Source organism: Pocillopora verrucosa, chromosome 6 (genome assembly GCF_036669915.1).
Source record: "Pocillopora verrucosa isolate sample1 chromosome 6, ASM3666991v2, whole genome shotgun sequence".
Taxonomy (NCBI): Eukaryota; Metazoa; Cnidaria; class Anthozoa; order Scleractinia; family Pocilloporidae; genus Pocillopora; species Pocillopora verrucosa.
The window spans coordinates 14,682,992-14,804,907 of NC_089317.1; the positions used below are offsets into that span (position 1 = coordinate 14,682,992).

The following is a 121,916-nucleotide window of genomic DNA, read 5'->3' on the forward strand; positions in this document are numbered from 1 at the left end:
GAGGATCGAGCACACAAGTTTATAGTTCAGCGATTAAATTCAAAATAGGTTATGTAGGCTTCAGCACTTGTTCCCACGAAAAGTTCAAACCTGAGATGTACAAGATCGTCCTGAACAAATGAGCCTTGAGGTCCTGCAGCAGTTTCTTGATTTTGTTATCAATGCGCCAATAAGCCTAACAGAAACGTTTGAATTTTAGACGGCAACTTCGTCTCCTAAAAAGTAAATTATGAGAAATATTCTCCTTGCAGCGTTGAGTCCGTTGAGAGAAGTTCAATGTTTTTTACTTACGTAATACGAAAAATTTGTCAACACTGAAACGTCAAATGATTCGTGAAGAAACGAACGGGAATTTCAGGAATTGTATACACCCTACGTTTATGGGGAATTCTGAAGTAAATGGATGTAAATGACCTTCCCGATTTTGTTTCCGCAATATGCGAAAAGTTCGATGGATTCCTCCACTAAAATACCTAAAAAAATTAAAACAGTTTCGCGGGTTATGCAAAAATCGAATGCTACTGGTACGTTATATTATATTTCAAACACTGTTTTCAAAAGGAATTCTCATCTTTGTTGGTGTGTGGAGACAATGCCGAGTTTCATTGCTTAGATGGTAAACGGTTTAACGAAAAATTGGATCGGTACATTATCACCATTGTGTTCAAAGACGGGAGACGCTGCAAATGCATAATTTGAAAAAGTATTTCGGTATACTAGATTACGCACTTAGAGTGTTTTCCAAGTGCTTTCCTTTATATGAAATACCTTTAAATATTTCAACACTTTTCCGCCCGGTGCATTGCGTAAGTTTTTACAAAATTGCCTTCAAAAGATAGAGTCTTTGCGAGGCCCACACTGAATTGATAAAAGCAAAAATTCAGTTAAAAATAAAAGAAACTGCCCACCATTTTTCGAAAACCTCTTGTGATTTAAGTCCTTTGAGTGCAAGGCCTTCTTTACAAGGCATGTGGAACTACTAAGAAGAAAACTCTCGAGCATATCCTCGAACTCATCTCTTTCCATCGAAATAACCCACGAAGTACCGGTTTTCAACAGAACAATTTTCAAGGTTTTCCTCAAGGAAGTCAATCTCCGATTTGTTTAAAGAAGATTGATTGGTCGCCGCCATCATTACGCATTCTAGTGTCTTATTCTAGTGTCTTATTCTAGTGTCTTATTCACTTCCCCGAGTCCCCGCGCGTACCCGAGTCCCCGCGTCCCACGTCCCCGTCCCACGTCCCCGTCCCACTTTTAGTCACAGCCGAAGCAGCCATGTGCACTACCATCGAATGATCATTGTCATACATAAATTTTAAGGAAGACCTCTAGCTTGTTACGAATCTTGATTCACGTTTGTACCTTTCTGTTATTTCCTACTAAATATTCTACCATCTTAAGTATAGATACACATATTTGCATAGATCGTATTATTGATACATACTATCAGTTTTACTTTTTTTTCCGATTAGTTAGTATATCCAATCATAGCTCGGTAAGTTTCAGGAATGAATTTGCTTCAGCTAAGCCAACATTGGAAAGACTTATAATTGTATTAATGCCTGTTATCTAAAAGGAATAAGAATCGCAGCGAATGAATTTTCAAGCGCGATGTCGTCAAGTCCATAGGACTAACATCACGGCACTTATGGGAGGGCAGGACAGCTTTTGGTGGGTAACATTTCTAAGAAGGCTATAAAAGATTAAAGTATGTTTCAGAGCGTCTTCATTGAGAAAGCGATTTCACCAATTTAGGACAAACTCTAGATATGTACTCCGAAATCTTCCTCATGGATTCCTTGACGGTCGATGATTATCGATGATCATCAGTCGATCACTCAAATTACTCAACGTTTTTTCTACCCACAAAAATCAAATGTACCCAGAAAAACGAGAAAGTCGTTGGTTTAGAGGGGAAGACGATAGAAAATCCAAAGGATGGCTTCGATTTCCTTTAATCTGAAATAAAATCAAAGTTTGACGATCCCAAAGATTTCAAGGGATCATCGGTCAACTAAAGAGACACCGAGCGCTTTATCATAATTCCATATGGCAAAAAAATAGACAATGTTTATCTGTGAAAGAGAGACTTCTATACTGCGTGCCTTTGTAAAGTGGAAGGTAGTAGTAAATTCAGACACTAATTTCAGTTATGATCAAATGTTTACAGCTGGTTGAATAACAACTGGTATTTACGCTTTACTGAGCTTGGGAAAAGTCCCGCAGTTTCCCTGCTGAATTTTTTTAATTTTTCAAAAGCTTTAACACAGTTAACTTAATATCCAAAAATCCTCTCGCTACAGAAAGTGCGAGAAGTTCTGTTATAAAGTGGGATAAGTGTTTTTACAGAGGAAAACAGGTATTACAAAGTGCGACGATTGTCACAAAGTGCGACAGAAAAACTAAGCTGTAAACAACTTGGTAATCATTTCTTAATGAGCAGTCCACATATATGAATGATTTTCATTTAATAGCAGTCTCTTGCTCATCACTTCATGAGCTTGTTACGCAGCAAAAAAATGACCAGCTCCCAGTTGACTTGCTAACTCAGTTGGTAGGGTACTACTCCTCTACTATATCGCAGAGGGTTCAACTCCCGTACAAAACTGAATTTCCTTTTTTAAAGTAAACCTCTCACAGAGAGCTTTAAGTTTGTAGCGTAAAGCCCACCAATTTACACCCCCCTCCTATCTACCACCTCTCCCTGAACAAGAGTAAACTGCCGCGATGTCACCATTTAAAAATTGGTACATGCGTCGGCGTTGCGTTCATCGAGGTGTGAAGCATGCGGGAAGTTTAGAGAGCGAAAAAGATGCGGAAGAGTCGCTGGGGACGTAGGCGGAGTGCGTTTTTAACTTTCTCAGTGCTTCACATCTCAATACTCGCACAGATGACGCTTGGCCTGATGTTTTCTCACATTTCCAAAGCAGTAGATTAGATATCCCAATAAAAAAAGGATTTGCCTCTGCTACATGCATGTCATCAACGTGCACACCAGGAACGCAAGGCACGCTGGCGCTTTAAAAATTGCTTACCTAAATTTACCAAAAATGTTTCAGGTGCTTAGATGATAATCACTTTTACGATATCAAAGAATATACAAGCAGAGAAGGGTAAGGACCGATTTACTTTGAAATTTCAAAATCGCCGATAAGTTTCAAGGTGAAGCAATTGTATAGCCTTGATGTACCAAGGGGATGTACCTGACGTCTAGAAGATTACACTACTTTCACCTCTCACTTTATAATAATTAAAATAATGGACGAAATAAAACGGGGAGTTAATTTCTCTCATATTATTTATTTAATAAAACTAAATATGGATACGATTTCACTTTTGGAGCGTTCTTCATTTGAGTACTGCAATACCAAAACATAGTGACACACAACGACTGATCACATCAAGGGCGAACATCGTAAGAAACAAAGAAAAGGAAATACACATGGCTAGGAATAAGCGCGAGATTACGCGTGAGATCAACAGGATGCAACAGATGATTGGTATTAGTTTCTAGATGATCAGTCAAAGTGGAGTGGTGATGCGTTTATTGTCTAATCACTGACAGAGCTTAGTAAAACAAAGAAAAACAAAAGCAACCCTGGATTAATTGCGATCCTCTATCTACAACAACATTTGCTGTGGTTATAACTGGAATTACAAGCTAAACTCAGCCATCTGTATCAACCTAACAAAAGAAGCCAAATAAAAGATTATTACCTTTCGTAAATCAATCGTTAATTCAATTTAACCTTTATCAAACATATCAGTGTCAAACAAATGACACCATTTGAACCTCATCAGCTGCAGTTGTAGATCTGGGGGAAGGGGAAGGGGAAGGGTCCGCGGGGGTCTGTAGCCGTTCCCTCCCCCCCTTGAGCTTGTTTATTACTTGAGTGACACCAAAATTCTTGCAAAAACAGGGTTGCACATTAGATATGTTACTTCTCAAAGTGAAGTATTCAAAATTAACTTGTCTTAAAGTAATTACTGGTTGTGTTTTCACCATTAAAGTTTGGATCCTCTCCGCCCTGAGCTGAACAGCTTATAAAATACCTAAAACACACACGACTTCTGACGCAAAACATCATTTCCTTCTCTACACAAAACGCAAACAAACATTTTTAGACAGAAATCAAACTTTCTACGGTTTTTCTGAAAATAAACTCATCACACTAGCACGTAGTTGGAAACTTTTGACACTCATAAACGGGGAACTCAATTGTGACTAATTTGTATGCAAGTAAATAAACAATTCCACGACTAATCAAGGCGCGTATAGAATCTCTAAATTAATGTTTATTTTTTTCAACATGAAGAGAGAGAGAGCTCTTTTATAATGCTTCTCACGGAACCCACAAAATGAGTTCGTGTCTTACCTTAGGAACCTAAACAGCTGTCCTTTGCACAATGCCAATCACCATTATCACATTTGCTACAAAGAATAAGACGAGCCTTTAACTAACTAACCCTTTTTCACAATCGATAGGGAATTAATGATGTTTCGATCGAAATTTTATCAACCAAAGCTTTCTTACCCATTCTTATTCATTTTAATAGAGAAGAACAAAATACAGAAAAACGCCGTCATTTCGGAGTATGCTTATTTTAATAAGGACGATCTCAGAGTTGGGAAATTTACACCAATCTAACTGGACAAGCAACTCTTACTATGATGTGATGATTACCGCATAGGGGGGGGGGGGGGGTTGTATAGAAATCCTGCGCTTTCGAGCAAACTGAACTTGCCGCCGGAAGTAAAAAAAAAAGCCAGTCAAACACGACTATTAATGAGTTTGTACGCGATTAATAGTCGTATTTACCACGATTATTAATCGTGATAGAAGACGCTTTCAGACTATTAATCGCTAGTCTTACTTTAAGGACTTTTGAGCCAAATAATCGTAAAATTCGCACTCCGGAAATTAAAAAACACTCCGGAAATTAATAAACCCCTGTTTGAAGTTATTCGATTCTTCTCAGCATTTGATTAGTGAAGGTAAGCCAATTCAAACCGTGTTTATTTGTTCTTTCAGTTGTTTGTTTCTCAATTGGCGATTAATTGATATTTGATAGTACTTTTCATTACTTTGTAAATTCATCTTCACTCTCCCGGTATAACTCTTTGCAAAACTGAATAAATTATTGCTCAGCGTACGCTGAGATGTAGTACAGATCCCATCTTGAACAAAAGAAACAATCAGAAATTAAATCAGGTTAAGATTGGCAATTCTGTTTTGTTCCATCTCTTATATCATCACAACCTAACTTTCACACTCAGCTCAGTTAACATTTTGAAGCATTTACTTCGCCTTGGGCCACTAATGATTACATATTTCAAGCTGAGAGCTTTGGAAGAGTCTACTTTCACGAAGATATTATTAAGTTGGAAACTTCCCCTTAAACTGACATTCGACTGTCAATTTATCTCTGTATCATCTTTATAATCACAATGCAAGTTTCTGTTAAAGTAATATTTTTTGAGTAACCTTCTCCGTCAGTGACATGGTATATTTTGGTCATGTGAAAGGTATCACGTACCAAGTACCACGTACCAAGTACCACGTAACAAGTACCACGTACCAAGTACCACGTAACAAGTACCACGTACCAAATACCACGTACCAAGTCTCCAGTATGAAAACTCCAAACACAATAATTCTAAAATTGTTTTAAAAAGTTTTTCCACTTTAGGGTGGGCCCCTGTTACAGTTGGGATGGCATAAGTCATAGAAACTCGGCTCTTCTTCTATTACAACCAAAACTTACCACAATGTGCACTGATCCCGAAGCAGTTTCAAATCCCCATGCAAAAACTTCTGACCATCATACACACAGCCTGTTAAAACGAAAACTTCATTTAGTAGCTGTGAGAAAGTATTTTTGACAACTATGATTACAATTATTGTATTTAGTTTCTCTGATCCCTTACTCAATAAAGACTTAATTACAGACTGCTGACGGCATTGAACATATTAATATATGTATTAGTAATGGTACTAAGGACTGAATGGAGTACAATTCGGGGAGATATGGGGCGAGTGACTTTGTCAATAACAAAATGCAAAGAACTCAGCAATGAAAAATTCAATGTGAGAGCACATACGCTTAACATTGATTCACTTTTGTTTTCAATGTGGACCTCTCAACCTTATCACTCAAGAGATTTTCCTCACTTTGATTAACACATTGGCTAGGTAGTCCAGTATTAATGGTTGATTACTGAAAGTGTTTTATATCTATACGCTGCCTAACGGTCCCATTTGGCTTGTCCAATCACAAGTGTTTGAAATAAGACAGGTGAAATTGGACAGTTTGGACTTGAAATAGCATATTAAGCCACAAATAGTTGTTTAGATACAATCATGTCCGAGTATTTCATCAATGATCCAATTATTTGCGGAACCCAAGCGCTCATTACTCATATGGCAACTTTGCTGTAAATTGGCAGGTTTCTTAAAAAATTGCTGCACACTAAGTGAAAGGAGTGTAATCAATAAGCTGGTCCTTAATTCGATAAAAATGTTCCACTTACTAATCGCCAAACACGCTTAGTAAAAAATTACAACAAATTAAACGAGTAATTAAAAATTTATTTGACAGGTCAATATCGAAAGTTACAAAAAATAAAACACGCCAAATACACAACACATACCCCCCTATCAGGTGCATCCAATGGGTTACTGGATCTTACGCTGATGCCGGATCTTTATCGCAATAAGATATCGAGCATTTTACCGGAATTGCGGCCAAAAGAAGAGAATGAGAATGAAGCGAACCCCGTGGGTGAAGCCATTCCCTAGGAAATTCAGAACTCGGATAGGACAGAGGAATGTGCGAAAACTCTACAAGACTGGAAAGTTAGTTCAACCGGCGACGGAAATGAGACGTTTATAAACTGGAGATTTTGGGAGTCCAAGAGGATAATTGTTGATACACGTAAGGGTTCTCTTGAAAGTATGAAAAGAACACGGAAGGAGTGGTTGTCTAACGAAATGTATACAGAATTCTTAAAGTTGGTTTGAGAGAACAAAGAGATTCCAACCGACTTGAAGAGAGGTCTTCTAGTAAACGTGACAAAGAAAGGCGACCTCAGCTTGTGTGGCAGCTGGGGGAAATAATGCTATTCTCAATAACCAGCAGAGTCCTAAATCGAGTCACATTAAACCGAACGACAATGGCCGTTGACAAAGTAACAAGAGATGAGCAAGGGGGATTCAGAAAAGATATCTCGTGTTTCTTTTTCTATAGACGTACAAGTTCGGCCGCCAGTTCCCACCGAAGGCGCACGCAGAGTCGCTAAACTTGCATCCATGAGATTTCTAAGGGAACGGATCAGACTAACGTAGAGAGCCAAAGGAGATGCTATGAAGGAAGCAGAATCCACAGCGCACAGAATAACATCCACTCTCACGACAGACAACACCAACAGGATACCAGAACAAGTCAAGACCAACACCCAACGAGTCTTTAACACCACCAAAGACAGACAAAAGTATAAGTTTGAAAAACTTTTGCGCGAGAAACAGGCGGCGGTCTCTCCAAGCGATACGCCGTATGTTGACAAAACTAATTGGGTCCTTCAACAGCTAAGTTACCAGAGCTTAACATCACGAAGGAATTGCGAGACGCGCTCAAAGACTTCAAAGAGGACGATTCCATCATGGTTCTCCCAGAGGACGAAGGGCGCGCTAGCGTCATCATGAATACCAACACCTACCACGCTAAGATGTCTAACCTCATCGAGAACGGATCGTACCAGCTCCTACAAAAAGACCCGACAGACTGTCTTACCAGGAAGTTGTCCGAGAAGCGGCTAGCCTTGAAGCAAAGTGGACATCTATCAGAGGCCGTTTACAACAAGATCAGACCTCAGACACAAACAGCCACTTAAAATCAACGGCTTACCAAAGATCCACATGGCCGACGTACCGTTAAGACCTATTGTGTCAAGTGGACACCTATCTGAGGCCATTTACAACAAGATCAGACCTCAAACGCAAAAAGCCGCCTAGAATCTACAACTTACCGAAGATCCACAAGGCCGACGTACCGTTAAGACCTATTATGTCATGCGTTAACTCCTTCGCATATGACATGTCCGCCTACCTAGCTAACATCTTGTCACCTTTAACAGGTAACTCGGATTTCACGGTGACTAATTCAGCTCAATTCGCGTCAAACATCAGCAGTGAGACGATCGTAGACGACTAGATCATGGTGTCTTTCGACGTAGATTCCTTGTTTACCAACGTTCCTATCGACGACGTTGTACAAGCCACGCTGCAGAAACTGGAGAACGACCCCAGCCTCCCAGACCGCACGACGCTAACACCTGCTCAGATCGCCGACCTTCTGAATTTCGTTTCGAGATCCACATACTTCCAGTGTAATGGATCGATTTACGAACAAAAAGAAGGCACAGCCATGGAGAGCCCGGTTTCCGCTGTTATTGCTAACCTCTACTATTGGCAAAAAAGTACTGAACTTCATCAATACATTTTTACGGAAGATTCTGAATATCCATTTACCGAAGATAATTTCAAATGACGAACTATGGAAACAGGCACAACAAAGCCGTCTAGGCGAAAGCATTACTTTAATACAAGACAAAGGATGTGGATTGGACGTACGTTCTGGAAGCCTGAGAATAATATCATCCTTCAGACATAGTTTGATGCTACTCTGGTTTGCAGATTTAATGAATGTAACCGAAGAAGTTACAATTCATAGACCCTAATAACTTCTTCGGTTACATTCATTAAATCTGCAAACCAGAGTAGCATCAAAATATGTCTGATTGTCCACCTGGTTGCCGTGTGAACTTTAATATATAATATCATCCTTATTGTCCTCGAATGGAGCCCTGGGGGTCTAGAGGAAGAGGTCGTTCAAAGCAGTCCTAAAGGTGCAATACTTAAGATCAGCTTGCTAAGAAGAACATCTCCTGGAGGGACGCACAGACAACGGCCCAAAGTAGAGTCCGGTGGCTCTATGCTTCACAGCAGGAGCGAAGAACGTGTAATCTAATATAATATAACGCACCCCTGGGAATAAAACTGAAGTTCTTAAATGCGGGTAATACTGTATTAAGCATGTGCAAAGGAACTTAATAAAAAATAATCTGTACCGTAGAATTAATATTTTTTCCTTCCTTGGAGATCTTTAGGTTTCTCCGTGAGAGCCAAATGTTTATCAACAATTCAAGTGTTACCCTTACCTTGCTGAATGGTGTCTGGACAGACTAGGCAACACCTTTGTTCAATTTTCAAAGGTGCCCTACAGAACACTGGAGGGCAGGTAGTCTGAGTGCATTCAGGTTTGCGATCACTTCCACAGTAACAAGAGGTGCACTCATCTCTTTGCCACATTTCAGCCTCTCGGTAGTATTTCTTGGTTACTGTGTCATAGCACTTGCTGGTTGATTTCACAACTTACAAGATAGAACAATGTAAAATTAAAACTTGATTGCTTTAAAGGAATTTAACTGAGAATTCAAGAGTACAAACTGATACACAACACAAGTTCGGGTTCTAATGTCTTCCGTTGACTTGCAATAAACACAGATGCATTCATTTTTACCACCAGTAAAAAAGTGACTTGACCATGCGACATTCAGGTCATAACTGCAAGGTCTCATTTTAAAAATTACCACTAGCAAGTATTGAAAAAAAAAAAAGGATAATAAAAAAGTTCAAATACCAGTAATTAAATGTGTTAAATAAAGAGCAAGCTTTACCATTGTCATCCTTGCATTTTGGACAACACTGGCTGTTATCTCGGAGAAGATCTTTACATGGAGGATCTCTTTCACACATCTGCACAGCACATGCTGCCTTACCACTTTTGCCACAGTAGCATGTTGTACACTGATCTAACTGCCATGTCTGACCCATAAGGTAATATTGTCCAGAGCGGATGTCACGACACATACCTTGCCGTTTTCCATGATTGATGCTCACTTCAAAAGATACGAATTCAATTTTGCAATAAATCTGTTGGACACTTTCAACACACAATAATGTTAAAAGGAATCATAAATCTGCTATGAAAGGGATGAGACCTCCCACTTTCTCATCGTCAAAATCTGCAACCCGCAAACTAGTACCGTCTTTTACTTCGTTGTGGTACGTTGCACAACTGAGTATTACCCAAGCACGACAAGCCTAAATACCTAATGAAACCAAGTTAAACCACAAACATTGTGCGCGTTTGGTTTGATAATGAAAACAATCGGTTGAACGTTATAGAAATTCCACAAATTTCTTTTGCAACTGTTTGTGATGTTCTAGTTGATCAACAACTGAGTGTGACAGTGGCTAAGCCAGGATCTCATATACTGGATGTTCAACTTTCAACTATCGTATTAATTGACCAGGTACTGTAATTATCAACAACAATGGAGCATGCTATTCATTCCGACCATGCAAACAACGACAACACATGCAGAAAGAAAATTTACAAGAAACTTGGAACCAACCTAAGGGCAGACCTCATAGATAAGATAGCTCAGATACCAAAAGTTAGTGTGCATATCTTAAAAAGAGAAAGTTAATGCACCACCCAATATGAATACACCTGTATGAGTACTGGGTTTTAAATCCAACACTTTCAGCCTGCATAACAAACATTAAATGAGTAAGGAATAGAGATAACAAGAAAAATCAAGGCGAATTACTATAAAATGTAGGCTTAAGCCAAGATAGAGGGTGCAGAAAGATTAATGACAAGTTTCTGGTTCACCATAAATTATCTACATGGTTTATGGAGACAAAATTGGAACGTCTGTTACCGCCAAAAACATACCTAGGACAGTATCCAGTTTATTCTTTGCCAAAGCTTTGATAAGATCTACACAGCAGACAAGTGAGATAAGTAACAAGTAATTAACATCACATAGACTACAAGTAGATAATTGTACAGCTAAACTTAGTGATGAAATGTTCGATATTTGCAAGTGTTTACCACGAACTCTTTAAGTTTCACGGAAATGTTAAATAATTATTTAGTAAGCAAAGTTTTTGCTCTCTTGTACCTCACCCAATACCTGTAAAAAATGACGTATTTCCAATAACTAAAAGTTACCGCGAAACTTCTTGTCATACCGTATCCAGTGTGTATCGCGTTTACGTGTTAATTATTTGTGTGTTAATGTTTCATTAGTTGTGTTAGGTACTTGTACTTTAGGTACTTAGGCGTGTGGATATTTCAAATAAAAGAATGTGCACCAATACGCACGAATTCAGTCACAATAAAATGAGCCAATTTTCATATCCAAGAATGGTGTCCTCTCGCTTTAAAAGTGGCCTCATTAAGGGAGAGATGTTGCTTAATGTCCAGTGATTACTTCACTTACATCACTCACATGCACACATTACACGAGTTTAAGTAAGATGTTGTAGTTAATCCATGTAAGGAAAATCGGTACAGTTATGAATGTACTCTCAAAAAAAATACGCCGAGAGTTTTTTGGTCTTCCTTGCATTACCTGCATCCGTATGTCCTGAAGTGGTAGAGTCCGTCAAGGGGCATACAGGACAGCATTGTCCTCTGATATAAAAAGGGTCTTTACAGTCTGGATGGCGGCATACTGTTGCAAGGCATTCTGACGTGCCGTTACGGCAAACACAGACAGTACAATCATTTGGTTCCCATGTTTCGTCCTCACCATACAACTTGTTACTGGGTGAATCGTGACATTTAGCTAACCATCAAAACGAAAAACAAAAAGAGAAGGTGCAAGTTAAGTTATTTGCTTTATTGGCATTAACTTTGTGTGACAGTCGACTTGGGTTATTCCCGCACTGAGATTTTGGTTCATTTTCGACTATTACTAAATAAAATATTGTTTAAATAAAAAGCAGTTACTGTAGTTTCTCGGAATTAGTACCCTCCTTGCAGCCCGAGATTTTGAATGATATCACCTTGGCTATGTATTTCACTAACTCTTCCTGAATTCACATAAATAAGTGATATGTATCTCACTCCATGCTGGGAATTGATTAAATTCATTTATGAGATTGCAGAAATGAAAGCAAGTCAGTAAACCTGTTACCAAGGAAAACTATCAGCCTGCCCTAGTTTCTGAATCACATAGTTTCCTATTATGCCCATTCCTGGACAGGATGCTATTCCATCACAGGTTACCCGCCAGCATTTTGTCAGCTCTTACTCACAGTTTGCTGTCATCAGTTTGCATTGCAGAGCCAGGTACCAAGGGTAGAGTGGGTACACAAGTGATCCACCCATAAAGCTGATACCTGGACTTTTTCATTCAGAGTGCACAGAGCTCATCGATCGTTAAGCCTCTCTATCTCCCTTCCTAACATTCATTTCCTTTGTAAATATCCAAGGGTAGACAGTTGGAAAATTGAATATTAGTCTGTATTGCAGCTAGTGCAAAGAAGGTTGAAGTGAATTTACAGTTGGTCGATGGCAAACAGCAATTACTATAAGCTATTAATTATGTTAAAATGACATTTAGATGCATTTGCCATTCACGGTACCATATTTTTTACATATCCTGGCTGGATATTGTATTTAACAAGAAAACAAACTATTATGAGAAAGTTTCGCGTGGCAGTTTAATAAGTACTAGATTGGTATACCTTTACCAACTTGAGGCCTTTTTGTTGGAAGTGTTGTATGCCTCTCCTTTTGCTTTGAATTTACTTCTGTTGATGTTAAAAGTATTTTAATCAAGCCCAGTTCAATGGTATAACTTTTCATGAAACATACTCAAATACCTGTGTCACCATAAATGTTCAAGTCTAAGAGTTGACTCAAATGTGGAATTACATTGATCAAATTTATTCTTTCTCCAAAGAAAGGAACTGTTGGATTTTAAAAAAATTACATTTGCAATTGAATACAGCTAGGTCTCAGAAAAATAAAATCAAGAAAAATTTAAAATTACCAGTTGATTATATTTTTAAAAATATTTCCCCCCTTTTGTTAACATGCAAAATGTTGAACATAACAAGAGCATTTCCTTAAAAATTTGGCAAAAAAACCTAATGATAACAACTATACTTGACAACTCCATCTTTCTTCCCTATCAAGGGGAATCCTTGAATAATTAAAGACCCTTTGGTTGAGTCGCAACCCACACATAAGATCTGAACCATATTAAATTTTTTGTTTTTATTTTGGTTTAGCTTTTCAGACTTTTTGAAGTCCTTGGCAATAATGCTACGGAGGTAGCTAATGCATGACTAAGGAGCACTTCATAAAAGATGGATTTTGGTGTGATCAGCATTACAAGGGAATAACTTAAAACTTGAGATACCATAACGTTTCTGCTGCAGGTACATGGCAATTTCAGTTGCTTAGGCAATTAATTATTTTGAATTAAAAAATTAGCCCACTCTTAATTGACCTGTTACCTTTAAAGAAGCCCATGCAATGCATTCCAAGATTTTTCTGCTTCTAATTAGCTTAGGGTGACAAGAAAACTCAGACCCCCAAAAATCACACTTGTAAGTGTCACCAAAACCCAGAACCTTTGGTGTCTTGAAGACTCAGACCCCAAAAAACTCTGACCACTTGGTGTCTTGAAAATTCAGACCCCCAAAAATTCAGCCTTCAAGCAAAACTCAGACTCCTTACTCTGATTTATTAAAATTTACTGAGCGCAGAGATCAAAGTCACAAATTATATTTCAGTCCTTAGTTGCATCTTTAAAGTGACAGTTGGCTTAATTATAAATGTCTTTTTTGTTGCTAAGAAATTGTGTATTAAGAAGTAATCGAACAAATATGCAGTTTAAGATGCAAATATTGACAGTGCTATAATTCACGATTTAAATCGCCGAGTGCCCTAAATTTTGAAACTGAGCAGGTAAGTTTTCACTGGGGGGTTTGAGTTTCATAACACCCTCTTAGCTTACCTTCATTTTACATTGCTTAACAGGTTAGTTTTTATGTTACGTTATAATCATTATGGTTATCATTATTGTAACTGATTTATTTATCATCGTTATCATCACCATTACCACTTTGTCAGTGATATTAACTTAACTGCTTGGAATCTTTGTCTAACAGTACAGTAAACGGATCTTGTCTTTAGGATAATTTTTAGTCATCATTGCATCATTTAGTCATCATTGCACTAGTGCTTGAGATTGGTGTACTCAGCAGCAAAATAAGCAAATTTTTTAGTATCTGGGTGTTCTACAAGAATGAAATACACAACCCCTTCTTTCATGTAGAAAAAGTAGTATCACAACAAGTGATTAAGTCTTCACTGAAGATCATTTACACTAACAATTTTGTCTTTGTTCATACTTGAAACAATTCTACAGTTGTTTTATGTGATTGTCTTATATTCCTGTCATATCACCAGGTTTTGAATTTGTTATTTCAGGTTTCAGCTAATTACATATAAGAAAAGCTCTTTGGTAGGCATCTCTTTTCCAACAAGTGTCTTAAGAATACAATAGTAACTCATTTCAACTTACAACATCCATCCCACAAATGTCAATACTTAAATAGGAAATATCAATATTCTGGTAGTGATGATTTTAAATCTCTGATCATTCCTAATGCCATGTACAATAGGGCTTACCAAATATTTCTAACTTAAAAAGGGATGAGATTATCATGTCTTTGCATTCATTCTTCACAGTAATGCTTGCAGACTTGTATCCAAAGAAAAGCTAAGGGTCACAAAAGGATTATTCATTTATAACATATGTAGAACCTTGCATGGAAACAACAATAATTGCTAAATATCTATTTTGACATATATTTATTTGAGTATTTTCATTAAGTATTGTTGTAGTGCTTAATTTAAGCTACTGGTACTTGTATTTTGACACTAGCAAAAGTTTAATACCACAGTCTATCTGGTACCTTTTTCAATATCAACCTTGCATGAAAACTCATTAGCTTGACTGTCACAAACTTATAAGCTGTATTTTCTGTAAGGTGAAAGAGCTATTTCAAGAAAAAGGTAGTGCAGGAGGTTTTTGTTCTCACCTGTGACAACTGGGGCAGAGGTAGAGGATGGCAAGCTATAAACTGAAGTTGAAGACAGTGAAGAAACTGTTGGGGCAAGAAAAAAATACTCTTAGTTTCTTCAGAAATGTTTGAATCCATGACAACTAAAGCAGCTTGTAAGTTTGTGATAGTTACAGTTTGACCAAACTGTAATAAAATTGCATTTATTTTACAAAATAATTGAAAATAGCCTTATCTGATACATGCTTTGTCATTAGCACACTAATTAACCTAATTAACCTAATTAGATAACAGTTTAATAGGAACAAGGATATTGTATATACTGGTTGACAAAGATTACCTTGATAAAATGTTGCACCAGTCTCTACATGGGAACAATAAAATCTCCTATGAAATTGTAATAAGGCTGATATTTCACAATGGTGAAAAGTTACATATTCTAGTAACATAATTGTTGAATACAGTACAAGATATAATCTCATTCATTGTTCAGGATCTCAGAAGAGCACACCTCTTTGCTATTGATGTAAGAGTTTCTCTTTGTCTAAAAAAGTCAAGTATTCTTGCTGATTTGCAATCTTTGGGATTTTTACCATTCATCAATTATGATTCATTAAGAGAGATAAATTGTGCAAAATTGTCTGCCATGGAAATGGTGGGGTTACTGTAAAATTGACTTGCTACCAGCATTTAACCCTATATCGTAACGATGGGCATACATTCTATGATTTGAGTAACAATCATATGCTTTTCTACATGTTAGTATGACATTTTTTCCTCTCCTCTACAGGAATTTAAGAGTCTATTGTGTCTTGTTACACTTCCACTCTGTTCACTTTAAGTAAATCTGTGGGTGTAATATGGGTGAAAAAGCAGTTTGGAAGGAATTAAGAATTTCCTTTTCATTAACAAATGCAAACATGTTGGTGTCATAGTTAAGCTCAGCAGTAAAGTAAAACCATAACACACTTTGGTCAGTAAGTTGGCCAATGATGACATTAAAGCATATAGTATTTATTATTCATGCATAGCATGCATCCTGCCTAAGATTTACCAAAGTACATATTTCAAACTGTTATTTCCAAACTACTACAGCAGACTCATCTGCTGACTCAGATGTATTTACAATAAAGCAATCTTGCAGTTGGCCCCAGAGTATAGCTTGGGACCTTTTGGTGATAAATGTCTTTTAATCAGCACAGTGTACCAGGCATATGTATTTTTTTTATATAAAGCAGACTTGAATAAGAGTCAATTAGCATCATCGTGCTAGTTACTTAAATCCAAAATCAATGTCTTTATATATTAACTCCAAATATATTCTAAGTGAGTCCAAATAGTTTCTATAAGTTACAACAGTCTGAAAATCCTTTCTTGCTAGGAAGTAGTAAGTTAATAGCAGAAGCCATTTCATATACAAGGTATCAAGAGGTCTTCAAGGGCATGAGGTTGATATGATCTGCTTCAGCCTTTCAACACAATGTGTTCTTCATATCTCCTATGACTGAGGGAACATCCACTTTACATGCATCAACAACTAGCCAAGGTTTAACTTCCTGGGGTTTGTAGAACGTCTTTTAAGTGCTCCATACCAAATTGCAACCCTAGCACGGGTTTTCTCTCTTTTCCTCATGCAGTATTTCTTGCAGTCTACCTTCCTGTAAAAATTGTTCATGTTGCCTTTACAGCCACCATATGTGAATTTCAAGCATTTCTTGCTATTTGAGTTAAAATACCAGCGGGGAAAGGAAGCACGACACGGCCCTGCAACTTGAGGCAAGTAACAGACTTCCTTCCACATTTGAATAGGTCGTTCTGCATAAATGGAAAAGCAAATTTTTACTAAACCATCAACTATTGCCATGTATACCCATCTGTGCCAGTGGGAAATAGAGATACCATCCTCAATATCTGAATTACTTTGTACACATCAACACTAGCTGCAGAAATCTTATTGGTACACTACAGAACAGTCATACTGGAATTAGGGAAAACAGTTTCTGGGCTCCTTTGAGGATAATTAAGGTAATGTTTCCTATTACCCATGGTGATGATAAGTTTTAAAGAAGTATTGTTGATACCAAGAGACCCATCACAAGGAATGTGGAGCAGTGACAACATACACACCACAACAAATTGATACACTATTAAAACATATGTTAAATAGACTTGGTTATTGGTTATAATAAGCCTAAACTGGTTATCAACATTTGCAGGTTGCACTTGTAGTAAGAGAACAGATAAATTCACAACAGTTATGTATGGAAATCACCGTCAATGATCAAGATGAGATCTCCAATGCCTGGTTAACTTATGCTGCTTAGTCTTAAGTCCATACACAGCTTGCTAAGGCCATGGCAGATGAAAAGGGTGGGGTCTGTTCAGTGCACACCACTCTTCACTCAAAAAATCCATCGCACAGGTTCCAAGGATATGTCCAAAACCTGGTTGGCTTGCCACAGTCAACAGATATCTTCTGAAGCAGTCAATCATTGTTGGAAAGGGAGAGGTATGCACCCACCTGTTGTTGTGCAAAAGGTCTGAAACTTGTGTGCTGGAACATCATGCTCGATGCAGCTGACAGCATTAATACTCTCAGCCAAGTCAGCTTCCCAGGGATAAGCAGCTCCAAGAGCTCAGGGCTGAATACACCTTAGATTGGTCTTGCAAATCAGTGAAAGAGAGACACAAGGGGTGGGCTTTACGGTCAGAACCTCCATTGCTTCAAGCTTGAAATCATGCCAATAGGTCACTCTGACCATACCATTTTCATGTGCACTCCACTGAAAGACCAGGTAACATTCAACTGCAATCTGTGCAGTCTCATTTCACTGCAAATGACAAAATCATTATCTTTGGTGACTTCAATGCCCAGATTTAGAAATGTGGAAAGAAGTACTTGGTAAACACACAATGACAATGGGTGGTTGCTGTTGTGGAACAACAACTCATTATTACTGCCTCCATCTTCCAACAAAAAAACCTGAAAATATTCTGATGCATCCTCACTCCAAACATTGGAACCCCATAGATTACATCCTACTGCAACAGTGTGACTTGAGAAATGTCCTTTACACCAGAGTGATGCTCAGGGAAGAACCTCATACCTTCTGTGGACTTGATCACTGCAAACTGAAGCTTCACCTCAAACCTGGACCTAAACAAGAGGGGTCCCAAAGAGAAAGTTCAAAGTTGGCAGCTTTAAGTCACCTTAAGGGGAAGCTGACTTCCAGGCAGGCCTACAGTTGAGGTCACTGATTCATCTGCTGAAACACTTTGGGTTTACTGACATTACAGTTCTGCAGACTTCTAAAAAGTCTTTGGGTTCTCAACAGAGAAGAACAAAAGATGAAACCAATGAGAAAATTCAACAACTACTAGCAATAAAGAGATCTGTTCACCAGGCTCACTTAGCACAGACATCACCCTGTGAAGAAAGCCACCTTCTGTCTTGTATGCAGCAACCTCCAGCACAAACTAACTGACATAGAGAGGATGTGGTATCATGCCTTATAAAAGAAAACTCAGATTTATAGAGACACCAGAAATATCAGAGGTATCTACAAAGTCCTGAAGGTGGTTTATGGCCCCTCAATCCAAGCTCAGAGTCCTTTATGTTGTAAAACTGGGCAGGACATTTCCACAAATCTACAGCTCTCAAACCCCTCAACAACCAGTAATAACTGAATCAGATGAACTTCCTTCCATCAAAGAGACCATCAAAGCTATACTGCAGCAGAAGAGTAACAAGAAAAAACTGGAAACAAAGGGTTCAGCGTTAGTTACAAAACTTCACCAGCTATTTGTCTGTTGTTGAAAGCAAGAGCTGCTCTCTATTTCAAGTAAAATCTTTGCAAGGATACTTATGAACAGACAGCTACCGACTATCACTTAAAACCACCTCCCATATGGCCAATATGGTGTCTGAGCCAATAGAAGCACATATGGTGTTTGTTCTCAGTTTCACCACATGGTCATGCACTTGCACAAAGATCAAAGAGGCCAAGTCAGACTCCACAGTAACCTCTCCAAGCTCTCCTCAGTTATCCATAGGGTGAAGCAGGGTTGTGTCCTGACTCTGAATCTGCTAACAATCTTCTTTAACATGATACTCAAGCAGGCTACTGTATCTCTGGATGACGAGGATGGAGCTGACGCCAGAGACCATCTCATGGCTACTTGTTCAACACAGGTCCACACAAAGACCCTTGAGTAATTGATCTGTTATCTCCTCTTTGCTGACAATGCAGCTCTTGTTGCCCATTCTCATTGCCACAGGAAGAGTAGTGCCTTCCTTACATCACTGGTAAGAAGACTTTTGACTTACCTGGGTGTGCCATTGCACCTGGTGCCAACATTGACAGGAAATTGACTGCAGACTGGCACAGGTGAACTGTGCCTTTGGCAGACTGTTCAAATGTGTGTGGAACAAAAAAAATTCCTGAAAAAGAGCACCAAGATCAAAGTGAACAGTGCTGTTGTCCTCACTGCCCATCTGTACAGCTTGAAGTTGTGGGTTACCAACATCACCATCCATGACTCCTCAAGTGCTTCCACCAGTGCTGTCTCACTTCCATCCTTAATATCCAATGGAGTGACTTCATCACCAACACTGAATTCATGCAACATGGGGATGTAACAAGAGTTGAGGCTTTACTGCTGAAGTCACAGTTACAGAAAGCAAAGTGCATCTCCAGGATGGAGAATGGCACTGAAGAAATGTTACAAGGAAAAGTTACTGTTTAAAGAAACCTCTTGGCACCTGTGAAATAGACCTTTTCCAATGGTCCACCTTAGCTGTAGTCTGCTATGCCAGATGTTACACCATTAACCGTGCAGCCTCTTCCTTCAAAGACTCCTGCAGGACCTTCTTCTATGATAAAAGACAGGAGGAAGAATAGACACACTGTGACATCAAACCTTAGCCTGACTTTTGTCTACAGTCACTGCAACCAAACCTGCCTGTCTGGTATCAGCCTGTTTATCACCACATGTGTGCCTGCAGTCCACATGTACCACCTTCCTAATCTTAGTTTATGACACAATGTCTCACATACCTTCATGTGTGAACACAAAATGTAACCCTTAATGTAAAAACATTGTTTTTCATTAATGTTTATACAATAAACTCTATCCTTCACAAATGGTCTCAAATTATGTTAAATTATGTTTATGAAACATCTCTTCACTAGTAAGATTACTATTTCAACCAATCAACTTCTCTTAATTTTCCACAAACGTAAAAGTTGTAAAAGCTGCCCCTTACGCTTTGGAAAACAATCATACAGTGATATAAGGCCAATTAAAGTCAGAGATGCAAATCAATTTTTCCTTCAAAATACAGTAATTAGCCACAATATGTTGCAGAACGAACTTATAAGAAAAACGCTTGTGCCAACCTGTTGTATGATGATTATCAACTTTTTGAGAAGGCTTCTGGTTGATTTCTTGTGCAGAGCCTATGAAGAATAGATGCATCTAGTGAACAATAAATCCAATGAAATGGAATATAACTAAAATGATCAAAAAAGAAGGCAGTATCTGTCAGTTAGCCATTCATTTATGATATAACACCACAGGTTTGAGCAAGGCATGCAGTAATAGTTTTCCACCTTTCATCACATAAAAGCCAATGGCACTTAACCTCTTAAAAGTAATCTTAACATAAAGACCTCTTTACCAAATCCAATAGGATTCTATTGTAGATCTAACCAGTTTTGCCATATTGCAATGTTTTCAGAAAAACTTATTGAAATATTGAAAACTGCAATCACCACAAGGCATCCACCTGTTTAAATCTCGGGCATAAGTGAAAAATTGCACAAACTGTTTGAGACCTCCTATGACTGATTCATTGGTTTATGCAGCATTTCTCTTCTACAAATTATATGAGTAACTTGATCCTCCCTCTTCCTTGCAATCTAAAAGCAATTATGAGCCATCATATATTTTTGCTCCCTCGATATTGGTGTAAATGCACCACAGAACTGAATATTCCCCAGCTAAACTGGGGGGAAAACAAGGATATCACTCAAGTGATATTCCCCAATCTTAAAAACTTACTGTCTACTTTAATAATTCTTCACTCAAAATAAGGGAACATTTCATGGTTGGTAGAGAATGGAAATATTTTTTGTTGATAAAGTTGTACCAGAAAATACTCCAAAGAAAACATCCCAGCAATCAGTAAGCTGCTCATAAACATTTTTTTACATGGGTTGCAAAATATTTGTACAATAACAAACAAAGTAGCCTCAATTTTGTGCAGAGATATGCTTGTGTATTTGTCCTTGGATATGATTGTATTTATTGTTATTCTATTATTCTATGCTTATTCTATTCTATTCTATTATTTAAACAAAACAAAACCACACGAGATTCTATTCTATGCTTATTCTATTCTATTCTATTATTTAAACAAAACCACGCGAGATGGAACAAAGGGACAGGAATAACTGCAGATTTACTTTCTAATAAGGTAAAGATAACTTTCACAATGATTTTTGACTAATCGTCAATTGATGAGGATTTTTAATCATTTCACAAAGTAGTACTTTCAGAAGAGTTACTATTTTGCAGTGACATGACCTCTTTCATGTCACAAAAAAAACATCTAAATGTTTCAAATTAGTATTACACCAAAGAATTCTGCCTCCTCTTATTTCTCACATGAATTAAAATACATTTCCCAAAATAGTAACTCTTCTTAAAATTACTATATTGTAAAATGAATAAAAACCCTTCTTGCTAATTAACAATTACTCCAAAATTCTTGAGAAAGATATCTTTACCTTTTCACAAAATACATCTGCATTATTTCTTTAGTTTTTTTATATCTCACCTGGTTTTGTTTCGTTTCGATTCATTTATGAAAATAGTATAAGCCTAAAGATGGACATAGCCTTTTCAGAATTAAGTAAAAACAAGAACAACACCTGTTCTTGGTGAAGGCATCTCAAAGACAAAAAACTTACTTCTGTTTTGTTGCATACAAAAAACCTTGCAGGCAGATTTAGTGTAAAAGTTGTTGGCATTTCCCTCACATCCACCATACAAAAATGTAATGCACTTTCTCCTTTCCTTATTGTAATACCAACGCTGAAATGCAGCCCTGCATGGACCTTCACTGTGAGGTAATAAGCACTGTGCTGGTATGTTGCCTACAACATAATTTTAAAAACATCTTTATCTAAAAATATACCACTGTTGAAAAAATAACTCAACTACTGCGTCAACATGTACAATGCATTACAATAAAATACACCTAATTTAGCATAGTCATATACTCTTAACTTAAAAACAAATTCACATTTCAAATAGGTCACTGATTAGAGGAAAACATATCATGTGCCATGCATAAAAACTCTCTATCAGACCCTTATGCAAGCAAAAATCACCAACTCAAAAAGGTGTATTCACCAGAAGTTTAAACATATGATACTTGGATTTTGTTTTAAACAATTGGGATTTGTAAAAATTTTGCAACTAAGTGTTATGGTGACTTCATACTTACATAAATTGTTTTATCTTTTTGAGTTGGACGGTGTAAAAAACACAATGAGATTGGCACCATGGGAAACAGTGAGTTTTGTTTCTCTTGAGGCCAATAATTAAGTGCATATTGATACCTGTAGCTATGGTTCAGCAGCAGTTTACATAGCCAAAGTATCAGATAATCTGAAACAGTTTGTTAAATTCCATCAAGAAAAAAAGCATGTGACCTTGAAATGTCAAGGTTAATTGTTTTACAATATAGTAGAAAATGATGAACCAAATAAGTCTTTCAAGAGATTGGATTGAACACACTCCTCTGGTGTCATTTTTTTTATTTCTTCTTCAACGCTGAAGTAGTCCATTTGACTTCCTTTGCTCACTGAAGAATGAACCAACGGTCTTTAATCATTTCTTGTTCGAAATAACTTAGAAAACAATGCAGTAACTTAGAAATTTCACAAAGGCTTTGTTGCATATTTCAGTAATAATAACAGCACAACAACAATTTGAGAAAAGCAGCATTCGGTAGTAAACCCTTCCAGAGATGCACACTGAACAGTTTTACTGTAAGTTGTACCGATGTACATCAGAAATGGGCAAATTGCACCATTGTTCTGGCCATTTCTTGGTGAGATGGTATTCATACTGTAGGACCTACTTTTTCAGTTAGGTTTGACTTCAACAGCTACAGTAAAGCTGTCATTTGACACCAAAGAAAGTGCTGAATATAACTAACAGCTAAAACATGTAGGTATAATGTTTTTTCGGAAAATTTTCATGATTTGGTTGAGATTTTAGTTTCTACTGGCTTCTTATGCATAAAGTACTAGGTATTTTGAGCATAAACAGAAGCATACTCTGCTATTGGTGGTTAAGAATATATGAAGGTCATATCAAACCATCTATTCATCACTTCACGGGTTTATTTAGAACCACCATCATGACCAGCTCCCAGTTGGCTTGTTAGCTCAGTTGGTAGAGCGCTGCACCGGTATCGCAGAGGTCATGGGTTCAAATCCCGTACAGGCCTGAATTTTTTTCAGGCCTTATTTTCACTACTGCCTAAGTAGTGCACATCACTGCGAAGATCACTTTCATTCATGTTCATACTCTGCTATTGTTGTTCACATTCCACAAAATATGTTTATTTTGTGATTTCATGTAGCCTTGACAAAATCATGAAGGACTGCTAAACTGTTTAACTTTGCTCTTGTTTTGTGACCTTCATGCCAGCATGGAAATTGTATAATAAGCCACAGTTAAAATATTTTTTTAATGTAGCTACAAGGTTGCAGCTTTGAGTTTACAACCTACAGATTTTCTTTTGACATGGCTCATGAAATAGTAGTTTGGATGATGAATGACCCCTGAAACAAAGGTACGTTAAAAAATTCACTATTGAAGAAGTTGCAGTCATTGATGTCAACAGTACCACACAAAGGCTGGTGTAAGACAATGTTAGTATGCACAATGACTGGCAAACAAAACAAAAAATATATTTTTTCTTTAATGTGAAATATACATGCATTGCTCATCACCTTTTGGATAAGAAAACAACATATATATTTGATTTAAATATTTTTAAATTGCAATGTTATTGAAAACAAGTGTAAATATCATTAATATATTTTTTCCCATGAAAAAGGTGTTGACAGAATAAATTAAAGGGACAAAAGAAAAGTACATTAGCTAGTGTCAAAATTTCCAAAGTCTTTGTTTCACTTTTGCACAATTACAGGTTGGAAATTAAAAATAAGACACTTTTGTCCCATCATCTTTCCGGTAGCATTTCTTTGTACATTCTGGAACACAACAATGAGCCGCCATTTCCTCTTCTTGTAAATAATTCAACTGAATCTAGTCAAAACAGATCACCTAGTATTCAACTTTAATTGAACTTTTGTTTACAGTGCTGTCTTCAAGTGTGGCCTTTCTGACCTCGGTTTCATGTTTAAGTAATTAACAGTCTCATGCTCCGCGGCCATTATGAAAGTCATGATGATAGTAAGATTCAAATTTGCACAATGAGCACCCTACAGTAAATCTGGGTTAATCAATTTTCTGAGGAAGCAATACCTTAGTGTCTTGATTTAAATCAGTTGGACTTGTTCAGTGTCTTGGGTAACAGAGGTTACTAAAATTCTCAAGACATCCATATCAAAATGAATGTATCTGGACTATTTCACCTAATTTTAAGTAAAAACCCTCACTGTAAGGCATATTGAGTGTATGTCATTTGGGGATACTACACAAAAAACGTACATGTGCTTCTTGCTAAATAAAGAAATGATTTCCTTGGTGCATAGAATGTGGATAACAACATTTGAGGAAATGAGAAAGTCTGAGAGCAAAAAAAAAATTAGATTGACAATTTTAATCTTAAATTTGAAGCCAATAAAAAAATACAAATTCGCAGTGCCATGATAGTTTCTAGTACAATTAATGGCTCTGAGACACTTTAACATTACTTCGGCTGATGGTTTAAGAGAATCTACACTGACAGAGGTATTGCATGGTCAAATTCACTCTACATCAATTCTTAGAAGGTGTCACTAATAGTACCCTAAAAATAATTGCTAAGAACCTGTAGGAATGTACCTTGTAGCTGTAAAGTAGGTGGTGGCACTGTTGTTTTTGCAGGAGCACTTCCCTCACCAATATCTAAAAATCAATATAAGAATGGGAACCTTTAATAGCAGCAGGAAAACCATGTAAAATGCTCGAGTACCAGTTGTCTTCTTTGTAGGAACAAGGACACACTCTCCAGTATGGCACCATATAAATTCAGTAATGATAAGTGTAAAACACCAACAAAGCCTGCCATGTTACCCCAAAACAAGTCAGCCTCAAAACAGGTCAACTCACCACCCCACCCCTCCCCACCCAAGAGTACAGTCACATCACTCCCCAAAGTCAATGAGCGTTGTTCATCCTGGCTTCACCTATCAACCTCAAATATCAGAATACTTTTAAATTCCACAGTTTTCTTATCAAAACAAAAAAGACCTTGCGTAACATCAAACAGCAATAATTTATCTTTGAGAGTGAAAAATTTTCCATGATAATAACAATAAGAAACAACCTGCTCCACCTCCAAGTGATAAAATATCTACACCCTTGCGAAAAAGATTTTGGAATTCCTAGGAATTTCTAGGAATAAAGGTGTGAATTTTCATGGTTAATTTGGACTGGGAATTCCTGGGAATTCCTAGGAATTCCCAACCATAACAACTCTGGCTCTAAAAACCTAGAAGTTCTTAGAAATTCCTAGAAATTCCCAGAAATTCCAAAAAAATTCCAAGATTATAGCCAACAGAGGAACCAATGACTTTCCCTGAAAAGCTGTAAATCTAAAAAAAATTCCTATGAATTTCAGGGTATTTTCAGGAATTTTTAGGAATTTTTAGGAATGTTTAAGAATTACTGGAAATTTTAAGCAAAAATTTGAGGCTAATGATATAAAATAAATGCTTTAAATTAAAAAACCCGACTAAAATTCAAGTATTCAATGAAATTTAATTACAAGCTTAATTAAGGCTTACATGTAAAACATTTTTATTAAGTATTAACATCAACATGTGGTAATATTAGGATGGAATTTGATTTATTTTTCTTTCCTTGAAAACTTCATACGGATTAATCCTCAATTACAGCTTTTCATATAAAATAGTCCCAATCAATTATTAAATTTGGTTTGACACAAATTGTGAATAAAATCTGTTGATTCTTTTCCAAAATACAATATCTTAAATTATATTTAAAAACCAAGCACTCTTGGGAGCGAAGGGGTCAATTACAGATAAATAAAATTAATGTTTTAATTAAAATCTAGTTGTAACTGTAACAATAAATTAGAATGAAGTTATCCTAAACTGCAAACTTAGCAGCTGTTTGTATTTTTTCCCTGGGCTCACAATGAGTTGGCCTTGAATGAGGTTGTCTACAAAAAGTTTGACCATTTTGTATCTGGATTCATGACATCTGAATTTGAAAAAAAATAATGTATGTAAATATATATATTTAAAGCCCAGACCAGGCCTTTAACATGGCTATAAGGAAAAGGGCATTCATTGGGTTCTCAAATTGAGAAATCTCTGTTATATTGAGTGACTTTTATATTGGAGTTAGTACATCTCTCCCATAGATTTTACTAAAAAAGGGCTGAATACATTACTTTGTTTTTACCAAGGAGGGCTTCTTTATGTAATAAGGTTTGTTCAATAACAGTTCCTATTATGAGTCTTGAATGTTCCCAAACGTGACTAAAGGAATCTTGAAACCTTACTGTAGGTTTAATTCATTGTAAAGCATAAGCTTAAGAAACTGCGGCATGCAAGTGACTGATTCCATTCTCAGAATTATTCTAGTTATTCTACATCTATTCTTTTATAAGATTTTGATCACGTAACGAATATTGCAATTTTTACTCACCACAAACTTTCAAAATTGTAGCTTTACAGATGGCTACTGGACCCTTGTTTGTACCAGTCGATATGTCAACTGTTGTCCCTTCTTTTAACTCCACAGCGCCAACGACTTTCTTTTATTTTACAACACTCACGCTGTTCTCGTTTTCCCATTGAACCACAATAAAAGCTATCTTTAGAAATGTTATATTAAGCAAAACAGTTGAGAAAAGAAATAACTTAATGCATGAGCAATCAACCGATGAAAAGTACATTCAAAGATGAGTGCCAAATGGAGTCTTCTTTGTTTCCGATCACGGGTATGATCACGTGGATCGTTTAGGACTTGTCATTGGCTAGCAGAGTGAATCTGCTGGCTTGCCAATTGCAGTGTTAAGAGAAGCGCACAACTTTATTCTGACTTCTCTAACCAGTTCTCTCCTTCTAGACGATGGATACCTTGGTGACATAAATAATGATGTGAGCTCACTCTATGTAGAAATAATCAATAAGAATTGATTGTACTACAAATGCATGATTTGTGGCCGAAAGTTGTCGAGGAAACAAAGACTCGAAACTCACTGGAGTTGTGTTCATGGCAAAGGTGAGGAATAACACAAGCCAATCACAGTTTTGAATGCGACTACAAATCGTCTTTTACCCTCATATTTATAAAAGAAGGATACCACATTAGGAAGTATAAGGGATACATAGACGACCCCAGTGTACCAGTACCTAAATCTACAAAGCTTGACCATAGCAAGCATTCAGCAACATGTTCAAACACCACCATCTCGATTCCTCAGTCAGTTGTTTCCACTGAACTTAAAGCAGTGGTGACAACAGAGTAGAGTGTGTCTTACAAAGGAGAAACATTTGTACAAGAGACAGAAGTAACTTTATTGTTTTTTTAGAGGGCACGGTAATGAATCTTGCAATCTGATTGGTTCTTTACCCGGTCAGTATTTTCCTATCTCTGCCCATGGGCCACGGTAATGCTTTCGTGAGTCGCCGAGTACATCCCAACTTTTGTTGTCATTTTTCATAAATATACCTCGTTTTCCGGCTGGGCAGTATTTTAAAGCAAACACGTCGGTCATTACCTCAAGCCGATAAATAACTTATGAATCCTCTCTTTTCTCTCTATCAAATCACTTTGGTTGACAGAAAAATATTGGTTTCAGAATGAATTTGTATAAACAATAGTGTCATTACGTTGGTTGACAAGCGGCCTAAAAACCGTCTGCAATTAATTTTAATCGTTCACAAAAAGTACCCAGAAAGTTGAAACGTGAGGTATTTGGTTACAGTTAAACTGAACGATGGAACTTTCATTCATTTAATATCTGAATTTTCTCGAGCAATTTGTTCATAGTGAAAAAAGCGAGCGAAGTTTTAATTTAAGTTCTACAAAAAATATACGCTCCTGGTGAGTCTTTCCAATTCCGTTCAATTTGGACATTTGTACCTTAAATTGCACAACAGAAATTGAAGGAATTTTTTGAGAAAAGGCCGCATTACATTCCCTTGTGTCTCGTTGGAGTGTGCCGTTCGAATTTAGTTTTTGTGAAGGAAAGATCAGAGTTAAACACGCCATTACAGCAAACAAACGAGCAAACTCTCACAACTTCAAAATAAAAAAATTGAATTTACTCACAATTACTTTCCTGGCCGTTTACTTGATGAACAGAGGTAAATCTTCGTACATGAATGAATGGTCGATGAGAGTGAATAATACTTTCCGTTAGATCATTAACTGATTTTGAAGAAAACATTGTCGTGACAGTCCTTGCCAAACTAGTTCTGTTTGTTTTCAAATGTTCCTACGCTTTTTTTTCTTGCGCGCTCTCTAATTGACAGGTGTCAGATTGTGACAGATACTTGTAAAAATGATGTTTCAAAGTTTGTTTGGAAGCCTTTTAAATCACCTTTATCGTTACGGAAATGAAAATGTTTCGCTGAGGCATCTCTCTTAAATTTGCATCACCTCTATTTTAACTACCATTTACCCACTCAAAAATTGTTCAGTTTATAGAAGATCATGCCGTATTTACGTCCATAAATCATTTGGGTTCTTTCGGAAAGAATTTCGTCAAGTTTAAAAACAATAAATATGTTATTTACCGGCTAAGGGTCGGTCCATATGGTGAAAAACTGTGACCTCGGTCTTGAAAATGCTGCCCTCGGCCTACGGCCTCGGGCAGTATTTTCAAGACCTCGGTCACAGTTTTTCACCATACGGACCTCCCAGCCAGCAAATAACATATATATATGCGATTACAGAGGTGCATTGGAACTCTGGTCCACAAATAGTTATGCACTGTCCGAAGTATAAAACAATTTTGTTGATAGCTGACAGACAGAGAAGAACAACAAGTAAACTTTAGAGCTGCTATTACTGAAGTGTGACTTGCACTTTTCATTTGTATATAAAGAAGAACTTGTATTTTGCACAAAAAAATAAAAAGATGTTATATTTTTTGAGAGATCCAGTGATTGGGACATTTAAGAAATTAAGTTATGAAAGGAAACTTGGTTTGTACTTCTCACTACTAACAAGTCTTGTTGACAAATATTTTCAGATCAGAGTTTCAAATAAAGTAAATTGAAGACGTCATTTAAAAGGTGTTTTTTCTCAAAGGGAACATTGACTACCTCTGTCTTGTCTGCATGCCAAATGTTTGCAAAGTGTGTGGATGATCCACAAGTATTGGAACTCTTACAAAATGTTTTGTAAGAATAAAAACAGCAAAACAAATTACAGCAATTAGTCGCGAAAAAAAAGATACAGCAACAACAATCATGAAAAAAGAAAGATTAATTAGGTGTTGAATTTGTTTGTCTAAGGCATGAAATTTCTACTAAAAATAATGTCAACAAAGAGTCTCTGACAGTGTTTGAGGCAACTGAGCTTGACTGTTCCAAGGTTTTCTAACAAAGGCAACCAGTAATAGAAGGTTAGGGAAGTAACTTATGTTCATAACTAACAAAGTTCTTCAAGTGTAGATAACAATGAAATCATTGTTAATTATTGCAGAAGTTGTGTACCAAGTAACAGCTAATGAATGTTTGATGAATTTGGCACATCAGTGAACATGAGACATTAATTTGCATCACAACAAAAATATTTTATGATCATGGAATCCAAGAGTCCTTTGAGGTTAGAAAGCAAATCTGTGATATGAGTACATTGGATTAATTGGTAATTTCCATTTAACATAATTGACTGCTGGTTCATGAGAAAATCCATATTAATGTAGAGATTTACTAAAACTTAGTTTGAATAATAAATTTCATGATCTTTAAGTTATAAAAATAAACATGTTTGTATATCTCTTGGTAAGTTTTGTATAGTATATCTTTTATTGAGCCAAAGTTTTAAGCCTCTGAAATTACTCCTTTTCTTAAAAACCTTCACATTCAAGGTATTGAGAATTTCTTAGAATTTACGTGGACCTCAGGGTATTTAAATTGCCTCAAATTACATTCCCAGAAATTCCCAAGAATTCCACCCTTCTTAAATTATAGGTACCAGTAGTTTGTATAGCTGAGAATTCCTAGGAATTCCTGGGAATTCCAAGTCCTCAGCTTTTTAAATCAGAGCTAATTTGCAAAGTTAGGAATTTTTGAGAATTCCTAGGAATTCCCAGAAAACTGGGAATTCAGTTTGCAAGGGTTATTTGCATAATTAGGAATTTTTGAGAATTCCTAGGAATTCCCAGAAAGTTGGGAATTCAGTTCACAAGGGTTGGGAATACTACACACATGGATCAGGGAGGACAGGAAACATATTAACACAGAGCTCCTTTGGGAGCCATTTAGTCTGGAAAAGTTAATGAACTTGACCAGTAACCATACTGGCAATGTCAGTAGGTGATCAATGAGTTTGGCTTATCTTATATAGAGTGACATGACCACATTTGAGAGACCTGTGATTACACTCGAGAGAAATTTGAGCAACTTGCTGGGAAAATGTGACTACAGGTCATGTGACCTACACTCCTACTCATATGTCAACATACTTGAGGAATCATCGGGTACACACACTGCTACATCTGGAATATTGGCCTCTGGAATTCCTGGAATCTGAACTTTGCAAAAAAAGCCTCTAGGACAATCTGACTGACTTTTCTTTCCTAACACAGCTATTTGGCAGCTTCTTGACTTTTGCTTTTGACACTGAGTTGAATAATGGCATTTCCATTCTCCATGAGAACAGGTGCTGTCACATAACAAGGAAAAATTTAGTTTTGAATTTGTACTTTTTTTTTCAACCAAGTACAAGTATACAAGTGTATAATGGACTTTTTTAGGATGCAATTACATACTTAAGAGAGGCACTTTCTGGACAAATTGAACAAAGATTCTACAATAACACTTTTTCCTTATGTTTTGAGTCAGAATAAGAAACGCACATTTCATCAAAAATCATAGCTTAATTGTCATCTCATATCTCGTTTATTTTAAGTTTAAGCCCAAAATCAGAATTCACATTCTAGGTAAATGTGTCCATATTCCCTTCGTAAAATATGCTTTTTAGAGACTCGCAACATACATGTTGTTTTCACAGCTCCAGAGGGAAACAGATCCTTAAATTATGGAAGTCTATCAGGCCTACATATGAACATGTTTGCATTTCTTATAAAAATATGCATTACAAATGGCAAGAATCTGTACTAACCATGATTCACAAGAGTCTTTTCCTGTCCTGGTCTCACCAAATAAGTATGTCTTAGTACCATGATAACACTCTGTCATTGCAAAATTCTTCAGTAAGTATTGTTAGTTTACCAAATAGATTCCATGTTACCATCTGTTCAGTAATAGATTATAGATGACTTCAAAATGTGGTACTGACAAAAATAGGTATGCAATGCATACAATGCACTGCAATGCATAATGTGGTAATAACAAAAACAGATATGCGATGCGTACATGTGGGTACAGTGCTGTAAGGGCTTTGTGGTAAATGAATGCCTAACCAAGGTCCTGAATTTTAGATTCCACAAAAAGAGAGGCTAAATGTAAAAACTAGAAAAAAAATTGTAATTACCAAAATCCCCACAAAACTTGTTCCTATGATTTGCATATACATGGGAAAAATAAAGGGTATAGGGGTCCTCACCACTATCTTTTCAGACCACCATTAGGTGAAATTTAGTCAAATGCAAATCCCCTTATTTTGCTGTTATTGGACTAACTTTGGACAGTTGTAGAAAGTGCATGCTGTTGATGTTACCCAGACACACCCAATGTTACATGACCTCAAACAAAAAATGAGCAGTCTGCAGGTGGCTACCAATTTAGCACTATTTTTATACCATACAACAGAAATAGAGGTTAATTATAATGATGCTAGAAGGAAGTGTTGCAGACAATTTGAAGGCACATGCAAAACAGAGAAGCCTGCAGCATCATACTTGATTCTTTTAACTTTGCCTGCTAGATATAAATAATCTACTAATCTCATTACAATTCCATTTTTCATGAGACTTTTGTTTCATGCAATAAGGCATTTCACAATTTAGAATATTCTGTCACTCAGTGTTTTGGGATATTCTGTGATTCTGTGTTTTAGGATATGCCACCATTCCAGCAAAACAAAATAAATTTTCTCAAAGTTTCCTTCACGCTGCGATCACACCTCACATATCTTTCTGCTACAAAAAGTTCTTAAGTTCTGTTGAAAACAGCCAGCTAATCTAAATGCTAAAGTTCTCTGTTTTCAATGGAATGTTTTTATTAAAGTTTGTATGATATGCTGATCACATTTATTTGTTTCTCCTGCATGGAAAAGTTTCAGTTTGTTTGTTTCTTTTATCATGCAGGCAAGAGGCCACTATGAAGTGATTTTGAATGTAGCCTTACGGCAACCACTGAGAAAATCATATCTTGGGTGTAGTTATGCACAAAAAAAAGTTGTTTAAAACACATTTTCTCTCTTCAGTGTATGCTGCACCCAATAATCTTTGATGCAGATGTCACACTACAAAGATACTCTGAAAAAATGAAGTTATGCATTATATTGTTGCTCTGACTCACTCTTAGCCTCTTAGCCTCTTACATCCACATAACAAAGTGGCTTTGCCTCATATTAAATGGGAGGCAGTAGCCACAGAAAGTGAGTGGTTTTGGTTGGTGTCTTGTCAATCAGCAAGACTATCTCAAGAAATTCAACCAGGCATTAGACATCAAGCTGTTTCTCCCTTTATGTTTTCAAACGAAGACGCTTAATTAACTTGTTTCAGCCCAAAATAAGGAAATAAAGAAGTAAGACAACAACAGATATCCTTCATTGACACAAATTTGGACACCTAAATAAAGAAACTGAAAGTCTTGCATCTACCACCCTATAAATGAGTGAAATACAAAACTGGAAACAAACTTGCTTTTATAGGGTGGCAACCTTGAAGTGTAGCAATGAAATAGTAGAGAGAAAAGCTTGAATTACATGAAAACATTTAAAACATAATTTTTGTTGATAAATAATTGAAAGTGGAATTTTTCAATTTACTAACTGGTAAACTTATGGTCATGATAGAGTTTTTCAATGATATCCCCAAAATCAACCACATTAGTGGCTGCAAAAACAACTCAACTTGCACAAGTAAATTTCTTTCAGAGATGCTCAGAAGGCAACTCCTCATTCAATATTCTTCTGATTGGGATGTTTAAATATATCTCCTCAGGTCAGTCTACTTTGACTTCAAAATAAACATACACAAGAGAAGGGTATCAAATCAAAGTTTGAGATTTGTGAAAAACAATCTCAATCTTATTCTGAAGAAGTCATTAAGAATTATGAAACAGCAAGTCTATTGATCTTACTTTTACAGATTCCTCTCATGATTCCTATTGCACTCCCAGAAAGGCACTCATCTTTGAGGAGTTCACATTCATTGCTGTATTGTTTTCCATTGCAAAATCCACACACTGGCTCATGCTTGAAACCAGCACAACTTTGAGAACAGCTGCACATAGGAAAGCCATCATTCCCTAAGGTACAAATCTTGCGAAAGCCACACTTCTTTCCTTTACAAACAGCTACATAATAGAAAGTAAATAAAGTAATAAAATAGTTAATCTAACTGATTCTCTTGATCTGATCTTCAGACCTGTGCCTGGGTTTCTGAGATTAAACTGCAAAGGAAAATTTATCAACTAGTCAATGAAGGATATCCTTCTTTGATCCAAATCACATAGTCATACAACAAGAAGGCCACATTAATAATTAACATTGTGGATAAACTTACCAGGTTTACATGTGCCTACTCCTGCTCCATAATGCCCACCCCGCACCACACATTTCAGACCAGCATCACAACGTCCCATCCTCTCCAACTGCCCACCACATAATTCCCCTTCAACCTTTGCACAAACACTACAACAGCCACCTCTAGAATTTACCACACCTCCCTTGCAATTGGTAGGAGGAGAACACTGTACCCGTTTGCATGGAAGACACGACAGAGACATCAATGGGGTCAGTGCCACTAAAAAGCTTCCAATAAGCAGCAATCTAGCCTCCATTTTCACAAAAGTCTAGAATAAAAAGATTGTAATAATTATTAGTGTCAATCCAACAAGTAGTACAATAAAAATATTATGATCATCGACTGTACACTGATTGAAAGCCCACCACCTGTGTTACAAATACCTTCCCACAAATAATGGTCCATGTGTGTAATTATCATTTTAATAAGTTACTTGGCACAAACAATATTCTGCAGTTCTGTAAATGATAGGTCACTTCCTCAAACTGAAAGAGTGATCTGACATCATAACCTGATTAAAAAAAACAGCTTACATTACATGAACCTGGTAATAAAGGGTGCCAGCAATGTACATTAGTTAGAAATATACTAAAATAGAGAAACAACTAGAAAAAAACAATAAGAAATGAAAAGCCATGATAACCTACAGCTTCCATTGTTGGGAAACAAAAATTACAAATTATTAAGCATGCATTTTGTCCCAAGGTGGTTCACTTTGTGTACAATCAAATTGAACCACTAGGGACAACGAAATGAATTGGACTGGGATATAACCATCTATTTAAGGAAAGTTAAATAGATGGCTGGTATTCAATTTATGTACAATCAAATTGAACCACTAAGGACAACTGAAGGACTGGGATATGACCATCTATTTAAGGAAAGTTACAATCCTGTATCCTTTTTTCGACAAATTTCCCCCATGTATGGCTTGCTGCCTTCATACTTCATACATATTTTTCACTTTGCTTATTTGATCATAAGTTTCCCAGGTGGAATGTTGAAAAGAAAACTTAAATAACTGACATTGATAAAATTATGATGCACAGAGAAACAATGAAATATTGAATGCATTAAATTAAATATTTGACCAGTAATTAATGATTGTATGAATGTAGAACGAGCCAGTCTGCTTGAATTTTTCAGAATAAGGAAATAAAGAAACCTCTAAATTAGCGAGTCACATGAATTTTGAGGACTGGGACCATGGAGGAAAACACTGGCATCTAAGCTTTCACTTAACTGTCTGTCCTTAAATGTTGTGCACTTTTTTTGCATTTACTTTCACATTTAATATTTAGCTTCATTTTAAAATGCAATTGTAAGGTTGATGTATTTTTTAATTCTTAGTTACTCCACCCTGCAAAAAGAATTAAACCAATAAACCATTCTAAGTCCAAAGATACATACAAATACATACATTCAAACAATTTGGAGTATTGTGTTTAGCATCCCTTGAATATCTTTATGAGGAAGAGTTTCATCAGATTGAATGTAAGGTTTGAAAACAAGGGAAAATCATTGCTGGGAAAAATTTGAGATGGATTATAATGTCAACAATTATAGCCTTCAATCCTGCACCTAAAATAGAATCTCCCATTAGCAATTACTCATGATCTATTCTGCCTTACACAATCTTCTAGGGAAGACTCGATTGTTCTTTTAAATGAAAGAACATTTAATATCTAACAAAATAAACTTTCTCAAAATGAAAAAAAAATTGAGTAAAGTGCACATCAAATTAATACTTCCTACCTAACTATAGAATAACCTTACAAAAAGTTAGAAAAATTAAATGCATAATTGAATTCAAATTCAGTTTAGGTTAGAAGCTCCTGACTATGAACAAGACATTATAACCAGAGAATAAGATACTAAAATTTTTTGTCTGTTAGTTCTAAATGATTGGAACACTACTGAACATTCTGCAAAGTCAGGTCAAATTTTGGGAAATATCCACCAAAACACATGACCAATGAGTCCATCAGATTTCCAAACCAGGCACTTCTACTACATGTAGAGAATGTCATACTCAGACCTTAACTTTAATTCAGCTGCATTTTCATGGTGACAGCAAACTGAAGTCAATTGAAATACAATTCCCTATGTTTCTACTTAATGCCATGACCATGACAAGGAAAGAGGGTGCCACACCCTATTTAATGTTGCCTTTACTAGTATCTCAATATTGAAATCAAGGGGAAACAATAACCCTCAGAGGAAATATATATTCATCTTTTAGCTTAAAGACAGTCTGTGTTTGATTGACACTAATGGAAGCCCCAAATATTTTGGAACAAATTGTTTTAATACATTGTCAACATGACGTTGACAATGTGGACATTGGAATGCTGTCAATAGAGAGTTAAATTACTCTCTCAAACAAAAAAGGCTTCCACTGACTGTAAAACTTTAAGAAAGAGTATTCTTGAGTAAATATCCGTCTGCAACATTTGCATCCTATTAATGACAAATAGTAGTATGAGCGAGAAATTAATTTCCTTTGTTCCTATTAACAATAGTCCAAGGCATATAAACTGGATTCAGAGAAAAATTTTTGGCTTTCTTGTAGACTGAGGCCATCCCTTAAACTACTTTGTTTCCAATTCCCCTAACCTACCCATTTTTCAGAAAATGTAAAAACTGCAAATCAACTGTCTGAACTGTTTGTGCAGCAAATTTTTTAAGAGTGAAATATTTCACATTCTCGCTATATTTCAATGGCAGGTGATTGAGAAGTGCTTGAGTAAGGAAACTAATTAGCAAGGGAATGCACCCATAAGCGATATCCCCTTCTTCTTTTTCTGGCCTGAACAACCAACAGACATACTTTGACAAAGTGAAGGTGATGGGCGTCAACACGGTAACATGAGGCCAAGTGCAACTGTACTTAAACAACAATGCCTGGCCCCCTTAAATCAATTTTTGGCACGAATTAATCGGTTGGCGAGACCTCTTCTTCCACTGTTGATTTCTCTGTAAGTTCAGACAGCAAAGGTCACAGTTGATACGTTTTGGCCGACTGCCACATTATTGTAGGACGAAACCCGACCCCAGCAGCGCGTCCTTTACCCGCTCTATTATTCAAAACCAATTTTTGGAAGAAATCTCTCATGTCATTGGAAATGTTATCTCTTTCTGTTTAATAAATGATAATGTAAGTCAACAAAAGTCTTTTCCGGGAAGAATGTGAGCAACTGAGAATTATCCAATTTTATAACGAAAGCTTTTGATGTATTTCGGGCGCAAACAATAATCTGATAGCATGCTGAGAACTTCGCTTTAGCTAAAAAACGCAAACGATAAAGACGCTATGGTATGACAACTTCGCGAGTATTGGGAATTCAAAAAGGTTGTGATAGTCCTATCTAGAGATATGTAATAGATCCTCAGCAAAACTAGGCAGAGCAGACAAGGAAATTGTCGAACGAACGGAAATCCGATTAAAACTGACTCGCACTTCTTCTTTGGTGCGTGCGACAAGCTGCATGTATTTAATGAAAAATGTTCTTTGATGCTTCGGGTCAGTTCGTCTCTTTCAAAATCCTATTGTAAAAGACTTAATCACAGAATTACCAAATTAAAACCACTCTAAAGCCCAAAGCCCCTGCGTAGCGATCCTAACTCAGAACGTCCTGTTAGCGTTCTTTTATTAGCAAGTTGTTGAATTCATTTACAAAAGATTACGCTCATGTACTCAGCTGCATGTCATAAAGATCTACAACATCCACTCCCTCTCTATACACTGTACAAATACACCTTACCTTACTGATACAGTGACTCTCATGTAACGACCTTTACAAGAACGTTCTTTCTGTGAACACTGAATCAAAATTCTCGTAGATGATGCGCAACGTGGGAAACTGATACGATATATGTCAAACTCTTGACGTCGATGTATTTAGAGCCCGGGGAATGTCAATCAGTTACAATGACTAGTGGAGGTCACGTCATCATGTCCTTACAAAAATAATTAGAGATCGGCTCTAATTGGATTTTTTTTCGGAACTGGACAGGAATAAATATTAACAAATTGAAGAGGATCGACGTATGACTCAAATATTTAGGTTATGCCCGGTGGGAGAGACGATTAATTTCAAAATTTGTAACAGAGAGACATCAGCTTAGATGACCAGAAAGAGGAGAGAAAGACAACGAGAGTGGAACGTACATTAGCTTTTTTCAAGTCAGTCGTTTAGGTTTGTACCGATGGTCACCCAAAACTCTCCCTCATGCTCTGAACAAATAGATCAGCAGGAGGTGGACCAATATAAGATGATTATAAAGGTAATAATAACTCACCACTTCTAATCATTTCATTATATGGGGCTCTTTGCCATCAAACGATTTCGCAATTCGAAAGGGAGATGATCTTTTCGCTGAGGCGAGGAGCCAAACACGAATAATTTACCAATCTTTTTCCAGGCTTTCCCTATTTTTCTTCCTCTCTAAAGTTTTCCTTTATCGCCTAAAATGGCCCGAGTTACCATTTGTGTCAAGCCCGTCATCGCTGTATAAAGGGTCTGTTTAAAAATAGTTTGTGATGGTCATTCCTGAAAACTTTGGAAGAAAAAGCTCTCAACAGCAACAACAACAGTAACTTTTTTTAATATGATAAGCAGCTATTCGGTAGCAAAATAATTGTCACCAAATCATGCTTAGAATGTCATCTTTGCAAATTATTCACAATCGATGCTAACTACAAAATCTTAAGAAACTATGGATGCCGTCTAATTGTTAATGTTGTAAGAAATAACTGCAGCTGAACTCCAAAGGGGATATAGTTTGTACTTGCCACAGCTATCGCCCTGCGCTAAGCTCGATAGTGCTAAGTGCGCGTTTGGAAACCTGTGAAAATCCCAAGACTGCGACGAATACTCTTATTGACTTGTCAACAGCCGTGGACAAGCTCATCAAAATGTCTCTTACATTTCAAAAGCCACATCAGGTTTAAAAAGAACAACGACAACAACTCGTCGTTTTATGAAACGTGGTAATGTTTTTAACTCATTGTTTGATATTCTGCAGCTAAAGGTACGTGTCAGTGCTGTGTTCCTTCTCTTCCATTTTGCCTACAGTTTCTTTCTTGTCATTCGGAAAATCTTTGTCAGAATGTTGTTGTTTATGGGTGAAAGCATCAAAATGTTCTTTGTTTGTTGTTTGTTTTTGTTCTTGTTGCTGTTTTAAGTTTTTGTTTTGATTGTAGTCCAATTGTTGATGGTTTATGTCTTGGTGGGGAGGACGTTGTCTCTGGTTTTTCATGTCGCTGCGGTTCCCACGCTGTTCCTTGTCCACATTGTACGGTACAGTCCAAGGACTGCTCGATCTCGTTCCTGTTAAGCTGAAGAGGCGTTTTACCCGGTTGGACGCTCGATGTGCATTTTTCTTGATCTGAAACACAATAAATGTTTCATTACGGCATGATGGACGTTATTTTCCAGTAAGTGATAAATTGTGTGAATTGCAACGCATGATAAAGAGAAAATTGAGTTCATTTTCCCTATTTATTTGATGATACTTACCTCGTCATCAAACCAGTATTGAGCTATCAGGAAATAGAGCCCCTTAAACAGTAAATGGATAGAAACATGAGCTAATTGAAAGATCTGTTAAAACTAACTGATTTCTGATCTTTCAAACTACTTTTTGCCTGCAAACGATTAGAAGGACTTCTCACCTGCATGGAGTTTAAAACAGCAAAGAGATATTGGAATACTAGAGAAGTGTTGTGGATGGAAATGAATCCGAGCAGCCATGTCACACCCAACAGCGGAACTAGAATCACCAATGTCTTAAACGCTGCTCTGTAGAAAAAAGGGGAAAAATTGTGAAGCAAACTACGGATTCGTGCATATTAGACGATAATTTCGAACTCATTTAAAAGAGATGCCAACTTCCCAACACGTGTGGAAACAGGTTAATCTCTCACGTCACCACTAGTTCGTCTACATAAAAAAATATGCCATTGACTCAAATCGATCTCTATTTAAATTACGTGTTCCATACAAAAGAAGATCCCTCAGAGAAAATGAACCGAAGACCTAGCGATAGAGACCTTAGAATTATCATCAACGAGAACTTGAAGTAATCACCCCTGTTTTCCTTAAATTTAACAAGGTCTATAGGCCCACCTACCTCATTTCGAGCTCTAAAGCTGACATTTTCGGGGATCTTTCCTTGTAGCGAGCCCTCTGCACTACAGTTTTGATGGCTACAATCAACGCAATCACGTTTACCTGCAATCCGGTAATAGAATATCACCTTACCAAGGAGTTGAGAAATTATTTAACCGACAAGAAAGTTCTGGACCAAAAGGAGACAAATTTGTTTTCAAAACTGCGAGTATTGTCTTTTATCAGTTTGCATTTCTTGTGAAAAGGTGTTGTAATCGCATTATTCTTATTCGAAAATACTACTGCACCGTAAAAACTGTTTTTATTAACCCCAACCCCCACCCCACCCCACCCCACCCCTCAAACACTTAAACATTGACGTGTTTCTTGATCTCAATATGCGACACACGTGAGGGGAAATAAAAAAATTTACCACAATTCAAATATTTGCCCCGCCGGGCAACATGATGCTTGGAATTCAACCAGTATTTCGGACAATGTATTTTGATGAAAAATCCCCTTTTCTTTGTGTGTGCCATTGTTGACAGGATACTTTATGTCCAAAAAATCACGACATTAATCGTAACTTCCGACTTTCTCTCTGTTTATCTTTAAGTTGTTTGCGACGTCGTTTGCCATAGTCTGCTTCGTGTACTCACCCAGCAGTATAATCCCGAGCAATTTTCGTTTGTTGAGGGATGGAGTACATTACATCTGATACATTTAGCTCGCGTAATGTTGGTAGCGTGGTCATGTGTTATTCATGAACAACAGATACCTCCCTTACCAATAATATAAATGCCACTGGTCCAGCAAATGACCATATGACTTGATGAGAAATCCAACAACTATAGAAAAACCATGAAATGCAAAACAATTAAGCCCTTATTTGTTTCTCTTATCTTCATTTCATTCTTTTCCTGAGGCGGAAATATCTCTTTTCTCCTAGCGCCAATGAGAGATACAAAGACAGTACAGGTTTTGTGCCAAGGAAACATGTTCACTTGTTTTTGATCTGCTGGATTGCTCGGCTTGTTTAAAACTGGCCTTATTATTTTGGACAATAACCATGGTAACGGGAAAGTTCGCTTTAGCTCAGTTGAATAGATGGAAAATTAATTACAATCCAAGAATTTTTTTAGAACGACACTTTGCAGTACATAGGTTTTGTCGTCTGCAAACACTGTGAAGTAGAAGTTTTCAAGTTCCTTGTTTACAATTTATTTATATTTATCTTTGCCCTTCCGCAACCAGTTCATTTTATGTCATTTTTTCTATTCAGGTGTACCACCACGCGATGATGTTAAAAGATCCAACTTACAAGTTATCTCTTACATATTGGTGGCGGGAGATGCTTGCTGTTACTGCCACAACGACAGCGGGCGCACCTAATAGGTAAGGAACATTCATTAACGCAGACTTCTTTAAACCTTTAACCCCTAAGAGTGATTAGGATCTTATTTCTCCTTCCAATATCACCGCTAGATCAAACATTAAGATCACCAACTAAAGAAACTCAAACAAATTCTCCATGTCAGCATCTTAGGAAATGTTTAGAGAAGAGTATAAAGAACATGCTCACTAATGTTAGGATGTAAAGGGTTAGCTATTTCTTTTTTTGCCTGATTATGACCAAACTACGTTTAGTTACACTGTCCCTACCTCACCATGCCACTGTCCCTACCTCACCATGCCACTGTCCCTACCTCACCATGCCACTGTCCCTACCTCACCATGCCACTGTCCCTACCTCACCATGCCACTGTCCCTACCTCACCATGCCACTGTCCCTAACTCACCATGCCGTCAGTATTCAGTTTGAGATCCAAAAATAAATGACGTTTTCATCATTTGAGGGATTATGCCCCCCGTCCACCCACCCACTCACAAGTAGTTATTCTTTTATCTTTCCTGAAAGGGCTATCACGCAGGTATATCAGATTGCTAAGTAAATTGATCTAATTTTGACCTGTGGCAGGTGCACTTAAAAACTCTTACTTAATTCGAGATAATCTGGGTTGAAACTTTAATCTAATACGCCAAAAATATGCCTACCCCAAGCAAAGAGGAAATAAGTTCTCACTTTACTGGTGACTCGGAAAACTTTCACCATACCACGGAGAAGATTGATTCCCTCGACCATCATCCAGAAAAACGCCGCCAATTGAAAATAATGGAGAAGAACGGCAAAAGCGTAACAAACAGCCTTTACATAAAACAAAAAATAAAATAAATGAGTTCGTGGAACTCCCTTGACTAAGAAACGACTACTGACATCAAAAGATTCGCAACAGAACTCGATATTGGCGACTGATATTAGGTTACGTTTCCGCTTTCAAAAATGAGTACAGTAAGTATGACTTTCGCACTTCCAAACTTACCTTTATTCGAGCTCCAGGATAGGCGATAAGAAAAAAGAAAATGGCGAAAACCTCAGCTGCGGCTAGGTTTATGTGGATGTTTAGAGTCTCTGTTCGCCTTCTGAATACGGATAAAATTTCAAACACCGTAGTGTTGAGAGGATTAGTGATTGTTATAGGATTGAGTTAAGTATAATTAGTAATCGTGTTTGAGCGCCAAGATTACACGGCTCGAGTTGAGACGTACTTAATCTTATTATTAATTGATCGGGTCAATAACAAATCGGATTTGAATATGATGAGTTTTAACACTTTTAAACCAGTAGTGATGAACAGGTTACTAAATATCTAAAGAAAATAGAACCAGTTAGTTTCATTTGATTTTGTTTCTCGTTTGGAGCCGGTCAACCTAGACACGAAATAACTTTTTGCAGCCTTGATTTTGACTGATAAGAGTGGTAAGGGTCAAGGTATTGCTGAATCTCGCTGGCTGGAAACATCAGCTGCTTAATTAGTGATTGACTTTTGGACAGTCACGCCCATGAGAGACAGCTTCTTGTTAAATGGGCCACATTTGAGAGTTCTGGTGACAGAGGCGCATTATCCAATAAAATGAAAGCAGTAAATGTGATGGCTCTTGGGACACAATCGGCTCAGCCTACATTGTACGTTATTATCCAGATAATCACTATTTAAAATTTAACAGATCACATGCATTTAAGGGTCAGAGCAGAGCGCTTTCTTGACAACAGAGTGAATCAAAAGTAGCACATAATAGGCACAATTTAAAACTGAACAATACCTTAGGAAGAAAAATGCAAACAACAAGATGATATAACAAACTAAGGCGATCAAACATCCCACAATGGACACGATGGACAGAATAGTCTTATGCTCTTCTGAAATAGTATCACCTTCCTACAAGAGATGGAAGATATGTGAGTCTGATATACCCTGAATATATCATAACCAAATAATGATCGCATAAAAGAAATTGAAGTACAGCCTAAAACTATCAAACTATTTCACGGATAAGGGCTATGCGTTTTCCCGGTCACCAAGATTGTTTAATCTGTTGCCACCCAGGAAACTGCACTTAATCAGCTTAAGAACACTCTTTTAGGAACAAAGGAACATTTTGAACTCATGATTTTTCCCAGTGTTGGAATTTACGGTCTTTAAGGCAAGAAAAACATGACTTCATTCTAAACCATATCAAAACAATTATTGTGCGAAATAACAGTGGTGTCTTCGAAAAGACCTCTAACAATGACGGTAAAAATATAAAGTTTGTTCGTAACATCTAAGTCGGATACATGTTTGGTAACATGATAAGAATTAGTCTTACGCTTACGCTTAGCTTAAGGAAATACAAAATACTAACAGAAACAAATTAACTCAACCAGTATCATGTACTCTTTCACGTCTGAAGTAACACCCTAGTCTCACGAATCAAGCCGTGGTAAGTTGTTAGGAGCATGCATAGTAGTCTCAGGAGCATCTTTTGATGAAAGTAAAAAGTTAATAGTCAGCGTTCTACGTGTTCAACGTACATAAGCGCCATGTACATCCATAAGTACAGCAAAGCTTGTCATGTGATAACAGTGGCACACTGTGTGTGATGAGCTGACCTCATAAACAACACACCCTGATGAAGACCAAACTGGAGGGCTAAAATCAAATAAATAAAATTCGACTTTAAATTATTCATTAATGTAAATCAGTGTATTGTCAAGTTACGCCTTAATGAATTTGGAAAATCTTTTAAAAAGTCCATAAATCGCTGAAAGCTCACTCGGACACATCGGAATAAACATTTCTGCAGGTTAAAAAACATGTCCTCATCGAACTCAAAAAACAGAGACACCACTGTTTTGATTTTATTCGTCTTGATTAACAAACTCGAAGTATCAATCCATGTATGCTTCGCCTATAGCTTCCTTTTACCTTTTACTTGCCGCACAATACGAGTCTTGTTGTCTATTTAAATCATTTTATAACCCATGTGGTGACGTGATGGTCTGTTTCATTTAATAAACACTTACTCAGTGGTGACATCGAGATACACACACTTCCGTACGCCGTCAGTATTCACCTGGCAAAGGGAATTAGGACAAGACATAAGGATGGAGTTTAATATAAAATAAATATATATATATATATATGTTAAATATCAAAACACTGTGTGAACACCGTTATAACGTAAAAGTCGACTTCATGATATCTGCATGGATCGAGTAAGAAACGTGACGTGTCTTCAAGGTATCAATAAGCCGTAGCTGAAATCTAAGCGCCACAGATACCACACGGGCCATACGGGCCATACAGGCTCATTCTATCTCTTTTCCTTTTTGTGCCAAGTGGTAGATTCACATAAATGTCGGTAATGCTCAAGGATTAAGCAAGACTTCCTACAGGATAATAAGCGATTGTGAGATGTCGTGGGGATTTTTAAAAAACATCAGCTGTGGTGCTTTCGCGATGACGAATAGCCTGCGTAGCTGGCGGTTTTTTCGGGCGCTCGATAAAAAGAGATGGGGACCGCGATAAAGACCTATGCGAGGAAAGTATTGAATTCAGTACCTTAGAAACAGCTGACAGATTTATTACAACCGGATGACTCAAATTATTAAATCTACTCCCATTGTTGAAAAGTATTGTGCTTGACATAATTCCTGAGTCCATGACTCTGTTGAAATGCAACAAGTATATGAATAAGCAGATGACTTCCATACAAGCTCCTTAAGTATGGTGAGGCTGGCACTAGTTTTACTAGTTTTGCATCCAACATTACCTCTTGCATTTTAAATTTCCATGAGAAACTTTTGGTGTTCCCCATTATAAAATAACCGAGATAGAACATGTACTCTGATTGGTTAGAAAACTCACGTTTATAGCGGGACAGGTACACCTACAGGCATTTTGTAATAGCAATGGCTTGTCAACAGGTGTTCATGGATGGACATGGTTTATCGAAATCCCCAGGTTTGCATCGATTTATCCCAAGCCCATGGTATCTGTGCTCATGAATTTACCCGAAACCAGAATTATGATTAGTGAACGCATTTTCATGGCAGAATTTGATCAAAAGAACCAAAGAGATGTATTGAAAACGGGCATAAATTTCATTAACACGGCGTTTGTAAAGAAATTTTAAGTAGCGAAGTAGAAGGGAAAGAGGGAGAGGAAGACCAGGCGTTGAGTGGACAGCTGGCATTAAGGTGTGTCTGGGACCCAGGAAAGAGAAGGATGGAGAATCATGCGGCCGCAACCCCCGGAAGGGTTTGCGAGAAACCATTTTCCGTAAAATCTTTTGTATATGATGACCATTTAATGTGCAACCAAACATTTGGTCTTTGCACTTATCAACTTACTTGCGTGCTTGAGGATCCGCTGTTACGCTGATATCGGAAAGCAGTAAACTGACGATAGACACTCCGTCTAAACAGATGGGCTGAATGAGTTACTGATATTACTGACAACTCCGAGACAGTAGGCTAGAGACTCGGGTTTAAATATAGAGTACCTTGATCCTGTGCTCTCCATATAAGAGATGATGGCAAGTTGATGTTATTGGTCTGTTCAGCATCTTTTGGAAAAGATACGGCTTCCGCACTGTTTTCTGACGACACAGGGGGCAACATGTCCACTGCGAGGACTATGAGACAAATAGCAGGGAGAAAGAGGAAAATAATTGCAAATTAACTTTGACTTTGAAACTGGTGAGGGGTCTATTGGGCTGAAAAACTTGAGTTTTCATACTCATCAAACCCTTCTTATGGACAATCTTCATATCTTTCGGAATAAAGTTTTTGAAGTCATACTGAATGTTCGTCCTCAATGCTAATTTGCTTCAGGCTTTAATCGATTTGATCTTTCCCCCAAACTCGCTGTGATATTATGATATAAGAGGTTTTGGGCAAAATTCAATTTTCAAGGGTCAAGCAAGACTTAGCCGGCAATCATAGTTAGTTTGTCAGCTTACAGAAATGTCAGTGACTGGCCTAAGCTGAGTTACGTTGAGAGAAACAACTCCTTTTCAACTGCTTTTCAATCAAAAATAAAACTTGATCTTTGAAATCCTCTGTGGTTCAATTTTGTTACTATAAATGGGAAGTAATATAATTCCATGCTCTTCCTATGTAGTATTATTGGATGCACCCCTCCCAGCTTAATTTAAAATAAATATCTTACCCTCCATGTATAAGCTTGAAGGATGCTCTTTTCAGGCACACTTTACCGAAATTCAAACATGTGATAACTCAGTCAGTTTTATCATGATAGAACTGACTTTTTTTCCTCTGAAGTGATTCGATGGTTTACCATCATCGCTCAATTTTGTGTCGTTAGTTATGGAACAATATTACTACCCTTTCTCCTCTACAACCCTAACCTCCCCACCCCTAACCTCCCCACCCTCCCCCTCCCCATGGAGGCGAAAAGACACCGACTCACCCAAAGATTCAGTGTTTATCTGGATACTTTTCGGTTCAGTGACGCCGCCTTCCCCTCTCATTAATCCTCGAACCAATAACTCTCCTATTTTTTCACTCATTTGAACGACCTGTGAAATTTGATCTAAGGACTAAAACAAATAACACAGTTACGACGTTTCATAGGTGGCTTCTCTGCGTTAAAGAGTTTAAAAAATATATAAATGAATGATGAAAAATAATGAGGCATTTATTACTGTTAAGGCCTATTTACACGGCACGACTTTGTCGCATGCGACAAGCTTACGACAGGCCTACGACATGACTTAAGAGTCGTAAGCGAGTTGTAGGTTTGATTTACATGAAACAATTCGTGTCGTAAGCCTGTCGTAAGCTTGTCGCATTTTGCCAATCACTGTATGATAAATCGTTTTGAATATGGATTGAAATTACCAAAGATGGCTGTGCCTTTCCTACAGGGTTCACGACACTGTCTAGAACTGTTCCTAGTTCCTGCAAACAAAATAATACATACAGGAGGTTAAGGCAAGCATTTCACTCACAGGCCTGTGTTCTTTTTCCATGACCACTGCGACAATCACCATGAAGTATGAAAAGTATACCTTCAAATTTCTTTCAGCAGTCGATTGATTCAAAGAGACGCCTTCTAATGATTTCAGTGCTTCATCCAACTTCTTTAAGGTGTCTTGTACCTAATGAGAAAGGGCCAGTAAGAGTAGGAGTTGACAAGTTGAAGTTCTTGTAAACTTAGAGCAGTCAGGTAATTTAAAAAAGCGGTTAAGATAACTTGGTTATATTTTAAAGTGAAAACAGTTCTTTTAGGGCGACAGGAGAAGAGATCGATATCAACAATTCAAAGTGTTGAGTAGATCAGTAAACTGAAAAATGCAGCCCAAAAGAACACACGTTCACATTTCCCAACCCTCGTACAAACATAAATCATACGTGAGATATAAAAAGGACTTGCGTTCAATTGCAGCGTAGAGGTCTCTGTTGAAGTCTCCGAAGTGCTGCTCTGAGAGTGTTCTGTAAAAAGGTTGAGGAGAACTAGTTACCGAGAACACAATGGATACCAATAATAATCACAATACTGCGACAATGGCAAGAAGGATTATTGAAGGATCATACCGGATACATTTGTATTCCTGACCCCACTCGTCGGCGATGGCTGCTCTGTAATGACAACAAGTTCATTCTTCTGAATTCGATCCCTGATACTGTTTTTGATGTAAAATCATACACTGACTATCCTCAGAGGAGGGTTAATTTTTTTTTTATGTCAACTGACTCAGTATTATCATAACGAGAGTGAACGAACTGCATATCGAATACACTGAGTAAGACTTAGATTTTTAGCTCGGTCGTAAAATTAGAAGAGAGATCAATCTCACTTTTCTATAGTTTTCTAGTTCCGACACAAAGAACCAAACACCTTTTCATACCGAAGAAGACTGAATACTAGATAATTTTTATTGAGTTCTTGAACACCACCAACAGCGTCATTTGTTGTACCCTTTAATAGGCATTTGTAAGCCGCAATTTTATAGTGTCAGTGTTTTTATATATCGTACTTTGTACACACCTTCTACTTTCTTGGGTCGTTTGCATATGAAAAGTCTTACTGTCTTACAGTAGTCTATCTGCCACTTGTGTACATGATTGTAGTAAGCGCAGCGTCGTCCTGTCTCATTTTTTGATCCCTCATCGTAGCAGGCGGGATCCTGGCTGTGGTACCAGTTTGTGTAATTATATGGCTGCTTGTCCACCCATCCCATTAAGTTACTTTTACAATTTCTGTGAAGCCCTATGTAGAACGTCTCTTTGGGTCGAAGGTTTGTATTATTGATAAGATGATGTAAGAAATCGTTTTCCTTGTCACTTAAAACACTTGTGAGAGAGCCATTCCTTTGTCTGCACCACCTCACGGCATTCCAAAATCCAAGTTTTCTGTCAACAGCAGTATATACATAATAGCACGAGGAATCATTCAAGGTCCATTTATCTTGACAGTCAGCTTTTAAAAACAAAAAAAATTCTTGCTTAACCAGAAATCACTGAAAAACAGGCGCTGTGCAGAAACTTATGCTGACGTGCCATTTGGTTCATGGTGAGACCTACAAAGGCTAAGTTGGGATACTTGTGAAGGAAAGTGATGGATCTTGGTCCTTTTTCTGGGATATCGTGGAATACTGAAGTGATGGGATAACGAAAAAAAAGGGGATTGTATGACGGAAAGGTCGTCAAAATTTTGTTTTCTTCATTGTTAGCGGTAAAGTACACAGATGTTATAGAGTTCATTTTTGACACTTTCATTGGTATGTACTATGGCAGTGTTAGAAAAAGATCGACATCTACATTAGAAGAGATCGGGTTTTTTCTTTTTTTTTTTTTTTTAAGGCCTCCTCTGTTTGTGTATAGGTCCTGCTGATATGTACTTAATAGAAATGATGCGTGCAGAGAAAAGAGTAGTTGATACTTGATCGGCATGATAAGGCATATTTGTTGTGCCGCGCTCGACAACATGGACTAACTGATTGTTATTCAGCTTATGATTTCAATAAGCCCATGCACCTGGAAGAGTAAACAACGATAAACCAATTTGTTTTTATAAAAGTGGTAACACTCTCTCTTTGCTACTTTTTCTTACAAATATTTTGATTATCTTGGGTGTGGAAAGAATTATAATAAAATTGTATATGCTATTTAGTTATGAAGCCCCATCTTAACTTGGACTCAGTTTATAGTTTCGTCCGTAAGTGTGAGCCGTGTTGCTACAACAAAGAGCAACAGTAATTCACTTGGTATCAATTTTCTTTCGCTGCGAACGAAAATCTGGCAAAACCGAACATACATTCATGCATTATTTAACAAAGCATTCAGTCAATGAATCGATCTTGTTGATAAAATCTCTGCTTTCTTTTAAGTTATGCCGGTTTGCTCGTCTTGCGCAATGCACTAAGACTTAAACTAGACAATTATGAACAAATTCTCTGTAAAACTTCTTCATTCTTTAAAAAAATTATTCAAGGTTCAGATGAACTCTGTTAGAGGAGCTCTTCAACAAGTGCTTGCTTAAAATACCGAATGGCAAACGGCTCAAGTAACTGAATATCTGACTCTCTGTGTCATCATCATACTAAATTGTTGTTGATGCTACTTCATTATATCTGTCCTTCTCTCTATTCACCTCTTGCTTGACAACGAGGTGAACATGTCCTCCTTCCTCCAGCTGCTGTCGCATTAATCATACTAGAAACTTCAAGATCCTTATGAAACCGACCAACTGATGGAAGGACTTACCTTGATTGCTTGATGTCTGTCCATAGTAGACTACTAACATCACAATTGTTGTGCTCAGGGTTTTGGTAAGGAACAGAAAGCCAGTCATCGTCGTTACTGGCGAGACCGGGTCGGAATTTAACTAATCAAGTAAATTCGTTTGCTCAACAAAACTTCCTCCCCCTAGGGGTCACCTAAATCAGCATGGTGGAGGCCTTTGCACTCACTGTGTATTCAAATTCTGGGTTTAAAGAAAGTTTTGTTCTTCAAATGATTGTCTGATCACTCTCGGTGCCTGTCAGCTCCAAAACAGACACAAATAAACCATTTCGAATCATCTCGACCGCTCGTTTTAAAATATCTAAATTGAGCACAAAATTTCATTATCCTTGGATCACTATTCAAGAACATTCGAATTTCACGCTATGTTAAACGCGAGACAATTCAATTATTTTTAGCTTGCGGTGTCGTCGATCAATCAACTGATTCAAATTTAAACGCTGCTGAACTTTGGATTGACTGGGTAATAATAATTCAAAAAAGGGGTTGAATGTAATGGAACTCGACCTCGACTCGAATTATAAAAATTCCCAAACTCGACATATCTTTCTTTGAGTGCATCAGTGCGACAAAGTACACTATTTCCACTGAACAACGAATGTTAATTACTTTATATTTTTCAAAACAGTTTTTTTTAAACAAGTCATGTTAAAAGCATTCTCAACAGTCCAGCAGCCCAAGCGACCCCTTTTTTCACGACTTGGTTATACTACTTTTTTTATCAGGGAAATTTCTTGTGTCAAATGAAATGGTGATAATGAGTGAGACCACTGCGAAACGAAAAAAAAGAAATTAAAAAATGTTTTAAGCCACGCAAGTTCTCCCACTGTTTCCAATTTAGCCACATGGGAATTTATGTTTGTGGCAAAAATTACTATTTTCCTCTCTTGGAGTTAAAATAATTTAAAAACAGCTTTGTGAGATTCGACAGGGAACAAGTCTAGCCCTCAATAACCAAAATGTGCCCAGAAATATATCCCCCTATTAGCCCAATTGTCCGATAAGAAACAGTGCCAATGTATGTAATGAGGCAACTCGAGTTTCTTTTTGTCTTAAAAAAACCATCTGACGTTGAGCTAACGATTGATTCCTTTTGTCAGTATAGATATTATCTCTGGCCAATAGTAGGATGAACATCATTTACTGACAAGTTTAGTGATCTGGTTAATTCTGAGATAGGGGTTTACTAAATGATGAACGTTTGTTAATTTTTGTGTTTTCCAACAGTTAATTGCTCAGGCTTGGGTTTGGTCCGTAAAGGCTGCTATGTAGTCTGTTCAGATACAATAATGTTTATCAAAGTTCAATACATTCACCTCGGTTTAGTGCATCAAAAAAGCCCTCTTATTTCCAAAAAAGGCTTCAAATCAACCCGATTATATCATTAAAAGGTCTGGGATGGTCCCCCCGACAGGAAAAATTTATTGTCTCATATATGCGAAAAACAGAGCTAAAATATGCTTGAGATCTTTTCACTTTTTGCTACATTTGCATTTGCACTCTTTTAATATCACTGAACATACGAGTATCTGTTTTGTTTCCAATTCGTGTAAAGGAAAAATTTGAAAAAAAAAAAGATCAATTTTCAAGGAACACCGGCGATACTCCCTCTCCCTAAATACTTCAACATCATTAACTGGCCCCAATTTGGATGGCAACTCACAATGAACATACAGTCCCACATAAAAACCCTCCACCGATTTAATTTCGCTTTACAATCTGAACTCTCTCCAACAAACAGTAAATGGCTTGGTTCAGTATAACCTTCAAGCATAATTCAGATTGGCCTCCCAATTTCAGAATACTTCAGATCATCTCGTTCTATTTCTCTCAAGAGACAAGTGTCATTACAAGTAGATTGCATTTGAATCAACTGTTGCATGATAATCCTTGACAGCCAACTGCATTGCAACAAAATCATTGTAGGTCATTTGCAAAAAGCGACTTACAAAACTTTGCAAGGTTAACAAATTCATGTTTGTAATATTTTTACTTCCGTACACTCGAGGAAAGAAGAATTAGGAATTAGGAATTAGGAATTAGGTCTGCAACCTGCAATGTGTCAAGCAGTTTTTTCTGCTGAGGCGGATGCACCAGTTTTAGAGACCACCCTGGTTCGTTTAAGTCTCCGCCAATGACCCGTGTCGTAATTCATTTCAAAGAGCATTTCCACCAATTGCATCTGTTGATTGCCGTCTGCTAACGTCACCGTTTCCGTGTTTTCACTCAGCTTGATAGTTACTATCGAACCTTGATGGGGATATGGTTTCTCTGCAATCAAACGTGTGATTACAGGATGAATGAGATAGTGGGCATATATCCACACTTTTAGTAAAAATAACAAGCTTTTCAAAGCGACAAATTAATCAATTCGACTTATTTTGCTCACAGAAATCACTAACATTAAAACATTAATTTACCTCGTGCACCGGCCATAAACCCAAGAATAAGGGCCTTTTCAGCGCGACTCACTCGGTTCGCATTTTTGAACATTTCGTGAGCAGCTAACATTTGTTCCCGCTGAAAAATATCAAATTTGGAAAGAATAAAATCAAACCCGAAAGCCTGACAACCGTTTCCAAGAGGGAATTTTACAGAAACAAGAGAAGACCCTGAAAGATCCTGGGTCATATCTTCACAGACAAGAGTCCAAGAACAATACTCACAAGATCACCACCAAATTTACAAAAATCTGCGAGATCATCATGGATTACTGGTAATGCAGAAAAGACCTGTTCAGGAGCTTGAGGCTAAAGAATGGCCTACGTCTATGAAGATTCGTCAAGAACACTGCGAAATCTTAGTCAGACTGCGCCTTGTGTGCCACTTTACGGTACATTGTTTGGGTCGGGATTTGGAATTAATTTACTAGAACGTAGCTAATTGTGGGTTCTCTCTTTAATTGGTAGTGCTCAAAGAACGCCAAAACTACAGACTGTTTGTGCTAAATGAGAACATTGCCTCATAAGGGCACAAAGTGTTACCGTTGTTCTACTCTTATGTAGAGCGCACGTACCGTTAGCGTAAGTTGCCGTTTATTTGCTTGCTGTTGCTGCTGTTGTTGTGTGTTCGATGCCCCAAGGGAAGGTGCAGCAGGACTTCTTGTAGAATCACTAGTGGCTGGTGATGTAGAACTTGAGGAACTAGCGGCCATTGCAGCAGCTGCCTGTTTTTGTTGTCGCTCTCTCATTATCAACTGGCGCTGTTGTTCCATATGCATCTTCATGTAAGAGAGCACACTCTTAGTTATGCACGTACTCAAACATGGCACGATACGTCCAGAAATGCATGAAGCAACGAAAATGGCAGATTTGACGAATTTTTTGTCGACGATTTTCACGGATTTGACGAAATTTGTTAATCCGTGGAACTTTTGTCAAAAGAACGATTGTGACGAACTTTCGCCAAATTTGATGACGAAATTTATATAAGTGAATGGATATGACCTTGAGAGAGGGGCCCCTAAAAGTTGACGAGTTTCTTTACAAGGAACCCACAAAGTTTACTGGCAAAAGCCACAAACTTGTTAACAGTGGCAAATATGATGAAATTTTGCTAAGGCTTCTCTTAAATCAGGTAAGTTCACAGGCAATTTACATGTGAATGGGAAAGAGTTTGTAGAGAGGAACCATGAAATTAGCATAGTTTATAATGTTTTGTAATATGGAAACTTTCACATGCAGTATCATGTTGGTAGTTTTGGTATTGAAAATTTCAAAAGCTATTAAATTGTCTTTTTTTTTTCAATTTAGTGGTAATGAAAATGTTTGCAGTTAAACTGAATATATTTACAGCTAAAAAACACCCACTCAGATATATCTTTCAAAGGAACCCACAAAGTTTACTGGCAAAAGCGACAAACTTATTAAAAGTGGCAAATATGATATAATTTTGCCGAGGCCTTTCTTAAAATAAGTCAAGTTAATAGACAATTTACATGTGAATGGAAAAGAGTTTGTAAAGAGGAACCATGAATTTGGCATAGTTTATAACGCTTTGCATATGAACATGTTTGTGGTTAAATTGAACATATCCAAAGTTAAAAACGCCTCCTCGAATATACCTTTAAAACGAACCCACAAAGTTTACTGGCAAAAGCGACAAACCTGTTGAAAGTGGCAGTTATGATAAAATTTTTCCAAGGTTTTTCACAAAATAAGTCACGATAATATACAGTTTACAAGTGAATGGAAAAGAGTTTGTAGAAAGGAACCATGACGTCCCATAGTCGAGACGTCAGCTTTTTAACTCTTTACCGTTATGTCAATTTTTATAGCACATCTGCATTTAAACGAGCTCTTCGCTCATATGCGATATGTGGTTAAATAAAGTTACTTACTTACTTACTTACTTAGTTTATAATGCTTTGCAATATGGAAATTTTCACAAGTACTATAATGTCGGTAGTTTTGGTATTGAACTTTTCAGAAGCTAGTGATTTTATTTCAAATATAGGGGTAAACATGTTAGCAGTCGTATGGAATATATTCAAAGTTATGAACGTCTATTCATAGAGAAATAAGATATAAAATTAATTACTTCGTGAGAAGGCCACAGTCATTGTGTTAACGTCTCATTGTCAAATGGAGTGATGCCCAATTTAGATCAGTTTTCGGTTTTTGCGACAAAAAACTTCGGTTTTTCGGTATTGCTGTTCATTTCGTTTTGCGAATTTTACGTGTTTTAGCATTTGGTTTTCGTCAAAAATGCGAGCGAATTTTCAGAATTTATTGCCGGTTTGTCTTCTGAGCGGCTCGACTGATCTCGAACAGCCGCGAAACGCAAATGTTATTAAGGGAAATCCGTGACAAACCAAATGTCGCTGAAATAACTTCTCGTTGGTGAAATATTGTAGCGATCCGTAGGAGGTCACGCGTTGTGAATAGCGCTCAAGACCGACCTTGCAATGTGGAGCACTTAGGTCGATCAGTTTGCGAACTATGGCTTTCAACGTGCTTCGCGCACCGGCAACGGATAAAACTCAAGGACCTTGCATTGATGAATTTGATTAAAAATTCGCCAAAATCGTCGAATCCACGAACATTCACTCGGTTTGACGAGATTTCTTCAGATTGTCAAATCTGTCATTTTCGTTACTGCGACATAAGAGAGCATGTTAAAGTTATCGAACCTTGTTTCCTAGGCAACAAAAGAACCAGTAAGAAAAGAAAGTCTTACTTCCAACTCTCTCTTGAGGTTGATGGTGCTCTCATTGAGTGCGTCTGCTGCTGCAGGGGTTTGGGAAATGTTTGAGGGAGCCTGGGGTACATATGAGGGAGCTGATGATGGAGCTGGCATACTTGATGATGGTGTCTCTGGGCTTGATGGTGGCTTTTTTAAATGGATGAGGTAAAGTAGAAAAAATCATCATGAATAGCAATGTGCCAATCTAGGATTTTGACAAAAGGCAGGGCCCACATGAACCTGTCACTTTTGTACCTTGGGGTGGAAAAAAATTCCTGATCTGGTACTAGAAGTAGCCTCTTGAAATTATTTAACTGATATATTAAATAAAGTTAAATGTGGCTTAGACACATCACACAGACTTGAAAAGAGGAACAACAATAACAAGGCAATCTTTTACTCATGGAAAGAAAACAATGCGAAAACAGATAGCTTGACTAATGACCTGTACTATGTAGAATGCAAAGTTAATCACATCGTACAGTAACATGGCCTTTTTAATTTGACTAATCATAGTAAAAAGAGGTCTCTTCTATCCAACAGGTTTAATTAACACCTTTATATATATGGACATTTTTGAACATTTGAAAGGTTTATGTACCTTAGTTGGTTGAGTCATGGGTGTAAGACCTGCAGCATAATCAGGTGTGCTTGGCTCTGGAGGTTTGGTATTGTCAAGTTTCTTCTGTTTTGCCTCCTCTGCTTGTTCAGACTCTATTGTAAATAACACCATATAAAAGAATCACTTCTAAAATCTGTTGATGATAATAACTCTAACACACAGAAAAACTGAAAAACAAAAGGAAAATCTTATTTAAAGATTGGTTCATCATCAAGCAACCCATACATCAGCTAAACATTTAGCCTCACACCTGATACATATACTGTCCAATTTAAATCATTAAGCTGAGTTTAAGACAATGAAATTCTACATTAAAGTAGAGAGTTGAATAATGCTTTGCCCTCTTGACTTTTCTGACAAAACTTGAAAAGTGACCAGTTGCAGGGTAACTGTGTGAGTGCTTTTGTTACCTGCCAATTTCTTTCTCCTTTTGAGTTCTCTACCACCTCCTATTGGCTGCTCATTTATGTCCAAAAGCTGTGGGCATAAAGAGAATTCTCACACAGCTTGTTTTCAATATATCTCCCTAATATTTTGACTGTTGTAACATGCACATATAGCCACAAGATCTTCAGTTCAGACTTCAGCAATGTTTTTGTTTTTAGCATAAATGGGGAATTGTAATCATGTAAACATTGCAGAAGACTGCATTATCTAATACAATACACAATAATTATGAAAATAATATATTCAACCTTCTAAAGAAAGATTTTAAAGAAGAAAGATTATTGTAGTTGTCTATTCTAAAGCAGTAGTAAAAAGTATATAGCCTGTAAAAAATGTTCAAGCTAGAGTGGCATGAGTATTGTGCAGTGCTGATACAGTTCTTTGCTAAAGTGAAAACCACATTTCTTTTCTACTCATTCAAATACCAACAATTTTTCTTCAGTCAAAAAACTTTAACTCTTATAACCAAGGTTGGTGACTAAAGGTTTCGATGATAGCAGTTAAAATCAGTTATAACTTGTAGCCATTTATAATAGATACCGAAAAAAAGCAGAATGGTATCTTCAAGATAACAGCCAGTGAGTGTTAATGAACATGTACAATGGAGACATTCACCTTTGTACGGCCATGATGTTTGAGTGTAGCAGCAGAGATAATGCTCCGTGATGAACCAGATGATGGAGTCCCTCTGCTGGGGGTTGGACGGTTTGATGTTCTTGGTGTTACTCTTACTATTGTTGAGAGGAGACATTCTTTGATCAATATAGGTAACATTTTAATACACCTAGTCTGTATTGATCGATTTGCATTAATTAATATAGTTATATTTAATGAAATAAAACAAGACACTCAGTTAACATTTTCACAATAAACAGCATAAATTATGGCTGAAATTATAAATGTTGTTCATATACAGTAGTGTTTGTTTGATATTAATTCTGTTACTGACCAGGAGCTTCAAACTTCTTAGGTGACTGAAGTTTGTGGGCTGAGCTCATTGATGCTCCAAGACCTTTTTTATGTGCTGAAACTGCTTCACTGGCTTCACATACAACACAAAAAGAGATTGTTAACATTCATCATTGTTACTCACTAACTGGATCTGTTACTGAACTCAGTGGCATATGGTGCAGACCAAAAGAACAGGAATTATGAGTTTCTAGTTCAGGTAAGTAGATTTGGCTTGAAGTACAGGTGCATAGGCTGAGTCATATGCCTTTGTTACAATATCTAAATAATCATGAGGAGTTACAGTTTGCATCAAGCTCCTTTCCTTCTGAAGGGAAAACCAAGCAACCCTACACTGCCATTGGTTAATTTGATTTCTAAAGAAAACAGATAAAGTGTATCACTTGTCCTTGTCTCTATGACAGATTATCTCCTGGGACCTATAATCCACATCAAAGTATTTTAATCATTACTAGGCCATATCTCCTACACTCTCTATACGAATGCAAGTGACTCTTTTAGACAAGTTAAGGGAAAGGGTTTACAAGAAATTATAATCATTACACTCTCTACATTGTCAATATATATGTGTGGATATTACTTTATTAAGAAAAACAAAAACAAATACCTTTCTGTGTAAGTTCTGCTCTTAGGGCAGCAGACTTTGGTTTTCTTCTAAGTGTAAAGTGTTTGGGAAGGGGAGGCTGGTGTCCTACCATGGCAACAAGGGCTGTTCTGTTTAAATATAGACATTCCAGAGGAAGAAGACTAGATCCACTATCTGGGAGACTGGTAACTTAAATAAAAACACCATAAAAAGTAATGGAACAATGGATCCATGTTTTAAGGGGGCACCCTTAGGGTAGGGAGAAAACTCCCCAGAGCAGATTTTTAGATGATAGCTGATAACTATTCAATTTGTTAAAATGATGTATTTAACGAATAGCTTCCATGTTGTTGTACACTTATTTAGTAACTGATCACAGATGACCTCAAACTGTAGTAAGAATGAAAAAAGGCCCATAGGGCACAGCTTAGTGTGTCACTGATTTTCTCACAACATTTTGATGTCTTCTGTGATCTTTTACTGAACAGATGCTTGAAATCTTGGAATCTACTTGTTTTATATAATTAAAAAAAAAAAACGAAATGATGTTAATGGTGACGTCATATATGCATCTGTCCTCCAATAGATAAGTAAGAACCAATCAAATTGCATGTAGTAGATTCAACTTATTATATAACTGACAATCCCTGTTGCAGGGGCATTTAAAGACAAATCTATATTTAATCAAAATAGCGTATGTACGTGTATTTCAGGAGCTTGAAACATAACTTGTCACAACACCATTACTGACGAGCATGTTGTACAGATGTAAATCTTACCAGTTTTTCTGATTTCTTCTGCCACTTCTGCAAACACTGGGCTAACATGCTCGAGATGAACATTCAGAATCCCTGTACTTGGATAATACTTCAGAATCTCTGATAAAACACGGACCCACTCGTCTTCATCCTGGCTTCCAATCTCAAATATTTCGCTCATTTCACCGCTCATTTCCTCAATCACTCGACGAGGAAGATGGAGAAAAGCCATTAATAATTTTACTTTTACCTGCGTTTCAAGCCTATGAAAACACTCTGGAATATTACGGAGGACGTCTTGGGTTAGTAAAGATCGCAAACTACTACCAGACCAAGAATCGTCCGTAGATAATTTGTTATGAAGCCACAGGGCTGTGTCTGCCTGACGAACGGACGCCATGTTGAATATCGGCAAAGTATTACAGAGAGGGAGGGGACTCGGGAATACTGATAAAAAAGGGGAGGTTTCTAAGCAAGTTGTGTGCCCAGTAAGTTCCGTGTTCTTGATGACTAGTGGTGAGCTAAGTATGTAAGGTGCAGGTGGAACAACAGACAGCGCCTATGGCCACAATTTGACATGATTTTGAACAAATTTTAATACCTCTTCTTCTAGTTAACCTTTTTTGTCAGCATAAGGGAAGGAAACTCACCCTCAATGCCTCTAGGAGGAGTCAAGGATCGCTTATTGGTAAGTAAACCAAGGAGCCCGTACATATATATGACTAATATGTGGTAGTATCGATCTCTTCCTGCCTTATCAAGGGATGATAGTGTGTTGTCGGTGTTTGTTTACGGTAGGGAGAGAAATTTGTATGCATTAAAATAACCCTCAGGTTTATCTCAGGGAAAAATGGAGCGTCGCTAAACCAAAGAATTGAGCATAACTGTCGTTGCTTCTGTAAGGAACTAATGGCCCAGCTAACTTTTTTTATTTGTGGATTAAAATTTATCAGTTATTTTAACTTAAGACGTGTAGCAATGCATGATCAGAACACACAAATGTTACTCTTTCAAGCACTAGATGCGAGCCTAATTCACGAAACATCAATGTGTACGTATTACCTCTTAACACTGGAGTATTCACTTTTAAATTCGTTTTTTATAAAGCCATTCGTTTGTTTCGCTTTCGTTGTTCATAATGAAGTTGTTCTTTAAGGTTAAGCTGTTGTCCTTGAAGTGCATTCATGTATATAGACGATATAAAATGGTTTTCGGTGGTCGCTCAAATGCATGTGTCAGAAAAATAAATAATTAAAGTGACCACAATAATCGGCCGAATGTGGTGAGTTCCAATTAACTCTTGGAACACCAGCTATATGCTTGGTATTTCTTTATCTTTTTACATAGAGAAATATAACTTTTTCACGACCAAAAGAAATTATTTTTTAAACCAAAATTCCTCTCGTTTTTACCGTGAAAAGGTGGAAACATCTGGAGCAAATTTTGCAGCTACAATAAATTATTGATGAATGACATATTTGTTGGTAGAGCTTATGTAATTCTTGAAAAAAGCATCATTTACAGGGTGTATGTTGCAGCATGGACTTTTATACCTTATGCTTATCTCCTGAAAAATTACAATAGTGACTCAAAATGTATTTTTACAGCTCTCTTATAATGTTAACTCCTTGCTGCTGAGTGAACAGAATTATAGAGTTTACTTTCATGTAAATTAAAAAAACAAAGTTATTAGCATGGAATACATATTCCTGAATAACTTTCTTTTATTATGCTAACTTACAAGTGTCAGAAAAAAAATAATTATATGGACTGAAAACAAAATGAAATTGAACATCAAATGTGAATTCTATATGACAGGTTGAATAATCTTTATTATTAAGGTTAGACAGTACTTTTCATTTGCAATTCAGAACAAATCTGATGTAAGGTTAGCTTAACATAAGTAGAAGTTTTCACAACTCAGTTCAAATTGTGCTGTAAATTACTAATTTGATATACAGTTGGATGTGATGGTAGTTTCTGGATTTGAAAGTTTTGGACATGGGAGAATTATATGCATAATGACAGGGGTGGAACTTGTGTTATTGTCTTCAAACTGATATGTGTATACAGCTGTATGCACATGTAAAAGTCTGTCACCAGAAAAAAGAACCAAGAACAAAAAGAGTTAGCTCTTTAGTTTCAATAGGGAATTATTTTTAGCTTTCCAGAATAATTGCATAATCCTTAGATAGACACATTCTGGAAGGTAGGAGAGGTACTTACTGGTTTTGAAAATCCAGTTAGAAAGGGATGGGGGTTGTGATTGTAACAGTTTTCTTCAAGGGTTATTCAAACCATTTATATACCTTCTGCTGAGATCAGGGGTGTCAAAAAAGGACCTCAATCCCCTTATGAGGAACTTGGAGTTTTCTTTTTGCTAACCAGATAACAAATAAAGGACACCTTTTCTTTTTTTTTATATCCAAGCCCAAAATTTTCTCTTTTTTTCTCTTTCTTCATTTACTAGGAGCTTAAACATGATGCCTTTTTTTTAAGGGATTTCTTCCAGGAAGGGTGCAACATGATGATGAGTGGCGAACTGTTTTTGTACTTAATAAGTATCCTAGCAATGACACAGAGGTTGAAGTCAAGCAGAAGAGATATGCTAACAATGTAATTGTTACATCAAAGGTGGGTGTCATTGAAATGCTCATATACATCAATGTTTAATATAGTGATGATAATTATGTTAGTCTTCCTACCCCAGTTTTTTTCAAAACATGGTCTTCCTAAAGGTGGCACAATTTTTTCCTTTTTCCTGAATGGATCACCTTTGGTCTACTCCATAAAGAGGAGCCATAATTTTTTTAATTCTACAGTATTTAAAGAGTTAAACTAATTAAAAAAAATTGAATTTTAGTAAAGTTGAATTACGATATTCAAGTTGTATTTTTTGTAATGCACAGTTAAATAGGTCTTATAAAGCTTCTACTTACAAGCCAGATAAATTTTGAGGAAGTTCTCTTTTCAAGTGATAGATAACAATAATATGGATGTTTTTTCTTGGTATTTTCCTCTGTTGTCTTGGTTATCAAGTGTATCGTAGACCCTAATGAATTTTTTTTTTTCAGTACACAATATTGAATTTTGTCCCAAAGAATTTGTTTGAACAGTTCCGTAGAATTGCAAACTTTTACTTCCTCTGCATTGGTGTGATTCAGGTAAGGATAAATAGCTTTCTTGTTCAAACCATGTTCTTGAGACCATACATTCTTTTCATTGCTTAATATAATTACCTATACCAATCACCTAAACTTTCTTTTCAACCTGGAAACAAAAGTGTGTTAATGTAACTTTTCCCATTTGATCCAAATCAATTTAGTTAATAGAATTTGTATCTGTTTGAACAGAAACTATGGCAGGTCAGAAAATGTACATCAAATTTATTAGCTTGACAATGTTTGTATTAATTGAATTTAAAGGATTAATAATCTTTTTTGTTTATAATTTGATAAGATATTTCCTCTTATCAGTTTTCTCCTGTAACTAGCAATCTAACAGTCCTTGACATTACATGTTTGTGTAACACAGACATGTCACTACGTTGACAACTGTATTAGCACTACTTCCTCTACTAGGGAGGAAATAGTGGCCACTGATTTATATGTGCAGTCAATTCCTTTCACCCGGCTCTCAAGTATATCTGGAAAATTTGCAACATTTATTTGGCTTTTATATATATCAAGTTACTATCAAGGCAATGGTCTATGCGCAAACATGTCAAGAATTCCATTCCTTTTTCTCAGCTTCTAGACTTCATGGTTTATGTAGTGACAACTCTGACTTCCTGCCTATCCTGTTTGTGTTGTTCAAGTGGGCCACCACTGCACCAAACAAATTGATGACAATCAGCACAACAAATATCGCAGAAGGAAAATACAGATCAAATTCCATCCACCCTCACAATCTTGCAGTTAAATCTATCATTCCTAAAAACTTAAAAAGTGCTTTGAACAAAATAATCCCCAAAATAATAATCCCCAAAAGGTTGATGTTAATAGCGGCGGTCATGGCGGCTGCTCTGCGTTTACGTTCCGCCGTTTGCTCCATTGTAGTGTATCTTTTGGCTAGTTTGATAGTCTGTAAACTGGCCGAATGTCCACAGAAACGATCCAGAGATGAAAGATTATCTAAACTGACGGCAGCAAAGACTGTGAACACAGTAAACATCAAAGCAGTGAAACCACTTGGCGATAAGCAAGTCAGCAAGAAGGCTCGTTCGCAAACAACGGGAAGTGTCAAACTTATCAATGCGATGAAATTATTGAATATGGCACTAGCTGCAAACCTAATTCTCCTGTCTAACGACTTTTCACTAAATCCTGGACCAACACAGCCCTCGCCATCCTTGATGAAAGGTCTTCGCTTATTTCATCTCAACATTTGCAGCCTACGCAATAAAACGGATGAACTCAGACTTTTCTGCGACGAGCACAAACCGCACATCGTGACAATAAACGAGACTTGGCTTGATGACTTGTTCACCGACGCGGAAATAACTCTTCCTGGCTGCAATGTTATGCGAAAAGACAGAGACGAAAATGGTGGAGGCGTTGCGGTATACATAGCAGAGCAACTAAATTACAGTCAGCTTGACGAAAGTGCAATCCAAACACAGAACGACAACTTTGAATCAATTTGGTTCGAAGTATGCCAGCCAAAATCGAAGAAGATTTTATGCGGAGCAATCTACAAAACACCAGATGCTGACCCAGCGGCTTTTACTAGCCGGGTCGAAGAAATTCTAAACAACGTTCTGACAAATGATGGTGAAATTGTTCTTATTGGAGACTTCAACCTGAATTATTTGAACCCGACTTCTGCGACAAAGCATTTTCAGCAAACAACAAAATCTTTTCATCTGAAACAAACAATCACTGAGCCCACTCGAATCAATGAGGAGACTAGAACTTTAATTGACCTATTTCTAACATCAAGACCAGAACTGTACACCTGCGGTGTTATTCCAATCGGCTTCTCTGATCACTGTGCTATTTTCGGAGTCAGAAAACTCCACAACATCAAGCGCCCTCCGCCTAAAATTATTCAGAGCAGAAATTATAAAAATTATGATCCTGTATTCTTTAGCGACGATTTGAATAAGATCCCATGGGATATTCTCGAAATGGAATCAACGTCAAATGAAGCTTGGATTGTTTTCAAAGATCTTTTTTTGACAGTTGCTGACAAACATGCGCCTGTTGCCACGCGAAGAGTTCGCGGGTTTTCAGTTCCATGGCTAACATCAAGTATAAAAGAATTAATGACAGAAAGGGATTACCATCATAAAAAGGCGATCAAAACAAATCAAGAACTGCACTGGAGCAAATACAAGCGCTTACGAAACACCGTTAGCAAGAAAATGAAGAAAGCAAAATCGGATTATTATTCTTCTCGCTTAACAGAAACCCAAGACCCAAAAACAATGTGGGAAATCCTGAAAGAAATCATGCCAAATAAGAAAAATGCAGGTGTGCCAAAAACCGACAGTTTGTCTGCATTAAAGTTCAATCACTTCTTCACTTCCATCGCCGAAAAACTGTGTGAACGATTTCAACTAAGCACTTACATAAAGCCACTAACACCAAGAGTAAATAACAAATTTTCTATGGAAGAAGTGAACGAAATGTTTGTCTGTAATGAACTGAAGAGACTTAAATCAAAGAAAGCCACTGGTCTAGATGGAATGTCTGCAAGACTTTTAAAGGATGCAGCTTCTGTGATAGCCAAACCCATTACTTATATTATTAATCTGACTATTTCAACTGGCGAAATTCCACCTGAACTTAAAGAAGCGAAAGTTACGCCTATATTCAAGAACGGTAAAAGAACCGAAGAAAGTAACTATAGGCCTATATCCGTGTTGCCCCTAGTCTCCAAGGTTATGGAGCGTGCAATCCAAGTACAGCTTGTGAAATTTCTTGAAGAAAACGAAGTTCTGTCAGTGTACCAATCTGGATTCCGAAAAGGACATTCTACCGAAACTGCTGTGACTTATCTCACTGATCAGATCTTGGAACACATGGATAATCAACAAATGACTGGCTCCGTCTTCATTGACTTAAAGAAGGCTTTCGACCTAGTTGACCATAACTGTTTGTTACAGAAGTTAGAGCACTATGGTGTCAGAGGGAAAAGTCTCACATAATTCCAGAACTACCTAGGATCTCGTACACAACGAGTACGATTTGGACAGGACTTGTCACCAAGCCTCCCCATTGAGTATGGTGTTCCACAGGGATCCCTGCTGGGACCACTACTTTTCGTTATATACATCAATGACCTGCCAAGCTGTCTCAAAAACACGCACATTAGTATGTATGCTGATGATACAGTCATCTATTGCTCGGGTGCAAACCCAAAGGAGATAAAGAAGGCCCTTCAAGAAGACCTAGAGCGGGTTGTAACTTGGATGGATATAAATCGTCTGATTCCGAACAAAGAGAAAACAAAGGGAATTCTTTTCGGGACGAGACAAAGGCTGGAAGCCGTCGCAAACTTTTACATCACCATAAGTGGTACCAATGTCGAGATGGTCAGTAAATTCACATACTTGGGCGTTACCCTTGATGAGGAACTGAAATGGAAAATACACGCTGAAGATGTTCACAAGAAAGTATCCAAGCGACTCGGTCTCCTCAGACGAATACGCTCCACTCTTACTTTACAAGCAGCACAAGCGGTATACAAATGCATTATTGAACCAATTTTTAGTTACGCAGACACAGCCTGGGGTGAACTACCCGAGAGCAGTATCACTAGTCTGCAACGATTACAAAATCGAGCCGCGAAAATCGTCACCTGTCAGAAAAGTACAAAGACAGCCCGAAATATTGTAAATTGGCCAGATTTAGAAACACTGCGAAAAATACACAAATGTATTTTAGTATATAAATGTTTACGGAATTTCGTTCCTATATACTTAAAAAACTATTTTAAGGTAAACAATGATGTACACAATTACAACACTAGGCAGAGGAGAAATATTCACCCAAATAAAACAAATCTTGTTCTTGGGGGGCGAACTTTTAAAAATTCAGGGCGTTTAGCTTTTAACTCACTGCCAAGCAGAATCAAAGAGGCAAGTTCTCTAGCAATTTTTAAACGCCTTCTTAAAAGACATTTTATCTGATTTTTTTTTTTTTCTCCCCTTTTGTAAATTTTAGCAAATTTTACCTAACCTTGTAATCTTATTGTAAATGTTTATATGTAATTTTTATTGAACCCAGGGCCCCTAAGGATACCAGCCTTGCAGCTGACTGGGCTACCCTGGTAAAATAAAGTTGTCTTGTCTTGTCTTGTCTTGTCCCAAACTGGTCCAATTTTTTTGCACCATCCACTTATTTCATGCAAACGTAACAAAACTTAGGTAACTTTCAATTAAGATGTTCACTACTAACTAATGATCAACTCAGAACTTTCAAATATGCATGGGCGTGATGCAAAACTTGTCCTTTCATTCATAATGACTAAAAATTTTTGGTACCCAAGCCATCAAAATTACTGATAATTTCAAGTGCACTTCTGCCAATGACATATATATCATGACTTGCACTTATTGCAAAAAGGTATACATTGGCAAAACCTGAAGAAGACTAGGTGGCCAATTCCTAGAGCACCTTGGTGATGTAGAAAGAAGTAAAAAAGATGCTTCCAAACCAGCAGCTACATACTTTAATCTCCCTAATCATTCTAAGAAACATGTGGCAGTCTGCATCCTTTCCTTACATCAAGGTGGTTCACAAAACCACCAAACTCTAGGACAAAAATTTCTCACTCAAAAAGGCACTCTTAATCCCTATGAATATCAATGAACATTTTTTATTCATTCAATTAATATATTCTTGTTTTGTTATTATACCATGTTCCTACCAGCAGGGTAGCTCTATTTTATACATGTAAACACACATGCAATCCACAACAATTAAAATGTCAGCTTTGCAGTGGCAAATTGACATTTATTTATCAACTCAGTTGATGAAACCAAATGATCTTGTTATACTCCCTTCTGATGTAGCCCACAGTTTCTTAGAAAGCTTCCTCCCTCTTTAGGAGGTAGTGTTCACTGTAGAGATCTGGCCTTCCAGCACAGATCGTGATGTGCTTAAATTTTCATCAAAAACAGTATGTCCCAGACAATGACCTTCTTTTGATGTTGCAGCTCTTAATTGACAGCCCTGTGAGTCCAGTGACCAGTATTCTTCCTCTGGTCTTTGTGATAACAGTCACTGCCATGAAACAGGTGTGTAAAACACTATAACTATTGCCCAAAGGGCTGGTACATACTTGTACCACTTATGGGTAAACCCAAAATAATTTAGATTAAAAAAAAAGACAGTGTAAGCTACTGTCATAGCCACAGTAGAATGGCACTAAATGGTAGACTGTATTAAGGTAGTGGCAGGGCCAGGGTCCAAAACTACAACCAGCTGCTCACCACTACAACTGAAAATGGAATGTAGCAGACCAGAATTTTGAGTTTCTTGTGAGTGTTCTGAGTGCACTCATTTTTATATTCTAGGCTCTGAAGCAAATAATGAAGGAAAAAGAATACTTTGGATCCTGATAAAGTCTGCTGAAAACACTGTCATTATTTTTGGCCTCTTTTGGCTCCATAGGGCATGATATGTGACATCACCTATATCCAAATAGTGTGTTCCTTTATGGCAATTCCAAGGTTTTCCATTTCCACTGCTTCTACTGCCAGATAGCTTATTCTCCTCCAGGAAATAGAAAGTGAAGCTTCAAGAATGCATGTGTATGGCAATCTCCTGAAATCAATAAAATAGATCATCATGTCATAAGCTCATGCCCTGGTTTTTCAGCATTTTGAACCCTTTTTTTCATTGAAATGGGCTTATTCCCTAGTAGGTCTCCTATCAAGGACAAAGCATTCATGGCACATTATAATTGTGTACCCAATGGTTGATGTTTTTACTTTAAGGGTTATGAAGACTGGCTTCGTCATAAGGCAGATAGAGAGGTTAATAACAGACCAGCCAAGGTCATCAGGCAAGGACAGGTGGAAGATATCCCTTCCAAAAATGTCAAGGTGAGGTGCATGTATTTACTGGTTACTTAAGCTGAGTACCTCAATAAATGCAGATCAGAGAGCTATTTTAATGGCAACAAATGACTATTTTGTGATGGGTTAGTCAAATTAATTTAAATTTGGTTTACTAGGTTTCAGATAAGGAAATTCATGTATGAAATTAAGTGAGATGCTAGTTGTCTTATCCCATGGGTGGGACAAAGGAAAAATCTGAGTTCCAGTGTCAACTTGAAACCCAGACCTTCATGTTCCTCACTCTTATGCCCTACCACTAGGGAACAGAGAATTCTACCATAAGGTAGACCATTACTAGGTACATGCAATGTACAAATTAAAGTTAGCAATATAACATGCTAATATTTCAGAGTTATAAAAACCTGAAAAATCCTAATTAAAAATAAAATGAAAACTTCTGTAACAATAGATAGCTAATGTATTTTGATACATGATAATGAATTATAATTGAAATTATAGACATATATTATTCAATATCATTCACTAATTTAATGATGCATAATGAGAGTGGCATTTAAGGTTCTCTTTAGAAGGCAGATACCAGCACTAGAATACTACAGTAGTGTCACTACCTGCCTAGCTTTACATGTTTGCCTGGTTACTTTAATAAGGATGCCCCTAGCACTTAATTAGATAAAGAACCTGTGGACATTGTTATCTTGGCAGTATGCAGGATGTGTGTTGTATGTTCTCAAGTAACTCCTGGTAGAGCTGTCCGTAGCTGGGTCATAGTGCATAAGAGTGAAATGTTAAGGACTTGGATTTGATCTCTCCTGCCACTCGGATTTCTTTTTGTCATATGCTCATGACAAAAGAAATGACAGCTTTCTTATTCCAGCTGTTGATATGCTCATAATTTAATCTGTCTTTTTTTATGTTCCCTTGAATTTTATTCAACAGTCAATTTTAGTGTGCAAGAATAACCTGATAATATTTTAGTACAGAAAAAAAGATACTTTTTGCCCTATTATCTTTACCAAACAAAATAATGGAAAAAAAAAGGAAAAAGATGCTCTTAAAAATGTTTAGATTGATAGGATTTTATTTCAAATTAAGGGCCCTCGTCAAGGTATGATCTCTAAATAATGTCAATACACACATTGTGATAAACTAAGGTGCTGCTTATTTCTGTGTTAAGAATGTATGCAACTATTAGTACTCTCTCAAGTGTAATGTACTCTATATCATGTAACAATTAAGAAAAATCCAGTTTTTAAGTGTTCAACAATACTAGTACATTAGTCTTATTCCTCTTGTTCCTCTCGTTCTTAAATCAGTGGGGAATCAAATAAATTTTTCCTGACAGCTTTTAAAACTGACATCTTATGTGATTATACTTTTATCATTACAATAATTATTGTAGTAGTAATGAACATTACTGATTACTTGTATGGGTGTGTGTAGGTTGGTGATATTGTTCAGGTATTAGATGATGAAGAGATTCCTTGTGATCTTGTGGTGCTGTCCTGTGATGACCCAGATGGAACATGTTATATCACAACTGCAAATCTTGATGGTGAAACAAATCTCAAGGTAACTGGAGCCCTCATGCAGTAATTGAAGATAAACTTTTGCATGCAGTATTTTTTAGTACTTGTAATTTAAAAGTGACCCAAGATATTGAAAATACAGCCTTGAACAAACTTATATAAACTCCACCGTTCAGGTGAAGAAGACAAACCATGCTCCACAGTTAAAAAAAGACACTGACCTAGCACATATTAATGGTATTTTTTTTGCAGGTGCGTAATGCATTGTCTGATACAGCAGGAATGCAGTCTGCTGAGCAGCTCTCTCGTTTGATTTCACATGTGGAATGTGAGCACCCAAAGGAAGATTTGTACAGGTGAGGACAATAGAATTATAACCATACATATAGTTGTGTTAAACAAAGGGGAGCACATCCTGATCAATTTGGGTCTTGATGTGATTGTTGTCCATTGTATGAGAATGTGGGTATACAGGTAACAATTGACAGTTATTGGCAACAATTTGAAATGAGCAAGATTCTCTCTAAATGGATTGTGTTCCCATTAAATTTTAGATGCAACAAATTTTCAACTTTTCATGTTTAATTCTGCTCTTGTTGTGGACTGACTGCTTACAGTCACTCTGAGGACTATCTGCTCCTTGGTGATCACACCAGAAATTTGTTAGTTATAGTGAATTGATACAGGCACATTTCCATAAATTGAAAGAAAGGATTTATTAAGTAATTTACCTCTGATAAACTTAAACAATACATGTATGAGAAATATTAAAAATGATAAGCTTAATTATTATTTATTAACTAAATATCATCAACTTTTTACACCCAATAATAGGTATGCATATTCTCCATACTGTTCTCTATACATTGCCTAAATTGCTGAGAGGGAGAATTTGATTTATGGTCGAAAGTTTCTGTTGTTGGTGATCATTTACTTTATTCTTATGAGCTCAAAGTGTGATTCAGGGGTGACACTGCATGGAGAAATTAGATGCCAGCTACTCCTATGGGCTAAAGGGTTAAAGGAGAAGCAACTGCTACTGACAAACCCCCTTATTGTATAAGTTTTCATAATTTTGTGTTCTTTAAAATAAGATACTGCAATGTACATACAAGTACATATTATACATTAATTTTGCTCTAGACATGATGCTAGTTATTAATTAAAAGTGTAATTGAAATTTAGTTTCTCAGGTCGAATGGTAGTGACACCCAGAGGGGGTGGAGAATCAGTACTCAAGTGAGATTTTGCACATTTGTGTTGAAAATATTAAACTGTGTATTGTAATTAAGGGATTGTAAAAACAGGCTAACCAGGACTGTATCAATGAGGAAGTACTGAACAACAGTCAACTGATCAATCAATATAAATGTTAACTTACATGTTCATGTATCTATCCACCCAACTTAGTATCATATGGTCCATATGCATACATGTACAGTTTATATGTGTTTTTTAAAACGATGTATGCTACATGTATGTGATATGGGTATGATAACATGTACCTGCTCCATAAGCTGTTAAAGGTTGAGGTATGAACACCTTGAACAATTTAGCACTGATGAAAAAATAATCTTTTGGTTACAAATTAGTTGACAAGGTGTGGATGGTACCAGCCATTTTGTATATACTGGTGGTAGGCTTTGACCTTTCTCTGAGAGTTAGGTACTTTTATAGCATGTATTAGAATCTCTATAAATTTGTTATGTCCATGATCAGTAAATATAGTATTGACAAAGTTTTGGAAAAAGATTGAAGTGCATTTAGTATTAATAACTTATTATTTCTTTAGAGCCTTAGGTCCACAGAATCTGCTTTTGAGAGGAGCTCGGTTAAAGAATTCCACATACACTTTTGGTAAATGAATACTATTGTTAAGTCATATCACAAATAGTAAATGTCTCTTTTTGAGTTTCCTACTCTTTGTCACTAATGTAATTTGCACCATTGTAGGTGTTGCTGTCTACACTGGCAGGGAAACAAAGGTAAGAATCAAGACATGTGCGATGGTAATAATCCTTAGGATCACAAATATCAATTATTAAATTGTAATTTTATCAAGAATTTTGTTTAATGATTAATTTTGGTCATCCTTAGAGTGACATTTTGCTGTTAGTGACATAGAGGCTGACTTAGGATGCACCATATGTTATGCTATGCCCATTGTAACAGTATGTTGAAATTTTGGGATATAATTATATTTTAGATAGGAATGGCTCACAAACATAATAATCACTTACTTAAAATTGAGTATTATAGATTGCTTTATTAGAATTATTGTTTAATGAAATCATTACTGAATGAAAAGATTTCTTTAATTAAATCCAAAGTGAAATATGATTAGTCCATAAAATTAATTTCTCTCTCTTTTAAGATGGCCCTCAATCAGCAGCAAGGGGCTCACAAGTTTTCAACAGTAGAGAAGTAAAATATAAATTCTCCTAGTTTTTCATCAACATGGATCATTTTGTTTTCTAGTTACTTAAAGAACCATTTACACATTTATGACAAAAGTAATGTGATAAGTGTATGTTAAGGGCCTAGCAATTACATATGTAAATGTCTGTACCCAATACACTGTCAATTACAGCCACTAATGTTCTGTTAAGTACATTTATTATCATATTGATACCATGACTGAATTAGTATCGTGCTCTTTCCCTGAGTCTGTATTGTTATCTTCACTCCAGCCGTGATCATGTTCACCCTAGGATTAGATGTTGACCTAATTGTTTTTCTAAATACAGCAGTTAATAACTTACCCTCTCAATGGTCAAATTCACCAAGTACATGCACCAAGATGAGACCATAAAAAGTATATCAAGCAGAGTTAGATTTATCATTGTAAGAACTGCATAAGCTGATATAAATCTAGCTTATTATCATGGTTGTGAAAAATGAGGTGACTTTTTTTGTATGTGTGTTGCAGGACAATGAATGTGTTCCTGATTGTTTTCCTTATCGTGCTGCTGAGTCAAGGAGCTCTGTGTGCTGGTCTGATGTTCTGGAAACAAGGTACACCATCAGGGAAGCCATCCTATATCTATCAAGAAGAACTTAAAATCACAGTAAGTTTATCTGTGCTTTTTGTTTTTAGTATGATTTTTGATGATGAATAATTTTTTCAGTTGACAATGCTTTTTCAGTTTGTATCATGAAGGCTAAATGTTTTATCATGAAGTAAATTTAATTTGACCCACAGCTCACCTGTGAAAATCATTGCTTTAATTGATTTTCATCTGCAGGTGGAATGAAAGTTATTGCATTGAAAATTATTTTTAGAGCCCTCCACGGGAAAGAAGAACACTCCAAAATGTGCCTGCTTCTCAAGCTATGGCTTCATAGCTCATTTGGTAGTAGAACCCAATAAGCATATCTGGGAGGCACAAAATCAAATCTCATTACAGCCTAAATTTTTTCTCTGCAATTGCTTAAAATGCAGCACACTTGTGAGGATCACAGCTTTATACTATGTTGAGTTAATACAATGAAAAAATAAAAATATAAAGGAATTTCCTCCACCTAAATCTGCCCCAAGAAAACTCTTTACTTTCCCTTTAAGTTCACAGGTTCTAATGGTGTACTGGATACATTTCTTGTATTTCTTATTCTGTACAATTACGTCATTCCCATCTCACTGTATGTTACAGTTGGTAAGTTTCCATTATTTGTCATTTAATGTTGCTGATTACAAAAAGTAAACTATGTTGCTGATTACAAAAAGTAAACTAACTAAAGGTACCTGTTGTAAAGTGATCATCTAGATAAGGGCAAAATAAGTAGTCACCTTATTGTTGTCAGTTGTGGTGGATATCTATTAATTAGAATGTAAATTCTTAGTTTAGCTGCATTTTAAATTTAGTGATCAAAAAACTAATTAACTACAATGTAATCCTCAGATTTTTATCAAAGACTGTCAAAAACACAGATGCTCAAAACTAAATAAACTATAATTTCATCTTTATGTTAATTTTTCTGATGTTAGATTGAGATGTCTTATTTAGCCTGTATACATGTTGCCATTTGTTCTCACCTAGAGCTTCAAAAGTTTATTGGGGCATTGTTTTTTGCTTGGGATCTTAAAATGTACTTGGAGGTGAGAAGAAGATTGTTTCAAGAATTTGTGTGTCAATTTGTTGCATGTATTTAGGGTTTTGAATTCATTGTAGGTTCTTATGCAGGTTTATGTATGTCAGCAATGTTCTTGCATAACTAGTAGTTCAAATTTTTAAGCTATGTGAATGTAATTTTGAAATGTTACATGCATCTTGATACTGTAACCACCAACATAGAAACTTAGTAAAGAAACTATAAAGTTTGGTGATTTATGTTGCTAAGTTAGCTTTCATCAGAGTGATAGGAAACTTCTTTCAAAAGCTTGTTTGTTCAACTGTTTGTTTGTTTACCTGTTTAGGAAACAGATGAGCAGGCCATTGCCAATACATCTGACCTGAATGAAGAACTAGGACAGGTAGATAATTGATGAGTTTTGTTAAGTTATTGTCTTTTATTCTGATAATTCAAAATAAGAAGCCATCTGAACTCTCAAGGTTGTCAAACTATGTGTGAATTCTATGGATTTTGGTTAACAGCTTTCTCCAGACAGTAGGAATTAGAGAGATTTAATGATTGGTATACATTATTTTCCTAGATCGAGTATGTGTTTACTGACAAGACAGGAACACTTACTGAAAATGATATGCAGTTCAGAGAATGTTCTATAAATGGTTACCAATATGTGGTGAGTAATCATGCAACATGAAAATCTTTGCTAACTTTGTCAATCGTGCTTGAAAAACAGTTTTTTTTAAAATTTAAATTTTCAGCTTGGTACAGACTTATCTGTGTCTCAGTTTTTTTATTATTATTAAACTATGTAAACCAGTTTATCCTGGGATTTAGCTTCATTGATACTTTTTAATCGTGTTAAATGTTTTATTTTTGTTTGTGTGTTTTCTTTTCCAGGAGTTAAACAGTCAGTTATTTGTGGCAGATCAAACAGATGGTGCTTGTGTTTCTGCTCAAAGTGTCTCTGTAGGTTGAAGTTTATTTGTAACTTCCATAATTTTAATAAAAAAGATTCATCCAATAAACTTGGATTCCACTAACCTGTATGTCCAGTGGAATTTGTGACTGTCTAAGGTAATTTTATTTTGTTTTTAACTTCTATCAAGACACCTACGTAACCAAGAATAACATGTTTGTGCTTGAATTATTTTATTTCCAGTCAGAAGTTATGCAGTTCTTCTTGGCACTGTCCCTTTGCCATACTGTTCAAGCCTCCAAGGAGACCAATCAAGATTCTATCTATGATTATCGGTACCAGGTAACTGTGACAATTGCTAATTATTTATTTATTTATTTAATGGATTTGTACAAGTACAAGTACAAGTACAGGTGCACAAGTACAAGTAAGCTAAGTTTAGTAAAAAGAACAAAGACATTCTCTACTCTTTGAGTAGAAAGCAGAGAAGTGTGTACAAGTCACAGGTTTTTTTACTTTCTTAAAGTCACATTCTCTTAAATTTTTATTTGTCTAGTGCCAGTGACTTAACTGGCAGCTAAAGGCTCTATTTTTTTCCCTTACAAAGTTTTTCTCTTTTAGAACTTAATTAGTATTCCTTTACAAGTGTCTTAAAGTTTAAAGGCTTGTTTTTTGAGATTTTGAAAAATATTGTGTTTCTCATGCAGGCTTCATCTCCTGATGAAAAAGCTTTAGTGGAAGCAGCTGTAAGGTGAGCTGTTATTAATCTGATTATATCATTTTCCTTCCCTGTTACACTGCCTCTTGCTCTCTGACCCTCTGCCCACCCTCTCACCCCCCCTACCCACAAACTCCCCTCCCCGTCACTTCATAGGTTTCTTCTCTGTCCTTCCTCATTAGGCTAGCAGGATTGTGTAGTTTCTTCTCTTTTTTTTCCTAAGCCCACTATATGTGGGGTCAGTGACAGGCTGCTGCTTGTTTGATTCATCTATTTCATTGGTACTGTTTTGTTTACAGATTTGGAGTCACCTACCGAGGAAAGATCGGTGATGATATCGAAGTCAAAGTTGATGATGTGATTGAAAGGTTTAATGAAACTTATTGTGGTTCAGAGAGATTTGTTAAGTGAAGCGTAAATGATCTAAGAGCTTCATCTGCGGTATTTTTTTTTTATTCCAGGTACACACTTCTTCATGTTCTTGAATTTGATTCAACAAGAAAAAGAATGAGTGTTATCGTTAAGTCACCGAGAGGTAAGTGAACCTAAGATTTATGCCTCTTGAAGACAATATGTGATTCTCTTGAAGACAGTACTGTGATTCTCTTGAGGACAGTGCTGCAATTCTCTTGAAGTCGATGTTTGTACTAGATTTTGTCGGTCAATTTCTTTACCTTAACAGGAAAAATTTCCGTTATCATGGTCGCTTCAAGAATAAGCTTCGGGGAAAATTTCAGAAGTAGTTTTTTATAGGGCTCTAAGGATCAGGACTTAGGAATATTATGAGCAAGTCATCTTTGTAGTTTATCACAATGCACTCACATCGACATGTCCAAACTAGAAATTAGCTAGTTTTCATTTTAAAGTTTACTTCGTTGTCTTTGTTCCAGGTGAGCATGTGATGCTAGTGAAGGGAGCTGAGACTGCTGTGCTGGATCGACTGGCGTCTGGACCCAAAGATATTACTCTTGATCATGTGAATGAATATGCCGAGGTGTGTGTGATAGTTGAACTAGCTGATGTCACTTCCGAGATGATGAATCAATCAACCTGTAGTCAGCTGTGGAATAGCGCTGCCACATCTGAGTTTAAATATTTTAAAGTTGCTATTGGTATTGAGTTGTTTTCTTTTGGTTAACAGAAAGGACTGCGGACATTAGCTGTTGGTCGTAGAGTGCTTTCTGGAGAAGAATATGTTGTTATTAATGCTAAGGTGAGTGCTTCGTTTACTAAAACCAGCAGTATCATAAACCCCTTTCTGAAAATAACAACTTGAAAAGGTTGCTTATTATTAAGTAACGTTATTAATTGAATGACATAGAGGAGATGAATTATAACCAAGAGGAATTTGCCCTTTGCTAGCTTTTTTTAATAGGGAAACACCCAAACTATCAGTACCAATCTGTTTCTTATCCCTTTATGATTTGTGAATATTGCTGATTGTTTTGCAATTTAGATCAACAAGGCCAAACAAGCAATTCTTGATAGAGAAGAACAGGTATGTATACACGTCTGTTGTTGTATTTGAACTTAAACGTGTTCTGAAAAGCCTCTATTGATGTGTAAAAATCTAGATCAATCTGCGAGCTTCCACAAATTGTTCAGGAGACATTGAGCCCTCATTTTAATAGCACTACAAACTAATTAAAAAGAAAATGCCTTAAAGTGGATCTTTGTTTAAAATTGTAGTTACGCCTTTGCGTCTCAATGTTTGGGTTATCGTTCTTGTAAGGAACGTTTGTTTGTGCCTACTGATTCTAATTGCATATTTTGGTTGATGATGCAGCTTGCACGTGTTTATGATGAAGTGGAGAGAGATTTTCACATCCTTGGAGCAACGGCTGTTGAAGATAGGTATGTTAGTCGTAATTACATTTGGTGCAACCTGTGAACATACAGTAGTTTATTCAGAGCAAGAAGATGGGTAAGTTGAAGGATTCAGTAAGATTCATTAAGGAAATTAGAGCCTTTTTGTCAAACTTCAGGTAGGTTGACTAGACTTATCATACAATGTTTTCCACCTGTTTGGTTCCAGATTGCAAGATGGAGTCCCGCAAACAATAGAAGCCTTGCGTGAAGCAGGGATCAAGGTAAGCACGACAGTGAATATATGCATATATTTCATTTCTTCAAGAATATGTACCAGTCCTTAACTCTAAATTTCTCGCTATATTCCTACATTTGTCTCGTGGTCCTTGAGGTATATTTTGGTGTTGCTGTTTATTTTGATGCCTGTTTTTTTGTACAGGTGTGGGTTCTTACTGGAGACAAGCAGGAAACAGCAGTCAACATCAGTCACTCATGTGGACATTTCAAGGTTTCATATACAAACCTTTTTGTACAAAACTTACATTGACAGTGATGGGTCTTTTGTGATTACCATGGTGAACTGTTAGTGATGCTACACAAAGTAATAATTGTTAGCGTGGCTTTTAATAATAGATTGTTGAAAATTGGTCGGTGATAATTCTTCTTCTACGTCTATTGTCGGGCCATGGAAAGTTGTCAGTCGTATGAGGAAGGTTATAATGTAATTAAAATACTGGTTTTCCATTCGCTTGACAGACAAAGCGTGTTTCAGTTTTACATTCCCTCAGACCAATGTTTCGAGTTGTAATGTCCCAGAGTGTTACCTTTGACTGCCTCTGGTGATGTTGCGTATCTTAGAAGGTCTAAGATCTGCTTCGTTGTCTGGGTCTATGTATTATGATTGGTACACCCAATGTTACCCATTACCAAAGATTGAATGGGGGATTGAATGGTTATAAGATTGTGTTCACGAAATGGTCGTCAGACATGGTGCTCCTCTGCGACAGCTGTGGCTGGAATTGGACAACTGTGACAATTCTGTCTCTGTCCTTTGCAGGCGGGAATGGAAATGATGTTTGTCACAAAGAAGCAGTCGGAGAGAGAATGTCAAGAAGAGCTTGTTAGCTGCCATGACAAGTGGGTAGTTTTAATGCTGGAAAACTGTGTCATATGTGAATTACTATTCGTGGCACGTTGTGACAGATCATTTTTCTTATTTTTATTTTGTGCTCCGTGGTTGCAGGATTCAACGCCGACCGCCCACAGACAGTAGGCAGTATGCTTTAGTTATCGACGGTGTTAGTTTGTCTCATGTTCTTCGGGGCTGTTCAGGTAAGCGCAGTTACCTCATATCGAAAAGTGTGTTTCTATTGAAATGAAATTAGGAGAGCGGAGACAATTGAAAAATCCAAACTTGCTAACTCCAGGCTAACAGGAGTTGGGTTTCGAGACCTTCATAGAAGGGGTACATTGAAATTTATTGGTGACTCTCTGAGCGTCAGTCATCACCAAATCCTTATTTCTATTTGTCAGTCTATTTCTGTTTTAGTAATTACAGAAAAAGGGAAGTTGCCGCAAAGCTTACAGATGTTACAATGTCGGGGGGAGGGGGGGGGGTAGATCATGTAAAGAATGGTCAGCAACACCGCTTTTATGACTTGTGTAGGAGTAGTCTTGAACAGTTTATTTCATACTAAGAGGCAATTCTTCGTTTAAGTCGTAGTTACCAGGCTTCGTTATGTGTAAAATGGCATGTACTTGTTTTTTGCAGAATTGTTTGAAGGAATCTGTCAAAAATGTGTTGCTGTATTGTGCTGTAGAATGTCGCCTTTACAGAAAGCTCAGGTATCTTGCGTAAATAATAGTGATAATGATGAAGATAAAGACATTTGCCTTTTTTTTCAACCTCAGCATCACACGCAAGTTCTCAGTTCATGAGTGTTTGCAAAGACGTGATAGGCTTGGAAAGTGTCCGCATTTCCGCATTAACGAGAGTCCGTAAAGACGGGAGTTTATTTCAGTCATTTCTTTATGAGTTTCGCCGAATAGCGGGGTGTCCGTAATAGCGAGGTATCCGCAGGGCGAGAGTTGATTGTATGTAGTTTTTTGCTCTCTGGAATATCAAAAGAGAATGAGTTTTGTTTCCTATGACGAAGTCTGTGTTTCTGTTTACAGATTGTCCAGTTAGTAAAGAGCTCCTGTGAAAAGCCGGTGACTCTTGCCATAGGTGACGGTGCTAATGATTGTGGTATGATTCAAGAGGCTCATGTGGGTATCGGTATCATGGGAAAAGAGGGTCGGCAGGCGGTCAGGACAAGTGACTACGCTGTGGCTAGGTTCAAATTTCTACGGAGGATACTGTTGGTGCATGGCCACTATTATTATGTTAGAGCTGCAGTTATGGTGCAGTACTTTTTCTATAAGGTAACTTATTTGGCTTTGGGTAAACCTTGTTAGGTCCATGTGCACACAGCTACAGGTTCACATACAGTGATTCAAAGAACATAAGCAATTGCCGCCTTGTGGGCAGAGTGAAGTGGTCGTTATAGAGAGGTGGCTGCGTTAGGGAGAGGTTGGGTTACAATATCACAAATTTTATTTCGAAGGCTAGAACTTTTTATTTATTTATTTATTTTAATATACTTTTCCGAGGAGGTTAATGCTTAAAGTGATCAAAATATATTTATGACAACGAAATAAGAAACTAATTCTCCAGTGAAGCCCAGTGACTACATTTGTCGTGCATCGTTCGGTTTTAGTCTCGAAGGCGAATAATTTTTTCTTCCGATAAATAGAGCTGACAGCGATGGTTTGCTCGAGCGAATTGTCACAGCGCCGCTCATCAGTCGGTGATGAATTGGTTTTGGTTGAGAGATTTATTTTTTTACGATTAGGACGCGCTTTAATTGTGGTTGCTGGTTTAGACAGGTGGCCTTTTTTGATAGAAAACAGGGAAGTGGTTGGTGAAAAATGGTTCAACCCGTATTTAGTAAGAGTGTGTGATGCGCCCTATCTAAATTAAAATTGGAAGGTAAAGGAGTGGTTCGCCCCTCCCCACAACCTATGTATTTTGACGTGATCAGTCTCTGTGTGCCTGAAAAATGTTGATAAAAATTATGTTCTTCCAACTAATCGTATTGATCTTACCGAGTCTAACAAGTGCTTACTTCCTCGTTGTGACACTCCTCGGTTTAAAGTACCACGAGTCCAGTATTTACACGGCAAACCCCGAGTCCCTCAACTTGTTGTATTCTAACATAGCGTTATGTTCTATTTATCAGAATGTGTGTTTCATCACACCACAGTTTTTCTACGCATTTTTTACCTCTTTCTCCGGTCAGGTGCGTATATAAATGCAATATTTGAGTCCTCATTGAATAGGCCACATTTTTTCTGTAGTCTGAAGAGGATTATTTTGTTTATGCATAGCATGTGCGACAAGAAACATTTTCAGAATAATAGTAGATGCAAAGTTACGCTTGCGGCAGCAATCAGCCAGGCAGGGCTTGCTGTATAAGCTATCGCTTAACTTTGTGTATGATTTGTTCCTCTTTGCAGCCGTTGTACCTCGCATTCTTTTTAACCGCTTACAACATTTTCTTCACGTCGCTTCCCATTTTTGTCTATGGCATATTTGAGCAGAATGTCAACGGTGACGCATTACAAAGTCAGCCGCACTTATATAGGTTCTGTATGCAAATGTTTGTTGGTAATACTTTTCTTCATTGTCATCAAATATCCTCCTAGCTGTTTTAAATTGGTACCCCTAGAACCATAAAGCATACCTAAACTATTGAAGAACCAATTGATTTAAATTCGAATTTTATCAACCTATACCTGTTTTCACGATAACAAAATGTTTGAAGTCATTGTTTCATTTTGTTCTGTGATTGGTTTGTATTGTTTATTGTTATTTTTTTCCGTTGGTACACTGAATATGAATAATGAAGAAACTTTTGAAACCATGAAACAAACTAAAAGACCGGCAGATTGACAACAGGTAATCGAATGTAGTAGCCTCTTGCCAGTTTTACGGGTTCTTATCAAAATTAAACATTTCCTTTTTTCCTCAGGGATATAAGTAAGAATTATCGCTTATCATGGACAGAATTCTTCTTTTGGGTAATGTCTGGTGAGTTGTTTTAGGTTTACACTTTCTGCGTACTTATTTTCTGTATCTTTGGTTTTGTTTTTTTCTCTTTTTTTCCCTCTCTTACTGATTATACTGAGTAATGGTTGTATTTTTGTCGTAAGGTTATTGGCACGCATTAGTATTCTTTTTTGGATCGTACTTCTTCTTTCAAGGCGACGCAATAGGACCTGCCATGTTGGTAAGATATTTGTCGTACGTTCAATTTTACCGTCTTCGACTAAAAATCGAAATCTGTCTTGCAATACAATATGAGATATATTTTCAAATTTAGCTCACTTCACTAATCAAATGAAAGGTGTAATGCATTATGAGCTAAGATGTCACCCAACTTTTCCCCTTGTCCTGTGGAGGTCGACGTAGTGTCATCACCGTTGTTTGATTGATACTTTGTAAGTAGGTCTGTGGTTCTTTTCCTCTTTCAAATGAAAGAAGCAAATATCTTTACTGCTTAGTTACATTCAATAAGTGAAGAAGCATCGTATTCCTCTTTTTTTCTTTCCCCAGCAATATGGGAACTGGTCATTTGGAACGTTTGTGTTTACTGTTTGCGTCATAGTCAGTAATCTCAAGGTAAGTGTCTCTCAGTGTTTTAGTAGAAAGAAAGAATCATTCGGAAACAACTTCATGCAACTGTCGCCAGTCACGCATTAATAAATAAACGTCGTCATGATTACAGATGTTATTTACATTTCAGCTGGCACTGGTTACACATTACTGGACATGGATGACTCACGTTTCTACATGGGGCTCCATCATTCTGTTTTTCGTGTCCACCATCACATATAACAGTGAGACTTGGTTAGTACACAGAACATAATTTTTACCCGTTGAGAACTTAAGTGTACGTATCCATATTGCACCGACTGTTCGTGGACTGTTGGCATATTTCAAGAAATAAGCACTGCTATACAGAATTATGTGTACGTTTTAGAAAGTGCACTGACATGTTCATAGACTGTTGGCATATTCCAAGAAAACATTTCTGCAATACAGAATTAATTATATGTTTTAGGCATGAGTAAAGCTTCCTAGTGCCCCGTCACCAAACTTTATCGTGATAATCACGATCATGCGGGTACAATCGTACAGGATACCATTTTGAAGGAGCTGTATCAGTGTGTTTGATACACCAAATGTACACGTTTCTGGACTAACTATAGGATCCAACCATTAATATTGCTTTTCAGGAAGGGTTTCCAGCTAGCATTCAGTGACGTGATATCATTAGACATGTACAAATTATTCTACCAACTGTTGTCCCAAGGAGTGGTATGGCTGGCCATATTGTTACTCATCTTCATGGCTCTTTTACCTGATATCTTCTTCATGCTCGTTGGTCGACAATTTTATCCTTCAGAGACACAAAGAGTACAGGTGATTGTTATCCCATTTTTCCTGTTTAGTCTTAAGGATTTCTTTATATGTGTTAACTGGAAGCTTTGTTATTAATCCTAAGTGAGTTGGATTGCTTGGGAAAGGTGTGTCAAGCATCTTCCTCAACTGCCAAATATCAACTCGAGTTTCGTAACAGAGACACAAGCGAGCGGTTTTACTTTTTCCTATTTTTCCATTATCTTTGGAATGTGGACAAAGGATCCATTTTTTTCATTTTAGCGACGAGTCCTTGCGGTGAAGTCCGTATCATGCTTCATCATAAAAGGCGCTAATGACCCGAAAAACTCATTCTTTCTCATCCAGACACACATGAACAGTTTCTCAGTTCTGTTTGTTGTCCTCCTTTAAAAAACCCGCTACTGCAACTGAAAATCTGTCAACAATTCGCACATTCTGAATGGGATGCTACAACTGTAAACTAATCTGCAAATACCACTTCGTTAAAACTTGGTATGTAACATAAAGTTTATTGCAAAACCAAAAAAGATGATGGTTTTCTTTTCGTTGGTTCACTTAAACCGATCAGTTGTCCGCAACCTAAAAATTAAACCAGCCAGTTAGGCAGGTAAATCGGCACCAATGTCAACTGCTCAAATGTGAACAGTCGTGTCATTTGCCTGGAGACTTTCTGTTTCAAGCTATATTCATTCGTATCAAAACATCATTTAAGTTCATGGACGGATCGTACAATATTTTCTTTTGTCGAACCAAACCGTTGTTCAATGTGCGTGGTCTGACGTGTATCTCATTGGATAACATCAATCTCGGACAACACATCAATGCAGGTAGAGTTCTTTTCCAGCTTTTAGTAGTCTTTCACGTTAAAGGAAAACGCACTAGGTGTAGTGAATAATTAACTAATACTTTTCCCTTTTTTACACATCTTTCAACGATGTAAATTTGATCTGAAACCTGTGGCCATCGACCGCGCGTAATTGCACCTGAAATCACTACATTGAGTTGCACATAGTTCTCTATCACATTTAGCGCTTTTTTTCTTAGTTCAAGATCTTTGTTTTCAGGTTGATACCGGAAGACAGGATAGGGCGGTACTTACAAGCAGTGTGGATGTTGGCACAGTATCGTCTGTGGCACCAGAGTTCTCTACTGAAAGCGACGTGTCATTGATCGCATTTACTAGTAGCAATACTTCAGATTTGCAGCAAGTTTAAGAACTTTTTGAGCTAGTTATTGGATTATTTTTCAGTTAATTTTACAATTTAGTGAATTTAGACTGTTTTAATGATAAATTAAGCGTACGAAATTGTGTGAGTTAAAATCTAGATCGGTGCTTTCTTGAGTAAATAAGATACTAAAAATAATTTTAAAATATAGTGAGATGATATGAAGATGAAATAGCTCAGGAAATTACATAGAATATCTAAATTTGTAGAAGATGATCACTCGTGAATATAACTTTGTCTTTGTTCAGAAAGTACTTAAACATTACAAAGAGAATTTTGAAAATAAACTTTAGAATGAATTGAGTGCTTATTTTGTTAGTTTGGACGACATACCCTAGGGAAGGTTGACGTGCTCAAATTGGTATTATTCTAAACCACTCCTACTTTTTTTTACTTTTCACATTTAAAATGAGACAGTTGTTATGGTCAACCGAAACGAAGATTCTTGTCAGTGCCATTGACATGTAAACCCCAGAATTATATGAGTTTCGTTTGCATAGCACTTCTTAAGAGGGTTTTAGCTTTTTTTTTCTTTTCAGTGCGACCTCTTTCTTTTAGAAAGTGGTTGATAGAGAGGTACAGAATATAGTGCAATCAGCATTTTACTTTTCATTCCTATTCCCTCTGCGTTTTTTTTTATTGCTTTATTTCGTTTTGCTTGCTTCTGTTTGGGTATTTTTTTAAATTTGCACTTCTGTTGTAATGACGTTGCTTTTGTGTAACTGATCATTCTTTCTATCAAGGCGCAGGGCCAAAGACGAGCTGTTGTCAGTAATTACTTTAATGCAATATGTCCTGAGGAGAGTATCCGGGACAACTAGTAAGTCGAGCATGGCAGCTGATGAAACCAGCGAAATAATTGGTTATCTATTGCTTTACTTCACCGTCTATTTGTACATTCAAGAGGTACATTAATGCAAGTGCTGCGCTTTGGCCCTGCCCTCTAACAAGCAGGATCTATTCTTTGGCTCTTTCATCTATTAGTAGAGCTGATTTGCTAATCATTAATCATTTGGTTTTGGTTACTTTTCTTTTTTTTTTTTTTAAGAAAAAAACAACCACGAACACTCTTTTTCACTGAATGTCCTACCGAATAAATTGTTTTTCTCTGTGAATCTATCTGATGTCTACATGAGCACCATCACCCAGAATTTTTATAACCGTTGTGATGTGTTAAGTGTCTGTGTTCGTGTGTAAGTTGCACTTTTTATTTAGGTGAGTTCTTCGCGTTTTCCGATAATTCAAATCTCTCACTTTATTTGTAGGTGAGAGTGATTCATTCTCTGGAGACGTGGCTGTAGCTGCTGCTGCTTCTCAGCTGCTGTTCTTCTTCTCACTTACTGTGGATATCCTTACCTTTCACTGGAGTGCAGTCATCTTTCACTCATATATTTTCACTTAGTTGCCGTTTTAACTTTGTTTTCAAAACAAAGTTAAAACAGTTTGCTCTAGCGAAGGAACGTATTTCTTTTGATTTCTTTAAACAACTTCCCACGATCCCAGTAGGATAAATGCAACTGATCCATTCTCTTTCGTTTCCTCAATCAGGAACATAATTCTCAACTCGAAGCTCTTCTTCCTTGACTTTCTCTTTTCTTCTTTTTCATTTTTGAATGAGACGAGAAAACCAGATGCAGACAGGTTAAGGGGTCAGTTTTTTATTTAAGTAGTTATTAGTTAGCTTGTGAGCTCTGAAACATATTGAAAATTTGCAATGAAAATGCCGTTGATCATAACAACAAGTAGGCAGACTCAGATGAACCAATCAGGTTTGTCTAAAATCACGCAAAGAAGGTTACTTCGTCCTGAAAAGTGAGGAGAGATAGATGGCAAATTTTACTTACTTTCAAACAGATACGATGAAACATTGAGAGTAACTAGGGATCTTCTCATTGTACGATCAATGTTTCTTTTGTCGATTTGAGGCTAGAAACAAAATAACTAGGAACGACGAAATCTGGTGTTGGTGCACAATTTCACTTGTTTTTAACCAGTTTTTTTAGTGTAACGTAATTTGTGAGGTGATGTAAATTTTTTTCAACTGTTATGATGCCACAGTTGACGAAAATTATTGTACTTAAGTCTAAAATCTGAATAGAGAAACGTCATTATTTATGGTTCAAATAAAATGTTTCTGAATGTAAGAAACGCATCCATTTATTTTTAGTAGTTGAAGGCTATTCGTGTAACATTTGCAGAATTTAACCTAATTCTTTTACACGCTTCCAATAGGTCGAGTACTCTAATAAGCTTGTGAATAAACATGAAAGTTTCACCTGACCCTATGACTTTGAGTTCCTCTCTTGTTTATCCACACTACGGTGTTAACTACAGCACAAATCACATCTTAACAAGACATGCTCCAGCATTTGCATCAGGACTATATTGGGTTTAGCAGGGTTTCACTAAAAGCCGGTTATCGGTGGGCAACCTCCCCCCCCCTCACTCTATAAAGACTCTTATCACCGTCTTCCAAGCACAGCCACCGAGGGAAACACTGTTCAGTGTCGCCGAACAGTATTTCAACAATGTTGAGTGAAATACTCGTCGTAACTTCAACCAATCTTTATTACTCTTATTTAACTTTCTTAAATCCAGCACTTGTGGTTAATGACTACAATTTCCCTTTTTTCGGCAAAGGTTGGTATTCTAGGAATGACGAAACATTCAGAGTGAAACAAAGCAATTGCACGGGTGCGGATCTTTTCCCCCTCTCGCTTTAGTTACTCTCCCCATTCTTTCCTCTGCTCCCCCCTCCCCCCTCCCCCTCACCCTCTCTCCTTCCCCGTCTTTGGTAATGGAAAGTAGTAAAGTAATCGGAAAGTAGGAAGTAATCGACACGTAAAGTTTAAGACTTGTTTGTTTTAAAGAAATTAAAGTTTCTCAGAATCAGACGTGATGGTCGATTTTCTCGAAGGAAAGTCATGAATGTGTGTTGTTAGAATCATTTGATTATAAATGTAAAATTAAGACACCAACTAAATTGCAAAGCTGGAACCTCCCGAATGCAATGTAAATTAGCAATTGTTTACCGACGTGTAGATGAGTAGTGATGGATATCTACCTTTTTCCACCGACTCTGAGGTGAACAATTTTTATTGTATACACCTCGCATGCTGAATAAGCTTCGAAAACTGACTTCACTTTCGTCAATTTTTGACATATGGTTGGTCATTAAAATTTTCAGGCTCACTCGCCACTAGAATGTTTCTTTCCACAAAAAAATCCAGTCTTCCTTTCCTGTGGATAGGCAAAATTTCTTAATGCTCCTGCTCAAGTGCCTGTGTACTATTTCTCAATGTGGTTTTCGCATCTCTTTGAGACATTTTGTAACCCCACCCCTGACGCTGCTGAACGTTAGATGTCTGTTCTCTCCCTTCGATAGACTTTAATTTTTCACCCTAGATTTTGAGGTTGGAAAACTGAAATAACTCACCATTTAATGCCGTCAAACCAGGCTTCGTTGCAGTTTTTGTATTTTATGTAACAAAATAGAAAATACGTCATTAACAGCAACGAGACGAAAAGTAATTTTGTGTTTCTTCGCCTGCTCAGTAGTGTAAGGTGCTTTGCTAATCACCTCCCAGTAAGCCAATCGACGTGTGTCAAAAGATAAATGCCAATAAGCTAATTATTATTTTTTCTTTGTCTTTCTCAGGCTGATCGTTGTCCAGCAAACAAACACAAAAAGAGTTCAGTGGCTAACTGTAGTGAAACAAGCAACAACAAAACATGTGAATCAATGGTGATACTCGACTATGAGCAGGGAAGTACTGTCACGCTCACCAGTGTGAAGCAGTAACCAGCTGCTGGTTACTTTTTGTCAACTGTACTTCAAACGCAGCCGCTTTTCGCGTAAATCCACCAGCCGAGCGAGAGCTTGGTCTAGTGTTCATGGGAAGGGAGGACGATCACATATTAGAACCTTACATACACGTCATATTTACTTCTTAAGCAAAGGTTTTCACCGAAAACATGAAGTTAGGTAGCTAATTTTACTTAAAAGCAGCTACACTCATGTTGATCAGTCTAATCGAATAAAAGTGCAATAAAGCCTTAGTTCCTAGAGCACCGATAGTTTTTTAAATAAATTGATTCGCACTTAGGAAAAAAACATTAAGTAGGTAATTTCATCTTTTATTACACCCATTTTGAAATCATTGGTGGTCCCTGTAATGTGATTGGCTCTAATTGATGCAATTTACTCACGAATCACACCAATTTTTGCTTGAAATCGCATCTTTTTCTCAGCTAATGAGGAGGCTACACTAAAAACACAACCACCAATCAGATTTCAAGGCTTGTTTAAAGTAACCAATCAAATTGCAGGAAAATGAATGACAAAGAGTATATCATGTGGCAAATTTTGCAACTTTTGTTTCCAAACTTTTACTTTTTCCCCCCAAAAATGGATGAATTAATTTCAGACCGGCTCAGTACTGCATCAATAAAATATTTGAACTTACCAAGTACTGTATTTGGGCGATTTCAAAATGGATGTAACAAAGTGGTAATTGAACCTCGTGTCGTGCAATTTTGGTCTGAAATCATACTTGTGATTTCAAATCACGTGTATGATTTCCGCCCAAATTGCATTCCACTCAGTTCAATTTCCACTATTAATATGCTCCAAATCTTCGTCACAGTAAACGTTTGACAAGTTTTAGAGGAGTTCTAGATTACACCAACAAAGTAAGGTTCTGTATAAAACAGTGAAAACTTCGAAGGTGGCTGAAATTAGATTTTGAAGTTAAGTATTGCTAACCCACACTTTATCCAACTGGTTTCCTTTATATCTCCTTCTACCTTCTTTTTATTTGTTATTCACACCCTTCCCTCTATAGAGCAAAACTTTTACCGGACTCAACATTGCAAGGCCGTGAATTGTTGTAAATCTTGATAACTAGGATCGCGTTTGAATTATAGGTATCAACAAGAAAGGATAAGGCCATCATTGATGTTGGAATATGTATGTGAACGAAAACAACAACTTGGCTTTCCATTTATTTATAAAATACAAATATTGATGAACCGATAAGAATAATAGGGATTGTATTTATATAACTTAATTAGAAAATAGCTGCATTTTTTATACATATTCCCTTCAAAATGAGGTAAACACTGTTAAAAAACATAATTAAAGCAAAGTTGAATCATTAAAGCCCTGTTTTGTCAATTTATGGCGTACAATCAGTTTTGTGTCCGCATACACGCTTACGAAATATCAAGGGGCAAGTTAATCAAGGTTACTCAAAAATTGCTCGTTTACTCGTAAACAATAAATAGAAAGAAGAGATTGTGAGAAAGCTGATTTCGGAAAGTCACTCTACGCTTTCGGCCAATCATAAAAGAGGTAGTGTGTTGAATGTGTTTGATTTGAATTATTGATACTAAAATTAATATCCAACAAGCCAGGGAAATTTTCCAAGTATAAAAAATCCTCACTTGAAGTCTGCAAGTTCGGTTTTTGTTTTCAACTGAAGTATCGTAAACTAGTTAATAGGAGACGGAAATCTCCAAATTGAATTCATTAAGAATTCTCAAAGGGACTTTGCCTGGTGAAGTCAAAAGCGTATTTTGAAAGATTTTGGGCTTTAATTGATGCTTTTTTTTAAGTGATTCGAGTCTTCTTTGGCATATGGGCTCTTCATTTGGACTTCCAAAATTTCTATCTCGATTAAGATTGAAGGTAGACAACCTCCCTATGTTGAAAGTCGCAAACCCGTGTTGCGCCTGCTCTACATCTCATTGCATGTTATTAATTCAATGTGTGGTGTTAACATATAGAGGCATGTAACTTACATACAGAGTTACGTTGCGCGCGCAGGGCGCTCGCTGAGCCCTCCTAATATAACTAAAGAAAACCAATAAGATCCCGGAAATCTTGTCAGATGATGTACAGTCAATTAACTGTGATGCCCAATCACTGAAATTTTTATAAACCTCAGGTGTTTCTTTAAAGTCGTATGATAATTTGTACTCTTAGAGAATTTCTCGGTCCTACACGGTGAAGAGAAACATAAAGCGCATTTACTGAATACTTCCCGAACCCACCTTTACCCCGTTATAGACCCATTTATTTGTAATCGTTCATTTTATTCTGTTGTAAGAAGCATACCTTTATGTGGATTCAAACACTGGAAATGTTGCCGCGTGAAATTTAGTTTTTACTTAAGTCAAACGTCATGAAAAGAAATTAATGACGTCATAAATGCTGAAAGTAAACCCGCGTTGTGATAAATAACGTTGATTGGCGGCAAGAGTTATGTAGACCACATACACTGTTCTAACATGAACTCAACCGAAAATATTCCGATTGATCAATCTATTTGTTCCCTGTACGAAGGATTTGTGGAATTGGAGGAACTAGTTAGCTGTGATAATGAACTCATTTGGAAAGAACGAGCGCGGTGGATTAAGCTCGAAGAAGACGTAGATGAATGTGCCGAGCGATGGGGGAAGCCTCATGTTCCGTGTTTGACATATCGGAGCCTAAGGGAGGTTGAAACGAATCTACAAAATGGAGTGTGTTTGTTGGATCTCAATAGAGATACTCTACCTTCCATTTGTGATGCAATTATTGGTGAAGTCAAGGCGCAGAAAAAGTTGGAAGATGAAGAATGTCTCGTAGTGAAAACTCTTCTAATGACAAGACATGAACATCACCACCAGCATAAAGGTGGAAAACGAGTTAAGAACTTCGCCAGGCGCCTGTCACGGATCACGCCTAATGGACAGCGCTCCAGGACGCATTGTAATTCACATTCTCACTCACCAAATGTTTCGGAAGATGTCCACAGTTCAGGAGAAAGATACGAGGATTGGCACCAAGCTAAGTGGGTGACCCTTTACATTTTTACTGATAAGTACTTAATTACCTGCCTGAGGGTGACAGTAAGTTTTTCCCAAAAACCCTGACGGTAAAGGAGAACAAAACTTACCGTTCTCCTTTGAGCCAGTCATTAAGCGTGCTGTTACACTTCCCAAGATGAAATTTTCCGCTGTTTCAAGGTTCACAGCCTGATCGCGTCTGAGTGGAATTCTTCTTTTGGAGTTAGATATTTGGACGGAGTACTTGATTTAATCTGCATTCACTTGTGTTCTTGTGAAATTTCCTATTGCATGGATTCTAAGGCTAGAATTTATCGACTTAAAAGGCAAATGTTGATTATTTATTTATACGATGATCCCTCTTGATTTCAGGACGCAGCCAAATCCTAAACGAAACGTGTCAAATGATTTTCCAGCAGACGTAGCAGTGAGTTTCAGCCATGATCCTGTAGAGGAGTTCGTCGATCAGTTTGAGGATCACAAAGAAAAGTCAGATTTGAGAGGGAAACTTCCGACAAATTCTCAAGCAACCACTGTTTTGGTTGGGGCTCATAATAGCTTGACTTGTACCGTCAGTGCTTTTGTCAGACTCGCCACCGGTTGTGAACTGGGTAACTTAGCTGAAGTACAGATTCCTATAAGGTTTATGTTTATACTGTTGGGACCTGAAGATGACGGGATTGGTTATCATGAGGTCGGGCGTTCTTTTGCAACTCTTATGGCAGATAAACTCTTCCTGCAATCTGCTTATATGGCGAAGGTAAATTGTGCATCAAATCTTTCTCAATCCCTAGTCGATCAGCCTTCCTTTCTGTGTAATCTTATATTTACGAGAATTCAAGCCCGATGAGTTAAAAAATTATCATGTAACCATAAATTTTATGATAAAAATTGGTTACTCGTCAGTTGATCGCGATCCTCAGTAACACGTCATGTAAGTTATGGGAGTTGGAGACTTCTGCATAGCAGTTGGCAAGTTAGGAAAGAATCACTACTCGAAAATCAGGGTGTGACTATGAAAAACTTATTTTTATCCAATAGATTTGTTTTTCAAAGTGGTTACAGGCTAGTTCACCAACCATTAAGTGATGTTGACTCGAACGGAAACTGAAAAAATTTATCATCGATGTTTTAGCGTCAACAGGATCTCCTTGATTCTCTATTCAGCTTTATGGGAGACAGCCTTATAATTCCTCCAGGAGATTGGGATCGAAATCTTCTGAATCAAACAGTACCAATCTTAGCCACTCAGGCTAAGGAATTAGCCTTTAGGAGACGAAGAGGAGGAATTCAAAGCAAGGACAAACCAAACAACGAAACAATTGGCGAGGTTATTCAAGAAAATGAAGTGTGTGATGACCCTTTGTCTAGGACGGGAAAATTTTGTGGTGGACTTATACGAGATTTCAAAAGGCGACTTCCTTTCTACCCGAGTGATTTCAAAGATGCTTTGGACGTACATTGTCTACCGACAATTATCTTTGTGTACTTCGCTTGCCTTGCTCCTGCAATCACCTTCGGCGGTTTGTTGAGTGAGAAAACCAACGCATGGATGGGAGTTTCAGAGATGATATTTGCAACAGCATTATCAGGAGTTCTATTTGGCCTCTTTGCAGGACAGCCATTGATCATAACAGGGGCTACGGGTCCATTACTTGTGTTCGAGAAAAGCGTATTTCAGTTAAGCGAGCGATTTGAGGTGGAATTCCTCCCTTGGCGAGCTTGGGTTGGAATATGGGTGATGGTGATATGTTTTATCATTGTTGCAGTTGAAGGATGTTTTCTCATCAAATATTTTACACGTTTTACAGAAGAAATATTCGCCCTAATGATATCTATCATTTTTCTTTATGATGCGTTTAATTATGTTGGACATGTCTTTGATATGTATCCCTTGAATGCAGACATCGCGACTTATCTGTTGGTTCCATCAAATTCGACTAATCACAGGGAAGGAAACCCTACAGAATATCAGTCAACAGCAAATACAGCTCTGCTCACCACCGTTTTAATGCTGGGAACCTTCTTTGTCGCTTACTCTTTGAGAAAGTTACGTCACAGTCATTTCTTCGGACCCAGAGCTCGTCGCATAGTCAGTGATTTTGGAGTTTTCATTGCTATTGTTTCCATGGTGACAGTTGGTTGGTTGACAAAGGGTGTGTACACACAAAAACTGTCAGTTCCGGATGGTTTTTCTGTGCCCTCACCAAACAGAAACAGCTGGCTTATTAACCCCATGGGAGAACAACAACATATCAGTGCCGGCGCCATTTTTGGAGCTTTCATTCCCGCAGTTCTTGTCAGTATCTTGATTTTCATGGAAATTGAATTCACCGGTATTATTCTAGACAAAAAAGAACACAAATTGAAAAAAGGCGTGGGTTACAACCTGGATCTCTTCGTCCTTGGACTGTTAGTGGGTCTTTGCTCAGTTCTGGGCCTTCCATGGATGTGTGCCACCCCTGTTCATACATTGTCTCACTTTCATTCCCTGACAGTGCTCAGTACTAACAATGCCCCGGGGGAACATCCTCATTTGGTACAAGTCAAAGAACAACGTCTCACCAACATTGTGATTCACCTTCTGATCGGGTTCACTGTTCTTCTTTCGCCAGTGATGCGTCTTATTCCTATCGCTGTTCTGTTTGGAGTGTTTATTTTCCTGGGCGTGTCATCATTATCACACATTCAGCTGGTCGAGCGAATCAAGTTACTTTTCATCCCTGCTTCTCACCATCCTGTTGAAAAATTCGTGATGAATGTGAAAACGAGAAAAATGCACCTGTTCACTATTGTGCAAGTGTGTTGTGTATGCGCGCTTGTGGCCATGAAGCTCACTGTTGTTGCCCCAGCATTTCCTTTCTTTATTATCTGCATGATACCTCTTCGTAAGCTTCTAGAGCGGTTTTTCACCAGTGTAGAGCTAGAGGCGTTAGATACTGAAGTTGAGGATGTCTATGACAGTGACATGGATGAATATGACTCTATACATTTTCCTTTCTAAATTTTTGTTTTAAAGAAATTTAGAAATCTCTGTAGCAGTTAATTGTATTTACCAATGGTCACTCCTAAGTTCGTAAGCGATCATAGAGCTGATAAGAATCTGATGCCTGTGATGGCTGATAAGTGATTGTGAAACAGAACTTCTAGAATTGTTTGTTGTTTTGGGGCGTAGTTCAAACTGTCTGTCATTTAAATAAATTTTCCTTGTTATTCTGTTAGCATTGTTAGCTCTGTTTGAGCGTAAACTAAGCATCGTGGAGTAAAACTGTTCCATTCTTACGTCTGTTTCATTTCTCTCTAATACACAAACTAATCACAAGGCCAACACCTCGGGGACTCTAGAAGAAGAAAGATGGTTAGTTTTGAGCTCGGTGAAGAACGAGAGAATGATGTTTTTCGTCTTGTCACAAGCGTGGGACAAAGAAAAAATTGAGTTCCTATTAGGAATCGAACCTCAGACCTTCGAATTCCGCGCTCCGATGCTCTACCACCGAGCCACAGAGACTCTATGGCCCATTACGAAGTTCATGTATTTATAAACATGACGCTATGGACATCGCCGACCATAGCGGTATGCAGGACGCGTGTCATACATGAACTTAGTGATGGGTATTCACCATAGAGTCTCTGTGGCTCAGTGGTAGAGCAATTCGAAGGTCTGAGGTTCGATTCCTCATGGGGACTCAGAATTTTTTTCTTTGTCCCACGCTCATGACAAGACGAAAACATCTTTTCCCCATCAACTTCCGCTCAAGCCCTCTACACTCGAGCCCGAGGTCATAGGTTGCTCGAAATTGATCTCTGCAATGAGGCCCAAAAATCACTTGCACAGGACTTTTCCACTTCTTTTGATTCTGTTTATGATCCAGGGAAAACAACATGGGATTGCAATCAAAAGCAGAAGAACCAACCAATCACAATACAGCGTTTTCGGCCCTCAAGTCACAAGCAACATCGATTTCGGTCACTTTAATTTCACCAGATCGTAACACCCTGTGCTTTTGATTACGATTACTTCCATCGTTTTTAAACCTTGATTGATAGTTGTCTCTTTCAGAGACTCCCCTTTTAACGTTAGCGTTTTGGAAAAGAAAGTCAGAACGACGGGCTCTGATCACAGGGCACACTTTAGGGTGTCCGTCAAGGAGAGTTGTCTATGCCCCAAGACAGGACGATAGACCAAAGAGGAAAGACCAAAGAGAAAACATAAATTCTAGAAAAATAATCATCCCAGAAGGAAATACCAGTGATAAAACAGACGAACCTCAAGCCAGTTCCACAGTGATTGCTTGTCCGCAGAGCTAAAATCCTTTCTGAGCATAGGTTATTCGACCCCAAAGCCAGTTTAAGAATGACTTATAAAACGAAATAAGCAAAAACAAAAAAAACCCCTTTCAACCCTGAAAATTTTTTCAATAAATAAATTTCCTTCCCTGTGTTATTAGTAATAACGATTTGTGTTGACATTTGAGTTCAAATGTCATTTCTTCAAGAGTCTTTTCCTCGGCTTCACAAGAGACTGCATTAACAACGCTCGGATCATCACTTGCTGCACTCCACTCCAGTCTACATCGATGGCTACTTTAATATTGTTATCATTGTTATCATTAATGTTATTACAATTATTTATCTCGATACGGCTTCAACTTGGGTCAAATCTTGTGTTCGCTGTACACTATCCGGGAGTTCCTCATTAACATCTTTGTTTGGTTCCACCTTTGAAAGCCTGCTTTCATTTGACTCCGAGTTTTCTTGATCCTTTCTTCGATCATATTCGCTGTTTTTAGCCTCATTTTTTTGGTGAGGAGGCTTGTCTTCTTCCTGTGTGGAGTCCTGTGGCATGACGGGTTCCAGAAGAACCAATAAGGCGTCGACATCAAGCCGCACATCAAGGAAACTACCCCCATACAGATTAGTCAAGACTGAACTCGGAAAAAATGCCTCTAAACATTCTTTCATGTAAGGCATCACTTGTTTTCCCAAAACTTGACAAAAATTGGCAAATGAGGCTCTTTCTGTCTCATTAAGAGCTGTTGCTTCAGTCCTGAAAACGATAAGAAACATTGGATCGAAAGGACACAAAATAATTAGTCGATATGAAGCTTTAACTCGAATTTTTCATTGATACTTGATTCAGTAAAAGTTCAAAACCCACCAAGAGTAACTGGAATCTTGGTGGCACTAGGACACATTTTGTTCACAATTTATGTCTACTGATAAGTTTTTGTGCTATTTCTTTCTGTTTCCAAAACCAAAATTTTCCATACGACGAAAATGACAGGAACCTCGACCTTTTGTAAATCAGTACAAATACCATAACGAATTATACCTCCAAAAAACGACAACATAAAAACTTTCATAACCACTCTAACGATATAAACCTGTTTCCTTACCTGTGGAATGCACATGTAGATTGTATGACTGTTTTCAATGCACTGCATACACTATCAGTAACAGGCGATGCGAGGGATATTGGCGCACAATGCCTCAGATTGTTGAAAGCAGAGAGAATACTGTTAATGAATGCTGCCAATGGAGGATGCTGTAACAATTCAATAGGAGGATTGAGCTCATCAGGCTGTCAAGACAACAAAGACATCAAATAAATTCACACTCGTCTGGAAACTTCACATGTGCATCAAATTAAAAAGTTAATGAAAGTGTCTCATGTAAAGGTGACATGAATTTGGCAAAATCAACTTTGAAAACACAGCAACTTTAATCAACAGGAAAGTTCATCTCTACCTGTGCAACAGATGATGTTTTTTTTTAAGAGAACCATTGAAAATTTGGTAAGAAATCTTCATTGGAAAATTGAACATTAACATAGTTTAAGGTTCAAGTTTGTTTGGTTGACATAATTGCACAAGGACAAAAAACCTTTCACTTATATTTAAAGAAATTGTACTATAAAAGATCTACAGCACAAAAGCTACTGGGGTACACCATTTTTGAACAAAGAATTCCTGAATGAGACTCAATGTACATACACAGATGTACCTATTACACTTTGAGTATGTACTGTAAGTAATGTGCACAAAGTAACAACTTGAACTCTTGTAATCAGACCAAGCTTTACAGTGAAAGTGATCAATAGATATGATGTTTAATTATTCTAATGAATAGATGTATCACAGAAGTAACAGAGAACAGGAAACTACTATAAGTTCAAGTACCTTGGTTGCCATTGTAGAAATTATTGTGGATGTGACTGTAGAAGGTACTGGCTGTGGTGAGAATGATTTCATGGCTTTATGAAAACTAAAGGAAAAATAAACAAACTGGCTGTGAGTAGATCATTTGATGTACAAACAGATCAAGTTTTATTAATAATTTTGGCATATGTGCAATGTTCCATTCCCCATGTTGTAGCCCAGTTGCACTCATTCCAATGCAGAGTTTGAAATTCCACTGTCACTATGGTGAAATTCCACCATACATGACATACAATATCTTTTTAATTACTGGGGTCACTAATTAATCAGTTGTATTATTAGAAACAACGATTCTTAATAAATTCATATGAGTCAATTGGGCCAACTTAGATGGGAACTATTTATCCTTTTATGTGATCAGACTGGTCAATTTTGTGTAAGTATTGTGAAACATGAGACAGAAATGACATTGAAAGTACTCATATGATAAAAAATTGTTTGGCTTTGATTTTAATCCAAGCAATAATGCACTTACAAAATAAGTGAAATTCAATTTAAAATGGCTGATTTCCACAACAACTATCTCTCCTTTACCTGTCTGCCACTTTCAGATTACCTTCCACTTAACAGGCATATTTCAACAAAACACATCAATTGACATGGAGTAAGGAGGACACTTTTTTCATCTCAAGGGCACTTTGAATACCTGTCAGTGGCATTATGTACTTCTGTGTTGAATGACTTCAGGGCTGCAGCATGAAAGAGAGGAGGAAGAAGACCTCTAAAGTCTGCTCCCACTCGGCTGAACGACAAACCAAAGTACATACACTGACCAAGCAGTGAGTCAAGACGGTTTCCAACCCCTTGCTCCAAGTCATTCTCTAAAGTGTTCAAGAACTGCTGCACCTTAGAAAAAATATAAAATGTTATCTTGTCAGACATACCTCTTTAAAAAGTTGACTATCTCTTAGACAAATGATGGAAGGAGCTGCATCATATATTCATTTCAGAAAAACTTTTTAATTAAGTGACTTTCTTCTAGGAGTAAGGATAATATGACAATAGAATGAACACTGGCATGCAGGTGTACTGCTTTAGTCCAGTTAAAAATAGTGCAAGTTCCTAGTTTTTTATTTTTATTTGATTCATATCACAATCCTGATGACTAAAAAACAAAGAGAAATATGTAAAATGAGGCTCAAAGACTTAAACATACAAGAAATGTTTTAGGCCATAATGCAGAAAAATTTGTCTATTTATTTGGCATTTTTCTCTCACTTTCGAAAATGTTTGACAAATTTTTCTGTCTCCAATAGCACACTAATCACAGTCTTTATACCGGATGTTGCCTCACCCAAAGGTGGTTTTCAGGCAAGTACTGTCTTTAACAACAAAAAACTTAAATCTAAAAACTAATAATAATAATAATGGAGCTAAAAACTACAGAGTCTCTTAAATTGCACTAAACTTAATAAAAGAGCTAAAAACTGCAAAGTCTCTCAAATTACAATAGCAGTTGTGAGATTGCATTTTAAAATTCTGGTTCCTACAGGAATTTCATTCCATTCCTTAAAAACAAATAGGAAGTGTATAAACCACACTGTTAGAGGTTATACAGTCTTTTTACTATTAGACACATTTGCTGCTACAATAGAGGAAAACGAACTATTTCTGTCACTCAATTGTTCAATCCTACCTTCTGCACTATCCAGCAATGGAACAAATTACCATAAATTGGACTGTCTTCATTTTCCATGGATAATATTGGGTCATCATCCGAGAATATAGCTCGATATTGTGTGACAATGTCAAATAAATGTACACGACTGGTTTCAATTGTCTTTGTGATGTGATAATAAGGATCATCTGAAGAAATTGATGCAAGAACACTTTGAAGCCATGTATCACGGGCTTGAAGGAACTGCAAAGAGGAAATTCTCCTTTAAATCAAACTTCAGAAGACAAGAGCACATCACGACTCTCACTATGTTCTTTATCCTACACCAAACAGAATGAGACATCCCAAACATGTACTGCACAACAAAGGTCAATGTCATGGTATAAAGATATTAACATACATACAGTAAGGGAAAAATAGACCCACCCAAATAGACTCAGAAAAAGACTTGTTGTATCCTTGAGGATGATATTCATGACAATTTAAAGAATAAAATAAAAAGGCAATTATCTGATTCATATAAATTATGAAACATGACCAGTAATTTCAGTCTCCTCACAAACCTTGATCCTTAGTTCAGATTCTGAAAACAAATCAAGACGCCTGAGGTATCCAATCACACGCAGGCAAGCAGGAAGCTGGATGGCTGAGCGTAGCTGCTGTAACAGCTGAGAAAGCATCAGTTGAGTTGATGACTGTACAACATCAACAATGTTTTGGATAATGGGAATATTAGAAAGTTTCTTTTCTAGTCTCTGCACATAGGATGAAAGTTCTAAAGCTTCTTCATAGTAACCATTTCGTACGCATGAATCCATCAACTGTGAACATAACAATGAAATATTCATGGGTTTGTTGCAGGAAAACAGATTAAGCAACAGACCAACACTGGATGACCAATGTTTATGTAATGTTTAAAAAACAAGCAGGAGTGTTTTATCAGGTTTAAAACCACAAGGCGTAGCCAAGTGGTTTTTGACCCGATAAAACACGTGCTGCCAGTTTTTTGAACGGCTTCAAAAACATTCTTGGAAAAGCGTGTGTCAAGAGAGTTCATAACATTTATACTTTTGTGAACGTTAGAAATTAGCATACGAGAAAAACCGATCTGAACTGATCCAACTGATCTTGAATTCGAAGTTTCAGATGATGTATTGTCTAATATGCCTTTACCAGATTACTGTACTAATGGAATAGAGAATTTTTCCAGATGTGTATTTCACAACTGTACTATTAATTTGGTGCAAAAGTAAATTTACTGTGTGAAATTTGTTGAAAGAACATTAAATATGTTCCCACCATTTGTTGTATCAGTTTCTGTGTTGATAATTAATTAATATTCAAAGTCACGTGCAGTGTCTTTAGATCTGATAAAACACCACATACTTATAAGGATGAGGTTTATCGATATAAAGTCACTGCACGTGATGTATTATCTACCATTTGATAGGTTAATGGGCTTATGAATTATTAATGAGTTTTGAATGTTAGTTCAAGTCAACTGTCGGCAAGGGCACAGGTACTCATTCCCCTTTCTTCTCCCAGTTGTCTCAGACAAAGAACCCTGTAAAATCACACACTTGCAATTGCACAAAGTAATTGTAAGCTTAAGTGTTGCGATAAGAAATTTTGTTAAACAAAATATTAAGGTACATGTATCTGTAGACTATGAAAAATGGAAATGGAATGTATAGAAAGCTGCAAAATTTTGTGAATCGCGAAATTAAGTCCTCGAAGTCAAATTACTATTGCAACCTAATTGAAGAAAGTAAAGGCGATTCCAGCATGGTTTGGAAAGCAGTGAATGAAGCTTCCTCATGCAACGTTAGCTCATCCATCCTGCAGTATATAATTGCAAGTGAAGTACAATATAACTACCCCAAATCCATTGCTACAGCCCTGAATGATTACTTTGCTTCTGTTGGAAGATTGCTGGCAAAAAAATTCTCTCAATCTCTTAATCATGTAAATCCTGCGAAACTCAATGTTTCTGAACCAGTGATGGTTTCTTTTGAGTTAAGAACCGTAAGCCATTCCTTTGTTTTACAACAGATTTGTGCCCTTTAGTGCAATAAGGCCATCGGGTTAGATAGAATCAGTGCCCGTTTACTGAAATGTGCTTCTCGAACTATAACTCCATCAATTACAAAATTGTTAAATCTGTCAATTGCAACCAACAAGTTCCCTAACATCTGGAAATGTGCTAAAGTCACAGCACTTTTCAAAGCTGGGAACCATACTAGCCCGTCTGATTATCACCCTATTTCTATTTTACCAACTCTTAGTAAAATCCTAGAGAGGGCTGTGCATTATCAATTTTATCAATACCTTAACCAACATAACCTACTCAATGAAAAGAAATTCGGATTTCGGCCTAAATATTCAACAGTTAACGCTGCTTCTAGTTTTGCCAATGAAATTTTATTTAATATGGAAAGGGGTAAAACTGTGTGGAGCCGTATTCTTGGACCTTTCTAAGGCCTTTGATATGGTTGACTACACAATTTTGCTACGAAAGTTGCCATCTTTTGGGGTGACTTCTGACATGGCTAAATGGTTTGAGTCATATCTTAATGGACGAATGCAATGTACATCTTGCGGTCTGGAATTGTCTGATTTGTTATCTGTTATGCATGGCGTACCTCAGGGCAGAATATTGGGCCCTTTGTTATTTCTTATTTATATAAATGATTTGCCCACTGTCATCAAGCATTCGGAGGAAGCCCTATATGCTCGGCTGATGATGCAGTGCTTTATTGCTATGACTCAAACCCAGCTGGTCTGGAGTGCGCCCTAAATGCCGACTTGCATGCTATTGCTAGCTGGTTAAATGATAACAAACTTACTCTTAATGTTGATAAGACCAAAGCTATGCTTATTAGTAGTGATTCCAAGCTTTGCAAGTTAAACAGTCTCTTGGTTTTTGTTCTTGGTAATCAACTTGATAGTGTTAGAAGCTTTAAGTATCTAGGGGTTGTATTATCCTCCAACTTTACGTGGACCGAACATGTGGCACATGTGATATCTAAAGTGAACCAGAGATTAGGTCTTTTGTGTATAATTAAGCATTTGTTGCCATATAATGCATGCCTTCCTTATTACAAACGCCTTGTCCTTCCCATCCTTGATTATGCTGATATGGTATAGGGTGATAAGGATAACACTGTCTTAATGAACAATCTGCAGGTGTTGCAAAATAAGGCAGCAAAACTTGTTCTAGATAAACCATTGTACTCTTCTGCAACTGATGCTCTCAATCAGCTCAGCTGGTTAAATTTAAAACAACGTAGGCACTTCCATCGCTGCTTGTATGTTTATAAATGCGTGAATGGAATTACATCTCACAAATTGGAATTATCTAGAAACAGCGATGTACATAGATACAACACTTGTTGCAAAGATCATCTTAAACTTTCATCAGTTAAACAGAACTGGGGTAAATAGAGAACCTGTTATCATGCCTTTAAAGACTGGAATGCCTTGGAGAGTGACTTGAAGAACTCTGGCACTATATGTCAGTTTAGGAATAACTTTTTAAAATCTTTTAATCTATAGCTTACTTTTTTACTTTTTAATATCGCCAATTTTTATTTACTTTTAACAATTTAATGTTATTTTGGATTAGGACCTCTCTGTAGATCACCTACGGGTGAGAGAGCTTCCTGTTTAAATGTCATCATTATATAACTGATTTAGCTAACTCCAGTGCTGGAAAAATCATCAGGTACTGTTAAGATCCTAGACTGTCTTAAATCTAAAGTTCTTTGGTCTTACATGTCAACTTTAAACTTTAAAGTCCCCCCCCCTGCCAATCATCACCCAAAATGCTTGAATATGCTTGTGTATGTCAGAAAACTGCAGCTAAGTCCAGGAAATCACCAAACTTACCTGTGAGATTTCCAAAATCTCTAGCAGCTGTGTATGCCGTGCTAATGTCAAGGAATTTAAGTGACGACTACAAGTGAAAAATAAAAACTAGTGTTAGTTATAATCTGAATGCTGAACAGCAGAGAAAAATTTACACCAGCACTCATTCACCTTGTGTTAATTTCTTGTGCCACCTTCATGAAATTGCTACATGTTTCAGAAAATGTTGGTAACTTGTCCAGAAGTGACTCAACATGCTCCTCCACTGACACAAACTACAATGAAGTTTCCATTAAATCAGACTTTTCCAATACTACCATTTTACTTATTACATGTATAAAAATCAACCCAATTGTCTTTACAGTACTATAATGGGGACCTCTAACCCAAAGAGGATCAAAATTTTCTGATTTGTGGATTTAAAGGTGTACACCTTTAAGCAAATAGGATTGTGCAAAATCTTCAAGAGAATGTGAAATTTAAGCTTGGATAATTACACTGTACAATTCCTAGAAGTCTTGGGAGTATTTTGAACTTCTTGGTACATCTTAATCAAGCATACACAGAGGAATGCGCATGATGCTTATGTCTATAAAAATTTTTGTTGAATGACTTTGTCCCTTAGTAACTTGAACCTTGAAATAAGTTATTTAAAACCTCAAATTGATTTCCCTGACATTTTCTTGCTGCATCCCATTTATTTTAACCTCAAAAATTTGAATCCCTTGTAACTTGAAAATCATGCTTTCTTACTACTGGGACTCACTTCATAGAAATAACTATGGATATCTTTTAAGTACTTAGTACATGTACATGTCATGCACAACTCTTCTCCTCTAACACTATTAGTTCAGTTGACTTACATCATTAAAAATTTCTTTGGAGCATTCTGCAGTTTTGATGAATGTCTTGTAGTTGTTAAAGGCCAAGTGCTCAGTTTGCTCTAAGATCTGGGCCTTTTCTTCAGCAAGTTTTTCAGGTTCCCGGCCTATTGTAAAATAATTCAAGAAACTTAAAATTAAACACTTTTCCTCCCTTATAAGAATACAGTAATTTCACATGCATATTAGTTATAAGCAGGTCACTACACAGTGCATGTCTGTTTTTTGTGACAATATTAAGATGCAAATTATTTCTTGTAGATATCTGTTTAAAACTAACATGGATATAAGATCAGGAAAGACAGGAGTAACAAATCAAATCATTTAAAAACCACAATTAAATCAAAATGTTTCTTCCAAAAATCTCTCTCTTTGCCTCCTTCTTATAATGTTGTTTTTATGGATTTGCAACAATTTTCCTTTCCTCTCTCCTGCTATTTTCCCAACCCCAATTATCACTAAGAGCTGTATAAAAGATCTCCAACAGAATTAATTGTAAAAAAAGCTTCACACATTTGTCTGCCTCTAACAATCTCATCTCCAGATCTGGGTAGGTGAATCAATCAGATAAGTGAATGGAAAGGAATGGTATTCAATATAAATCCCTTAAAGAAGATGGATAATAATGGGCATAAAAGGTCTTACTTAATTTTTCCACACTGGAAGCACTGAGTTCTGCTAGATACAAAGAGAAATCTGGATTATCCTTCCATGCATCTGAAATAATAAAGTAAAAAGCAGAGAAGATGAACACTGATTACTTGTAGTATTGATAATTGTTTGCAATATTGATAAACATTTTCTGGTTGAAAACTTCACATGCAGCAACAGAGGAATTTTGGCCAAGTTCTCTGAATGTTTGAAACACATAATACTTTTACTTTTTTATACAATAGAACTTCTTTTTTGGATAACAATAATACAATAAATCCAGATACCGCACACAAAGTATACTCTACTTGCCATATCAGTTAAGAATCCAAAGCAGAAATTCCATTATTGTATGAAGAGTAATGGTATCATGCCTTTATTTGGCTTTATACGAAAGAACTAGTTCACATACATAATGAAGGTATCTGAAGGAATCTGATTCATGCAATATTCACTGATCTCATTCGTTAACGTACGCAAGCTTTATATACTTACTTTGACTTCCAAACGAGCTTCCAGAAGATAAACGTTTTACAAACAACATCAAAGTACATTGTTGTACGATTATCAATCTCTCCGGTGAGAACTAAGATTACCAAAGATTATATATCAAGGACGGCAAAACAGGAAAGAACCACATAAGATTATTCAAGTTATTTCACTTTGTGATAATTACCTTGAAACGACTCCTGGAACAGCGTCTTGAAGAGACCATCATCCTGCTCGGAAACATCCATTCTCAGTTCCTTGTGCCACTTGGCAGTTGTTTCATACTTCGTGTAAGGTACTTCCAGCTAACCTCCGAAAGTGTAGCAAAGCCCCATGGGAAGTAAATTCTTTGAACATGGCGGATGGTCAGGTGTGACGAGGAAACAGAAAGCAAAACAAAATTGGAATTATGGCCTTGGATGGCGAGGAAAGTACCCCGGTCCCAAATTTGGCTCTAGAAGCGATTGTTAAGCCTACACTCCGTGAGGTAATGCTTCAGCTTTGTTTCCTTTTTGAGTCGAGGTTTACAGAGGCTGAACTAAATATAACCTTGACTTATACGAACGTACGCTTGATTTATTTATGCCCCATACACACCAATATGTTTAATGAAACCGGGTTTAACTGAATAGAGATCAGAAAAAAAGAAATGGAAAACTTTTTCCCATTTGATTTTTTTATCAGAAACAGTTAGAACTTTTTAATTAAATCAGATCCCCTTAGAGGGACCAAACTGAATACTAGTACACACTTTTCTTTTGTCAGTGAGTGCCAGTCAATCCTGTTGACAAAAGGAAAGTTGCCTATGTGTTTGATGAACATATGCATGAAAAATGTAGCAACCTTTACATTTTTAAGCATATAAGCTCCCTTTGAAAACTTTGAAATACCCATACATCAGCTGTATGTACAGTTGAATAATTATTTAGACAGATACATGTACCAGGTGTAGGTACAGTACCTTAATAGGAAGTAAACAGATTCTTGATATGGTCATAATTGGATATGTCATGGGTACTTGGTGACAAGTGACTCCAGTGCAGGTAAATGAGATCTCTTTTTTTCTTCTTTTTTGTGTTCTAGTTAGAGCCATTTTATGATGATGAAGCTGTTGAAAAGCTTCGAACTGCTTTTGCCAAGGTAACAGGCGTTGAAATTTAACAGATGATGCAGTGATCATATAAGTTATTTAATTTTTAAATATGCAAGAAAATTTTTTTAACAACTTGGACCAAGTTGAGGGTTTTATTGTTTGTACACACTACACTTAATGAGATTCACATACAGCAACAGTGCTTCATTGTCAATGATTACATTGACAAAGGTCTTTGCAGGTGGTAGACAAATAAAAACAATATTCTTCACAATACCATTGTTTACATTTTGATCAATTAGCAAATTGGTGTGCATACAGGATAGGTTGCTTTATCCTTGGCCTATAGCTTTCTAAAAACAACATATAAAGTTAATCCCCTATAAATTGTGGAACTGCTGGATGGCAAACACTAAATTATAAATGATTATAAGCAGTAGATTCTTTGTAAGTTTTAAGGTTTTGAAATACCATGTCTTCAAAACTAGTTGGTACACTAGAAAAAAATTTTGAAAGGGGACAAAATTTGCTAGGATTTGAACAAAAATATTCCTATCTCCATGGGATGAGTTAGTGAGGGGTGAGTTAGTTAGTGAGTTACATTGATCCATCTTTGATCTACCACCTGTAGCACAGTGTCCATGTAGACCAGGTTAAATTGCATCTTTGCAATAAATTGTATTGATTTCTTAGGTTGAGAATGATATACCAGGGATAACACAACAACTTGTTGGAGAAATTTTGAAGTCAGGTAGCCATGTGTATTTTTTTTGTGATTGATTTTTTTTGTTTAGAATCGGTAAACCAGATTATTTGTATTTTGTTATCTTTAAATTCATGCCTATCAGTAAAGAACAAGACAAACTATTCAAATGTATTGACAAATTTTAAACAGAAAAAACATTTGAAATGCAATAAGAACATGTTTGTATTAAATAGTGTTATGAGTTGTATTAGATCAAAGAAGATTTGTAAACTTAACAAGTTGTTAAATAAAAGTGATACAAGCAAGTTAGTTGGGTATTTTAGACCATGCTTTAGTCACAGTGATTGTCATAGTGACCTCAACCAACAGATACAGCAACTTCAAATTGAATCTCTTATCATAAAGTCCTTCAATTATCTTTATTTCCAACAGCATCATTATCAGTGAACATGAATGAAGTTCTTCTTCTCTGTGCTGCTCAAAACAGTGAAGGTGAGTTTGGATTTTCCTTTTGTTAGCTTCTACAGGCCATCTGTTTAACTTTTAATGCGCAAGTTCTTATATTAGCTCATTTACAATTTGATACAGTGGAGAATTTGTTTAGGAATATCTAACTGCTGGAATTGGAAAAAATATCTATGTATGTTTGATGACCTATGCCATGTATTAACCCTCTAAATGAGTTTATCTGAAGTAATCATAAGAACATGATACACTGTACTGACTATTTAAACTTTTTAAAACTTGTAGTTATAAACTGCAGTTTACATTGTAGTTGGGGATGACAGATTTAAAATTTGCCTAACTGTTTTTTCGGTGTGGTAACCTTGATTTTGGTAATAATGACAATAACTTGTTAATTGATAACTGGACAATATTTGATTTGAATTTCAACAAACAAATAAAACATATGGCAGCTGCAATCTATTGTAGAATTGGCTATCAAAAGTAATACGCCATACAGGGACTCTTTTGACTCCTCTTTCATATACAAATACTGTTTAATTTCGGCCTCTTTCAAGAAATTATCTTCCACAATCTTTGGGACACACATAAGGTAAATGGGTATAATACCACATCTGAAAGATTCACCTATAGTTTCCAAGATTTTTGTTGCAAAAGGAGTTCGTTAGTATTTGCTGACATTCATTACTCTGATCTTTCCCAGATTATACTTTTAAAGTCCAAGGAGAGGAATTTAATGCATTGTTGAAAAAAGCAAAAGGTAATTGTGATAATGGACTGCTACAGTGTAGTTAAGACAGACCACTTTTCCTTCAGCACTTAAATACTTAGCAACATGAGAAGGTGACATCAATGTGAGATATAGTGTTTCATAATATTAGAACTATAAATAAGAATGCAACATAGCTTTGCAAATTTATTCCCATTCTAGTCGAATCTTAATTGTTCATTGGTGTGGAAATGCATATTATGTTGACTGCTCTATAATCAAAACTTGTGTGTGTGTTGTGATGTTCATGTCTTAAACCTGATCTTGATTTTCCTTTATAGACTTAAAGACCATATTAGCAAAAATTCCAGCTGAAATTGGCAACAGGCAAAAGTTCTTGCAGACCATTAAGTAAGAAGAAAATAGGAAAATTAGGGATATGGAATATATAATTATTTAGGTTCTAAATATAATGACATAAACATAATTTTACATGTAAATTGATATATAAGAGAGAAGTGATGATGTCTTTTGTATTTTTTGCTGTCCAATAACCAGTTAGACTTGATTATTTGCTAAGAGATTGTGTGATCTGTAGGGAGGATGCACATGTTTTCTTACGCAACCAGAAAATAATTTTTTTCTGGTTGATAACTCTGCAATACTCTTCTTGGTTGCTACAAAGTAGTTGTGGAACACATCACTCCAGAGATAAAAAAAAGAATAACTGTTTTTGACATTTTACTTTTTACCCAGGGATATTGCTACTGCTATAAGGGACCTGCTAGATGCAGTGAATGAGGTTTTCAAGAAGTGTCAGAATGTTGGGAAGGTGGCACAATATAAAGAGGTACAGTAATTGAAAACACTTGTATGGTCATAAGCTTCGGAAGCACTTAACATGTGTGCTTTTGGTAGCATCTGACATTCCTTAAAATAAAGGAATTCTTTAAATCACAGTTCTACAGAATCTGCCATTGCAATTGACATTGCTTTTACAAAATCTTGTAGGGATGGTTATAATGTTCTTTAAAATTTCATGATACTTGTTAAGGAAAGGAATTTGACTCACCTTTGGCTATGGGCAGGCTCTCGCCTATTATTGACAGTACTCACATTGTTTTTTTCTTTTCAATTAAGGGTCTTGAGAGGAACAAAAAGGAATTTGTTAAATATTCCAAAAACTTCAGTGATACTCTAAAGCAGTATTTTAAAGATCAAAGGTTGGTTTGAAATGGAGTTGAAGCAGTATTTATTGTTAATGGTGCCGCAAAGTCTGAGAGTTAGGCAACTAAATCTGACCACTCCATGATAAGCTTATGTTCTTATTGGTTCTCTCTGAGTACACCAGATGATGTTATCCCCGCTGTTTGGTCTTTCCTTAGCTCTTATTGTACGTTACCACATCATTCTAATCCTGGCTTTACCCAAACTTACTCAGAAATCTCATTCAGACTACAAGCTGTGCCTCTTTCCTTTGTGCAAATAGATATTGTGTTGGACTATCTGGCTTTGACTTAATCGCCTCTACTCCCGGTGATTTGCCAACTTTTCTCTTTTTCTCACTTGCGGAGACTTAGTCAAACGAGGCATACAAGGAGAAAGATAGGGGAAGTTAAATTCATGCGCGTCCAGATCCCAAACAATGTCCTTTGTGCTCTTCTTGCCCTTTGTTTTCGAATCTTTTCCCTTCGCACTCCACATAGGCTAGGCTAAACTGGGTGTGGAGAACTTTTCGTGGTTCGAGAGGGAGGCCATTTTCTGGAAAAGGTACACCAAAACATTTACGTCTAAACGATCTCTGCTTGTAACATGATGTGTCCCTTAGCACTCGTCAGGGAAGAAGGTCTTAATACTGAGGTGCTTGTCAGTGTGTCATTGTTACTAAGTTTTGATCTGATAATTGTTCTTTTGTTTTCAATCTATATTTTTTTTTAGGTCGGAGGCAGTATATGTTAGCGCGAACAGACTCATCAACCAGACAAACCATATTTTGTATATGTTTAGATTAGCTACAAGCCCATAGATAAATTTGTAAAATATCCTCAGGACTTGCCTTTGTATTCAGCTGAGTCAATCTTAACGGGAGCGATGCCTGTTTTAATATTTATGTAAACAGAGACTGATTCTTACATGTACAAGCAAGCCTAATTTTGTTGTTAGGGGCGAAAAAGACAATGGTTCACATTGAAAAGGCTGAAGAAACCATTTGTGAAACAGAATGGAATCATGGATATCTTGGAAAACATAGTGAAATTTACAAGGCGTGGAATACTTGTTTCCGCTTCAGTTTCCTCATATTCTCTTCTCGCATTTTCTCTTGTATGGATTTGGCAGATTTGGGAGATTCTCTTAACCATCTTTTTGTACTTTTCTAGAATTGTAGAATTAAATCTTTGTTTTCTAGACAACAAAATCTCATAAAATTTACTCTCGAGTTTCAAGAATGTAATACCGATGTGACAGCGATAAACGCATCAGAGATTGGCGTATATGACGCTCACCATAAGGGAATGGCCAACTTACCACCTATTACAGTTTGAACATTTTATTTTTCAGGCTTTATGTTCCTTGCTGTTACTACTTCACTGATTACTCCCAAATAAGTTAGCGAACAATTCCTATAAAGATTTCCTTAATTATTCCCCACTAATGTCTGTTTCGAAAAATAAAATAAAAAAGACAGGTCACCGTGTTTGTTTAAGAGATATAATGGGCCAAACTTACCCCAATTAAACCTGCACAGGCACTAACCACGCGCCTCATTTCTTCGGTTCACGGTACATTCTGCGGTAGCTGGAAGTTAGGGTTTTTAAAATGACAACTTGACAAGTAGAAAGTCTCAACCGTATGGAACAATGGAACATTTTACGAATAATTTGGGGAAAATCACGCAATTTTAAACGACATCGACTCAGAACGTTCCTCGAGTCGTTTCTTTTAGGGACATTTGCATCCTCGAGTAACGTGCTTCAGCTATATCTTTCTCTTCGATGAATTTGTTTTATTTCTCCAATTTAAAGGGGATAATTTATAAACCAACATTATGCGATAAAGATTTAGGTCACTATGCTCGTACAAGACAAAAATGGTTATCATTGGGTCTAACAGCCTTCCGACCATCTGGGTGACCACCTAATGCAGGTTCGACTGTATTTCAATATCTAGAGACTTTATCGTTTTAATTTATGGGTGTGACCAATAAGAGCTTGGTAAGTTTCAGGAATTAATTTGTTTCAGCAATGCCAACATTGGCAAGACTCATGGCTGTGTTATTTCCTGTTAGCTGAAAGGAACAAGAATAAAAGTTATCGACATGTCGACATGGTACTAAGAGGGAGGACAGCTTCTTGCGGATAATATTTTTGGACCATGATTTAAAGTTCAAAGCATTCTTCAAAGCGTCTTCACCGAGAAAGCGAATTTACAAATTTAGGGACACGCTGTGTACTCTGAAATCTTCCTCACGGATTCCACGAGGGCAGCAGTTTGTTTATGACGGTCGATAGGTCGACTGATCAAACAAGAAATTACCCAACGTTTTTTCTTGCCTATGAATGAAATGTAACCATTGGACCGATGTGCTTAGCCGAGATTGAAAGTTGCAAATTACGGCCATGGCGACAGTGGTTGATTACTGTCAGAGTGATATTTATTTTCAGTGTAAAAAAACCATCTAAATTGAGCAAAACGAATATGCCATGTTATAGAAAAGCATGGATATAAGGTGCAAAGCAAAATAAAGTCCTTAAACCAGAGTTTTATGCAACAGCTTTTTTATTACAAAGTGCGTCAAGTGGTATTATGAAGGTGAGACAGTCACCTTGAACGAAAGAGGTGTTCGACGTGCTAAAGTTAAACCGCCATAAGAGTTCTTTCCAGATCGTAAATTTGACATGGGATAAATTTTAGGGAATTCCGGCATGGAAATTAACTTTGACCAGAGTAAACTACTTTCTCCACAATAAAGCAAATTTACCTAATTTCACGAATTCACGAAAGGAGACTGTGATTCTTGATCAAAATTAATGGTAGCTCAATGTGAGTATTTTGTTAAGTTGAATAGACTATTTTCTCCCAGTAAGAGAAGATAACAATCAACTAGTTGTAATTCGAGGTCGATGAGGGAATGAGAAATGATCAAACGACTTCTAATTTTTTTGCCGAAAGACTTACGATGTCTATATGTTATTTCCAATCACATTCCCAAGACTAAAATAACGAAGTGGCAATAACTAAGAAGAAGCACCAACTAACTAAAGTTATCTAGTTGTGTATTCATTTAATGGAGACGCTCACTCTTCAATTTCTTTCTATCTTCTGTCTTTATTCATCATCAAGTATCTAATAAATTGGTACAATCATCAATCTAATTACACAAACAATCGGTAACTGTTTTTTCGTCTTCCATGCTTCTGCCTCCAAATTAATGTAACTCGCCGTTGTTCACTCCATTCTCTTTTTGATTTAAAGTAACGAAGTTCAGCAAGTCGATATGTGTCACAATTCCTAATATCATCTCTTTTTCATGCTGTTCTCCTTTAACGGAATCCTGTTTGAATCCGGGTTGAATCAAAATCATAACCGTGAAATAGAGAACAAAATGATCACAAGCTGGTATTCAAAGTTCTTCAGGGCTATTAATATGTACAGGTAAAGGGCTTTATCAGCAGCTTAAGAAGTTTGGAGAGGGTAGGTGTGTGTGAACTGTAGTGTTTCTGACAGCTGCCAATCATGATGTTCGGAATGCACACGCGGTCCTTATGAAGAGAAGCTATTCTGTAGTCGGGTTTCGTCTCACAGGTTGATTAAATATCGTTGTGTTTCTACCGAACGTTTCAGTGGTTATTCAGCCGTAAACACCACATCTGGCGACGAGGATTATTCATAGAACACACACACAACAAAACCAAAAGGATTTAACGGGATTTCCGAAGTGATTTTCACAGAAAAATCCAAAGCGATCTCCGAAGCATTTTCCCGCGTAAACATCATGGCCATTTCTCTACCAAACTTTCCACCGTTTGAAGTTCACCTCGATGGAAATGCAGGCCCAAGATGGAAGAAATGGTTAGGAAGATTCGAGAGACTAACTATTGGAATGGGAATCTCCGATGATACGCAGAAGAGAGCCCTTTTGCTGCATTACGGCGGTCCAGAAGTCGACGAGATCTTCGACACGCTTCAAGACGTCGGTGGAGACAAAGATTACAAAAAGGCCGTCGAGAAACTAACTGCTCACTTCTCTCCGCAAGTCAACGTAACGTACGAAGTGTACAATTTCCGGCAAGCCAAGCAAAAAGACGGAGAAAACCTTGACTGTTTTCACACACGCTTGAGAAGCCTAGCGAAGACCTGCGATTTCACAAATCCAGACAAAGAAATCAAAGAACAGATTATCTTGAACTGTAAATCGAATTCCCTGCGGCGCAAAGCTCTGCGAGAAGACCTCGACTTAGCCGGCCTCATGAAAGCTGGTAGAGCCTTAGAATTAAGCGAAATACAAGCAAAGGAGTTAGAAAATCACGAACAAACCGTAAACGCGGTAAAGTTTAAGAAGAGAGGAATCTCGACATATCTCAAAGGGAAACAGCGCCATCAACAACCTCGCCAGGAGTCACGCACTCGCTACGAGTCACGCAATCACAGCAACTCCCGAAAAGAGAATATTAAATGTAGGAACTGTGGCGGACCATACCCTCACAAAGACTCCTGCCCCGCGAGGAACAAGAAGTGCACCTCCTGTGGCAAACTAAACCATTTTGCTCGTGTTTGTAGAACAAATCCACCTGAGTCAGCAAAACACGTCTCACATGAAGACACGGCCGAAAATGACGAATACGTATACACTATAGGCGGTGACAAGCAACCAACTTGCCACGTCAGGATCGATGGAAAGCAAATCGAAATGATGGTCGACTCCGGTGCATCGGTCGATCTCATAGACGAACGCACCTTCAGGGAGTTATACCAACGGACGGTACCAGAAGCCTCCAAGCGCAGAATTTTCTCCTACGGATCATCCACACCCCTACCTGTTCTGGGAACCATCGAAGCCGAAATATTCGTCAACGCCAGCAGCACATGGACAACCTTGCACGTCATCAAAGGTGTTTCAGGAAACCTCCTGGGTTTTAACACTGCTACGAAACTTGGTGTGCTCAAGATCATCAATCAAGTCAAACCTGACGAGACCAGTCCCCAGTCCCCCACTAACGGAGATTTGGAGAGCCTGTTCGGCGGAATCGGCAAAGTGCGAGGGAAAGTCATCAAGCTTCACATAGACACTAACGTTGCACCCAAACAACAACCACACCGTCGGATACCCTTCCATGTCAGAAAGGATGTCGAAATGGAGTTAAAGCGATTAGAAGAGCTAGACATCATCGAGACTGTAACGGGCCCAACACCCTGGGTGAGCCCTATTGTCATAGTCCCCAAGAGCTCTGGTGAAGTGAGAATATGTGTGGACATGCGAGAGGCCAACAAGGCTGTTAAACGAGAAAAACACCTGATGCCGACCATAGACGATCTGGTTGCTGACCTCAACGGAGCGACAGTCTTCAGCAAGTTAGACCTTTCGTCTGGATACCACCAACTGGAGCTGGCCCCAGAGAGCCGCTACATTACCACATTCAGCACACACGTCGGACTCCGAAGATACAAGCGCCTCATGTTTGGAATTAACGCAGCATCCGAGATCTTTCAGAACGCAATCGAAGAAATACTCACAGGCCTCCCTGGATGCAAGAATATGTCCGACGACATTATCGTTTATGGAAAAACTCAGAAGAAACACGATGAGAACCTCCGTGGTGTACTGGAACGGCTGAAACAACATGGCGTACGCCTGAACAAGGAGAAATGTTCCTTTTCAAGGAGTGAGATTAAGTTCTACGGACAGATTTTCAGCAAGAATGGAGTCAAGGCAGACCCTGCCAAGATCAAAGCGATCACTGACATGAACAAGCCAGAAAGCATCGGCGAGGTGAAGTCTCTGCTGGGAATGGCTCAATATGTGTCTCGTTACATTCCAAACTACGCTACGATAACTGCTCCCCTTCGACTGTTAACCAAGAAGGACAAGTCATGGCAGTGGGCCGACGAACAGCAACGTGCATTCGACAAGCTGAAAGACAGCCTGATCAAGAATCACGTGATGTCGTACTTCAATCCAAGACTCAAGAGTGAAGTGATAGTCGACGTGAGCCCTGTCGGACTTGGAGGATTGTTGGTACAGGATGGTAAAGTTATCAGTTACGCTAGCCGAGCACTCAGTGACGTCGAGAGCAGATACTCTCAAACGGAGAGGGAGATGCTAGGAGTAGTCTGGGCAGTCGAACATTTTCATCTTTATCTGTATGGATCAGAGTTCACCATTGCCACAGACCACAAACCACTCCTAGGTATCTTTAACAGTCACAAGCCAATGTCAGCGCGCATCGACAGATGGAAGCTGAGGCTCATGCCTTACAACTGCCAACTCACCTATCGACCTGGCAAGGACGCAGAGAATCCAGCCGATTTTATGAGCCGCCATCCAAGTAACATAGAAAGCAAGGAGAGCAGCATTGCAGAAGACTACGTGAACTATGTATGCAACCAGGCAGTGCCAAAAGCAATGACGCTGCAAGAAATCAAGTTAGAGTCGGAGAAGGACGTTTCGCTCCAAGCACTTATCAAGGCCATCGAGACTGACAATTGGACACATCCCGAAGTACAGGAGTACAGAAATGTGAAGGACGAACTGTCGGCCTACCAAGGAATTGTACTGAGAGGAAACAGGATTGTAGTCCCAAAAGTACTGAGAGGCAGAGCTGTAGACCTAGCACACGTTGGACACCAAGGAATGGTAAAAACAAAACGCCTCATCAGAGAGAAAGTGTGGTTTCCTGGTGTAGACAAGATGGTTAAGGAAAAAGTCGACAGCTGTTTACCATGCCAAGCAACAACTACTAGTAAGGCAGAACGACTCGAACCTCTAAAGATGACACCGCTACCAAACGCCCCCTGGAAAGAACTTGCGATGGACTTTCTTGGACCACTCCCTTCAGGAGAGTACCTCATGGTCGTCATAGACGAGTACAGCCGTTTCCCAGAAGTTGAAATCGTCACATCCACTTCTGCTTGATCCACCATCCCGAAGCTTGACTCAATCTTCGCTCGACAAGGAATTCCTGATGTCTTAAAGAGTGACAACGGACCCCCCTTCAATGGCGCGGAGTTCAAGAACTTTGCTGAGCATCTGGGTTTTCACCACCGCAAAATCACGCCTCTCTGGCCAAGAGCTAATGGCGAAGCGGAACGTTTCATGAAGACACTAGGGAAGTGCGTGAGAGCCGCTACCGTTGAGCACAAGAGCTGGAAACAAGAACTCTACAAGTTTCTACGACAGTATCGGGCGACACCTCATTCGACCACTGAAATTTCGCCGTGCGAAGCACTTAATCACAGGAAGCTCAAGACTACGCTACCAGAAGTGACACCACCAGTTCTTGAGAAACAGAAGAGCATGACAGATAGGGATGCAGAACAGAAGTTGAAGATGAAAGCATATGCAGACCATAAGTTAGGAGTGAGAGAGAGCAAGATCAAGCTAGGAGACACAGTCCTTATTAAGCAACCAAAGCGCAACAAGCTAAGCTCCCCGTTCAGTCCAGTACCTCTCGTGGTTGAAGAAAAGAAAGGATCTATGGTTACAGCAAGCAATGGGAATAAAACTATCACGCGGAACTCATCCATGTTCAAAGTTGTCCCGAACCACATAAGGCATGCTGAAAAGATAACACAAGGGCAGGCAGACGAAGATCTAACAGCAGAGCCTTGGCCACCAGAAGTTTCAGAACAAGACAAGTCATCAAGTTCTCCAAGCCCAATTACACCCTTGCGGCGATCTCAGAGGCAAACAAGGCTCCCTGCAAAACTGAAAGACTTTGTCCTACTTGTGCAATAGAACCAGACACTCGAAGCTTGCAGTTGAACTTTGTGACAAGCTAAACACGTTCCAGTTTATCGTTCTTAATCATTAGAGTTCAGTTGCTTAAGTCGATCTTTTCCAGACATACATGTATTCAAGTTTACAATCAAGAAGGGGAGAGATGTAGTGTTTCTGACAGCTGCCAATCATGATGTTCGGAATGCACACGCGGTCCTTATGAAGAGAAGCTATTCTGTAGTCGGGTTTCGTCTCACAGGTTGATTAAATATCGTTGTGTTTCTACCGAACGTCTCAGTGGTTATTCAGCCGTAAACACCACATGAACTGCAATTCGCTTGTTGTGATCTCGGATGGAACACCTGCAAGGATGCTACTGCCTTCTACATTCTGGTCATATCACAACCAACCCCAGCCACACTGGATTCCAAGAAGGGTAACACGAACAATTGATACATATTAGGTATTGCATATATTGTCATCATCATTTCATAAATTATCAAATTACCTACGGGGTTCTCTGTAAACCACAACGGCATAGTGATCGTCATCCAAGATGCGAGATAAGTGGTCAAGGGTAGCGTCTAGTGTAACCTGTGGTTTGAATCCTCACAAGGATTCAAACTACAATGTACTTGTAGACCCTCGGAATTTTCGGTCAGATGACACGATATTGTATAATCTATAACCACCGATGAGGAGTTAAAATAGCTATTTATTGCACTAACTTCGTAACCTTAACATTTGGGACTTTTTCCTTAGTGTTTCCTTGCTACTCCAGTGATTGTACCTCCAGTGCTAGCTCCAAGCACTACCATGTCAACTTTACCTTTGAACAATACATCGTAAGAAAATCAGTTTAACGAGTGCAAAAATTTCATATTGCACTTTTCCACAAAAAAAGTTACATCACGACAAGAACTGAATTTCTCTTTTTAGCTACCTTTTACAGCTTCAGTTCCTTTTTGCGGTTATTACATATTGGTAAATAAGATAGAATACCTACCACCACATTGCTGAATTATCTCTTCATCTGTTCCGTCATATGGAACCAAGGCATTGCTCGCATTTCGATACAAACGAAAAAGTAACACATTTAAGCCTTATTTAATATTGTATATTAATAAACAAATAAATCGATATTTACCAGAAATTCACGAAATCCATATGACTTATTGCCTGTTGACTAAGTTGACAAGTGCATGAGTTATGAGCAGAGGTCAGTTCGATAGATATGCATGCTTGATATTTCTTACTAGATTATCGCAAAGTTCCTCTTAATCGTGATGATTGATAAACATCATTTTGGCAGTACACTGCCACAATTTTCTACACAGTCAGCTATTTTAAATTATGTCAGGAAAACCACCAAAATCACATCTAACTTACTTATAGAGGTGTGATGTGGGAATTGTTAAATTTATTAGTTTTGATTTACACTACATTCATTTCATACGTTTATTTGAGGTTTTTTTGTTGCGTATAGTCATAAAAAAACTGATGTTTAAACAGTTCCTTAAGACAGGTCTAGTGTTTATGCGATGGTGACAGACATTATAGTTGAATTGAACTATTTCTTATTTTCTTCACCTTATCTTAGACGACAGAATTTGGGATCTCGCTATTAAGTCCTTGAGAAAAACCAATGTGTGATTCTGAAAGAAACAGGTTACACTATATCTACATGATTTCCTGCGTATTGGACTTGATGGGCTGTGTCCAGGTTACCTTTATCCTGTCCTCGCAAGGGAACATGTCTTGACACGAGGATAATAACTGATGTGAACCCAATGGAGCGCAGGTGGAGTATGTTTCTAGAAAATGTTAAGCTATTTATTAGAGAAACAGGCAAAAAGTACTACTGGTACGAATCTGAAGGAAAGCTTGACAAATGCAGTACTCAGAGATGAACTGGTCGGTAGCATATGAATAATTTTTTTGGGTTACATTTAATTAACTTATGAAGAGAAGGTTTGCCCTCTCCCAATACACATACTGGTATTGAATACATAGTAAGATATCAAATGACCTATGGTGAGCGAGGGCCTTCTGGAAACCAGACAGTTACTAACAGGAGAACCGTCTTCCATATCCTGGGTTGGTGGATAACTAGCTTTCAAGAATTTAAATGAATGTTTAACAAAGCGATCAGGGCAATATCATGGTGATAACAAAGAAAATCCATTGCGTTGCACGGTTCTGTAGTTTTTGTAGCTTGTTAAATAATGTTTTGCCACAATTACCTCAGTTTAAGCCCCAGTAATAGCGGCGCAACCGTCTGGAATAGCTAACCCTGAAACATTAGAGAGTCTGGTCCATTAAACCAATTTAAACGCCTCCTCTATCATAATTTTTAAACAGCGCATTCATGGAAATCAGGTTTTTAAGTGGCACATTGTTGTAAGTTGATATAATGTTAGGATTAGGATTTTTAGGTTCTTAGGATATTAGTCATTGTATTGGAATTTTTTGTACCTGATGAATTTTTTTCACCGTCTATAAATAATGATTAAATAAATAAATGAAAATAATTAACAGTAAATAATAATGTAGACTGACTGACCAATATTGCCTGATGCCGGTTCAATGATGGTGTCTCCAGGGTTGAGTTTTCCTTGGCGCTCGGCATCTTCAATTATTCTCAGTCCTATCCTGTCCTTCACCGAACCTCAAGCGTTGAAATACTCGCACTTCGCCACTGAGAATTAAACAAGGTTTTAGTATTATAAACTGACTTTTTACAACAGAGGTAGAGTCATATATAGTAATTTTATGACACAGGCAAGTATTTCATCTTAACTTCAGCTTATACTCACACAATTCAGTGGGGTATTTTCAATGTGATGAAGAATACCTGGAATTATTTTGTTTCCTGTCACTCCAGAAAAATTTGGAAAGAATTAATTTTTTTTTATTTAACGACATGACTGACCTTGCTTCTCTAAACACAGTTTCATCACTAACGCGGTCTTCACGTGTTGATGTGGAGATTCCCTTTTCAGTCCCAAGTGCTAAGTACATTGTGAGGGTAAATCGGTCTGCACCCATTGCCGTTTATCACCGACAGAACTTGATCGTTTCAATTCTTGGTGGGATATTTCACCAGGTGCCATCTGAATGCCTGTTCCTGACGGGGCACAAATTTTGTATTGAAGATTTTATGTTGTGGTGTCAACTGTGCGTTCATAAAGATATGAAGCACTCGAGAACGGGACAAGCACTCATAAAGGTGAAGTTATCTAAATAGAGTGGCTCTACCGTGCTGCGGGGCATACGCTGGCGTCATCAAAGTCCGCAATGGAACTTTGGAATTCAATTAGAATGGTCAGTTAAATTTGATTTAAATCTCCGCTCGGTTCATGGGTTAGTGTAGGTTTGTGCTTGCTTGTCACATCTGTATATGCATTCAGAAGCGTAGCAAACTTCGTTTTGTAAAAAGTCGCAACTGCCGCGTTAGAAATGATTTCAATAAATTGGTTCATTTATCAACCGTACGTTTAACAAGACATAAAGAACCTAGAAATTTTCTAAAGCATTAAAAGAAAAAAAAATTAGGGTTTCCAAAAGAAAATCGCTTACGCATCAATTAATCAATTGTACACAAACTTCATCAGCGCGAACGATGGGAATATGAAAGACGCGCTAGATTGGATTCCCAAATTTAGTATTTTAAAACGAATGTCAAGCTTTATTCACAACTCAGTCAGAACATTTACAGATGGATATAGAACGCAAACAAATCGTGTTTTATATACAGAAATGTATATTGACTCCAAAGGACTTGCATAGCTAAGCAAATTAAGAGCCTGTTTCATTGGTAAAATTATCAACAACAAAAAGAGCAACTATTTAGAATCCAATCTTTCAAATACTTGTGAACGATAAATAGTCTAAAAGTAAATATTTACAAAGAGAATGATAAAAAAGGAACATATAAAATAATGTAAGTCTAAAGTACGATGAACATGGCACTTTCTGTTGTTTGGATGTCAATGTCAATGTTCTTGACGTGTTCCTATTGAGCCTCTCAGACACAATAGAGCGAATCTTAACAAAGAGAAAGACTTTTTAGCTCTAATCCATAAGATGGCCTTCGCATAACTCTCTCCTTTCTTAGTTGAAATCAGCCCAGCCAGTCGGCTATGGTATCTGTTGCATTCTTTTCCCATACCTCCGGTTGTGGTGAAGGCCAGAGGTGACGGCGTACCACGTTCAATTTCAATAACTCTGTCCCCACATGGACGCCTCTTCTCGTTTTCGGACAATTCGTAGATCTATTCCGAATTCAGTAGCTTTGTTATTATTAGCACGCACCTCGAGCAACTCTTAAGTGTATTTTGTTTCGTTTTGTTATGGTTTGTTCTTTCATGCCTCATATCTCGCACGCACGCTGACGCACGAACCCATCCATCTCTAAAACAGAAGGAGACTATGTGACCGCGGCGATAATTGCCCTCTTAGGTGCTTACTTGGATTTATTGATTACCACAGTTCCCATTTTCAAGTTGTCTAAGATTTGGATAATTTTATCTGATTAACCACTGTTATATACTATCCCTGAACTAAATTAAGTGTCCTTCATAGCTCATTGCGGCGTTGGTAACGAGGGCGTGCTCATTGACGAGTATCAGAACAAATCTCAGAGCATCTCTTGCTAATTGAGAACTCTTCTCAGGTTCTAGATGAACACACAACTGACACTAAATATTTTGTGAAATTTTCAACATGGCAGTTTAAATCTTTTGTAAAGAAAAGTTTCATCCGCAGCCCTTCAGCGTGTGCATTATAGACTGGCATAATGCCAGTAAATCAGTAGTTGTGTCATGAGTGCGGTTTTGGATACCGTCCAATGGCAGTATAATACGAAGCATCCGTTATTTACTCGTGAACTCTGCCCAGATCATATGCGTTCTTTTCTTATTCCACGATACAATCAAACCTGCATTAAGCGGCAATGAAATTTAGTGACCGCTAAATACAGGTTGACGCGCAATTCAGGTTCCATAGATTAGGGGTCTTATAGAAAACGATACACAACGCCTTTATGCCTTAACTGATCACTAAATGTACAGATTCTCGCTCAAAAACCCTACATACTTTGATTTTGGGAGATAAAAGAAGGATTAAAAATTACTTTGAGGATTATTCCCTGTTATACTGGAGTGGTTCTGCTTTTAGTGACCATTTGATACTGGGGAAAAAACAATAAAACTAGGCTGTTGGGACTTGAAAAAGGTGACCAGTTAATAGAGGTGAAAATTACAGTGATTAAAGGGAAACAAATTCGGAACTTTGATAACTGACCGCTTAATGCAGGGTGGCCGCTTAATATACAGATTCGATCGTATCACTTTTAGATCGCTCTTAATCTGAGAACTTGCATACCCCTTAATGCGGCTTTGCTCATTCCGACAAACAGTGCAGATGATTTACGTATGATTGTCGTTTCTTTGTTAGAGAAAATAATGTAGTATTTTCTCTTGGTTCTAGTAAACAGTAGGTTTGTACGTTAGCGTGTGTTCATTGAGATATAGGGTATGAAAGATGCATAAGTAAGTAAGTAAGTAAGTAAGTAAGTAATAACTTTATTTAACGAGGGTAGAGACATTGATTACTGGTCACCCAGTAGTTTTCATAATGGCCCTCCTAAAAGGGCATAAGGGTTGTTCGAGGTGGTCGTTCATCAT

At 37.3% G+C, this 121,916-nt stretch overlaps 7 protein-coding genes across 13 annotated transcripts; 3 read left to right on the forward strand and 4 right to left on the reverse strand.

The window, feature by feature from the left end:
* Nucleotides 1-3,280: 3,280 nt before the first annotated feature.
* LOC131773581 (cysteine-rich motor neuron 1 protein) lies at nt 3,281-38,020 on the reverse strand. 3 transcript variants are annotated; one of them, XM_066168317.1, is made up of 17 exons: nt 37,896-38,020; nt 34,111-34,399; nt 33,686-33,901; nt 31,539-31,608; nt 30,880-31,079; nt 25,050-25,112; nt 21,932-22,117; nt 20,357-20,416; nt 14,976-15,041; nt 12,612-12,671; nt 11,486-11,701; nt 10,804-10,848; nt 9,737-9,958; nt 9,218-9,430; nt 5,767-5,836; nt 4,377-4,432; nt 3,281-3,685 (listed from the first exon to the last, which is right to left on the reverse strand). In XM_066168317.1, the coding sequence occupies exons 2-16, from the start codon at nt 34,385-34,387 to the stop codon at nt 4,378-4,380; spliced, it is 2,019 nt and encodes a 672-aa protein (XP_066024414.1). In that variant the 5' UTR covers nt 34,388-34,399; nt 37,896-38,020; the 3' UTR covers nt 3,281-3,685; nt 4,377. The 3 variants fall into 3 exon arrangements, with proteins under 3 accessions (XP_066024414.1, XP_058945508.2, XP_058945509.2); XM_059089525.2 differs by having other exon boundaries at nt 12,606-12,671; XM_059089526.2 differs by lacking the exon at nt 12,612-12,671.
* Nucleotides 38,021-38,723: 703 nt separating this feature from the next.
* LOC131773566 (adhesion G protein-coupled receptor L4) lies at nt 38,724-50,470 on the reverse strand. The gene is made up of 21 exons (XM_059089514.2): nt 50,359-50,470; nt 48,641-49,072; nt 48,187-48,231; nt 48,026-48,084; nt 47,661-47,750; nt 47,491-47,550; nt 47,060-47,189; nt 46,131-46,262; nt 45,979-46,045; nt 45,188-45,293; nt 44,650-44,699; nt 44,158-44,275; nt 43,407-43,522; nt 42,626-42,725; nt 42,300-42,450; nt 41,566-41,632; nt 41,032-41,092; nt 40,267-40,367; nt 39,809-39,935; nt 39,654-39,695; nt 38,724-39,522 (listed from the first exon to the last, which is right to left on the reverse strand). The coding sequence occupies exons 1-21, from the start codon at nt 50,444-50,446 to the stop codon at nt 39,160-39,162; spliced, it is 2,505 nt and encodes an 834-aa protein (XP_058945497.2). The 5' UTR covers nt 50,447-50,470; the 3' UTR covers nt 38,724-39,159.
* A 1,610-nt stretch (nt 50,471-52,080) lies between these two features.
* LOC131773577 (negative elongation factor A-like) lies at nt 52,081-59,386 on the reverse strand. The gene is made up of 10 exons (XM_059089522.2): nt 58,985-59,386; nt 58,227-58,394; nt 57,600-57,692; nt 57,266-57,381; nt 56,614-56,680; nt 56,183-56,295; nt 55,576-55,728; nt 53,414-53,617; nt 52,818-52,917; nt 52,081-52,668 (listed from the first exon to the last, which is right to left on the reverse strand). Exons 1-10 carry the CDS (start codon nt 59,361-59,363, stop codon nt 52,460-52,462), a joined length of 1,602 nt encoding a protein of 533 aa, XP_058945505.1. The 5' UTR covers nt 59,364-59,386; the 3' UTR covers nt 52,081-52,459.
* Nucleotides 59,049-88,925, forward strand: LOC131773557 (phospholipid-transporting ATPase IF). 5 transcript variants are annotated; one of them, XM_066169036.1, is made up of 40 exons: nt 59,049-59,265; nt 59,577-59,651; nt 61,463-61,597; nt 62,038-62,127; nt 67,128-67,208; nt 67,911-68,018; nt 69,438-69,566; nt 69,776-69,879; nt 70,709-70,762; nt 71,316-71,380; nt 71,477-71,508; nt 71,898-71,947; nt 72,453-72,591; nt 73,086-73,176; nt 73,561-73,619; nt 73,938-73,994; nt 74,175-74,264; nt 74,489-74,557; nt 74,751-74,849; nt 75,215-75,258; nt 75,525-75,593; nt 75,687-75,760; nt 76,116-76,219; nt 76,367-76,438; nt 76,682-76,723; nt 77,012-77,079; nt 77,261-77,315; nt 77,474-77,542; nt 78,092-78,171; nt 78,278-78,366; nt 78,806-78,879; nt 79,210-79,458; nt 80,316-80,375; nt 80,593-80,720; nt 81,108-81,166; nt 81,289-81,365; nt 81,692-81,757; nt 81,882-81,985; nt 82,375-82,561; nt 83,605-84,428. In XM_066169036.1, the coding sequence occupies exons 2-40, from the start codon at nt 59,619-59,621 to the stop codon at nt 83,752-83,754; spliced, it is 3,405 nt and encodes a 1,134-aa protein (XP_066025133.1). In that variant the 5' UTR covers nt 59,049-59,265; nt 59,577-59,618; the 3' UTR covers nt 83,755-84,428. The 5 variants fall into 5 exon arrangements, with proteins under 5 accessions (XP_066025133.1, XP_058945487.2, XP_058945486.2 ...); XM_059089504.2 differs by lacking the exons at nt 59,049-59,265; nt 83,605-84,428 and adding exons at nt 84,510-84,586; nt 85,032-86,039 and having other exon boundaries at nt 59,471-59,651; XM_059089503.2 differs by lacking the exons at nt 59,049-59,265; nt 83,605-84,428 and adding an exon at nt 87,425-88,925 and having other exon boundaries at nt 59,471-59,651.
* Nucleotides 88,926-90,057: 1,132 nt separating this feature from the next.
* LOC131773555 (anion exchange protein 3-like) lies at nt 90,058-93,601 on the forward strand. The gene is made up of 3 exons (XM_059089500.2): nt 90,058-90,602; nt 90,970-91,357; nt 91,733-93,601. The coding sequence occupies exons 1-3, from the start codon at nt 90,058-90,060 to the stop codon at nt 93,599-93,601; spliced, it is 2,802 nt and encodes a 933-aa protein (XP_058945483.1).
* A 1,566-nt stretch (nt 93,602-95,167) lies between these two features.
* On the reverse strand, nt 95,168-104,594 carry LOC131773563 (conserved oligomeric Golgi complex subunit 8-like). Its single transcript, XM_059089510.2, has 11 exons — nt 104,509-104,594; nt 103,827-103,898; nt 103,164-103,288; nt 102,472-102,575; nt 102,322-102,388; nt 98,997-99,254; nt 98,452-98,676; nt 97,462-97,661; nt 96,777-96,861; nt 95,994-96,178; nt 95,168-95,644 (listed from the first exon to the last, which is right to left on the reverse strand). The coding sequence occupies exons 1-11, from the start codon at nt 104,567-104,569 to the stop codon at nt 95,227-95,229; spliced, it is 1,800 nt and encodes a 599-aa protein (XP_058945493.2). The 5' UTR covers nt 104,570-104,594; the 3' UTR covers nt 95,168-95,226.
* A 73-nt stretch (nt 104,595-104,667) lies between these two features.
* Nucleotides 104,668-109,986, forward strand: LOC131773567 (programmed cell death protein 10). Its single transcript, XM_059089515.2, has 9 exons — nt 104,668-104,808; nt 105,405-105,461; nt 106,108-106,165; nt 106,553-106,612; nt 107,289-107,345; nt 107,636-107,705; nt 108,051-108,144; nt 108,435-108,517; nt 109,233-109,986. The coding sequence occupies exons 1-9, from the start codon at nt 104,731-104,733 to the stop codon at nt 109,318-109,320; spliced, it is 645 nt and encodes a 214-aa protein (XP_058945498.1). The 5' UTR covers nt 104,668-104,730; the 3' UTR covers nt 109,321-109,986.
* Nucleotides 109,987-121,916: the final 11,930 nt, after the last annotated feature.

Excerpts from the sequence above, each read along its gene's own strand:
- LOC131773567 (XM_059089515.2), top strand. The coding sequence starts at position 104,731 with ATGGCCTTGGATGGCGAGGAAAGTACCCCGGTCCCAAATTTGGCTCTA. Across the intron at positions 106,613-107,288 it reads TGCTGCTCAAAACAGTGAAG|ATTATACTTTTAAAGTCCAA; the intron begins GTGAGTTTGGAT and ends GATCTTTCCCAG. Across the intron at positions 108,518-109,232 it reads CAGTATTTTAAAGATCAAAG|GTCGGAGGCAGTATATGTTA; the intron begins GTTGGTTTGAAA and ends ATTTTTTTTTAG.
- LOC131773555 (XM_059089500.2), top strand. The coding sequence starts at position 90,058 with ATGAACTCAACCGAAAATATTCCGATTGATCAATCTATTTGTTCCCTG. Across the intron at positions 90,603-90,969 it reads GAGGATTGGCACCAAGCTAA|GACGCAGCCAAATCCTAAAC; the intron begins GTGGGTGACCCT and ends TCTTGATTTCAG. Across the intron at positions 91,358-91,732 it reads AATCTGCTTATATGGCGAAG|CGTCAACAGGATCTCCTTGA; the intron begins GTAAATTGTGCA and ends TCGATGTTTTAG.
- LOC131773577 (XM_059089522.2), bottom strand. The coding sequence starts at position 59,363 with ATGGCGTCCGTTCGTCAGGCAGACACAGCCCTGTGGCTTCATAACAAA. Across the intron at positions 58,395-58,984 it reads AGAAGAAATCAGAAAAACTG|TTACCAGTCTCCCAGATAGT; the intron begins GTAAGATTTACA and ends TTTTTATTTAAG. Across the intron at positions 52,918-53,413 it reads AACGGCAACTTACGCTAACG|CGGGAACAAATGTTAGCTGC; the intron begins GTACGTGCGCTC and ends GATATTTTTCAG.
- LOC131773557 (XM_066169036.1), top strand. The coding sequence starts at position 59,619 with ATGCCTCTAGGAGGAGTCAAGGATCGCTTATTG. Across the intron at positions 71,509-71,897 it reads ACACTGGCAGGGAAACAAAG|ATGGCCCTCAATCAGCAGCA; the intron begins GTAAGAATCAAG and ends CTCTCTTTTAAG. Across the intron at positions 79,459-80,315 it reads TGCAGTACTTTTTCTATAAG|AATGTGTGTTTCATCACACC; the intron begins GTAACTTATTTG and ends TCTATTTATCAG.
- LOC131773563 (XM_059089510.2), bottom strand. The coding sequence starts at position 104,569 with ATGGATGTTTCCGAGCAGGATGATGGTCTCTTCAAGACGCTGTTCCAG. Across the intron at positions 98,677-98,996 it reads AATCTGAACTAAGGATCAAG|TTCCTTCAAGCCCGTGATAC; the intron begins GTTTGTGAGGAG and ends TCCTCTTTGCAG. Across the intron at positions 96,862-97,461 it reads GTACATAATGCCACTGACAG|TTTTCATAAAGCCATGAAAT; the intron begins GTATTCAAAGTG and ends TTTTTCCTTTAG.
- LOC131773581 (XM_059089525.2), bottom strand. The coding sequence starts at position 34,387 with ATGGAGGCTAGATTGCTGCTTATTGGAAGCTTTTTAGTGGCACTGACC. Across the intron at positions 12,672-14,975 it reads CTCTGCCCCAGTTGTCACAG|AAGTAAATTCAAAGCAAAAG; the intron begins GTGAGAACAAAA and ends TAACATCAACAG. Across the intron at positions 4,433-5,766 it reads CGGGATCAGTGCACATTGTG|CAAATGTGATAATGGTGATT; the intron begins GTAAGTTTTGGT and ends TATTCTTTGTAG.
- LOC131773566 (XM_059089514.2), bottom strand. The coding sequence starts at position 50,446 with ATGACTGGCTTTCTGTTCCTTACCAAAACCCTGAGCACAACAATTGTG. Across the intron at positions 49,073-50,358 it reads ACAGACATCAAGCAATCAAG|CTGACTGTCAAGATAAATGG; the intron begins GTAAGTCCTTCC and ends TGTTTTTAAAAG. Across the intron at positions 39,696-39,808 it reads CTGTTTTAAACTCCATGCAG|GGGCTCTATTTCCTGATAGC; the intron begins GTGAGAAGTCCT and ends TTACTGTTTAAG.